This window comes from Anopheles stephensi, chromosome 2, assembly GCF_013141755.1.
Source record: "Anopheles stephensi strain Indian chromosome 2, UCI_ANSTEP_V1.0, whole genome shotgun sequence".
NCBI lineage: Eukaryota > Metazoa > Arthropoda > Insecta > Diptera > Culicidae > Anopheles > Anopheles stephensi.
In genome coordinates, this window is record NC_050202.1 from 24,231,218 (window position 1) to 24,353,113 (window position 121,896).

A 121,896-nucleotide genomic window follows, 5' to 3' on the forward strand; every position below is an offset into this window, starting at 1 on the left:
ATAGATCTCTTATTTCGTGCGGTCTCGAAGCCTTCTGGATCTCAGCAGACGGTGAAGGCCGTAGTAGACACGATTTCCCAGCATAATTTGTCTCCGGATTTTGCTGCTGAGTTCGCTATCCGAAGTAACGACTGTCTCAAGATAGCAGAACTCCTCTATCAACCACATGTGTACATGCCATTGTTAATTATAGTTAATTGAGTAACATCCTCATCTTCGTCCCCAGTATTGTTACCTCCTAGTAACATTTTGAGTTCTAGCTATTTGATGTAAAATAATCTGATAAATCTATTCAATGCTTTACGTAAACTGTATTTTTAAGGTTATTTGCTCATAAAACGTGGAACAAATAGACCTTACAGTCATGGTGGATAACTATTGACTATTAAACTGGTTGACAGTTGACTGGGTGATAAGATACAGAGCTCTTACTACGAGAGGGAGCCATACCCACTGACGAGTTATTTCTTGAAGAAGGGCACGATCGTCAGTAACAATTTGTGCTAAAACTGCAATACGGCTTGTTATTAAATCCTCAAAAACAAGTTTATTTTGTCCTGAAACCATACTCACAACCTATTAAAAATCCCTAACAATTATCCCAACAGAATTATGTTCCTTTGGGTGCCTTATTTAAACTCCATTCGCCGGTTTACTGCACTGCTCACTTTCCCATCGCAAAAACCGATATTAGACTTTGCCACGCATCGCCGCAGGGTGAAGCGGTGGGCAAATTTCTACGTGAAATTTATCCGCAATTAATGTAGTTCATGACCATTACCACGTCCCGGTGTAATACCTTTCATTATCCTTGCTGCCCGAGCTCGCTGCTCGGGTTTTGCGAAAATAAAAACTGGCTCAAATTATCCTCCGCCTGGCACGACGGCGCTTGCAAATCTACCGCAATCAACCGAACGCTGGCATGTCGTCAGATCATGGACCTTACCAATGGCAAACACCAAACCCCACACTCCCTACTCCCTAACGCTCGAACAAATCGGGCAGCACCACGCCTCCACGACGCCCGGCGAACTGGCGTTCGGTAACTGTGACGAGTTCGGCCTGGACGACTGGGGTTAGACGTTTGGAGGCCATTTTTTCTTGCGCTCGCGGATGGCAGCGGTGGCTAGCTTCTGCACAGCCCGAGACCCGGAGTGACTCTGCGGAGGCACAAGGTTGGAGGCCATTTTTCTGGCATTTTTCTCGCACTCCCCCAAGCGCAACACGCAAACTCGTGCTGGTTTGGGGCGAATCGCGCCGTCCAAATTGTAGTGCACGGTGCTGTAAACTGCTGTGGACGACGATGACGACGACGACGACGACGATTGGCGTCGTGGTTCTGCACAACTCCAACGCGGTCATCATACGCACCCTCTGCTGCCGATTCTGCTCCTGCAGTGTATATACTTCACGCCACACATCATTACGCACCGAGCTTGCGATCTACAGGACGGGAATGTGTTTTTTTTCCAGGAATTCTACAGGTTTTCTACTCCCTGTGCGTTCTGATCCGATGGGAAGCAATTCTCGAGTAGAAAGGATCAAAACTATAACACGAGAGGGAGAGAGTATTGCGCACCTTTTTAGTGACTACCCGAGGCTATCGCTTAATCGATATGCGTGGGGTTCCCGTGAGCGTTCGAGACGAGGATCGTCCGATCATACTGATCCGTCGTGCCCGGAAGGGAAGCACAGAGCTACAAATCGATTGTACACCAAACGGACAACAATGTGCAGGAAGCTAATCATGGCTGCCAATAAAAATGCTGCTGCGTGAGCTGGTGGAAATTGCGAGACATGTAGCACGCGGGACGCATCAAGTATATTGCACCGAGACGCTCATTATCGTATCGAAGAGCATGCGAGCCAGTCATTCGGTTCGATTGCAGCAATTAGTCTCGAAGACAAAGTTTCACACTGAGTGTGAAGTGTATGGCTGGTCTTGGTGTAGGATTATCAGGCGAAGAGCTCAACTTGTTGTGATATACTAGCGAAACAACGAGAAACAGTTTACAATTTCTTAGGCTTTATGAAAATTATTATCCTTTGAGAGGACACGTCACAATCAGAATATGTTTCTACCGACTATGGTCCTGCTCTGATTCAGATTTGTGTGATAAAGGCTCGCAAAGGTGCTAAGGAGGAGTTAAATGCTATCCGGATCGTCCTTCACGAAACAAGACTAATAGGACTGACTAGCTAGGGTTAGGGTGTTAGTGGCGACAACAACGCTGGTCTTCACGCGACAGGACCGGGGTTAAAATCCCATCCGGACCGTTCCCCCGGTATCTTTAAGTCTTGTAAGCCACAAATGCCAGGCATAACCTAAGAGGTCTTAAGGCCAAAGAAGAAGAAGAGAAGCTAGGGTTAAATTAAGACATCAAACTAACTCCAAACCTTCCAGGCCAAGATCTTCTGATATTGCATCAAAGATAATAAGATAAGTTTATTAAAGTTTTGTATGAAAATTTTTAAATACAAGATAAGGTGCTACAATCCCTACGGTATTATTGAGTGTTAATAAAATTTAAATCAAATAATACAATGCTGATGCATTAACATGGTACACAACATCCAAAAGAGCACATGTCCAACCAATTGCCAGCCTTCAAAACATTGTTTCCCAACGAAACAACAAACCCATGGCAAAAAATAGTGGAATAATTTTTAAATCAGCATATGCAACCGCTCTCGCTCGAGGCAATCGTTTCAACATTTGTATGGTGCACAATTTTTTCTGTTAATCCGTTTTTATAGCATTTGTATGAAACAATAAATTATGCTTGCAAGCACCAAACTTGTGATTAATCCCATAAACTCCCAGCAGCCTCCAGCGAGACAGAATTAAAAATATGCAACCACTGTTCCGAAAACCTAAACCTTCCTCCTGGTGCACACGGTACAGCGGATTGTTGGTCACATCTGGCATCCCGCTCTGACCGCTGCTAGGTCAGAATGTTGCGGGAGCCCCGAATCGGTTGGCCTTTCCAATGGCCAACGGCTGTTTTTGGAGCATAACAAATCCATCGCCCCGCAGGACCTGATCTGTGACGAGTCGTTGCTTTTGGCGTTGCACCAGCATCGACATGATAGCTCCAAAGCACACCTACTCCTGTACCGTCGTCATGCTCACCAACCGGAGTTTGGGATGGCGTTTTTTGTCTCTCCGGTCCTTCCCCGGTTTATAAATATTCCCTCGGGGATCGGTCGAACGCAAAACGCGCCACGTTCCCACGCAGTGATCGCCTACGAAACTGAAACAAGACAGCAAAAACAAAAAAACAAAAACGCCATATTGCTATCATACACAAATTTTCGGGGATCCGAATTCCGCACCACACCGAGACGGATTTGCCAACAGCGACACGAACTGGGACCGAATCGGCATGCTATGCCGGCCGTGTAAAAAGCGACGGCAAACTCCGGTAGCCTTATTACCGATTATTATACATATCCTCGTCCTGGCGTTTTCTTCCTCGGAAGATCCAGGTCGCTAGTGCCCGTGCGTCGGTGCCGGATTCGTGCCGGGCGATTATCATCCGATGATGACGGACGGCCCGGGCATGTTTATCTGCAAATCGCTGCAAATTTATTCCACCGTTCCGCAGCCTGGACAACCGTTGGCAGCAAATTATCTAAAAGTGTAGGAAGAGATTAGAAACTGCAGGTTAAGAACGAAATTGGTTAGAATTGAGCCAACTCGAAAGGAAGGACCCGATTCCCGTACGTCACCCGTCTTTGTCCGGAGGTGTCCCAGAATGGGACCGTGAAGTTGAAACACCAGACTGCCAAGGTGCCTTGCCCAACACTAACCCATAATTTTACTCGAGGACATTCGTCCAGAATCGCCACACATCTCGGCACGACCGCACCAACTTCAACTCGCCTTTGTTGACAAACACTGACTGACAGGTACAAAACCGCAGCGAACTGTCTTCTGCAAGCTCTGCCAAACAAAAAAAAAGAAATCCATATTCGTACAGCACACTTGGCCGGTTTCGTGGGAGAAAAGGCTGATAATGCGTGTCTGCATGCGATACCGGGAAGCGTACACCTACAATTTGCCCGTTATACATCCAGTCCGAACCGAAACATCAGCGTTACGCCCCGTTTCCCTTGAGAGAATGCTCGAGAATTGCTGGCCGGAACGTCTGGTTCGGGGTTCGCTTTTTGCTCGCCGAACCCGGCTAGGTTCTAAGCGACTAATGTCTGTCGTGTTGCTTTGTCCCCCCCCCCCACCCGTAGAGCTCCCCGAGATACTCGCTACGGACATCCTCCGACTGTCTGCATTCCCATCGTTTTGCCACCTAAATTGTGGGATCGCTACGATCGTCGGAGGATCGGTTTCGTGACTTGGAAGCATTTTTGAGTCGCGCCACCGCAGAAAGGAGAATAGTCAACAACAACAAAAAAAAAAGGCGATACTGGTACAATCGTACAAACCGCCGGTCGGGTTGAAACTCCGTTCTGGTTCTGGTGGTCGATTCGAATGGGGCAAGCTCAGTGCAGAGCTCGAAACAAGGAAGAAAAACCACCCCAAAACCATACGGCAACGGGCGATCCCACGTCACCCACTGCCCCCATGGATGTTATAGACATCGGCGAAGACGAAGGAGTCCGTGCCCGAGTCTCTTTTGATATCAAATTATACGTCTCCGAATGTAAAGCGGGTCCGGCCAGACACTCCCTCGCTTGAAGGATTGCGACCGAGTACATCAGAAGTCAGAATCCTTGCCTCTGCACACCCCGAACGAATAGTTGCCATTATTTATTGGTTTCGGTTTTACGGGATAGAAGTTTTCGAGGACGACGAGCGCCTACTCAGCCTCCGCGCAGGTACTTAACCGCAGCACTCCAACACTTCATTATACGAAAGGTTCGTTATTGTGCAAAATGTTACCTCCAGAATACTATCAAGAATACCCACCCAATAAAAAACCCTGTCCAAGGCGAGCTTCTCGTCGATTCTTCTGCCGACCGCTTTGATTGGTATCAATAAAATCATTAATTTAATTTAGTTTTCTCAAGAAGTCTATCATTTTATTGACGTCTCTCGATTGCACCCGAACGAACTTGGCAAAGTTCAGGACGATGACGATGATGATGGTAGTGTTGCAGAATGATGATTTGTGCCAATATACACCTTCCAAGTTTGGCAAACGAAAACGGAATCAGCAACCAAAGCTACCCTGAAAAACTGATGTTCCGTCTCTTGCATCGCTCGTTAGTCATTTTAGGTGCCGGTTCTCTTCTTCGGCATCAATTCTCGTGTTTTTTTTTCGTTGTGTGCGCTCCGATTAATACTTTGAATTTGAGAATGGAAATTTGTGAGTTATTTGATTTAATTCGCCGATTCTTCAAACCGAGATACCTGATCGGATTTCTTGATGATGGTGGATCCGAACGAAGCGGATTACATACTTGTGATTTCAGTGGAATTTTCCGATAATGTCTACTCGGTGGACGGTGAAATGCTTTCTTCAAGCATTCCGAAGCGGCAGTAGCGTTCCCGAAATTTCCTCTCCAATATTATTATTATCCTCAAGGTTAGGCAACATTATGCAAATTATGAAGCTAGACTGTAAGCTTCCAATTTTCTTTTCAACTCAAAGTTTGGTATTAAATAGTTTATAGTTATAACATTCAATAGGAGACAAAAAATTATAATTAATCTTTTAAAAGGTTTCAAAAATTGCAGGTCCAGAGTTTCTTCTTCTTCTCCTTGGCACTACAACCTCGAGAAGACTCGAACTGCCATTTCAGGCCTTCTGTGACTTAATTTCTTCTATAGTAAAGTAATCAGCTCTGCTTACGGAGAGACGGTTTTGGATGGGATTTGAACCCTGGTCCTGCCGTGTGAAGACCGACGTCGTTAACGCCTCAGCCACCGGACCCCATGGTCCAGAGTTTACAACTGTCTATTAAGATTATCAATTGGCTTCTAATCGTACTCAAGAGAGCGATCTCGAATCAATAACGTTTAACTAGGTAGGTTTCAATAGTAAGGTAAAGAGTTATAATTTATTAGTCGATTCCTGAACGATACAAACTATTACTCAGCTTTCTTTTCTTCCTTGGCTCTACAACCTCGAGAGGTCTCGGCCTGCCATTTCTGGCTTTCTGTGACTTGATTTCACCCGTAGCAAGGTAGTCAGCCCTGCGTATGGGGAGACGGTCTGGATGGGATTTGAGCCCCGGGTCTGCCGTGTAAAGACCGACGCCGTTGTCGCCTCGGCCACCGGACCGCCTCTCAGCTTTACTATCTCAAAATTCAGATAATATCTTCTATGAGATTCTTTTAAAAAATACAGCAATAACTCTGAATAGAATGGACGGCTAGCGATTGGCGTGTCAGTGGGAGTCCCCGCGATTTAAACTCCTTCTCACAATTAAACCGAATATTCTACCCTCCACAAAGCAAACGATTTGCGCGTCGCTACAATGTTGCTCGTCGTATTATTCCACCGGATTTGGCAACGCCGAACCCCGGCCCTGATAGCGGCATCCGACAAGCCTCATTATCTCATCCGCTTGCGTCGATAAACACAGGCCCGCCAAATGTTACCTTTTTTTCTCAATCTTGTCCCGGGCTATCAAACTATAAAACGCAATCGAATCCTTCCTTCCAAACTTTTGCTGACCGCACCGTGATGCTCTTTGATGTTGTGCCTTGTCAGCCCGCCCGTAAACCCGATCTAATCATCCCGGCAGGAGGCAGCTAGAGCGAAAGGGGGTTTTTTGTTCGCGTAAACAACAAAAAAGGGGTCATTTCTTTGTTTTTCCTCCGAATGGGGGAAAGACATTTGAATTTTTAAGTTTTATGAGGTCTGGTGAACAGATGTGGCCACGCGAACAGAGACAACGGAGTTCTCGAACGGTGACGATAGCAATCAATCACCGAACGATCACAAACGGCGCCTGTAAAAGGCGGCCCAGAGGTGGCGTGGACGCCGCAGCCGGCGCGATGCAGATGGGCAGAGAAATGTTTCAATCCTGGCCGCACCAGTTGGAAATGGGCTCCCGCAGAAGTCATCAGCGATCCTTTCACCCTCGGGGGTTTAGGGGAGAGAATTGGTCCACAGACAACAGCAAGCGAGGCAGTAAACCCCCGCGAAACCTCAGAATGCGGCCCGCCCGACAAAGTCATAAAAATCGAACAACGCCACAAAACGCCACAACATAAAGCCTGGCAAATCATTATTCATAATTCGAAACGATCACGTGCTAACATGTATAAATCACTACCAGATCGGTTTGGGCGTCAGGGACGCAGTCCGTCACTCCTAGAGAAGTCGTCATTCCGTGGGCAAGCAAACATCCCAAACGCCTCCAGCGAACATGATCTCGTTCACGGTTCTTTACAGCGCGCCCAGGATCAACCGTGTGCGGAACGGGGCGGGTGGGTTCGATGTCTAGGTCCCTCGGTGGCTTAATGTGATGAACCAAGAAGCGCCATCGTGCGAGGTCCTTCGGGGCAGGAGCCGAGCATGAAACCCCGTTAGGATCCGTGGCATGGTCCGTGCGCTTAGTGAATTAGGATCTTAAAGACAGGTTTGCTATAAACTATTTCGTTTAGCAGTCCCTACTCTGGTGCCTGGACCGGCGGTCAGAGGAAGAGTCCAAGACAACAACAACAAAAAAAAACAGCCCACCTTTGACGCATCGGAATGGAAACGGTCCCGAATCACCCTAGAGCTAGCGGACAAATTATCGGTCCGACCGGGACTCCCGTGTTTCTTTTGTTACTGTTGTCCCTTTGGTTATGTGACTCGTGCGAATGAACCCGATACAGCACACCGTGCGGCTGGGCTGGATGGAAGCAAAAGGACAACCAAGAAAACCCAGGTTCTCGAGCGCCTTCCACGCGAACGCAGCCCCGACAGCGATTTATCATTTTATTTAGTAAATAAAGCCATGCCGCCATCGCATGGAAGTCGATGACCGAAAAATAAAATTAATTAAATCATGCAGTTCGGCAAACGGAATATGTGGAGAGTGTGGCACGAGTCGGCCATGGGTTTTGGGCCAGGGTTTTTGTGGGACGGGTGAGGCGAATGGGTGAGGGTTGCGCCCCACACCGAGTGCCGCTGGCGACGGGTCGTGTGCACTTTTTTCCACGTGCTGCTGTTGACCGTTTTTTTGTTGGGTGTTCTGTTTTGTATAAAACGATCTGCCTGAAGTCTGGTGATATCTGGTGCTGGTCGGTGCACAGATTGACTTGATGTGGCTTGGGTTTGTGACAGTTTAGCGGATGGATGCAGCTGAAAATGGATCAACTCCGTTGAGGATTTGTTTGTGTGCGTGTTAATTCTACGATTCTTCAACGGATGACGAAAAGAAAGAAGACGTTTGTAATGTTACACATGACGACTATGAAGCTATTAACTGCTGTTGAAACTTGACATTCAAAAATGGACTCTCATTGTTGATCGTCAATAACTTCAGTATATGATAGCGTTCTTTATGGTAAATTCATTGGCGGAATTTGTGGATCAACCAAAGAGAGGAAGGAGCGGCTGCTCGGGTCCTTGTCGGCAAGGGAAATCCTGTTGGTCTCACTCACAAACGAGTCACAATGAGACTCAACTGCCATTCGGCTCTGGGCCTCCAAAGACCTTGACCCGCCGCCTGGGTAAATCATATCTTTAACCTTGTGAGTTGTTTTACAAACTGATACCTAATTTCAAGACGAGGAGAAGCTAATACCAGCAACCTTTGTATAGTCAAATTAACAGTTTCTATGATTGATTTGACGCTTACAACGTTAAAGAGGTAGCTTCATTTGTTCAATGGCCGTACCGCTATAGAATCCCATCCGGATCTCCCTAAATGTAGGACTTATTTTCAGATATCCGAGCAAATTACCTACAGAAAACCAAGAAGCAAAATTCTCAGAAACGGCAGACCTACCAACACATCTTCTTTTTCTTCTTCTTGGCCCAACGATCTCTTACTCTTAGGTCATATGCCTGCCATTTCTGGCTTGTTAGACTTATTGATACCTCATAGTTGGATAGTCAGTCCTCTGCCTCTGCTCTGCCAGTCCTCGGCTGCCCGACAAGACCTTCACTTTCTGAGGTTGAAGTTCAATGCTCGTTATTTTATAAGGTCTTGAAAGTCTTAGGTGTCTTTAGGTCAATAGATAATTTCGACATTAGGTCCCCAATTTATAAATCACCTTTTCGCCAAGAAAACCTATTTCAGTTAGACCTGCTGTAACGTTTGAAATTGCAAGTAGCGCCATCTATTACAAAATCCTATGAATTTGGCTTTCAGACTACGATACTGCCCAGGATAATGATATCTCAATCTGTTTTCATTCTTCTAATACAGCTTTTTAGTTACGCACAATAAGTTTTCCTTCAAACGTTTGCAAATCCATGCAAATGATAGTCTACTCACTGGAACTTTAGCTTCACGCTCCTTTTTCTGGTTCCAGTCGCTCCAAGCCTCACATTTGCATCATTATCAAGCATTCTTTTTCAAAACTCCCCCAACAAACACCAAACCAAAGCACTGCTAATTTCCCTACGCTCTTAATCGTGCCATGCATCATGCAATGCAATATGGTAATGTTCAGAGGAAGAAGTAAAAAAAAAACCCCAAGTCCCAAATTTACGGCTACACGTTCTCCTCCCACGACGCAAGTCATTAGGCTTCGGTGTCTTATCGACCTCTCTCTCTCTCTCCACTGCTCCAAAACCCTTCGATTGCACCAAAATAAAATGGTTAAATGATGGCGAGCGCGAGCTAAGACGAGAACGTGGCTAATGTTGCACCCATCAACCAGCACGCACGCAGACGCATACAGCAAGGGCAGAGAATGGTCAGACCGTGCCGTCCAAACCTCCCTTCGAAAAATGTGTAAATGCAATAAACGCGCCGCCACGAACAGTTGACGCACCGTAGACGGCCGGCAGACGAGCGGCCCGGACGCCCACACCCTGTAACGATCCGGCCTTGGATACGGTGGTGGAGGCTAGCCCTCGTTAAAGCCCTTCTACCGGCGCCAAACCGAACGCGGTAGAAGCATGCAGTCCCGCTCTCGCGGGGAAAGATAATTATAATGCAATGGACCGACCAGCGCATCATCGCTCGCTACGATCGCTGCACTTTGGCGACCCCTCTAATTCCTCTCGGCTGCATCGAGGGTACAGTCAACAGGTTAAGGTACAAACAGCAATAACAACAAAAAGCCCGTGCCCGAAAAGCACATGCCAAAAACATTCCTTCCAACTTTGAAACGGCCTCGGTCGGCCCCTAATTGTGGGGGTGGATGCATCTCGAGGTTTTGAGGTCGTTTTTTTTTTCGGGAAAAATGCATCAAGATCAAGATTTAAGTTGTGGTGCGAATTTATCATATCGTTCCCGGTGCTTGATCGTGTTCTCCACTTGTTGAATGTATTTCTTCGTATCTGTAACGTTGGTTCTAAGCCAAAAAGGGGCCCGCTCTTCTCTGATGTTGCAGACTTAAGGCAATAATTATAGCCTTACTAATTTCTATGTTCAAATCGGTTGTTTAGTGCTTTGGACCTAACCTTTATCGCTATCTGCTATTCTGGAGGGCGATTTTTGTTTTGAAAGTCACACACACAATCTTATGGAATATGGAAATATCCGTATGAAATATAGAAGTCATGTTTAGAGCCATGCGAGTTGCGAGTCGACGACATCGATTTCTCACCTTTTAATGTCTTACTTTGCAGCTTCTTAACATGTACAAGCATATCACAACTAAGCCGACGACGCCTTATCCCTCCGATCATTATGCATTATCTCACTCAAGGATTAGCCGAAAGATTGGTGAAAAACGACTCTCATTCGTAGTATTTAGCGTTTGTTCTTCCCGAACCGCTGCCCCAAAAGGTGGGCAAACTATCGGTCGGCAACCAAAGCATAGCGTACGCGATCCGTCCGTGAAGATGCTGTTTGATTAATAGATTCAACGCACAGAACCGACACCGCTGGTTTCGTGGAAATATGCCATAAAATTAGCACGAAGACGCGCCACGGACCACGAACTCGTAATGATCGGGACGCGGCGCACTCACGCCGACGACCTCCAACAAAACCACAACGCGAACTGCCTTGGCGCTTACAGGGCCGTCTGGATTTCATGGATCGACCCCGGCGATTGTCGGGTGGTCTAACCTGATGTGGCTGATTAGCCCGACTCCAACGGCTCTCCACCATGCTTAGACACATTCTCACCGCTCTAAAGTGTTGTTAGTGTGCAAGCGAAAGAAGGGGCACCCAACAGCACCAGCAACTGACTAAAACTAAATCGGATCGGATTCTAATTGTCCATCATTATTAAAGCATCATGCGCTGGGGCACGATTATTATTTTATGTCATTATAATGATGACGTTTTTTTTTTGTTGCTTTCGGGAAGAGTTTGGAACTCGATCCCAGATCACACGCACTGCCTGTTCTTCCACCTCTGATGCGTGGATAGGGTATCTTCACCGGATTGAATTGAGGCGAAGGAGGTTCAAACCAAGCCTCACCGTTGGCCTATAATCATGCTGTCTCGATGTGTACGGTGTCTAGAAGTTGGAATGGTTTTTCTGACGACGGTTTGCGGTGTGTTGCGATTGCGTGAGGCGCCCTATAGTGTACCCCGTTGGTGTCCGGTACCTGTTGTACCTGCGTACCAGCATTTTACTCGAAAGGGTCAAGTGGTCTGGATTTGAATATACAATTTAATGAATGGGAAGATATGTTTTTTTCTGAATGAATCAAGCTGGCTAGATGAATGTGAGCAACGGTTTGAGAACGATGCGGATCGCTTCAAACGGATTTGATGGAGCTGTGCGTGCTGAAAGTCGTTTTGTGGCGTGATGTATTAGAATGAGTCGAAACATGGAAGACCAATTAAAGGTAGGCAAAAATAGGGCAAGTTGAAGAACATAATATTTTAGCAATCATAGATAAATCAGACGCCTGTGAGAAACGAGAAGATTCATGCTAGTGGAAAAATTCCACGTTATTCTACTGAACACATCTTATGGAATATTTTGCGGAATGCGCAATCTAGCCTTAACATTTCCTTCGATTAAGATTAAATCAAATATTTCTAGTAACGTCAATATTCGTACTTTTTAAATACGATTGAGTTATTAAACAATACAAATAATTATTCTGAACCAAAACCGAAAGCCGTTTTTGCTTTCCGTCACACCGAAGTGGTGTGTATCGAATCCTATTCGAACCGTGTGCGCTTAGCGGGATTAATATACAGCTTCGTTAAATGTAATCAGGGAAGCAATAACGAGCAGGTCTAGCCTCTGAGGAACAATGAGAAAAGAAACAAAATTTATAAAATTTAAAAATACTTACTTACTTACTTATCAGGAGCTGCAACCGCTTTGCGGTCTTGGCCTGCTGCAACAATCCTCGATACCGCTCACGGTTCCGCGCTGTCGTCTGCCAATCCGTTATCCCAGCCGTTCTGGCGGACGCATCAACGCCATCACTCCATCTCAATTTGAGCCTACCACGCCTCCTCTGTCCTTGTGGACGGTCTAAAAGGACTTTATGGGCTGAGTCGTCCGAAATCATTCTCATGACATGACCAGCCCACCGGAGCCTGTCGAGTCTTATTCGCTGTGACATCATCGTACAGCTCGTAGAGCTCGTCATTGTAGCGGCTCCTCCATTGTCCTTCCACACATACGGGGCCAACAATCCTTCTAGGCAACTTCCTCTCGAACGCGGCTAAGAGGGCTTAGTCAGTTTTGGACAGAGTCCATGTTTCAGAGGCGTATGTGAGTACTGGGACTATAAATGTTCTGTACAGTCCCAGCTTCGTCCGTCACGACATGTATTTGGAGTGGAGAAGTTTCCTAAGGCTGTAGTATGACCGGTTGGCAGCCAGCACCCTTGCACGTAACTCAACAACAATGTTGTTGTCGGTGCTGACTTTTGACCCCAGATTTCTGACCCCCGAGGTTCTGTACCGCATGCTCGATCCTTTGATAAGCTTCTGCTACATAGGAGAGCCTCAAACCAATGATGTCTATGTTATCAGCGTATGCCAGGATCTGGATTGACTTATAGAAGATGGTCCCCGAAGTTTCCACCTCCAAGTCGCGGATGGCTCTCTCTAGCACCAAATTGAAAAGGAGACAGGCAAGCCCATATCCCTGGCGCAGGCGCTTGGTGGTAGCAAAGGGCCCTGAGAGTGTTCATCCACCTTCACCTGGCATGTGATGTTGGCCATTGTCATTCTTACAAGCCCGGTAAGCTAGGCCAGGATTCAAAAAGAGCTCATTGCGTCGTACAGTTTTACCCTGCCTCCGCTGTCATATGTGGCTTTAAAATCAATCATGAGATGGTAAGAGTGGAGCTGCTGCTCCGCAATCTTCTCTAAGATTTGCCGCATCGTAAAGATCGTGGAGAAGGAAAAGTAACTCTATTTTGTGAGCTATCAATAAGCAAAACAGCCAGGCCGTCCTTAATGATTAAAAAAAATCTGGCCTCGTACTACATCACAACGTTTATGTAGTAAAGCCAGGCTACATGATGCGAGATGTCAAAAAGATTTCGCTAAAAATGGGGGGTTATGCGAAATCTATCTGTCAAAAAGATTTCGCCTCCTCGTGCTGAAAACTCGGAAAGATTTCGCTTCTCTCTAGCCCTCTCTGTCACTTTCCATGCGTTGCCATGGTAGACACAGCATGAAGTGCTCTAAACAACGCGGCTAGATGAACCGAGATGATTTTGACGGAAAAAATTCGCAAATCCCCCCCTTTTTAGCGAAATCTTTTGGCATCTCGCATCATGTAGCCTGGCTTGTAGATTCTACATAGATCGTAAACTTGTTTGTTTTACGCAAGTATAGGACATTTTGGGAAAAGTAATTCAACTTAGGCCCAATTAATTGATCCTGTCCTTTGCATTCGATTGCAGCAGAAGTCTGGAAAATCTTCTTGCATGGCATTTTACTAACACCGTTTGACATAACTACTCTAGCTGTCATAGATGACATTTGCATGGTTTCGCCAAATGTATTTATTAACGTTAGTAGATTATTCCTACGAAACTAACAAATAGTCCAAAAATAAAGCTTTTTAAACAGATTGTTTTCATTACTTTTTATAAAAGAATTTAAAAATACTTCTACTAGCATTAGAACAACCGATCGCCGGAAGAAGTGACCATTAAAAGTAACAGCTTAAGAGGGAAAAAACCTCTTTTGCTCATACAATAATCATAAAGTCGCCACAGTATGGTTCCCTTTCGCACTGTACCAGCGACAGCAAAACTTCATTACGCTCATTAACCGCATCTCGAGCCGTGGGTAGCCAGCACCCAGAATGGGTAATAAAAATTGAAGATGAACAACAACAGCGCGACGCATAAACCAATCGACTCGCATTGGGAGCAGCATCAGCAGCAAAACTTACAACCGAATCCAACCGAGCCGTGGCCGCCTTGGGCTAGAATCCCGGACTTTTTCCTTTGTCCGTGTTGTTGGTAGCAAACGCACTGGCGACCGTAGGCGTACGTGTGTGTGACGGGATGGCATTGCAGGGTTTTAAAAACGACCTCCGCTCATTCTCCCTTCCACCCCCCCAACCAACTAGTAATAATTCCTCATCATGCGCCTCATCTCATCGCCAAAAATCAAATGAGAATCCCCGTACACACACACACTCATCGGTGGTGCATAAATTTTTATTTCCTTTTCCCGAAACAAAAAACAAAATCAATTCTCGATTCGTTGGGTTTTATGCGAATGCAAAAATTTGGGAAGCCGTAATAAAAGAAAAGAGTGGAGACAGAGAGAAGGGAGGAAAAAATGGGAAAATGCCTCCAAAGCAAGGGGAGGGGGGGGGGGCGGTTTGTTAGTCGCCCACCATACGCCGAAGGGATGCTGCTGCCGATGCTGCCACGTTTATTTACTGTGGTGCAACCGAACCCGTGCGCCCTCAAACAAAAGGGCTGCACTTTATTACTGCACGCTTCCCTTTTTATTTTCTTCTTTTTGTTTTGCCCTCCCGGTTACAGCTTCTGCCTGTGTGCTTCGTTTTGTTTTATCGATCCTTCTTCGTTTACTTATTGGTTGTCCCTTGTCCGGAACGCCAATCAGGGCAGAAAACTGCAGCACATTACTTGCACATGCATCCGAAACGAAAAAAAAGAAGCAGGAAATCGAATACCTCCCTCCGAATGGAAAGAAGGACAAAGGGGATTGTTGGGTGGAAGGTAAAGGGCCACCAACAACATGTTCAATATCTTCTCGTCCGGTGCATTTAAATGTTGGGAGGGCGAGGAAGGGAAGGAGGTCAGGGAGTGGGGGGGGGGCACTCGAATTGCCTTCCGCCAAATGCATCCGATATGCAACACGGTGCGCATATTGCCGCGAAATGCAATCGCTCGCGGTCCTGCGCTTCGGTTCGCGGCTATTTGTATGTGTGTGTTTGTATGTGTACGCGTGCATTGCGGGCAATGTTTTCCAACCACCCTTCCAACGCCCCACCCAACGGTTTTGGGGAGCCAGGCTCTCTTTCTATCAGCACACACACACACACAGTCGACATTCCGACGATCGCGCCGGCGACTTATGCGTTCGTCTCGCTCAGCGTACTTTGGCTTCCTTTTGCTGCTTTTCATTACTTCGCAGTACGTGTGTACGTGTGTGTACATGAAGCAGTTTTATGCTTATTACACCTTCTTATGTACACTGGCTGGCCGGAAGATGCGTTGCTACTGCCCTTTTTTTTTGTATGCTGTTGTTGTTCGATGACGGTTCAATGTAGTTGTTTGCGGAGGTTCTTCTCCGGTTTACCAAGATGATGATGACGATTGAACACTGGATTGAACGCCAGATATGTGCAGGGTGCCGGATTGAATTGATTGCAAAATGGAGACGCACACACCAACGCGGTAGTTTTTGGGCGGTCGTGTCTTATAACTGTCACGCGGCAGTTGCGTTCCTTTGTTCTAGCTATGACGAATGTTGACAAGAAGTGATACAAATTATGGCGTTATTGGTTTTTTATTATAATCTGCAAAAAAAATAAATATTTTCAGACATCAAAGTAAAATCTTTTATATGTTTCAACCTTCTTTTGTCTACTCTCGAAATACTTGAATGTTTTAGAAAGCATGATAAAAGTTGGAATAGCATATGAGGGAATGTCGCCGCCTATGAGTAGGTAAATTCTCTCCGAATGCTCCGAAACGAACTTTCGAGTAGTTAATAGAGGATGTTTTTTTATGGAAAAGTGTGTCAAATCATTCATTTCTATCTTATTTAACAAACAAAGCAAAAAAAATCAGGTCAAGCTACTGACTTATTCCCACTCATTATAATTATAATATAAAAACCTTAAAATTTTTAGAAAAATTATAACAGCAAGATATAAATATAATAGCTTTTTATAAGATACAAAACTTTTATCAAACAAAAAACAAGAAAAAATAACTGGCTTTTCTAATGTAGTACTATATTTATGGATTTATTTACCTTGTTGGCGTTCGAGAGTACCGCTCTTTACACTAATCATCAAGCGTAGCTCTTTACACCGGAATGCTACAGTTAACAGCAAGCAAACCAGATAACTGTATAAAAAGTGATAAAAATTGTACATTTTATGAATTTATACATTATTCAAGGTAGGTTAACTGCAAGAGTCAAAATTTGTCTGTTGTCTCAATTCAGAATAAAAGTTTTAGGATCGTAGATTGATTATTCACCCTTCCATTATTGTTTCTAAAATATTTTCTGGTTTTGATCCACTAATTTCTTCTTCTTCTTTGACACTAGAACTCGAGAGGCCTACCATTTTTCTTGATTGCTGTGACTTGATTTTACCCATAGCCAAGTAGTCAGCCCTGCGTACAAGGAAGCGCTCTCTGGATGGGATTTGAACCCCGGTCTCGCCGTGTGAACCGGCGCCGTTATCGCTTCGGTCACCGGACCCACTTACTAGGCCTGCAAAATTTTTAAATAAAAAATGTCCCTTTGTCAAACAATCATTTGTCGGTCCAATATCATGCGAAACAAAACAGTCCAATAGCTCAGGAGACAAATCTCCCTTTAAATTTGATACGCCCAGCTAAAATTTACACAGATTCCTTGAAAAACAGTATATCGTAAAGCCATATAGAATATTAACAAAACGACTTTTGGACAGATGATCATAGCTAGAACACTAATAAGGTATAGGTTACTTAATGCTACTGATAACCAACAAATAGGAAAAATACAAGAAAATTGGCATAGAAAAGCCCACCAACGAATTCAAATAAAAATATAGTTTGCAACAGAATCAGACACGGCAAATCCCTGATAAATTATAGGAATTTCCTATATCTTATTTAAAGACATCAGTATCGCTCCGGCTTCTTTTGGAGGTAAAGTTTATCTTTCATGGTGATTTTTTCGTTCTTGAATACTCTTTCCGGCGTAATAGAGGCTTCATTAATCCCTAAATTGCTATGGATTCCAAAATTTTACTTTTTTATTAGAATAATTTGAACTTTTGCAATGAAATTCTTCCCCAAAATCTACAACAAACTAATGAGAAACTTTCTAAATGCCTGTATCAAACTTCAACTGCACCCAAACTGCAATTTAATCCTCCCAATCAATCACCAGCTTTCGGCAATCCCGTTTCCTTATTCGCCATTTTGTTATCGCCACAAGGTTTGTCCACAGCAAGACACCTTACCACCGTCTTCGGAAAACTACCGCCCGTTGTAACCGACGAAACGGCACCCCCACCCGACAATGTACGGCGCCGCAGCACTGCTGCAGTGTAATGCTGGTCAATCCTGCTGTTGCTACATCTTTGCACCCATTCGCCCCGGAGTCATTTTGCTGCAAGGCGCACGCGCTATCAATCCCTTCATTTGCACCAATTCTTCGCACCAAAAGCACAAAAAAAAAAATGCGAGAAGGACCAATGTAACAGTAAGAATGTGTGGATGTGGAATGATTGTCCACTTGAGTAGCGTACGGTGGAATGCTTCAAGTGCTTTCAGAGCGATTGCTGCAAGGAATGTTTAGTTGTGAAGGACGATATTGCTCCTTTTTCATTGAATTGGTGGAATTATTTTGTTAGTTGTTCATGATTTTAAATCATTTTAAGGTATCAAACCGATAACGATTTCAAATGCACAATTATTTCAAAATACTTTGGTTTAAATCTTGCATTGCAATACTTTAAAACAACAATATATTCATATTTTGACCTGATTCCCACCGATTTGATCAATGCCGTGGTGTGAAATGCCTCACCAGAGTTAATTATTGCATAAAATTAAAAATTACCTCCATTCATGCATAGCAGCACCCACCTCACGACTAACAATTTGTGCCCACCCATTACTTCAAGTTCAACCGCATAAGACACTCAGTGCAGTAGTTCAAGGTAGTAGGATGCAATATTAGACGTTGTAAAATTGAATCACCCTCAATTACTCACCAGTAGACGATAGTGATGATGCATCGTGCTGTAGAATGGCTTCCTTAAGCTTACTTCGTGCATTAAATTTACCAATAAAGCTTGAACTTCGCACAGGAAACTTCAGCCGGTGAGATCGCCGCATCTGCCAGCCTGATGCTGTCAACTGACAGCATCCCGCGAGCAAGCGTTCCCGGTCTCTACCAGTTACTCACTGGCGCGTACCGCTGGATGGAATTTCAGCCGGTTGATGGTAATGGAGTATCAATCGCTTCCAATACCGCTTGTTTAGTGGTTTGCTCCCCCCTCTCCTATCTGTTCCCCCAACCTCCTCCCTCTTGCTCCTGCAAAAGAAAATTGCAAGCAATCGATTCGTCACGTCAAATAGCTCAGATGTCCGGATGCACTGTAATCACTCACGCTAGTTTCCAGTGGTGTAGGTGAACTTTGAGCGAGAAAACTGCATCTTCGGAAGGGGGTTCGAGGCAGTCCCGTTCTTGGAAAAGCCTTATCGTCTACCCTTCCTACCACCCTCATCTTCTCCTCCGTTCCATACCTTTAGGGCGATGGGCTTATCACGACTTTTAGCGCTCGAATACTACGTTTCCCGTATCTGAGCGATCCAGCCGATCGTAATTGACTACAATCGGAGGCTTTGTTTGTCGTGCTATTTATTTTAATTTCTACTGAATTTTCTATAATGCGTTAAATTATTTCATTAAGAAGGAAGTGTATCGATCTAATTAAATAGGAAACGATTTAAGACAAAAATGTTAATATATCTTACCCTCGAGAAAGATATCCTAATATTCGTGCTGGGCACACTTCTCCTCGCCTAACGCACACGCCACCCAGCCTCACACCCAGACACACACCCACATTTAAACAGGATGACCGATCGGGCTATCGGGAAGGATCATTAAAATTGATTCGTAATGTGTAATTTAGCAGCGATTGAGCTGTGCGCATGGTTGAGCTGCGGTTATGGACCGCCAGTAATTGCCAGTGTACGATTTTTCCCTCCAACAATTTGCAAGTCACGACTCCCGCACCAAAATGGCCCCGCTCGCTCCCGTACCGCCTTCCTGCTGGCTGCTGCTGCTGCTGCTTTTCAGGAAAAATCATACTCAATTCCATTTGTTCTTGCATGCCGTGGCGGAAGAAACCGCGTGTGGCAAATTATTAGTCAACGTGGTTCTCCCGCCATCCACCCCCATCCTCCCCGTCTCCCCCTCTAACGCCGTAACGCTAATCGCGCCAGTAATTATGGCTCGGTATCGTGCCGCCGCCACCGCTGCCCTGGTGGACGGAGGGACGAAAGCGGGGGTTTTTCTTTCTTTCTAAATTATTGTTTCACTGTTCACTGCAGGATAACAGCGCATCCATTTTGCACGATACTTCGAAACCGTTTCGGGGTGGGTTACGGCACACGGGACTCACTACCAACGGTGCACTCTGATCTGGGCCGCCACCTTGATTGGAGCAGCTGAAAGGGAGGGCGGGAGGGAAGGAAGAAGCACACGGGGAAGAAAAGGAAGAGAGGAGGAGGAGGATAACTGATGGGGCAGGACGCTTATCTCTCGGGGCGGTGCTCGGACAGCAAAAAAGGATCGGGCAAATAAATCGGCTCCAACGGGGGCTGCTCCCAAGCAGGCCGGTGCCAGCTGGTGTTCTCGTGACCGTGCTGCGATCTTATTGGTTTGTTCTTCGAAGTATCGATGTACATCGGGAAAGGACAAGGCAGGAGCAGGATGTGTGAGGGGAAAAAATGGCGTCGAGTTGCGTGGTGGAATGTAGCAGGTTGTTTGTTACATGAGGTGGAAAATTCTCAAACAGGGCTTCATACTGAAGCAAATAATGTACAAATGATACTATTGAGTGAAATAATGTGTAAATTTGTAGCACAAAGCAATTATCACTTGAAACTCTTTTTTAAATACAACACTGAGTATAAAGTGGAATCGTTGCCAGTGTATCGTTGGCAAGCCTTATAAAGTTAAGTTGAGCCAATTTAATGAACAGTCTTATGTTTGTAGTCAAAAATTTAATTGTTATCATGTAAGATCATTTACAATAACAGAGAAGGTTAAACGAATATAAAAAAGAAGATTTGAAAAACAATAAATCTAAAAGATGGAAAAGCTAATCAAATACATGATAGAAAACAAACAAAAGTTAATAAAATATTTATAAAACAATGAAAACTCACACATAAGAAGTTTGGCAATCAAGTGAATGGAAGAATCGTAAACTTGAAGAAAACACAACAAATAACTTAACTAAATGACGGAGAAGCAGAAAACAAAAAAAGGCAATTAATAAGTATCAAATTATTAAGAAGTATTACACTTTTAAACATGGTAGCTACTGTAAACAGAATCTACTTACTTACACGAATTGTTAAACAGAACTTGCAACAGAAGCAAAATCATGAATTTCCCGAACATAGAATTTCATAATCCTCCGAACCTTATAAACAGTAGAATAGCAAAACATGTTATTTTAAACATGAATCTAAAAGCGACTTGGAAGAACGAAAGAAGTATGGTTAAATAGAATAAAACAAAGCAATTCTAAAAAAATAGTGCAAAAGAAAATGAATGCAAAAGAAAATATCATTTGGAAGAGTAGAGACAAACAAAGCAACTAAGAGTGAAATAAAAACAGAACAAAAATTAAAAAGAATACAAAATAAATTAAAAAAAGGATATGGAAGTACAAAAAGCATTGGTAATTTAAAAATCAAATAAACAGTCACCACTAACGAAAATGATAATGACCGCTAAAGCTAGAGGTTTCGGCTAGAGGTTAGGCTGAGTTATTTTCTACAAATCTACATACAAATCTAATTTTAAGTTGGATTTTCTTATCATTAAATATTTCGATTTAGTATTAATTTTTCCTACATTTTTAACCAGTCTCAATTGGCTTTAAGCGGTTTTAAATCAATTTTCGTTTCCCTTCTTTTCGGCGTATATGTCTTTGTTTAATCAGGTCCTTTATTAGCAAGCTAACAAAAAGTTAAATCACGCATAACGAATACAAGTAATGATTTAGATCGATCGACTTATCCCCATTTTGTCCGATCGTAATGGCGTCTGCAGTAGAGAACTTTATTAACGATCACATACTGTTCCCGATTAACGATCCACACCACACGATCTCTACTCATCGACCAGAAGGACCCGACATATCAAACGAGTTATTGGCAGAAGGGTCACAGCAACCCCAACCAGATAAATATACAAGGAAGCAGTGCACCGATCTTTCGAAGGCTGAAGAACGAGACGGCTACAGCATATCGTGCTTTATTCTCCCCACTCGGAACTCCACTTTTAATTTGTGTAATTTTACTTCGCTTTACCGAAGTTTCCGCCGGATCGTTCCCGGATTGCATTTCGCAACCAGGAAACCTTATCCTTAGGAGGATCAGGTTTGGGTGCCATTTTTGTCGTGCCCGCTTGTCGAGGATCTCCGTACGCTAACAACGCGGCCGAAAATGTTTAATGCCCACCCCTGTTTCTTCAGCACCAACACGATCGATCCGGTCGATCCGGTCGAGATCTCCTCCTACAGAAGCATACCGTCCTGGTCCGGGTTGCTTCTGCCTAACGCTTTATTTGCGCTGTGCACACCGTAGGACGCCCGCGGTCTCACCGACGCAATTGATGACTTTGGCCTGGCTGCTCTTTTCCCGAAAACGAGCCGACGATCGGACGCCGTACCAGCTAAACGCACACGATTCTTTGCTTTTCTGTGCGTTTTTTTTTGCTCTGCACAAGGGGCGGAATAAATCGGTAAAGACAAGTTCGCCATTTGTCGGCGGACCGACGATTTGTGCCGACAGACGACGGAAACGGGATTGTCTTTATGTTGTTTTCCTCCACCGGGATGGGTTAGGGAAACTGGGTTGCAAGGAAAACAGCAACAACATTCACCCAAAGGGCAGATCAGCTAACAAGGAGCCTTCTGTGCTTTTTTCTTGTGTTTTTTGTTGTTGTTTCGTACTAATAAGCAGGGTTATAGCTTTTTTTCTAAAATTGTAAGGATGTTTTACTATGTTGTTAAGTTTTAATTTGGTTTTCATTATGTTAATTAATTTTCTGTTTTATTTTTAATTTTTTATTTCATTCTTTGCTACTTTTAAATTTTTTCATAAGCAGTGTTGAATTTATTTAAAAATTTCTATTAATAGTTTAATTTTTTGAATTTATACATTTTCCCACATTTTTTAATTGTTTTAGAACGATTTTTATTTATTTTCTGTTGTTTAAATATTCCTTTTAAAAACTTTATAGCTTTTTAATAATCCTTTCCATAATCTTGTAAAACAAAATTATATAAAATCGTTGAAAAATGCTCATTATATTCAAGCCCCCAAAAAGCACCTCAAATTAGAGCACTTCAGGGCCATTAACGAGCCCTGTAACGTAGAGCTAACCTCACTAAACAGCCGACGCGGGAGAAAAGGCAGACAGCTGTAAGGGACAATAATGCAACGCAACATAAAACCGCCCCAAAACCCAGCACCACCGGGAGCACTCCCAACCTCCCTATCCCTTTTTTTCTCTCTCTCTCTCTCTCTCTCTCTCTCTATCTGTGTCCCAATTGCCACCACAAAACCTCATTGCCAGCCAGAGACCTAATAACAGGAAAACTAAAGCGAAAACGGAAAAATCATATTCACGAACAGCCCCTGGGGTAGTTTCTTATCCGTGGCGAAATATTTCCCTCCCTTCAAGCCTAGCCGACGCTAAAAAAAAAAATTGGTTGCCCGTGTGTGCTGCTGCCCATTTTCGGTGCAGCATTCCGCCGTGCTGCCCGTCATCATCAATGCGCGGGTCGCGAGTCGTCGTTTGTGATGCATATTGTGCAGATGCACATTTGTGTTGCCATCAAAGAACGAAAAAGGGACCCAATCTGCACCACACAGTACGGCATGGTAGGTACCCGGATGGCTACCATAGTGGCAAGGGCTACCGCGAAACTGGCTATAAAAGTAACCTCAAGAACAAGGCAAACCTGCATCATATACACTTCCTGCTTCTTCGTGTCTGTCGCATGCGAGGCCCCTTTCGAACGCATCCTCTTATTCGATCGCTGGCTGGCATCCTGCACACAGGAAGGTAAGCTGCTCGGTGTGTGTCGTTATCGTCACGTTCACTTTATCACCGGGTAGCAATGAAATCGGACAATTATTTTGAGAAAACAGTAAGATTATGGAACAGTGCACCGAAAGAGAAGAGTGATCCTTAACTGCGAGAGTACGTTAGGAAAACAGCAATAAAATGCTTGTCGATCTAATTATTAAAGGATTTATTTTAATTGTGCTTCACCGTCATCATGATCATACAAAACTACCCTCCCAAAAGGAAACAGAGAAATGCTTAGCTCTACTGTTAAAAAGATAAAACTAGGCATTGAGAACAACAGCAACAGCAGAGCGTAGTTTCGATCTACGGACCTCATGGATCTTCGGTCCAAGCGCGCTTCCACTGCGCCACCCTGCTTGGTGACGAAAGCAACGCAAATTAGCATTGAAAAGGGTTGTCAAGGACGAATATTCTTGCTAGTTTTATTTCAAAGGAAGATCACCTATGATACAACTTAACGGGGTGCATAACTTACAATAAACTGAGCAGTTCCAAAGTGGACGTGGAGGTCCCTTACTTCCAAGCCGCCTTTGAACCTCCAAGGTGCTAAATCCGCCAGTGCTCTTCAGTAACGAATTATGTTCACGGTATAAAAACCATAACCTGTCTCTCTCTCATCTCATCTAGGCTGCTTGGTTCCAAGATTTTGAGCAGCAAATTTCTCGGATGTGTTCAAGATTTTGAGCATTCAATCTATTGGCTATACTGGAGACAGCCACTGACTTGCAAACTACCCACAAAATCACACTGTATCTACATGGAACTAGCGATACCATTGAAAATAGTTATAGGAGGAGGAGGTCCATCAATGAAGGGCTTGTTCATTGTAGAGAATTCTTGAGAGGATTAATATTCATAGTCTGTACAAGAAAAGCGGAAGGGACCGATGAAGAAGGACCAGCCTACTAGCTGCCGAGCGAGAATAAGCCTTGTCTAATAACTCATTTTTTTCCAAAACCGCACCTGTGCTTGCTCTGAAGATCGTAATAGAAGATTATTCACTATACATGTATATACGACATACTAATCTCATCGGTCATAGTTGGCTATGGTTAAGCTGTGCTAGATACTTGACACCAAATAAATAACAATAGGGTACACTTTGAACGATTCGAACGTGGAGCATCGTGTGTCGATGACAGCAGCTATCAGAGCTGGATGATAGACTAGCACGTTCGACATTTTGTTGTAAACTCACTACATGTAACAAATAAGCAGCCGCCAGCTGTTACAAAAAAAGACGACATCGTATCACAAAAACAGCAGAGCGTAGTTTCGATCTACGGACCTCAGGGTTTATGGAGCCCATGCGCGCTTCCACTGCGCCACTCTGCTCTGGTGATAATTGTGAATTGGAAGCGTCCTAGCTAGAAGAAGATGAGATGTTAAACCCTTTCTTTCGATTTAAAGGGGCCTTTCTTATCCTTTCAGTTTAACTTTTGCAAAAACTGTTTATGACGTCATACAGACAAAGTTCATTTCTGGATAACATAAGATAAGTTAAGAAGAAGACAAGGCCACACGAGGTCCACGGATCTCACTATTTAATGTACGTGTTTTGGAACGAAAGCTTAATCGGTTCTTGAATATTTTCCAAAACTATCCTTGACCACCTTACCCAAAAAAAAACAAGGTTGGATATAACCACGCTATTATTTTTTTCTATCTACCTAACATTTCCGGATCAATGCCATGCGGTAATAAAATCACCGGCCAATAGTTTAGTTTTGATAACGGGATGGAAAAAAAGTGGTATATGTTTAAACCACAACACACATAAAATCAAAACAAATTTCAAACAAACACACATAACAACCACAGCAGAGCGTAGTTTCGATCTACGGACCTCTAGGGTTTCAAGCCCATGCGCGCTTCCACTGCGCCACTCTGCTCAAGGACGACAGGATTACGATTAGCAAACAAAAGGGTGAGCAAGGACATCGTTTTGCTAGCAATTTTGATAAATTCAAAGGAAGGATCTGTGAAATCGTATATTTTACAGTGCGTAACAGAACAGTAAGACCACTAGTTTTTAAAGAAGAACTATAAAAATTGCAGGCATAAGTAAAAATGATGTCCTGCAAAGATATAGAGAATAAAAAACTTACCTACTTAAAAAACTACGCACACTAGTTCATATTTTTTCATTGGATTGAAAGATGGTTCATGTATTAAAACTATAAGTCCAATTACGAAAATCCATCGTTTTGTGATGCAAATCTTCATTCTAATACCCTGGGTGACACCTGGGATGGTGACACCTGGGATGTCTGGATTCAGAAGACAGTAGAGCTGACTACTATACTAGGGGTAAAACCAAGTCACAGAAAGCCAGGAATGGCAGGCTGAGACCTCTCGAATCATTCATTGTTTTTCGAAGCAAATATTCTGAGCATTTTAATCCAAGATCTGCCAGTACATCACTGCTGCTGTAGTCAATGGTTGCTCGCAGGGAAGTCTGGTGCTGTCACCACGATTTTGGTTGTCGACTTATCTTTAATCCAAAGTCTTGGGCTGCTTGTCCGATCGTTTAGTAAGTTTCTGCTACATAAAGCAGCCATTGATGTCTGTATCAACGGAATTTGCCAGGATCCTAGATTGACTCATAAACGTTGATTTTCGAGATCTTACCCTCTGAGTTTAATATCTTTAGATCTCAAACACTGGATTGAAGTGGATGCGAGCCCATCTCCTTGGCGCAGGTCCTAAGGGCTTTTCATATATCTTCACCTGTCGTGTCCGATATGATGGTTGGCCGGGATAGAATAGTTTAACCACTAGTTAAACTATTAGAATAGTTTGCCGGACACAATATGAAATAAAATACATACATCTCTCAGTAAAAGACAAATGTAAATACAAACTGCACTAAAACATTCCCTTTCTGCAAATCATATAATCATAGGTTGTAGTGCCATGGAAGAAGAAGAAGAAAAACGCTGGGATGCAATTATTGGAGTTTTAATAAATAAATTTAATACATGTTCATCGTTAGTTTTTTATGCACTTAATTATCCCAATTTGAATAAATATTAAATTACAAAACTTATCTTTCAAAATAAGTTCATACATCAATGGTACAGTACCCATGGCTCTTTATGGGTTGTAATTTGCTTAAAGTGCGTGGTGAGTATCGAAAACCAAAGATAAAATGAAACCAAAATGTTGATATAATAAAGGAAATACCAAGATTTTTTTTTTATTTTTCCTGCGGTCTATATCTGGGGCGCTCACCCCTCAGAACATGATTTTTATCTATATCTCCAACTGTTCTAGTTTTTCTCAAACAACTCGTGGCCTTATTGTTCTGTTACGCACTGCATTCGCATATGAGTTATCCATCTATTGACTACTTGTTATTTCATAAAGGGAGTTACAATAAATCTTTAATGAACGGTTAATTTGTTAGCTCGATGTTTAAGTAAGAAAATATATTCTTTTAACACAAAACGAATGTTTTATTGGTATACAACTGTATAACATGCTTCCTCTTCACAAAAAAGGATCGCATCCTGCCTAACTCTTCAACAAAAATTATTCGTTTTTTCTCCGTAAACCGTATCGTATCGTACAATTGTTGACCATTCATTCATACAAACTTTTTCTTCCCTTTGATGACTCCTACCGGTGTGGTGCTTTACCAGACTTTTTCTCTCTCGGTACCGTAAAGCCACCCAGCTACACAACACAGCCCAACTACCTTCCGGGCAAAATGACCCAAAACGACAAGAGCAGCAGAAGCAATTTTATTTTGTTTTGGTTTTGTTTTTCCTCCATTCCATAAAAAAGATAGTGTATGCAAAGAGATGCATTTTGCTTCTTGCAGTCTGTTTTTGCTGCATTTTGCTCTCTCGAATGAGAAGAACGCTGGTAGAGGTAAAGGATTTGAAAAATTGCCCACCTCATACGTGACGCGTATGCAAAATTATGCCTCAACCCGGTTCAGAAAGGGAAAAAGAGGAAAGGATGGGGGGGGGGAGCGAAACGGAGGAGTTGATTAAGAATGTCCGAGGAATCCTTGCGCATCAAGGTGTACACGCCCTTCCGCAGCGATGATGCATCACCGTCTGGCAGGGGCGATAAGAAGAGTATGTTACAATAATTTGGGAGTTTATTATTAATCTGCTGAATCTCTTGCCCGGTTCGTACATGTATGTGAATGTGAATTATTATACCAAATTTTTATTACACTCGAAAAACACTTGCTCAATAAAGAGGCTCGCATCTTTATTCTGCACTTGCCTAAACCCTTTACATAAATAAAAGATTCCATCACCCAACACCGTCACAGCGCAGCAAGCAACATGAAAGTAAAATCCCTCACGTGATGCAAAAAAAACGTTTGAAATATGTCCATAAGCCCTGCTCGTCTGGCCTGCGCGGTGAAACGATTGGCACACGAGATTATGGCAAAATCTCCCTTTTGCAAAGGAATTTCCATCGAAAGCGCGCGCGCACACACTAAAATACGCTTTGATGCATATAATTTTGATTGATCATGCGTGTGCGAAGATGGACAGGCCTATGGAGCTACGGAAAGTACCACAAAAAAACTCTCAAAAAAGGGGTCGCAGTAATTATCGTGATTTAGTATCGCTGATGTAAAGAAGGGGGAAGGGGGCTTGGTCTGTGTGCCATGATTACAAGGCAAGCGTAAGACAAGCGTGCAAGATAAATCGAACAGCGAGCGAGAGACAGACCGTTTGGTGAACCATCAAACCGTCCAAAGTCCAGCATCCATCCATCCATCCATCCATCCAGGATTAGAGCAGATTGATCGCAAGCGCAGGACAGGTTCCAATTTTGTGGCATGCCCGGAAGCGTCACCCGGGTTTCCGCGGCACAATATGCATCCGATATGCACTTACGAGAAATAATGACGCTCGGCAGATGAAGCTGAGTTGAGTCGGTAAGAAGAAGAGAAAAAAAACCCACAAGCCTGAAAAGTGTCCACTTAATACGAAAACTCTGGACTGCGTTTCACAAGCCCGTGGTGACCGTGGTGCCGAACGTATCAAACTATACCCGTCGTTAGGAAAAGGGAAATTGGGCATGAAATTGGAAATTTTCCACCTGATTTTCTGAAGAGCACCGAACACACTGATTGATTTCGCGACCCTTCCTGCATGGCTGTGAAGGCGACCCGTTTTTTCACCTTTCACCGCTTCACGCTGGAACAGCGGGCTCGAAAAAGGTCTAACATTGCATGATCCCTTATCCACTTTCGCTTTCCTTTTGAGCACCATTCATCCGTTGCGATCCGTTGCAGTATGAATGAAGCTAAAAGGACAGCGGAGAGCAAAAGCGCTTTCTTTGGGAAGCCATTTAGCGGGTAGGCCATTCTTTGTGTGCATGTGACCAGTTGACACGACACAATGGCTAATGCATCTGTTAGAGCGGATGCGAAAACGGGTGAGTTGCATGTGACAATCATCGGGGGTTGATCGTGTTAAAGATTTTGCAACAAACAGATGCACGAAACAGATAGCAATTACGTTGGTTTTTTTTGGGAACTGGAATCATGAAGGACACTTGTCAGGCACAACAACTTAACAGTCTTGAACGACTGCAGAAGTGCTATGTATCAATTAGGTCTTAGCTTGTGTCTTCTGTCTTCTGAGGACGATCGAACAGGACGTTAAGGGGTGGATCGTCGTTTATTTATAGTAGCTTTGGGTCTTTGAGACCTTATTCGCCTCTTTCCTGTCTATTGTTACGTGTGTGGTACAACTATTGTGTGTATAGCTTAACTATTATGGTCCGTGTAATGTAAATAGTATTGCGCTATGAATTTATAGCTCTCGGTACAGGTTGCTGATGTGTAGAAATCGAATGAGGCGGTTCCGCTGTTGTTTGTCAGGTTGGCTAAGTTGGTATCAAGTAGGCAGGTGGCTCGGTGTGTAGTGTATCCATGACAATCGGGAGGATGTATTTCGAGAAGGTAGGAGTGTGTCAGGCGGGTGTAATCAATGCGAAGGCGGGAAAGGACTCGTTGGATGTGACTGGAATCGAGATAGTGTGCGGTGTTGTACTTGATAGAGCGATGTTTTGTGGAGAGGTCTTGGTTGTGCCAGGTAGGGTTCCAGTGTTGAGCGACTATTGCGTTAGTGATGCGGATGGCGTCTCGGCGCGAAAGAGTGCTGTGTGGTTCGGTTGGACGGAGCCGACCATCGTTGGCCAGCTGGTCGGCTTTTTCGTTTCCGTCGATACCGGTATGATCCTACAGAAAACTATTGCAAGTGATGAGGGGATGTCGTCAAGGAGCTGGATGTGAGGGTCTTTAGAGAAGCCGTGTTCGAGAGCGGTCAGAACACTGGCACTGTCGGTGAAGATGACATTCGGAATATCGGTCCGAAGTACTTCGTCGGCAGCCAGTCGGATGGCTAGCTTGATTAGGAAGCTTGATGGCGCAGTTGTCGAGGCTGGAATGGATCCCACAGCTGGCTGACTCCCAATTAACGGAGTCGTCTGTGAAGATGTGGTGATGGTGCTGGGTAGATCGTCCAGTGTCATTCTCAAGACACTAACTAACCCACTCTTTCTTTATTCTTCCAAGCTAATTTTCTGAGCATTTTTATCCAAGTTCTGCCAGTACATCACTGCTGCCGTAGTCAATGGCTGCTCGCAGGGAAGTCTGGTGCTGTCACCACGACTTTGGTTATCGACTCATCTTTAATCCGAAGTCTTGGGCTGCTTGTCCGATCGTTTAGTAAGTTTCTGCTACATAAAGCAGCCAAAGATGTCTATATCAATGGAATTTGTGATGGTTGGCCGAGATAGAAATGTTTTACCACAGTTTTGCCCTTGCCGGACACAATGCGAGATAAAATACATACTTTCTGTACAAAACAAATGTAAATACAAAAATACTGCACTAAAACATTCCCTTTCTACAAATCCATAAATAAATATCACCCAATCAAAATCCAATTCACAGCTTCGGCAACGGACCGCATCGCGACAGGAAATCCCGAAAATCGATTTTGTTCAATCTTCACTCTTTCGCCTTTCCTTTTCACACATTCCATTCCATTCCAAATCTGACCCTTCGGTAAGAAATCGCATTCGCCACACACTGGAAAAAAGGGATTAACCAAATAAAAACCAACTCCAACCACCGGATCAACGGTCCGTGCAGAGTGAAGTGATTTTCTGCAAACTATCTACGGCATCGTTTTCACGCACGCACACACCGGTTATGAATATTTATAACGCATGTTTACACAATCGCCTGTTTCTTGCAGCTTCTAAAAGCTGAATGGTATGTGCCTGAATGGACCGAGTGCGAGTCGAAGGTAAAAGGAAACGGATTCGGTTGGTTGGAAAATGGAATTACAATCCCACGACGATTAGCAAAAAAATAAAAATAAAAAGGATGATGCGCTTGTTTTCCCGCCCGTCACAGTCCAATTTCTTTAGTTTCGTTTGCAAATGGACTTATCCTCGCTCCCTGTCGATTTCGCCTCCCCCTCTTGGCAAACACTTGACTTATTACGGGGAACCGTCCAATGACGCAAACGAAAGCGAAACCGCTCCCAGGTACCCAGCAGCTTCAGCTCGGAAAAAACGCCATGCGCAACCAAGGGGGCCGGAAGACAACCGGGTGGTGGTGGTGGTGGTGGATTTGGCGTAAGGAAATTGGATCATCCTCCCGCAATTATAATTAAAACCATTGTTCCAAAAGTAATTTTCCTTACAAACTTAATCAAAACAACAGACGAATAGAAGAAAAACTCTACTCACCCCGAAATGACTCCCGGGACCGCCTCCCTGTCCCCCCCCCCTGTACGGGAGCTGCGCCGTGGGAAGAAAGAAGCTTTCCGCCATAGCCCTACCGAGGCAAGGCGATAGGGGGGGAATGGGATGGAGGGATTTACACCCCACTTTCCAGGACGCTGCGGACAAAACAACAAAAACAGAGCTGTGGAGGAGAAAAAAAATGGTGAAATAAAAGAAAGCAGTTACTAGCGAGCGAGCAGACAGCGAAACCGCTTCCTTCCGAAACCGAAGTGCTACCAGCTACGAAGGAAAAGATGATCCCGGACGATTTTCTCGCTTTGCCCCGAATACGGGAAACAGAAACAAAAACCACAAAGCCCCAACGCTACACAACTGGAGGGGTTGGCTATCTGGGGTGGCGTGAGGGGAGGGGAGGGAGGGTAATGAAGGGCAGAGGTGGAAAATCTTGCGCACAAACAAACGGCTTCCCGGGATAGATAGAGGGAACTAATTAAATTTTCTCAAATGAAATGAATCGTTTTTCTCTTTCTGCGTTTGTGCTGCGAACTCCCTAAGAACTCGGGACAGTTCCCTTTCATTCGCCGCGTGTCTTAAGTAATTTTCTTTTCCTACCCTACTGGGGTTGCTGAGGGAAATGTTACGAGAGAAGGCAAAACAAAGAGGGCATTACGAAAACGTCCATCGCTCCCTTCGATGCTGTAACGAAAAACAAAACGATGGTCGGGAAAAGATTTTTCCGACCAGCAAGCATTCGCTACAGCGCCGAGGACGATGAGGACCGACCAGCAGGCGTGATACGTTTGCTTCTTGTATCGTCCCGGAGGCCATGATGATCTGATCCCCATCCCCGTCCCGCGTGTCCGAAGAGCGATGAAAGAACGAATGTCGGAGCAAAACTTCTTAGCTACCGTACCTAAACTTCATTTCATGTTCGTCGTATTTGCGATTTTCCATTCCCATTTTCCACAGCCTGACAGCCACCGATGTCCGGTCGACTGTTGCACCTCCCCCCGTTGGTTGCGGTGGGTGGGACCGGTTGGAGCAAAACAGCAGCAGCGCTTTGTTGTAATTTTGTTTTTCTGCGGCGTGGAAAACTTTCCGCGGTGAAGCTTTGTGCCTTTTTTCCGTCGTTTTTTCCCTGGTGCGTTGTTTTTCAAAACTTTTTCTCCTTCCCATTTCTTGGGGCAGCAAGATAATGCCAGGCCCAAAAAAAAAACCGGGGCAGGAGAAGGGAGTTTTTCCACACCAGCACAGCACCCGGTAGCCAGGTGCCGTCGTGTCTGAAGAAGCTTCAGAAGATCCTTCACCACACGCCATCCGCCCGATCCGGACGGTTCGCTACAAATAGAAGGAAAACAACAACAACAACAGCACCGCACCAGCTTAACTTTTGTGTTTTTCCTTACCCAACGACGCGCTTTTCAATCCTGCCGATCTTTATCTGGCGACGCACAAACGCGGATGACGCGCGCCCGACCGGGAAGGCTCGGTGAAAAGTGTGTGCAATTTAATTACACTTGCAAACTACGCCTGTGGGCAGTGCTTTGAAGATATTTTTGCGTGTGCGGGCGAACTTTTCATCTGCACCGTTTGGTGGGAAAAACAATCTCTGTAAGCCGAACGAATGGAGGGGGGAAACAGGAAAAGCATCACCCATACACAAAAAAATCAGTAATAAATTAATTCACGGTTAATGTGTGTGGTGTAATGAGAGGATCAATCGTCAGGTGAACACGCTGGTGACGCATTACTGTGATAAAATTAAAAACAACGCGAGGACACTTTTGGGATGAAAACAATTTGATAATTACAGTGCTACTGATAGAGCGAGCAGATTAATAAAACGGCAACTAGTGGATACATCTGATTGCGTTGGGTGAGTTTGTTTACATCACCGTCTTGGTGATGTTTACTTTTGTATTTACTTTGTAGTGTTCCGTGTTGAAATGTCAACTCTTCGTGAGACGGGTTAGTTTACAGCTGCTAGTACGAAACTTTAACGTGTTGTGCGATCTAGAGGTTCTTTTAAGTATTTTATTATTTTTGAATATATTTTGGAAGAATTTGATTCTGATCTGCTCTTGTCTAATCAATAATGAGTAGCAAAATGTCAAATATATTTCTAGCACTTGGCAGTACAAATTCCTTCAGCTAAAACAAGAGTGTAAAAAAAAGCATAACATTCGTTGCTCTTTTTGAAACAGTCTAAATGGATTTTATGTACCTGGAATAATGCTGAAAGTATTGAATAATTACCTTGCTTATCAGCGAATCAAGACTCCATCAAGCGACAGGCGTAAGCAAGGATATCGTACAATCATGAGATCATCTGCAATTGCCTAGCTGATTTTGAAGAGCAATATTGCTTAGACAATAAGGTCCAATAGGTTACAATGACTTCCAATTTTCTTGGTACACGATGCTTCTTGGATGGATATATCGTATGAAGGCAAAGCCTCACAGACTGAAAGATCTCTTAGACGACGAAGTCTCTTGATAGACGACCCCAGAAATTCGGCGAAGATTCTTAGAAGATGAGTTCGTTTGGAGCAAGTAGTCCTTTGTAGTAAATGAGGTCTTATGGATAGTGCCGCTTCTATTGCGACAGGTTTTCTGGGCAGACAACGGCTCATGAACAAACGAAGATCCTTAGAAAACGAGATTTCTTGGTTGAGGTCTTGTGAAGGCTGCCTTCATTGCTTATAATTTGCACCATTTTTTCTGGCATTTCTCAATTATTTTCCCTAGTCTGCAAAGTTCCTTCCTTGGTTTATCAATACTTAAAATTCGACTAGAGGTGCAAATGCTTTGCTCCAACAATGCACCATCCAAAGCAAAGAAAAAAGGGCGCCAAAAAATCGTTTCAATTTCAATCGTTAAACTTAAAACTTCGCGCTACAGAACATATTCTTCCACCTCAAACACATGTGTACGCACACACACACAGACACACCCACATACACATCACCACAAAAACACCCGAAAGGCCCCCACCAAATCAAGAAGTTATGTTTTAGCGAAAAGCGAATGTGGCCGGATCGCCCCAAGCCAAACGGGGAATGCTCACCTGTTGCAAAAACAAGAACGCAAAACGCACTCCACTCAGCCAAAAGTGAAACGATCGTCGAGCAGAATCGTACGAGGCCACCCCTCTAAAGGGAAGGATGGTGGCTTTTTGGAATAACTTACAGCGTGCATCAGTAACAAAAAAAGGCACCCTCTACCGCACCATACGCATTCGATTCGACTTTTTTTTACTGCTGTTGTTGTTCTGCTGAGCGTCGCAAAAGAAAATGTACGCGCCTAGGAACGACGCTGAGGGTTGAGGTTCCTTTTTGGTTCGCAAGTTAAGTTCCTCGCTTATCGCTTGCGGGCGGGCAAAGACGTGTTAAGGAACCGGGCATACCCAATCCCGTCGGCAGGCAGGATATGATGGGGTCGTACTTCCTTGCCCGGCCGTCGTTTTGTTTTCATTTTTCCACCCCATTCCAGCACGGCAAGCTAAAGGCTAAGGCTAAGGAAGCAAAATCTGAAACAGGAAAAAAGAGGGACAGCGCGTTGGGTTTAAAAAATGCGGAATATTATTATTATGCACCTTGATTTTTATGCTGCTGGCCTATGTTTTTGTTTCCACCCTTGACGTCCTACCGCTTGGCTCGTTCTTGAGGAGGGCCAGCAACTTTTCACCCTGTCTCGCAACTTCAACTGTTGCGTTCGAAGCGCCCTCGCAAAACGCCTACCTGGCCACAGCAGCAGCAGGGTCGCTGCTTCTTCACCCGCTTCCTAAGCGACGTCGTTCCTCCCCGAAGCCGAAGGACGCATTCATTAAAATGCGCGCGATTATCTATCAAAACAATGTGCAATGTGTGCGCTTCCAGAGATTCCGGCAAAGGATAAGCCGGCTGACGGTTCACAGGGAGGGAGGGATTTCTTTTGGTATGTGTGTGTGTGTGTGTGTGCGCGCCGTGGTCAGGTGGGCCCGGAACGGGTACGGGTACGCTGGGTCGAACGATCACACCCACCCCGAGGGCTTCAGGTTGGTCAGATCGTTCGAAGCCAGAGGTCCATTTTTCTTGCCCAGACCCTTACCCAGTCCGGCGTTTCCCCGTCCAGGACCAAACATGTCCACAGAAAATCCAGTGTCCAGTTGGCGGATCTCCGCCTAAGTCGTCCTGTGCAACAACAACAAAAAAAACCAGCAAAACCCTCACCAACCACCAAGGGGAGGAGACGACAACCGGGAACGAAACTTGCCTCGCGACTGGCTTTTATTACTGTTATCGTTCATATTGCTATTATTATTATTATTAAAAATGTGCAATTTTTTATGCAATTTCCGCCCTTGTCGTCGTCGTCGTGTGCAGCTGTATATCTCGGAAGGGAGGATTCGCAAGACTCGATTCATTGGTAAAGCGCAAGTGAAGGCAGTTTTCCTTCATTCGCCTGGCGGACGTCGTCATCATCGTCGTTTACATATTCGCTTCATGCAGTCGGTGGCGTATGCTTGCGTTCCAGCTTCGAGGAAAAAAAGGGGGAGTAAAGCAGTTATGGGCTAATCTTCGTTGAGGCCAAATTTTGCATATTGGTCAGTATGCTTTCTTCTTCATTTTTCCAATTGGTTTTGGAAGATCCTGGAAGGGAGCGCAAGAATAAAGAAGATATTTCTATGTCGGCGGGAAACGGATCCTTACCGGGTGAATTATGTTGTGCAGGTGTAGCCCGGCATGATTGGGGGTATAATCTTCCCGTGCGTTATTAGATCAACAATCGAAAGGAATAATATGCAAAACAGGTTGATTTCGATACTCGCCGAGTAAAAAAAACGGGATGATGATAGAGAAGGGAATGATTGTTTGGAAGAGTGTGTGATATGGAAAATTATAATACCAATAATTAGATTTAGGAAAGCAAATTTCATAAGATAAAAAATCATAAAAGATGAAGAAAGAGAGATAAGAAAATACAGTTTAATAAAAACAGAGTAGAAGGGACGGAATTTGTCTTATGACTCAAAGTCTTTATAAAAGAGCTGATCAATCATCCATGGTAAAATAGAAAATAAAAGTCAAGATTAAAACTTCACCAAATGAAAAATATTTTAGACAGAAGATTTTTCAGAAAATTGGAATTATTTCATGGATTGTTCTTATGGTGTTTTGTTTTTTATTGTTAAATATTTTTTTGAAGATTAAAATTTCACTTAAATTTTATCACCAAAGCATATTCCACTCAATCATTTTTTATAAAAGTGCATTACAAAACTGAAAGAGTTAAACAAAGACGGTAAAATATATTCTTTTAAACAAATGGTAAACATACAAAAATGAAGTGAAATTGAAATAAAAAAATGTATCGTAAAAAGATAAAAAAAAATTAAAAATTCGGTAAAAAAGACATAAAAGTTCAGCAATAAAAATAAACTTATAGAAGCTCTTCGATCCATTAAACCTCTTAAGAAAATTAAAAGTCCATTAATCAATCTATAAAAAATAGCTTAAGCCAATCAAACCCAAAAACCATTAAGAAATTTCATGAAATAATTCAAATTATATAAAAAATCCCCTCTCGAAAATATAAAAATTATAAAATAAAATAAAAACTAAAATAAAAAATGCAGCGAACAATTTAAATAATATAAAAATACTAAGCAAAAATGTAAGAATATAAGATAAAAGTTGAAAAGTGAGCCAGATTTGCTATTTTTAAATCTTAAATGTTTCGAGAATAGGACTTATTTTGCTAGCTAATTTAAATAAAAATGATTGTATTTCACTCAAAGCTATTAAAGACAGCCAATGAATCTATCTTGACAGAAAAGCTTTCTATTTAACCGATTTGAAATTCAATTTTATCTTGGTTAAATTTACTACCGGTAGTCACTAACCAAAATCTCATTATTGTCATCATTATCTACTAATAAAATTACAACTTAAATTTGATATTCCATCCTTCCCTTGAAATAAACTCCAAGAACTATTCTTCAGTCACTTGAAACCATAATTTATTGCATATTTCCTCATCTTGGGAGGACACATTAGCCTTTCATACCTTTCGTTCGATCAGCTTCAGCGGATAGATAAAAGATCTCCAGCACAACCAACATACAACACACCCCGTTTTTTCATCCCTGGAAGTCTTTGGAAATTAATTTTCCACCCAGCACACTAACGTGGAATGTAATTATCTTCCAACAAAATGTATTACAAACATCATTGTTTACCGTTTACGTTTCGGTTATAATGTATTCCACCTTAAGATTCTTTCCTTCGTTTCGCCTAACAATCCCTTAAGGTATTGAGCGAAAAACGCGCGCCATCTTAAGAGAAAAACCAACGGAATGTGCAGCATTGTTTAGTGTGTGTGTGTTTGTAGCATCCGTGCCGTGCGAGACAGCTCCGCAACAATGTTGTCGTTACTCATTGGGTTATGCTCATCGGAAGATGAGCCTGGCCGCCTTGGGTGGGTGTGGGTCGTAATAAGTCGTTATCATTGCACGGGTTAGAACTGGTGAGGGGAAAGCAAGCCATCGAAAGATGCTGCTGGCAAGCGAATTCCATAATATTGTATTTATTATTTGACGGTGTGCATAATTTAGCTTTCGCCAGCAGAGCGTTACCGCGTAGATGGTGGTCTAGGAAAACATCGGTCTGTCGCGGGTGTATGCGTGCTTATGTTTGTGTGGTTGTATGAGATGAATAATCCTTCTTCCGAGTCAGGTTTGTCAGCAAAACCATGACGACAGCATCACAAATTAGAAACCTCCCAACCCTCCATTCCGTTGGCCGTTCCGGCGAGGGTGTGTTGTCGCCCACCGGCATCATTTGTCCACCGCCACGCCATAATCCATAATGCATGCCGGCATGTATGCTTAATGCTCCAATGACTTCACTTTGCCCCTTGCTTTCCTTCTCCACTCCCTTGCCCCTTGTCAAGAATTACTATTCCTAGAAGATCCTTTTTAGGATATCCTGCCCGCTGTGCACGAGCGCTCGCTACTCACACTAGTTGTCACTGGCAGGGTCGGTTTCGCGATAGTAGCCGCTAGGCATGCTCGGTTGGCGTTTCGCGCTGGAATATGTTTATTAATTAAACCGATTATTATTACTATTCCAGCACGGTTGCTGCCAGCTCTGCTGTTAGTAATTCTGGCGAGGTGTTGCCACGAGCGAAGGAATATTATGCTGCGGCATGTTCGGTAGTGCAACAGGAGCGATCGTTGGGAAGGAATTTAGTAGAAATAGCAGTAAAATAGGTTCAATTTGCTATAATAAATATTTATTTACGTTTATTGAGAAATTTCTTCTTATTAGATTACTTTTATCAACATATTCCATATTGCATAATTAACTTAAGCCAAATATCTTGACTGAGAAATTACTCACATACTTCTTAGTTAGCTTTGACTTCTTCTTCTTCTTCCTTGGCACTACTACCTCGAGAGGTGTAGACCTGCCATTTCTGGCTTTCTGTGACTTAATTTTACCCGTAGTAAAGTAGCCAGCCCTATGTACGGAGAGACGATCTCTGGATAGGATTTGAACACCGGTCCTGCCGTGTGAAGACCGGCGCCGCTGTCGCCTCGCCTACCGGGTCGCCCTTATGCTAAGACTTGGATTGGACTGTATATTCTTGTTGAGTGAAGATTAGTTCTGTTCTATTAGATTGTTATCCAAGTTTGTTGCGGAGCTCATAAAAGGATCTAGATTTATGTACGTTTCCATCTAATTTCGTTACTGTTCTTTAACTTGATCTTAATCCATGGAGTGTTATGGGGCGAAGCATCGAGCCAAGCATCCAAAGACTGAGTTTATTGGATTAATGTTGTTGCCCGAATAGTGTCTGGATAATCACCCATGCCATGAATGGCCAAAGCACGATTTTTCATGTATGTTTGCTATTTTTATACGCACTTTTACATTTTCATTTTTTAGATTATTTTTTTAATGTGGTTTTTAGTTCTTTTAATCCTTTATTAGTAGATTATTGTATTTGAATCAATTTTTTGAGTAGTTTATCGTTTTTTGGTTTATGTTTCTGAATCATATATTATCAATTACACGAACTTTTAGGGTTGATTTAAGCCATCTATAAAATGAATTACAATGACAGTACAGCTTTTATATTATTTACACTTTTTCTTGGAGTTTTCAGTTAAGTCTTCCCTAAAAATTTTTTTTTAATTTCTTCTCTTGAAATATTGTTCTGGAATAAGGGACCCTTTCACGATTTCGAGAAAGAAATGTCTTCAACCCGATATGAATTGTATTCTTTTTTGTAATCTAGTTTCGGCCAGGCCATGCTTGAACAATATAAAATATGGATATACTGTCATATCAACAGTCTTTTATTTAGACAGGCCAAGAGACAGTTATTCGAATCTGCTGACATGATATTTTTACCTAGAATTACTATGGAAATATAACTCTGCTATTCCCTTCGTAATAACATTATCATTCTTTGTTTTTGACTCACCAATGTTATGATACGATATTCAATAGATACTTAATAAGATACTACCAACTGTTTTTTACTATTTGCTCTACCTTTTAAGATAAAGAACTCCCTACAAGATACGATACTTACGCCTATTGACAACGTTTAATGATTCGAATGATGTATAGATTCATAACTAGAAACATTCCTACTCCCTCGCTCTCTCTCTCTCTCTCTAGATGGCTTCCTATAAACGCTTTATAGCACTCATCCCCGAGCTACGACGCACTACGCACAGCATCGGCTCAACTCAATTTGCACTAAAATTGCGACAAAATGGTTCCTGGAAGAATCGGTAAAACACATAAAACCAACCCATCCACCCACAGTGCTGAGCTCCTTCCCATTTCCCGTTTCCTCCGCCCATTAACGACCATTCATTAAAGTGCAAAAACCACCCTTACATTTCGGGCGGTACACAAGGGCGAAAAATTGTGCCAAACGTCAAGCGTGCACGAGGGAGCATCCAAGAAAAAGGGCTGTTTGTCTTTAATCAGCAGTAAAACCCGAGCCGAACACGGAACCAACCTCATCCCCGGAATGGAACGCAAGCCACCGGTTAAGGGTGTCGTAAAGCGTACCCCGGCGTACCGGTTACCGGGCATCACACTTGCACGGTACGGAGAAAACTTTTCCTGCCTCCTTGGGCGCACGTTAGGACGTTGGAAGGAAAAGAAATTGTTATTGCTCCGCATTCGCTTTCGCCGCACAAAATGGAACCCATAACAGTATTTCATCCTCCGAAATGATCTACTCGTTCGCGCCGGTGCTGGCCCGAATTTTCCACCCTTTGTAATGACACTCCCGGTTGGGACCAAGAGGGAAAAAGTGCAGCAGTAAATTCTGGCATTTTATAGCCTTGCAGGTTCGGCCCTCTTGCGGTCCGCATCGATTCGATTCGTGGCAAGGATCCAGGGCAATCTAGGAGCTACTGCTACTCCATCCATTCACCCTGCAAGGAGAAGATACTGCCCGCCAGCCACCCGAAACAGTAGAAAGGATGGCGGAAAAGTTTTATGTAACTTTAATAAATCCCTTGTCCTCCCGGAGCCTGCCAATGCCCACCCGAGTCCTGACAGATTCCACCGGCAAGCATCGATAGTCGAGAAAAACGGAAGGGAACCGTACCGGAAAATTCTTTCCCGGTAGCATCTCACACACATATATATCCTTACCCACCACCAGGTCCGCTAAATCTCGGCCACCCATACAAGGATACAAGGGCGCGAACCATGCCCGAAAGCCGGAGCCATTGCCTCGGGAATCGCTTTTCGCGCACCTCGGGCATAAGGAAAGGGATAGCATATGACACCCAGGGAAAGGGACCACTAGTGAGGACTCGCCTGTCGACCGCCTTTCCACGGAGGTAACATAAGGAAAGAGATATCCTGGTACGGTCCCTGGAGGCTGCAGAAGAGTGTTGTGTTATCGCTCGAAGCAGTTGTACATAAGGCTCGGGGATTCTTGCCATGTACTCTCCGCTTCCGTGATGCATCCGACGCTGGCAGGGGTGGGTAAGGAAAAAAGAGGAGTTTTGGAAGAAGGAGGCAGAGCGAAGATTGCGCTTTTGCAGGCGTTGTAAAAACTCCATCCTCGATTGTGATTCTTCCACGTATGGTTAGTAGTAGTAACACGTGCACAAATTTAACCATGAAGATATTTTCACCAAAAGAGAGATGAGAGTCAACACAGTTTACAAGAAGATAAGCGTTCGAAATTCTACGAATTTTAATATCGATATCATCCGTTCCGACAACAATCCCCGAACTTTGTGCATAGTAGTAGTAAAACCTTCGCGTCTTCACTTCTTCCTGCTGCGCGCCGTACGGGGTCAAGAATTGAACTCTAGTAGACGAGAGATGGAGGTTGTGCAGCAGCTGCGCTCTTTCCAAGTACGCCACGGGCCCGCTCCACAGCGCCCAACGTTACACTGTACCAAAATGGTGCACAGAGAGCCTTGTGAGAGTGAGAGCCAAACAAACAGCGCTTATGGGCTTTTTGCTGCCGTTTGCTGCCACCGTGTGCAGTAGGGATTCAAGGGATGTTGTTGTTGTTTTTTCCACTTTTGTTTCCATCCACCTTGCCCTTTTGGGTTGCTGTTGCTCCCCTGCTTCCCGGGGACGCCACGGCACAGACAGATACCCGAACGGCTGCTGCTGATGATGCCCTTCCGCACGCAGCATCCGACGTGAGCGCAAAAGATGGGCAAAAGGGCGTCTGAGTGAGATGGTGAGCGCGCGCGCTCCGAAGCGACAAATAGCCAATAGCCGCGTTTTGCTCGGAGCAATACGGGAAAGAGACGGCTGCCTGTTTCATCGTCGAGTAGGCGTTTCCAGCACGCATGCCTCTCTCGTACGGTGGCAAGCACACGTACACGCTCTCTCTCTCTCTCTCTCGCTCTCCCGCACACTCTTCAGTGCCCGAGGATTTACGGCCCTTTCGGCGGACGCGAAGCAACCCTGCAGCAAGTCGGTCCCGGTGCAAGGACACCGGCAAGGGCCGGGAAGTGGATGAACAGCACCAGCCGCAGCAGCAGCAGCAGAGTAAAAAAAAGAAACACATACAGAAGGCGCCCGAGCATACACCCTGCAGCTTCACCTGAGCACACACTTTCGATCGATCGATTGCGCAGAGCATTCGTGCTGCGCTTGCCGTTTCCGCGGGTTCGTTCCCTGAAGGAGTAGTGTTGGTCCGCTGAAGCCTCTCGCTGCATCATCATCACAACACACAACGGTGTCTGTCGTGCGTGTGCCGTTTCGTTTCGTATCCGCGGACCCGCGTGCTGTGCGTTTGTCAGTTGACACGGGCCGGACACGGCGGACAGTTCGAATTGCGCCCTCCGTTCGGACAAACGCCACGCGACCTAGTAGAACCCGAAACCGTGCTTACTACCGTGGACGTGTGGACGTGTGTGTGTAGTACAGCAGTAGTACCCGGATGTAATACTGCACCCTCCGAGTGTCGATCAAACAGAATATTGTGGTGAATCTATCGTTTAAATGTGTGCTTGTGTCGGTGTGTGAGTGCCAAATAAAGATGCTCAGAAATTCTGAGAATCAAGTGTCAAAATCACGGCACCCCGCTGAGTCATCCTGTTTTGCTGTTATCAGTGCATCCAAGTAGACTACACCAAATTTCATTTTACGACGTACTAGATTGAATCACTGCAGAGTTATCTACCATACTATCTTGCGAAAGAAGGATACCGAGAACGCTTGGAAGTTAAATCTCAAGAACCAAAGGTGTGTTTTCTCGTAATGTTAATCTCCTCGGCAGATCTCCTCCAGCAATACTTATACCAAACAAGGTGAACAACAGCACGAGCATATGGTGGAAACAATAGGGAGTTAAACAGCAAATAGCGTGCCAAAGCTATCTTACCAACAGTTTCCATCAAAACGTCTCAACTGACGGCTAGTGAACGGGACACGCGCAAATCTAGCGACCACGTCTGTACGCGGCACTCTTGCCACTCTGTAACCTGTCCCTCGTACTGCTAGACGGGCAGTCAGCCTACCTTACACAACACCTTAATCTCCCACACTTCAAGCTGCATTACTTAAGCGTGATACTTTAATGTGCCTTTTCCAGCTCCGAAAGCCAAGAGCGCGAAAACTACAACAAAACACACCACCACCACGACCAGACATATCCCGACCGAGAGCACTGGGGAGATCAAATCGGCGCTAAATTGGATGCATAAATTTGTCGTGATAAAGTGTATGTAAGTGTGTGTGTGTGTGTGTGTCAGTGAGTTAGAGGTGTGTGTTCTTTCACAATACAAATTTTCCCACTAGCCATCAAGTACAAGAACTACTGCTGTCGAGTTGTGGCCATTCGGAAAGCAGCGTGATTCTCAGTGAACGTGATTAACAAGTGAGACTATTCGGAAAACCTTTTACGTAAAAAAACAAAGCTCAGTAGCTCAGTTCCTCGCCACACCGCAGTTCCCACGTGTTGTAGTGAGTTGTTTTGTTGCCTGTGCAAGAAGTGTTGTGTCAGTCAAGGTGTGTGTTTAAGGACTATCGAAAGGTGTGCGAACCTGTGCGCGTGTGTGTAATTGTGTGAAAGAAACTGCTACATTCGGCGTAAGATTCACCAGCAAAACCGGACCTTCGGACAACCAGGACCAGCTAGCTAGAATATCCTCTGCGACATGATTATGGTATGAATAGTTTAAAGCTTCCATAAACGCAAATCTACTTTTAGCGCCTAAAGTTATGCACTTCGTCGTTCAATACACACTTAAAATATCGCCAGAAAAGACTTTAAACCCCAAACATACTCCAAATGGAATTCCGTTCCCACGATACGCATAGTCCTACCGCAGTCTATCACGAAAACATAGCTTCCCACGGCTCATTATCATTCCGAAACCCCAATGCACGAACAAAACAAGCCTTCAAAAAAAATCAATCAGAAAACTTAATATCGCATCGCATGCAATCGTCAGGCGTCCAATAACCGATAGATTGGATGAGCTTTTGATCCTGGGATCGGTTGATGCCCCATTGCTAACTCTGTTTTTTTTTGTGCTGTTGGGTTCTTTCTTGCGAAAATGCAACACACCAGCACCAGAAACTACTGCTGCCCGGCCAGTGGAAAAGGGAAACGTAGAAAACAGTTAAACGTCTAGAAATTATTCAAATTGCTATCGCCCACGGTTATTCGGGTGGTTTGGCAAGGTGAGCAACTGTTCTCGTGTTCTCGGCGTTGGCTGGGGTGTTGAAAAGCTCGGAAGATATAAGGTTAAAGAAATTATGGTGAAACATGTTCATCAAAGGTTATCTGCTAATGTAGCATTAGAAAAAAAACCTTTCGAAATGCCTTGCAAAATACATTATGTCCATTTAAGACATAGGAGTAAGTCGTGTTTGTTTTATTTATATGTTGAACAGAGGTTGGCCTAAAATATTAAAGTATATTAGCTAGTGCGTTTGAGTAATGAACGAAACCTTATAAATGTCTATCTGTCAAATTTGTAAGTATCCTAGCACACAACGAAGACGTTAGTTTCTGCAATTGCAGATACATAAAAGTCTATAGTCTATAGCCCTTTTTAGCGAAATCTTTTTGAAATCTCGCATCATGTAGCCTGGCTTTATCATATTGAAACGGCCAAATTAATGATGATTAAAATTGCTCTGCAATTATTTATTTAATTTTTTTTATCCATTACTAATACAAAACCGATGAGATCCTTCAGCTGTTTAAAGCTGTCAGTTGAAGAATAGGTTATCAGAACAAAAATGTACAAAAGAAGTCTGTGACCATTTACCATTGAAATCATTAAGAGCGATACACAGCATCTTTAATGAAAATGTTGATAGACTCAGAAGTTTCCTACCATCTCTAGGATGCATGTCAACGGCACAAACATCCTCTTTTAAAATGTCTTTCATTTCACATCGGCAAACATCGGCGGGATAAAAGTGATCATTAAAAATCTTGTCCGCGATGATTACTGGGCCCAGTGCACGCCATTACCTTTACTCGTAGCTCCGGCATGACTCACCCTGAATCGCGACATTTCCTGCGATTCCACGCATCGTAACATTGTAAGTCACCACCCTGAAAGCGTCCATGTTGTCTGTTCATTTGTCTTCCCTTCATTCGTCGGCTCGATTGTGCATGATACGTGTGTTTGTAGACTGTGTACTTGTTTGTTCCTCCTCGCACTACCCCCTCGGAGCTGTTCAATTTATCACGCTCATCATCATCACCACCGTCGTCAGCCGGGCATCCTACCAACCTATCGAAGCGAAGTCATCCGCGTGCGTCGATCGATCGATCGAAACGAATTCCGGTTGGTTGCGCTCCGGCGGGTTGGTGCGTACAGACAGGAGAATCAACAATGTACCGAAGAGGCTAGCTCCATTTTCGGTTATTGATTTGTTGCCTGGCACGATTTTTCGGTGATCGTTCTCGTACGCCACCAGCAACCAATCCGGAAACGTCACCAATGTATACATACACCCTTCAGGAGGGGGTTTCGCTTATATAATCACTTTACAGGCAGAGTTTATGTTGCTGGAGTCCGGGTGGAATTTCGCTCGGTGACCAGACCCGGCTCCCATAAAGCAAACAACAACAACACGGGGCCAAAATACATTTCGACACTTAGAACTGGTATCTTGAAGCGGAGCGGATGTCCAAAGTTTGTGGTTTCGTTCCCGCCACGCCGCCGAAAGCCCTTGGCCCCTTTCCGGCCTCCGATTTTGTGCTCGGACGATGTAGCAGGGCACCGCAAAAAGGGAACGGGGTAAGGCTGGTGGTTTCCCTTCCGGTGTGCTAACCTTGCCAGTGGCGGGAAAAACTTCACGTACCATCGACCCGAAAAACGGGTGAACGCGAAGGGCCGGGGGGGGGGGGGCGTGTGCCGGGGCTGCCATCAATTAGTAGCTGCTGCCGGCTCTGGCGGTAAACTTTAACGAGAAAAACCAGTATCCGGCAACGCTCTGGCCGTGCAAAAGCTTTTACGTACGCATCACCCCGAACGACGGCGGTGCGGTACGGCGGTGTGGAGGGGAATGGGTGGGCTTTCGCAACTCCGTGATATCCGAGGCAGAGGGTTGGTCTTGTGGTTTTGTAAACCTTGTACCCGTGTGCTAGGGGTTTTTGAAGATGAAACATAAACGAAAGCGTACACATTCAAGTAGACGGTTCTTTAATGAGCACGACCGAGCAGCGAGGTTCGGAGCGGCACAACATTCTATTTAAATTCCTTTTAAAGGGGCTATTCTTGTCGTACACATTTCAAAGAAATAGGTATATAAATAATGTTTCCTTTATTTCAAAGACATCTTGAGCAGGACACAAGAATCTCATCACAAAAAAGGACCCATTCCGTAGAAGTGAATCTGAAAGCTGTGATAGTATCACTACGGTTTTTTTTAGAACTCACTCCCGGCATCATAAACGCAAGCAGTGCGAGTGGTTTGTTTCGCTGTCGCTGACTCGATCGATACACATTTCCCGGTGCCGCCGGGGTTGTAGGGAATACCATTTTTTCCAGGAACGCTCTTGCGCAGCTTTCCATCCATACAGCAGTTCCGTTGGCGTTGGGGTCGTGCTGACATTTGCATTGACACTGATACAATGCGTGCGTGTGCGAGGGCCTGCTAGTGCACTACTAACATGTGCACATTGGGTGTTTGGCGGGATAAAATTACAAATAAATGAGAATTGATACCGACAATTACTTAAAGACTATGGAGTATTTAGCTCAACTACTTATTCTATAATAGATGTTGTTTGAAAGTCGAAGAATAACCAGTGCATTATTTATTTTTTTAACGGCTTGGCCGAGTTGCATGTATAATTGACTTGCTCATAAAACACAAGTATAATATACTTCCTCTAACTTCTACAAATATTATATTTGATAGAAGTTCTGGTAGTAAATATTTACAAAGTCTATTTTAATTTGAACACTTATCGAAAGTTTATTATTTAAATTGACTACGCATCGTTTGTCTATAAAAATTGATAAAACTAGCTGTACTTCAACTTAGAACAAACCCATAATTCCAATGGTTTTTACTACAGCAAATAAGCGTAAAACTTAAATGCAAACGATAGGATTAATTTCGAAATTCTGTATAAGCTTCATTCTGTGACAGATTTTTATTTGTTTTTTTTTTCGTTTATTTATAGAGGCTTTGGGTCTTTGAGACTTCATTCGCCTCTAAATTCTGTGACAGAGATATCATATAAACCTATTTTTACAAATGCCACACACTGACTGCTTGCTTTATGATCGTTTTTTTTTTTTTTTGTTTGTTATGAGTTGCTTCGTTAGATAGCCAGCCCAATAAATCGTGAATAAACTCCTTCTATTAACTACTAAGTGCCATTAAGTAATTGACGCATGATTATTTTTTTACAAATCACCAAAAACATCATAGGATGTAATTTTTTTCTCATGGAAGCTCTGCGATTCTGCTTCACATTTATTCACAAAGATTTTTCCTCAGCAATCTACAGTAGCAAGGCAGTCCGGTGGGAGAGGTGACAACGATGCCGGTCTTCAAACGGCAGCACCGTGGTTCAAATCCCATCCAGACCCTGCTGCCCGTACATACGGCTGACTACTTTACTCCGGGTAAAATTACGTCACTGAAAGCTAGAAACGGCAGGTCGATGCCTCTCGAGGTTGTATTCCATCGAAAAATCCACCGAAAAATAGAAATCCATCATAATTGATTCTCGTACACTGAAATTTGACAACACAACCGCCCACTGTGCAGTGCCATAATGGAACAATCAGCTAAAGGCTTAGAAATTAGTATTTTTATTGCTGCTCTCACTCTCTCCTGTATGTGTGTGTGTGTGTGTGTCTCTCTCGCTCACTCGACATCATTTGCATATGTATCAGTAACACCATCCCCGAGGCAATGATATGCGTGCGTGCATTATGCAGCACGGCCGATATCGATCTCGGGGGGGAGCGGGATGCTAGTAGAGCAGCCGACGGTTAGCTAGCAATTGTCGCACCGATTAGTGGCGGTACGATGGAACTAACCGTGGCACCACACGTTCAGCTGGACATGACAAATGAGTTTTACTGTGGCGCTTGCAAAATGCAAAAGGTCACCGCCGGGAGTGCCGGGAGACGCGGAATGATTGTTTAGATAAATCGCTTCTGATCTCACATTTCCATCAGTGCATCAAGCATCAACACGCTGTAATGCAATCGGTGTAAAAATAATCACCCACCAACGATCGGCCTACTCATCGGTGGGACAATGTAAAGTCACACCGTTACGCCCGTTCTCAGTGGAGCTTAATTTTACCACTTCATTATTTAATGGTCCGATTCCAGCTTTTTTCCTGTTCCACATGAGTGCGTACAAATTTAATCTAATCCAAACATGGTTTCACACACCGTACCACATACACTGAGGCACACACATCAGCTTCAGGGAGTTTTTTCAGTGTGTGGGTGTGTGTGTGTGTGTGTTGGGTGGGTAATATGTTACACGCACCAGGGTAATGAACACATCATCCATAAACCACACAAGGTAAAACGGTGCATGATTAATGTCGTTCGATTTGTTGCGCCCCCGTTGCAAATGGCTGGCGCAACATTGGTTTCCAGCCGCAGAGAAATTGGTTTCAATGTGCGGATGTAGATTTTGTGGCGAGTGGAGCGTATGAGTCCTTTTAGGATTTTCGTTCCACACAAAAAAACAACCAACAGGCTCAGGAGCGAAATCGATTCTGGTTTAGCAATAGCGGTGCAGACTGGAACATTCCTCATCGATTGATGGGGAAGATGTGGCCATATTTTTGACGCTCGTTAGCAGGACCATCACAGCTCGAGATCATCTGTTTTGCTGTGATTCATCGTACAAGCGTCGTTTGGGGTGAAGGCGGGTTAATAACTCTTTTACCCCTTTTCTTTCCGGTGATGAGTCCACAGTAATCTTCCGTAAATGTCCATTAGCAGCGTACGGTTCACCAACGCAAAACAAAGACGAAACAAAAACACACGTGCGCTCAACCTTCCAACCTTGATTGAGAAATAGGTGACCCACCTCTACTAGAATCTTACGCGGAGTGCACTCGATTCTAATGATGGTGTACACGGCGCGGCAAGATAAAGCTCATTTCCTGTTGTCAATCATGCGGCTGCGCACAACTAATAATCAATCTAAAAATCGTTTCACCCTTTACGAACACGGGGAAGACGATCACAATTCGGATCGCAAGCGTTACTGAAACGAAGTGATTAGTGGGGCAGGTCTCTCCATCATTGGGGTGAGACTTTTGCCTTTCTCTCCTTTTCACTGCTTCCTCGATTGAAGTAAACGATTAAAAGGCATCAAAGACGTCCCAGTGACACCCAAACCGACGGATGAGCTGGCCATAGTTCAAACGACATTAGGCTCGGAACGATCGGAAATGATCGCTCAGTCAGAGGGGAAGAGCTTCTTTCACTATTAAGTACCGTTTAGCCGTGAGTGAAGGCAGGCCGGGAGATGGATGGGAGAAGGATCCTTTGTGGGAAGGTTATGATTTCGGGAATTCAGTTATTGGGGGAGTAATTATGAAGTGCATTTTAACGTTATTAAAATGAAAGGGAGGATGTAATTAAGGATGTAACAAAGGATTAGGTAAAACATTTTAAAAGGACTCTCGGGATTCGTGTGCAAGTCACAAGACTTTAGAAGTTGATCAACTTTTTTTACACTAATTCTACTAGAACGAACACAAGATCGAAATTACTTACTCCATTTTCTTAGAAATTCTAGAAGCTACGAAAATAAAACCTCCCCTGTATTACCCCTATATTTGTTTTATATTTTTATCTCATTTTTCATCTCTTTTCATCTCGTCAAACTCCTATTCTCAACAGTATTTTTTTTGTTTTTTCTTATTTATTTTTAATTATGAAATCATTTTACGGGGTTTTTCAGTTGATAAGGCAACAGCATCCATTTTTATGCCATGCTTCTTAGAGGGAATGGCAAACAAAGCTAGTTGAAATTGAAACGGCTTCAGGTAATGGGGCAATCAAACACCTTTGTGATGTCCACAGCATCCGCAGATTTGTGATTGTGATGTCCACGGCTTATATTCTCATGGTAGCTGTTGATATTGCTCGCAATTACCCGAGCGCTGAAAGGACGTGTACAATATCAACGGTTACTATGACAATATATTCTGAGGACATCGCAATAAAAGGTATTTGATTTCCTTGTCGTCTGAAGCCGTTTCCATATCAACTAGCTTTGTTTGCCAATTCATCGAAGGAGCCTGCCATAAAAATGGATGCTGTTGTCAAAATTCCTGTATATTTTCCATTTTTGTTGTTGTTATTTTTGTTATTTTTTGTGTGTGTAACTAAATCATATTTAAATAATCTACTTTGCTGTTGGAGTTTCTCATATCTATTTATTGGTTTATAGTTTGATAAAATGATATTCTTGGGATTTTCACCACTTCCTGTGTTAAGTTATATCACTTAGTTTTATATTTTATTGTTTTTATTATCTCCAGAATCTTTTCTTTATTTTGTAAACACTTAGTCTTGTAACTTTGATTGTCGAATATATTCCAAAAACTGATGTTAAAGCTGTTTGTGTTCAATATTTTTAATTCAATTCAAAATGCTATTTGAAGCGGCCCGGTACGAAAGCGGCGCCGGTCTTCACACGACAGGACTGGAGTTTAAATCCCATCTGGACCGTTCCTCCATAGTGAGGACTGACTACCCAACTATGCGGCAACAAATAAGTCTAGTAAGCCACAAATGGCAAGCATGACCTAAGAGATCGTTAGGCCAAAAAAAAGAATGAAATACTATTTTGATTGTTACTAATGAAGTACAAAATAGCACTTTAAATTGGCTCTTACAATGAAGCATGTTTCTGTTAAAATGTATATAAGAACTTCCACCTTCCCCTGTAACAGCACCAAACCCTTAAGAAAGCACCAAATTAAACTGATCATTAAAAGAACCCGAAGCATTCTGCCCGTCCCCGGGTTTATGTTATCAATTATCAACGTTCTCCCCTGCCGGTTTGCTTTTTATTGCACTCGGCGAAATGTTTGGTCTCCATGCAGCCAAAATCAAAGCGCGCCCAACCAGTGAGCGATAATTTGCCTCGGAGTGGGCGATCGCACACTTTTTTTTCGTTCGCCGGTTTTATGGTGCTTTTGTTTTATGCTGGTGTCGGTTGGGTTCGGATCCTTTAGCCGGTCGCCTTCGATCATCCTTCAAATCTCGAAAGCTCAATCGGTTGAAGTTTGCGGAAAAAAACTCACGCTACACAGTCAAACGTGGAGTGTGCCGAGGATGATGTGTTGGCATCGCTGGCGTCGTGTTCCTTTTCAGTTTGGAATCGCTAAGGCACACCACCAGCAACGTTGAAAAAGGACTCAAGAACAGAAGAAAAAAAATCCTCAACCAAAAAAAAACAAGAAGATTGTTGCGTTTGTTGCGGCCTTTTCTCGCCACTTATGCCATCATCTCGCGCTGTCCATACCTTTTAGTCACGAAAGGCTGTCGAAGTACGAGTCTCGACTCACAGCCAGTCGCAAATTCCTAAACGCAGTCTCTGGCCTGAAGTCGAACTTATTGCCATAAAAGCGAACGTTCGTACAAAAAAAAACGGAACACACGAAGCGTAAAGAAATGGAAAGGAAGCTTTGAAGAAAAAAACAAACAGACTGAGCATAGAAGAGAGAGCGAGAGCGCGCCTGGCTAAAGGGATAGCAGCGCCAAGGAAAAACGTGCAGCAAGCAATTGACCCAAATTGTGTAATTATAAAATTCTTCAAATTTGTTGATGCGCTTCGACAGAATCTTCGTCGCCGTGGTATGTGGAGATTGTACCTTTCCGGGCAAGTCCGTCGAGTCCGTCGAACCGATCGCCGATAGCTCGTGCGAAAGGAGTTGCTGCAACGATAATGTGCGCTTGTCATCAGTTAGCTTCGAGTGCAGGCTGAAAGTGAATCATAATGCTCTGCTGTATCCAGCAAACGATTAGTTTACTTAACACATTACGTAGTGCTCGCGTCTCAGTCTACAACACTTTGTACGGTACGGGTGAAAAAAAAGGGAACGCTTGCCCACGATCACATACGAGAAGAAGATTTCTAATGTCAGACGGATAATACAAGATAACAGTTGTGACGGTGTGAGGCCAGTCCTATTCCTTCAGCCCGGACGTATATGATCGATAGCTAATTAGTGTGTATGACTTAATAGCGGTCATTAGGATAATTAATGAGAGAAGCCGTTGCCCGATCTGCAAATGTCGAGGGTAGGGTCAGCATTTATCATATGCATAAGCCGTCATACAGAAAGGGGGCTGTAAGGTGAGTCTACTGAAGAAGTGAAAGGAGGCTTGGAAGACACCAGGTGATAAAGAGTTTTGCTGATTGCTTTGATGATACGTTAATAACAAATAGTGTTGCACAAAGATTATTTGTCAAATTACATTCGTCTTAGTTTACATTTTGGGTTGGAGCTCGTATTTACCATATGTGGATCGCATTCTTCTTCTTCATAGCTTAACGACCTATTTTAGGTCATGCCTGCCATTTTTGGTTTATTAGAACTTTTTATACCGCGTGGTTGGACCGTCAGTCCTCACTACGTGGGACGGTACGGACGGGATTTGAACCTCGATCCAGTCGCCGACTAAAGTATTTATGTACGTTTATCAGGTTGACGAATACAATTTCAATTACATATTGAAATTCTTATCTTTTGCACGTCAGAATTGCTTCGGCCCTCCGCCAGGGGTTTCCCCTGACTTTGGATAATAATCTTTTGCCTGAAATGTTTTGTAAATTGGCTAATGGCTAATGATTTAATTTCTCGTCATTAACGTAATTAAAATTCACAAAGTCGACATAGGTCGACATAACTGACCAATGGCCAACACTACGCACTTAACGTTTGGTTTACAATACTGTGTTCAGTTCTTAAGTATATATGATTTGCAATTATCCCAGATAAATCGTTCGATCAATTTATTCGACGACAACAAAGTTTACTACAAGAATGCGTGCTATAATTTTCCATGAATTATCTTAAAAATTGTTGATGCGACAGCGGCCCTGGTCTTCACACGGCAGGACCGGGGTTCAAATCCCATCTGGACAGTTCTCCCGTAGTAAGGACTGAGTATCCAACTACGTGGTATCATTAAGTCTAGTAAGCCAGAAATGGCAGGCATAACCTGAGAGGTCGTTAGGCAAAGAAGAGAGAGAAGTATATGTCCTAAAAATATTCTCAAATAAAGCAATACGGCCAGGCCGTTCTTTACGAATAAAAAAAATATTCTGTTCAACTCTCACGATTTTTTTCAATAACAGACTTGCATTATAATCCTCTTCTTCTTCTTCTTCCCTGGCACTACAACCCCGTGAGGTCTTGGCCCGCCATTTCTGGCTTTCTGTGACTTGATTGTACCCGTAGCAAAGTAGTTAGCCCTACGTACGGGATCAAATCATTATAATCTAAGATCTGGAAATTTCAACCTACAAGATCCTTCTAAATAAAAATTTTAAACAACCCACCTGCTTCTTTCATCTACAAACTGTCTTAAACCATCCACAAACACCACCAACATCACCTGCGAACGATTCGAAACGCCTGTTAGTAACTCAATGCCACTACCGTTCATTATCATCAATGAGCAAACCGATACCGGCACAGACCGAACGCCACCTTCCGGCAACACACGCATCGCAACGGATGGCTCCGCACGAATCAATCATTCCTGGCGTGGAACCGAGCTTCGAAACCGATACACTGACAGCCGGCAACGATCTTGATCCTTGCCGGGTTGACCCCCTCAGCTCGGGTCGTCGAATTCTGTGTGCGCCACACACTACTCGGCTCGGCAACGTTATTTGTTAAACCATAATTATATCGTTGAAGGATGTGTGGAACGGTGAAGAGTCGGTGCAGGTTCGAGAGACAATCATCACTAGACGCTAGAGTCTTCATAAACAGACATTCAAAAACCAAGAAAGACTTGCTGGATGGAAAATATACCGGCTTAGAATCGGTATCATTAAAATGTTATTAGTTTTTTCCCCTAGCTTTCGATAGATGTAGAGCGATGATCGAAGTGATACCGTCGATCTAGTGCTAAGCAGAACGTGCAACCGTCCTGTGGCTTTGGTTTGGGCGTCGGTTGGACGGCACGTGATTGTGCTGGCACCACCCCGTAAAACCACAAACTAATAGCACCCGTGTGTCTGACCAGCATTGGCACAAGAAAAAAAAAAGCCGGCTTAATTCGTCTAGAACGAAGCTGTAAAAACTTTAAGATGTTGGGAAGAGGACAGCATTAAACAACAAAAAAAAACCGCCCGTTTTCTGGCGTCCATCGAACTCCACCCGTGCGCGAACGTAAAACACCCAGCATGAACTTCACCGCACCGGTTTGTGGTCATATTCTACCAAAGGGAATATTCTTCCACAACCCGGGACGATACCTCAAGATGCCGCCTCCGAAACGAAGAGGAAAAAAAAGCTACAACTGTCTCAACGCAGCACGGTCCGGGCGAAAGATAAATAAATTAAGTTACATCACGCTCTTTGGCGTGATCCGAACCAAACCGCAAATGCCTGGCTTTCCATTCAAATCTGACCCTGGGCCTGGGTCTGCCTGTTACAATTAACCAGAAAGCGGAGCAGCTTTCATTCAGCGAGCTTAATTCGATTCTTTCATTGCATCCATTAGCACTTTCCTGCTCTCCATCCCTCGCTCTCTCTCTCAGGGATTCATTCCCTGGTTTGTTCATGTTCCCGGTTGGATTGGGCGTGTAATAATCATCCGTTCTAGGATCTCCGGCAGGGGATTCAAACACACCTAATGGCGGAGGTAGTACATCACCTTCATTCCTTTTTTGCATAGAAATGCACAAGACTAGCGGTGCAGCGAATGCAGCTCATTATGGTGCACCGTGCATTCACCGACCGGCGAAGTGACCACAAGTCAGCGAAAAAAGAAAACCCGGGGCGTCAACTACGGCCGGTTGCATTGTCGACGAGCGCACGCCACAAGAGACGCCCCGAGCGTGACAAATTGAATATTGCTAGGCGGTTGCATAGTACGATCCCGACCCTGTCAGACGAGATAGATCGCTTGGCAAACACTATTTAAAAAAGAAACTTTGATAAGAATAGACCGCAGCACGTTTTTTTGCCGTTGCGAATTCATCGCCTCCAGGTACGTTAAGAATCAAACACAGCGCCACCCATAATGCTAAACGATTTGACCTCAACTGGGCGCTCTGCTGCTTGGAGGAGCTGTTGGTGAAGCACCTACTCGTGCTCCTGGCAGGGGAAGGTGTCCGTACCAGCGGAATGATTTATGTGCACCCGAGCAATAAACTTTGGCAATCAATCCCCAACCACGGGATAAGTAACATATTTGTTTTACCGTTTCGAGAACTGTGTGTGTGTGTGTGTGTGTGTGTGTGTGTGTGCTGTGTTTTTGTTTTCACCCTCGTCAAGAATCGTGTACCAATCATGTACTGGTATTCTTAACCCGTCCGCAGCATAAATCATTGCATTTCTTGTGCTCACATGTGCTTGTGTGCTGCTCATCTCCGCTCAACAAATCCATTACTTCGCCACTCGGTGGCCCCGTGTGTCTCATCGATGGGAAGGATGGATTTTGTTGGCAGAAGAAGAATTGCTGAGGGATAAGCCTTGCGCTAGTGAGTGAGTGACTTGGTGGAGGGAAGTTATGGATCATACCCTTGTTTTTTTTAATCATCCTCTACACGGTGTGAGTCGAAAAAGTGGAAGCATTTATTTGCACCATTAACATCTTTTGCTGCTGGTGCCACCCGGCTTCAGTAACAGAAGGATCAGTATGCGCCGCTCGCACCGGAGAGAGAGAGATGATATCCCTGCCCCTAGTTGGCTTCTGGTACTTTGTGCAACAAGAAGGATACAAAAATGGGGAAGAAGAAGCGTGAGTTGAAAATTGATTTTTATGAATTTAGTTTGGAGTAGAGAATAGACTAGTGTAAACAAGTGCAGGGCAGAGGAGTTAACAGCTAGTGTTTAGGCCCTCTAGCGCGGGGCAAAGCGTATGGCGTATGATCTTATTATTTTTGAATCGTTTTTATATGAACGCTTCTCATATTTAGGGTATCGAAATTCCACCCTTAACGTAGGGACTTCTAGCTCAACGATACCTAAATCGGGTGCAAGCCAAACCACCTCTCTCCATCCTATTCTTTAGAGTCCCAAAGTATTCTTAGAGCTAGTGGTCCTTCAATATCTCATAATAAAAGTTGAATCATAATTGGATTTGAACCTGAGATCTAATAATAGATATAAATCAAATATCTTAAGCATTGTACTCTCGAGCACCAACAGAAGTGATGCGCTACATTTTTAAGTAAAGCTTCTAACCTCATTATTCAATGTCCTGACCAACAACGAATTTCTTTACTTCGTGTACAACAATTTGCAAAAAAACCATTTTAAAAGCAAATCATTATTCAATTAGCTCGTTCTATGCTAATTTGACCTTTTACTTATTAACTTCGTAAGTAACGCGTTTGCAAACACGGCAATTCCAAAGCGATATTCATTTGCAGCAAACCTTGAGACTTAAACGAACCCAAATACCTGCCAGACGGGGTGAAAACAGCAAAACAGGATCAAGCAAATCAGCGTTTGCTACCACCTTCATCTGTAGAAAGGTTTCTTTTATGTAAGTGCCCTTCAAAACAAAACAACAAACGTGGCCAGTAAGAAGAATGACACCGCTCTAAAACTATTCCACACAACAACAACAAAAAAATACAATTTCCTGTGTTTTTTTGTGTGACGGTGTCCCACCGCTGTCCCCACCAATGTTTCGGACCCGGGAGCCCCCTGGAATGTCCGGGCCCGCTTGCCATGTATGACCATCTGGTTTTGACTGGTGGCTCACCACCAGAACCAGAGGGCACGGGCCAAACACAACACCCCACCCTTTGGGGGGGGGAGTGCAGTGAAGACCCTTGGCCGGTGAGTCCGCGAGCGGTGCAAAAGTTATTAAATTGTGAAGTACGAAATTAATGACTTTTTTATTTTCTCTCCCTACATTCGAACTGCGTTGTAGCGCAGCGCTGCGCCGGTTGCAACAACAGCTGAGTCGAACCGAGTGTCTGAAGACGTTTGTTGCGAAGGGGCACAGAAGTTATGTCTGAAAAAGGCTGAATGAAATGGACAACGCGAATTGTTCGTTCCCAGTTTCCTGCCTTCCAAAAGACAATTCAGTTTTAATGGAGAACCGAAACACAGACACTGGGGGAAACTCATTAAAATATAGATTAGAGAAATACCACAACTTCGCACAAATGCCCAAATTGGTGCTGTTTCTTCGGTTTATGAGCATGAAACCGTTGCAGTACTGAGTGGCATCCAGCGTTTCCAGTTTTTCGGTTTGATATTAGAATCCGCATGATCGTTCCTGTGAGCCGATGAGGCACATTCTAGAGCCTCAAAACACAGATCAATGAGTTTGGATCGCGAGGATCTTCTCCATCGTAACGAACATTTTTACAGATGTATGATTTATGTGTTCCAGCCGGGTTGTGTTTTCCTCCCCTCAACAGCATCCTTCCCTAACCCATCTCCCCCCGTCGTTTACGTAGACTGAAACTCAAAACAATCCGATTTAAATTTACGACCTCATTTAAGCACGAAAAATCATTAGTTGACCCACAAACCAAATTTCCCGCCAGGATTCTAGTTATTCGTCGCGCCACAAGCTTTATTACCTATCCGGCAGTTGCAGGCTGGAATGTTTGTAGTCCATTAAAAATCTCGGTCCCCCTTAAGTCCGAGCCGGGATGGTTTTGTCCAGCCCGGGGATGACATGCGCAAGCACCTAACTTTAGCGTAATAGGAGTACCACTTAAACCTACGCTACGAGGGCTACAATTGTGGCCATGGCTTTTGTCTTTCGCGCGCGGGGTTACCGGATTTTCGCATTTTGTTTTTAATTTTTGCCCTCGTGCTTTTTACCACTGCGTTTAACTGCTGCTGCTGGTGCATTTTTAATCTCCATAAATTATACCTCGCAAACGTCATTGCAGTCATTGCAAGACGGGTTTGGGCTGCTCAGTGCGAGTGCGGGCGCTCGCGCGCGCGCATTGTAAAACTCCTGCTGCTTTTGGTCTTTCGCGTTTTGCAATGCGCGGCCAATCATAATTCCTCGGTCATATAGCCGGAGCAGTTGCAAACAAAAACGTTGAAACAAAAGGGAAAACGCGAAAACAAAAACCACTCGCAATCCTTGCGCACTCCTCCAGATCGTGGTGGAATGCAGCAAAAACATGAAACCGTGAATGAAACGACGGGGTGCAATTATGATTTCCGCACACACCAGAAACCGGCCGAAGAACGGCTTCGGCTCCGGCTTCTTGGGCAGCGCAGACTTCAAAACCTGCCAGCCTCCGGTACGCGGCGCTGTCTGCCGAATCCTCCAGATCCGGCGATCCTCAAACCGCGACACGATCAGCACCGAGAGTGGTTTAACGACGCGCACCGGACAGCGTTTTGCCCCAAAACGATGCTAGTGTAACCTCGGTAGCATGCTACCACTAATATGTTAGTTGAAAATTACACCCTGCCCAGGTGGTTTGCAACTCCGTGGGGTTAAGCAACGTTCAAATTCCGGTCCGGCCGCCACACCGCACAACCAGATCGAGACAGGCGAATTACAGACCTGGGCTGCGTACGGCACGTACCAAACAGCAACAAATCGGAAGCTGCATCCACCTCAGCAGGGGAACTAACGGGCTGCTCGCTGGCCAAAGAAACAATTTATATCGCAAAAAAAAGGGGGGGCGCTTTGGGGTTGCAATTTAACGGAAGCACTGTGGGTATGCGTTTAAAGGATGGACTTGCCACCCTCCCTAATTCGATCGAACGATGAGTTTTGCGGGGATAGCAGCAGCAGGCTCGTTAATTGAGCTGTACGATCGATTTACCGATCTCATCAACATTCCTACTTGCTGGGAGAGTTTTTCGCGCGCGGACAAGGGTGCGTAATTACGATAATCGCATGGATCGCGTTGTATTCCGGGGGCATTAGTCATACTTAAGCGGTGGGTCTTGAAATGGAGGCACCGAAGGCTAATAAAGCGTGTGCGTAAAGTAAGTGTTTGATTTGTTGAGGGTTCAAATTAATGTAGGGCATATAGGGAGTTTAATTCAATTAAAACTATCGATGGGAATCGGTCCTGAGTATAGGGAGATTGAAAATGGCTTATGTTTTTGTTGCGGTATTTCTTCGAGAATGTCTTCTTTTTTTAGAGATTATTATCTCTGGTTCTTCTTCTATGATTGCCTATTTCACATTGCGTCAGATGGATATTTTAGCAAATTTTATACTGCTAATTTTTTTCTGTGGGGCAATCCGGTTGCCGAGGCAGTAGCAAATGCCAGTCTACACAGGGCTGGACCGTGGGTCGAATCCCATCCAGACCGCCTCCCCGAATGCTGGACAGCAAGTTACGAATCACTAGAAATCGTAGACTCCACGCATGGCTCAATGGCTCTACACATTACTACTACTTCTTTATGGTCCTTTACTCATCTTCTTCAAACATATCATTAATGGTTCAAGAATATGTTACAGATTTATGATGATGGTTACCTATTTTAAAACTTTTACATACTTTTCTCTAGCATTTTGTCAAAGGTATGCCTGTGGTTGTCACTTACAGAGCGTTAATATTTACACTATATGGTCAGCATGCTTGAGTACTCATTGAAAAGTCAATACAGAAGTCTTTAAATTGTTGTCCTTACAACAATCGTGGCCTTGGAAAAACAATATGAATATTATTTAATTATACCACATGCTTTTTCTTCTTCCTTGGCACTGCAACCTCGAGAGGTCTCGGCCTGCCATTTTTCTTGCTTGCTGTGACTTAATTTTACCCGTAGCAAAGTAGTCAGCCCTGCGTACCGAGAGGCGGTCTGGATACCACATTAAGCTTGCAAAAAAAAAGCTATAAGTTGGAACAAATTGCTGTGCGTTGTAGAAACACTTCTCAAATTATCTTGAGAATAAGCTAAAAAAAATGGCCCAGTGATAGATGCGACAGCGGCGCTAGTCTTCGCACGGAAGGACCGGGGTTCAAATCCCATCCGGACCATTCCCCATAGGACTAACTATCCAACTATAGGATATCAATAAGTCTTTTAATCCAGAAATGGCAGACATGACCAAGAGAAGACGTCATAAGGCCAAAGAGAAGAAGAAGCTAAAATTATCTAGAAATCAGTTAACAACTCTCGCGATGCTGCCAAAAATATCCAGATTACCAACAAAATACTTTAAAATAAAATTTTAATAAAGGCTAAAAGTATTTGAAAAATGAATAATATTTTTAAATTGAACATCTCTTTGTCCAATAAATAAAATTGAAACATTGAGAGGATTTTTCTGCAAAGAGTGGGAAAAGAATTTAATCTGAAGTATAAAATAATAGTCAATATCCTTGTTCTACTCTTCTTAAAGTCTAATCTGGCGATGTGATTCATTTCTTATTTCCTTACTTCACCAATTTGCGCCAACGATTTTCCTATTTCCAATACCTTTATCCTCATTACGCTAATAATTTTTATTCTTTCATTTTAACCACCCATAAGCGCAAACTCAGAACTTGTTACATGCTAACTAAGTGTTTTGTTTGTTCTAGGTAAGCCGGCAATGAAAGCATAATTCACGAACCAGACCACCTAACACCACTCGGAACATACGAAAAAAAAGAACATCCAAAGCGATTGAATGCCTCGTGCCGACCATCGAATACAAATTCTTACCTTGCGTACTTCGTGCGCGTGATTTGGCACGATAGAAATAAAGCAAAATAATCGGTAAACAGTCGGTGCGTGCGCCGTCAGATAAAAAAGGGAGGGTCGGAAAGGACGAAAGGTTACGGAGGAAAAATCGTGAGCTGAAGAGGAAGAGGATAAGGAACACCCAGTTTCAGGTGGAAACCGAGTAAAGGAAACCGTGGTGTGCAAAGCGCTGTGCGGGTAATCACTGTAATCGACGCGTGGATTAATGTGTCCAAAAAAGGGGGGACCCAGAAACACGTGCTTTAGAAGCAGATTTCACACAAGCAACCGATTTCTTTAAAGAATCGCTTAGCAGACGGTAATGGAAGTGTGCAGTGTGGGAAGAGTACCCTTACCTCACGCCACAATCGGTTGAAAGATAAAAGAAAACTGCTCGTCTCGTTTACCAAAACCACAAACAAGCTAAAAAACCGCCGAAAAAAAAAGACAAACAACCCCGCAAGCTAGCCCCTAGCTCTGCCCAGCGCAACGTACAACATTGGCAGCATAACTGCCGCCCCCAGCATAAACCTTAGCGGCCGTAACAGCCGCCGTCGGTTTGGCCGCCCCACAGGAGCATGACATTTCGCTGCGTTCCTCCGTACGACGCTAGCGCACAATGGGTAAGTGTTGAGCTTGCGAATGACAAACAATGACGGAGACGACAAAATGGGTCATCTCGCTTTCGCCTACGGGCGCGCGCGCTTAATCTTTTTAGCTTTATCCCCTACGGTTTTATCCCCGGGTAGCTTGCGCTACTGGCAGATAGATGTCTCTGCGTGCAGCATCGGGATGTAATCTCCCTGGAGGCTGTATTTTAATGGGAATGGGGGAATATTCTCTTCGGCTACGAAACTGAGCCTAAACATTAGCTTGAATATTAACTCAAAATTATATAAGGTTAACCTGATACAATCATATTTGGTCTCGAAGGGAAAGAGAGAGAGAGCGAGATGCTATATTTTTGTCATTGAATTTAAAGCCTTGGAGTTTTTATTTGTCTGACCGTGTTCATATGAAGTTCGATCTTCTAGCTTCATTTATTATTTTACAACCTGATCTAATTGTTATATTGGCTATACAAAAAAGTTATGTAAGATAGATTTTAGTATGTTACAGAGGATACTATAAATCTCCATGCTATAATATCTTCAGTGCTCAATCTAAGTTACATTGAGCAGTTAATAAACTTGACTTCAAGTGTCTCACAATTGATATTTACGTATCAAATGCGTTGCTAAACTACTTATTGCATCGTGTTAAGAATCGCATAAGTATTGCAATATCATCCTTTGTTTTATTCTTTTTTGTAAATATTCAATATTCAATTTAAAGCTTTTACATTACCAGTTATACCGATTTGACTAAAAATAATTAGTAAATACTTAAATTGTTTCATCATATCCTTTGAAGAAACTCGAGGCACATTTTCCCGATGTTTTTGCTTAGTGTTATCCTGAACCTCTGTAAAGACAATCAACAAAAAATTATTTAAGTTTAAAAATAATTAACAGAAAGAGCCATGATCAAAACTCATCGGGATTTCATTACCATAAAGAACCATAAAGAATGTTTATTCAACCGTATTTAACAGTCTTCTTGAAACTACACTCAAAAATATTATCGATTTACTTAATGGAAAAACATAACTACAATACAATTTTAAACATTTTTCGCTTAATTTAGCAAACACAAAGGTAAAATTTCAATAAAGATATCCACTACAAGCTTATATTGACATTAAGACATCGATACAACGTTCATAAACGGTCTGCCCTATTACCAGCAGCCTACAAAACTGTCATCACAGTAAGCGCCGATAAAAATTTCTTCCCAACAAAAAAAAAACCCCACTTGAAAAAGCTTGCGAATACAAGGAACAGGAAAAGAAATGTGTTCCCACCGTGACAGAGAATTCTCTTCCGGTTCCCGTGTAGTTTCTTTCACCAAAGCCACGGGAGGAAACCATTCCGCCGCCCCCCTCCACCCCAAAACCTAAAGAAAAGATGCTACCCGTCGATCTTCGAGAACTTCGGTTAGGTATGAAGAGCCAAGCATGTTTGAGTTTTGGGACGATTCGTGTCATTGCCGATTGTTGGTGAAATTTTTACGAGAATGACCAGCTCGTTAAGGTTTCGGGAAGGGGGAAGGAACCCAGACTTGAATTGAAACATTCGTTTTAAAACGCACCAGGGTTCCGGGAATGTTTATCCCTGGTCTTCCCTGGACCCACAAACATACTGAAGATCTTCATCAGAACCCCACATGAAAAGAAAGTGCCCCTCCGAGAGCATGGGGCACCTACACGTTACCGGGACGACCTGCTGCTGTTAGCGCATTACTACGGGATAACATGAATTTTCGCATCACCACCCTTAATTCCACGAGCGAACGGCCCAATAAAAGCTAATTTACTGGCACATTCGAAATTATTTACAGACTTCCAGTCTGCCAGTGTCGGTGGCAGTTTCCCTCCGCTATCACTCTCTCTCTCGCTCTCCCACTCTCGGCACTCCAAGTTCACGACCAGCAGGTTTTTGGGATGTCGCGCGAAAACTGTCCAAACGAACCTTGCGCCCAGTGGATTGTTTTGACATTTCTGATTGTTTCGATCGCTCGTTTTTGGGCGAAGGAAATAAAGTGAGATAAATGGGCAAACGGTGACTTCTTCCACGCATCAGTAAGCCAGTACGCAAGCTCAATTATCAATCCCATTCACCAGGACCGAGATCACCCTTTTAACCAAAAAAAAAAAAACTGGGACCTGAACTAACTGTTGTTAGCAATAATAGGTTCCACACACACCAAAACGGGCTCGTATATTCGCGAAAAGGAAAAAAAGGGGGCACCCAAACCCCCAGTCGGAAGGAACCGGCCAGCCCAGATTATATCGCGCACACTTGATCTCGTGGGGTAATCAAACGTCCGCCCCGAAACAAAAAACTCCAAATATCTCCAATACAGCAAGCAAAAACTCACCCCAAATCAAACACCCATCGAGCTCCGGGCGTGTTGGGCTTCCCCGCTGGTTTTGATGGACCGCTGGTTTCGCGTTTAAGTGTCGCTCGGTTCTGTTTCAGATTGATTGCCATTTCGAAGCTCCGGGTTCCAAATCTTTTGGCAGTCAATAAATCACGCTTCGATCCCGGTCTCGGCGAACGAGGTGCTGCTGCCCGGTTCCTACGGAAGTAGGTGGATGCGGTTTTTATTTGACAGCTCGGTTCGGCCAAAACAACAAGCGGCCGTCGTACGTTCTCATGTCGCAGCGTCGGCTTGTAATTACCTACATGTTTATGCTATATTTCTCTTTTTCTCTCACTTTCGGTGCTTATTCGTGCCCAATGATCCCCATGTTTGACATTTAGCGAGTGTAAGGTGAGGACCTGAGGGATTGTGTTGCAGCCTCGTTTTTTACATTGTTGCGGCATTGGAAGAAAACTGTTTCACAGTGACAGTGCGTTTGCGCTTGCGTACACGCGGGCATGGCTTGCTAAACGAGTGCACGATTAGGTTCGGAGGGGTTCGGGTGTGGCTAGGGGGATCAAAAGCACGTACACGGCACCAAAACGCCCATTGTATGTAGAATATGACATAAACAGGTACTCCTAGATTCGGCATCTAGGTTGATTCGGCTAGGATGGGAAGGTGTGAAAACGATGTTCAAAAAACACTTCCCAATGTACTGTGTTTCTGTTTTTGTTTGCCAATGTGAGGTAGAACAGTTTTTTGCAGTATTTTTACCTCTGTAGGTCATGGCTGGTAAGAAATAATATAAGTCATTGCAAGCTTTATTTAAGAACATACCCGGATGTTGATCGTCAACTCTTGATATGTTTAATCAACTCTCAAATTTCAGATATGATTCGTTTGTTCTTTTTTAGTTTATTTTTGTCGTGGTCCGGGTTTTGGTTTATCAGTTTATTATGTTGAATTTTTTTTAAATTTCCCTGATTTTTTTTGCTTGTCTTGATTATTCGTATGTACAAATATTTTAACAATGGTTGTGGATATATCTCTCCGTTCTTCATCTTTCTTCACTAAACGACCTCTTTAGGCCATGCCTGCCATTTCTGCACTTCTGGAACGGTCCAGATGGGATATGAGCCCCGGGATCCTTGCGATATCCATTAAAAAGAAGAGAATTGCTTACCCATAAAAATAGTACTTATAAAAATTATTTTAGGATGCCATAAAATACTATTTATAAAAATGCTATAAAATTATACCATTAACTCTATTTTATTCTAGACGGAATTCTTTATTTAATATACGTAACTTGAAACGTTTCATACTAACAGTGCATTTAAGATCATTAAAATTGTTCATATGTTTTAAACAATACGCAGCTTAGGATACGTAACATTGATTTGGTTAATTCCATCACAACCGTAAGAACTTTAACCAAGAAATCATAGTCGAGTTTCAAACTATTTTTGGGTTCTTTCTTCTTCTTCTTCCTTGCCACTACTTCCTTGAAAGGTCTCGACTTACCATTTCTAGTTTTCTGTGACTTGATATTACTCTTAGCTGGATCCGGCGTACGAGGAGGCGTTCTGGATGGGATTTGAACCCAGATACAGTTGTTTAAAGACCGGCGCCGATATCGCCTCTGCCACCGGACAGCTCCAACTCCACCATAAGTTTTTATGTTTCTTGTTGTTGTAAACTCTAACATCAAACTTGAATTTAAATTTTAATTATCATTCGAACAAATCTAATTCAATTCTTCCATAGCATTTTCAAAGATTCAAGCGAAAATCTAAGATCATTAAACAATCGACACGCTCGTCATAGTACACTTGACCAACAAAGTCTATTATTCACTTCGCAAATTAATAGCAAATCACAGTTCACCAACATAAAAGCGCAAGATTCGTTCCACCGACGCAAACACCCCGTTCGCAGTATCGATAGACTCAGGTGGCGATTGCACCTTTGAAATTGCAAAAAGGGATGAAAAATGAATGACCACAAAATGAACGAATTGTTAACGGTATAAACGGTCGCTTCGTCCGATTCGTCGAGGGAGCAATGATCCATGCGAGCATAAGTGTACCTCAAGCGCGCACACACACACACATTGATTGGGTCACACTGGCTTCACACCCTTGTGGGGTTGTGCTGTGTCGCGCACCCAACACCCATCCATGAAAGCAACTAATAATTTAACGCGTTGCTAGTGTTAGAAGCAATGGAAAAACTCCCGCACGAGAAAATGGGTGGTTTTCCGACCAATTAACCATTTATGAGGGTGGAGCATTTCGTGTTTGGTGCTATTCGTGTATGTGCCTGGGTCGAACTAGAGGAAGTAAAAGCTCATCTCGATAGCTGAAAATTAAACACCCATCCCTAATGAATTACGAAGTTTGTCAAACAATCAGCACCTTGGAAGTGAAGCATGAAGCACACGCACACGACCTGCCTGTATGTGCTTATACGTGTATATCTATGCCCTCGTTGCCTGCTAGTTGTAATGGGCTTTTAATTCATGTGTTGACTCCTTTTAAGGGCTCATAAATTATTTGCTAGCAAAAGCAGCAAGTTTGTCGCAGAATGGACAGTGAGGGAGAGGGACAGAGCGAGAGGGAGAGATCGAAAGAACGACGAACAAAAAAGTCCACACGAGGTGCCAAAGATAGTGTGAAGGCCTAAGGTCCCTCTCCTTCATCGAAAGGAGCACCGCTACGGTATCGATGGTGAAGTTGGCTTTTTCGCACACCTCCACCGAAGCAGTACGTCAACGGCTTACTTTTTTTTCGTTTGTGTGCTTCGCTCCAACTACAACCCATACCATCCACACCGGGATCCAGTTTAAATGTAATTTAGTTCTTTTTTTTTGTCCTTCCACCCATCCGTTGCTCGATGCGCGGTATCGTAGCTTGGAGACAGTTGGCGTAAAAGCGATGGGGCTGGGGAGTTCATTAAGCATAAAAGCAGCTCTTGGCAGATGGCACCGTAACGCAGACGTACCACGTTCGAAATGGTCATGCAGTTAAAGTTGCTCATGGCAGGAGGGCCGGTGACCACTTCTAATAAACTTCAAAAGCAATCTAGCCAACACGCGGGGTCCGGCTGATGGTGGGAATTGGTGAGATTTTCGATCTAGAAGCAATCATGCCTGGGACCCCTCCGTGTGGCTGCAGCAATTCGCATTCGCGTATTCACAAATTAAATTCACCCGAACGGGTTCGCAGAAATGGGTGTTGCCACGCGTTGGGAGGACAGCTTAGCAAAGCTGTAGAGCACATTAAAGGAGGTCCTGCTGTTGATTGAAACTAGAGCTAGGTGTATGAGGCTAGCTGTTTTCAATTAGTCTCAACACCATTCTTAACTCCAGACGACTTTCAAGCGTTTTGTGATGAGTTTCCACAAGATTGTTTCCTCTTCTCAAGAAATAATTAACTAATAAAAATTTCCCGCACTAACACGTCGCTTGTGTCGATTCTCCCTTCGTTTACCCACGTTTGGCCATTTAGAAGCAATCATCTCGACCCGCGTACAAGCAAGCCTAATACACATTACTAGACAAATAATGATCTCAAAGTAATGATCGTACGTGCGAACGCTTCCCCTTACTTCCCAGGGTGGGGGACATTAATACAGCAAACGGCACGGCTACCTGCAGCACGCCAAAACATTACGGTGAAATTTTGGCCACTTACCAAGTGTAAACACCCGAACGAAAACAAAAAAACAACCCTCGAAGAACATACACCGGGAATGCGATTAAACCCGACGAATGCGATCAGCGCACAAAGCTTCAGCAGTTCCATTCGCCAGGAAACTGTTCGGAATCGCTTGGCTTCTGCCGCGCAGTCCAAGTTCTTCCTTTCTCTTTCTGGCTTCTCCTCACAACCTCACCTTCGAAACAGCGCCACAACACACCGATGACCATATTTCGTTGTGTCATATTTATGTTTCATCGAGGTGCGTTTATTTGCCATGTTTTTTGTGCGCTTCATTTGCGCTCTCTCTGTTTTCTGTATTCATCCCTTTTTTCAACTGCTCAGGTTCTGTTACCCATCATTTTGTGTGTGTCTCTCTCTTTTGCTCAAACCTCGGCTGATGGCAGACGGCAGGGGTGATCGAGCCGATTGGAAGTGGAAGGTTTCCATTTACCTGTTGTTATTAATTTGAATGTTCGAACGAATGGGAGAGGGATCGCGCGCGCAAAAAAAATACAACCCCCTCCCTCTGGAACGGAAAGACCACCGAGTTGATGATTACAAAATGAATTTTCTGGCGGCAAAAAGAGTAGTTCCTTTCGCTTCGATCGAGGGCTTCCCGTTCGATGAATGAAACGCGAGGGATAACAATAATTGGCACCCGACCGGAATGGGAACGGTGTGCGGTGGGGAATTATGCCGATTCCGATACCGACATTATTCTCACCTTTAAGGCTAAATATCACATATCGTGAGCGAATTTTATGAATGAAAAATCCCCCGACCCCGAGCTGTAACAGCGATGACATCGGGTAGGTCACATGCACGAGCACGGCAGGTTCGTCGCCTGCATTGCAGTCTTTTGTTTTAACGACCGATGGTGCTGGACACGCTCGAGCTAGTTTTTTCGGCACGGCGATGCGTTTTTTGGTCGTGTGGTTTCTGCTCCCAGAGCCACAAATCTGCACAGAAAAGGCAGAATGGCAGTACGACCCTGCGTGATCCCGCCGGGCCTCCGTTTGGTCGCCGTCACCTTAAATGGGTTGCGCCTTGCGAAGGAGTACGGTGTCGAACGGTTTCTATTTACGCGGTCACCCATTGCTGCTAGTGCTGTTTTGTGCTTGTGCCTGTGCCGCTGTTATTGCCGCTGGCATTACGCTCCTAGACCGTACAGGGAACACTTTGTTTCGCCTGCCATTAGATGGGCTGCTAGCGTTCTGCGACACTACAGATACAGAAAAACGAAACAAACCGGATCGGCTAAAATGACCAACTAACTCGCGTGTGCGCGTGCTCGTGCGCTTTAGGTGTTTTTGTTTTGGTGCGCTCGAACTCGCATTCAAGACATTCTTTTGTTGCACATCTTGCGGCCTCGATCGATCGATTTGGAACCTTGGGTGGTACCGACGCTATAGGACGCTTTTATTTATTTTACCGATTTTATTCACTGCCTCGCTTGCGCTACGCTTTACGTGGAGAATGCATGCGACAATAAAACGGTGAACCCACCATTGCTTGCTGCTGCTATCATACCGTGGAAAGCAAAATAGTGTCACAGGACTGCTTTACTTCGGGGTGGATATTAAAGTGGCGTAGTGTTCCATTTATGCTATCTAATCCCCCGCGCGTACGGCAACCGGTGCACTATGAAGCGTTAATTAAATTGAAATGTCATCTTCATCTTGGGCGCGTGCCTTCGTGGTGTTGGAAAAAAATGTTTCACTTCCCTGGGGTAATCGTACTTTTGTCCCAACTTTATGGGGTTGATTTCAATCGTCACATTCCAAGCACCAAAACCCACCTCCATATTCCAGCAGTTCCCAGTTCACGTAATAAGACTGTGATCGTCGCTCGGTCGCCCGAGCACCAACCAACCTGGCAGGAGCACGATCGTCCGCTTATCGTGGCAGCGATTTCGCACGACGGTCAAAACGATTTTTAACCGTCCGCAAAGCACACGGGAGACCTACCGTCTTTTGGGCACTTAAATTTGACACTTTCCCCTGCCACGATTGCGGGATGCGCGTGCCCGTAACCAACGCAACCTAACGGGGACGCGCTCCGAACTTCAATCGTACGTTTATAACGATGCCGGATAGTGCCGCGGTACGATAATTAAGTTAAAGGAACCGCGCTACAAATAAACTGCTTATCGCACTCACTCCCTCTCCCTCTCTCTCCCTCTCTCTCTCTCGCTTGCTCGCTACGTTTGCCCCAGTGATGGGGGGGGGGTTTGTGTGTTTAAGGGTGGAAAAAAAAAAGCTTCAACGTCTTCTCAAACGAGTCCAAATATTCCTTTAATTGCGATCTCAGTCTTTTCGTTTCGTTTTTTTCTTAATGAATATAGTTTTATTTCGCCACCGTTTTTCACCTGGGCTCAACCCGGGGAAGTTGAATTTGCGTACGAGCATTCGCAACTCGGTGCATTTGATAGCGTTAACGTGGACGCTTGCAAACTTCTAGAGATACGTACGTTGGTGGTGCGCTGTTTCGGTGTGAATACACAGCAGCAGCATGATGTTGCAGGGAATACAGTGCCCGTGTACCAACGACACCATATGTAGCCTTGCATACATTAGCATTAATCGTTTCGAGACTAAAACACATTGCGCTTCCTCGCTTAATTTGGGTAGGTCCCGGTTGACCCACAGAAACGGGAGCGACCCGCCGAGTGATCTGGAGTAAGTAACGCTTTAATAGAAGCTCATGACACTGTATTTGGGGTTTCGCGTACGACAGGTGTATTGGATGTTGGGAGGGTTAATATCAATGCTCCTTTGAGGTGTTTTACTTATTTTATTTCGATGTTATATGATCTAGGCTTTTTTACCCGTGATTGTGTTCATGAGTTGACGTTGGAAAGCTCTAAACATTGAAGGTTTGTAGGCACACTGAACAGCTCAAACTAATCTGCTACTTCAATGAACACTTCACAAGACCCGATGTTAGATGGGACAGAGGCGCCGGTCTTCACACGGCAGGACTGGGATTCAAAACTCATCTGGGCCGGTACATTGTCAATAAGTCTTGTAGGCCGTAAATGGCAGGCATAACCTAAGAGACCGTTAGGCCAAGAAAGGAGAAGAACTAATATGGAATAATTTTAATCCAGTTTTATCCAGGGGTGGTCCGGTGGCCGAGGCGACAGCGGCGCCGGTCTTCACACGGCAGGGCCGGGGTTCAAATCCCATCCTACACCTACGGGTTGACTACTTTACTGCGCTTAAAATTAAGTCACAGAAAACCAGAATTGGCAGGTCGAGACCTCTCGAGGTTGTAGTGCCAAGGAAGAAGAGTTTTATCCTAACTTGTATCCTAATCTTCATAAAATCATCCAGATATTGTTTAAATATTTGTTTCATTATAGGAAACTTCTTAATTATCTCGGCAAACCCCCAACAACTGTCCTTCTCAACCTTTAAAATGTTACCCTCTATACAATTTTCGCCTGTGTGGGTTACCAAAAATCCGATACTCTAGCGTATCACACCTAATCCTACCGTCAAAACTCCACTTCAACCTTTTTCGTAGCTTTTTCTTCAAACACCATCTCCAACCATCGCACCTAACAACGCCTCGCCTGTTATTTTAACACACATTTTTCTGTCACCGGTCGGGATCGGTACCCGAAGAAGAGTGGTACAGAAATCCGCCTCAAGTACGCGGCAACGTACCACTCGAAAGCATCACTCTCGAGGATAGAAAAAAAAGTTTCGTTCGCAAGCACAACGCGCGTCTAAGCGCAATTGTATCGCTTGTACGCCCCACGCGCTATCAAATGTTGCTCGGTGCGGTTAGTAATGTTTTGGAGGCAGGTTTGTCTTCCGCCCAACCGTGTTGCTTCTCACCTTGACCAACCACCCCCTCCCCCCTCCCGCCGGGCTATGTCTAGTGTACACTTTCGTAATGTGAACCCGGGCAAAAGGAATTACAACAAAAATGTATCTCTCTTCACTGGCACCCTACAATCGCACACCCCGATAAGTCTTCGATTGGATGTGTATATGTGGGTCACACTGGCGCACACTGGTATGACCTCTCGCGCGCGCGCCCAGGAAGACTGATCATACCGCGTCATACCGAGAAGTAAGACTAAAAAAAAACTCATGCGACGCCCGCCAAAAGCCGGGCATGGTTTAGCGCGTATGAAGATTCCCACGGTTGCCGCTCCCCTTTCCCCCAAGCCGCCCAACCCGTGCAGGTTGAACACAATTGAGTCAATTTGTCACAGGTGAACGATCGATCAAGTGTGTTTTATCGTACCGCAGCATAAGCCCGCTCGTGCGCCACATGCGCATGCGAGTGAATCGAATCTCGCCTGTCTCGGCCGATCGTGTTAAGCCTTCCAAACACACAAAAGCAGCACACACGAAACCACGAAACGACCGCACGAGAGAATCACTCTCAGTGGATGAAAGCAGCAAGAGCAAGAGAGAGAGCAGAGCAAAAGGCACAGCATCTGCCCATGCCGCGAGAGCCAGATTCCTTTCAGCAGCAGCATTATGTAGCACCGAAAGCACCTATTTGCTGAAGCCAGCATAAGAGCAACGCACGCAAGAGAATCTTTGGCACGTTTGCCAAGAGCGCTAGCGACGAGCCCGACCCGACCCACGGGGGTCTCGGACGGCCGGATAAAAAACGCTCCGGGGCTTTGCGGTTGACCCGACGGCCACTAGTTTACATGCGATCTTTCGATCGTACGCACACGGCGTGATCGGTTGTTCGCGTTTCGCGTGCGTTTTTTTGCAGCAACGCCCCGGTTTTTGCTTCATCCTTTACCCATGCGCTATTTGGCACCTGCCCAGCAAGACATCACTTTCCTTCCGTGCGTTGTGAGAATCCGTGGCGCAGATTGTTTTTCGTTTCACAATTAGATTTATCATTCTGACGATGTTTCGGCTTTTTTTTTGGCTGTTGTGAGTGAATGTGTTTGTGTGTGTGTTTTTGAATCGAATTCACACCGGTTGCTCCTTTCTCCGGGCGTGCTAATAAGTGTTATCTTAACTGCTTCCTCCTAAAACCGATCACCGGGACGCGATAGTGTGCCACGCTGATTTGAACGGGTTCGTCGCTCGATTTTCGATCTCGCGTTGATGTCTTTCGTTGCTGCTATCGCATGAAATCTAAGTGCCATTTCCGTGTCCGTTTGTGCTTTTTTTGTTAGTTTGTAGTTAGTTTATGGTGGTGCATAGTTTTCTGCACAAATGCACACATACAAATTCGGCCATATTTATGATAGAAAGAACGCGTTGGAGCCATCCTGCTGCCATGTGTAATGTTTGTGGTTCGAAGTGAATTAAATGTGCCTTATTTTATTACCGGAAGCTACGAGCCGTCGGTGCATTAAGCTAGTTAGAGCAAGTACCACGCTGTATCGAATAAATTTGCCATTCAAACTATTTAAGTCGCTCTTCCATTGCTCGATGGAGTCGCATGGTGATCTGTTGAGCGCTGCGTAAAACTAACGTGAAAAAGCCCTTCGACCTGTGAACTTTGCGTACGATCAGCGCACACGATGAAGAACAATAATGTACCGCAGCATTCCGAGATCGCCAATCTTGGACAGCAACCGCACCAGCACCAGCAACATGACCCGGGTCAGATACAAATCACCGACCTGCGGCATCAGTCTTTGAACGAGATCCTGAAGAGTAACATGGAGATCATGAAACCGTCCGGCCATCACGATCATGATCACCATCACCACCACCAGCATGCACTCCACACCCTCCACCACGGGTACGACGATCACCATCCGGGGATGGATTGCACCGAGCTGATCGGTACGGCCGGTGACAACAACAATAATCGAAGAAGTGACAGCAACAACAACCATGCCGCGGAAACTACCGTCACCTCCAGCCAGCACCAGCAGCAGCAGCTCAGTCAACGGGGCATCGCTCACGGTGGCAGTCACGCAACGCCAGGCACTACGACCTCCTCCGGGACCGCTGGTGCCACCGGTGCCGCGAACTCCGTTGGCGACTGTGACGATGACCTGAGCAAAAGCCAATTGATTTTGATTGATGATGAGCGCAGTTCCCTGCACGACGATGACGACGTAAGTTCGATCCTGATCTCGGACGCGTACACACACACACACACACACACACACACACACACACACACACACACACACACACACACACACACACACACACACACACACACACACACACACACAGAAATACTTGCTTTCATTCGTAGTAGGCGCGTTTGGCACTTTCTGATTTATTCGCCGCTTGCACACGCGCGCAACAGCAAGCCGAGACGACCTTTCAACCTTTTTTTCTTTGGTTTGTTCCTAAGCTGATCGGGGGTTCGTTTCGAGCGCATTTCGACGTCTTCATCTAGGGATGAGGTGTGATTTGCATTTGTGATGCAGACACTATTCACCGGGGACACGATAGGAGAAAAAGGAATCGCTTGATCACGTGCAGAAGCAACTTAATCTGGGGCGGGAAATGGTTAATCTCGCCAGGAGTGTCAAAATTATTGCAGTGAAACTAACTAGTGGAAATTATGGGTTAAAGGAGTTTTAAAATTTCTTTCATCATTTGAAAAATCCTGGAGAAAACGTTCCTTAAGAGTTCATTTATTTGTGTTCATTCCTTGGTAATTTATCTACATTTTTATCAAGAGGGTGCTAAGCAATTTTTTAAGTCTTATTTTTAATTCTGACTTAAATTTAAGCCACTAGCTCTTCTTCACTTTTCTTCTCCATATTTTTATTATTTATTATTTTATTTATTTATTATTTTATTATTTTATTTTATTATATTATTATTTTTAAAATTCTGCTTCTCTGAGTATTTTTTTTAAAATGGTCTATTCCATCATTTAAATAATAGTATTTATTATTATGAATTCACAATTTGAATAGTTTAATGGTTAATTTTTCTAAATAATTGTTTTCATACAACGTTATCACATTGATCAACCAGTGAAAAGGGTTAAGTTAATGCTTCAGTGATTACTTTTTTTGCGATTCGTTTGACATCTCTGGCGCTTTGATCTACTAAATCATGTTCACTCGAGCAGTTTTTTTGTTTCTTCTAAATATCATTTTTGCTATCCTTTTGCCTCTCGCTTCGCTGAATCAGTCCACGGTCGCCATTCCTCCCGAATTGCTCCATTCTTTTCTGCCTGCCTACCTCACTTTCAATCTCGTATGTTTCCAAATTTTCTAATCACTTTTCATCCAAACGAAACTCCTTCCCTACCACACGCGACATGCGATCGTCCTTTGTGCTTTAATGTTATTTTCTGTCTTTCTTTCATGTTACGCTTTTTTCTATTTCTGCACAACCATCTCTCGTTTTTTAGGAGGCTTGCTCCCGTTTCTGCTTCCCACCGTCCGTCGTCACCCCGTTTATCAGATTCTCGACATTTGTGTAGATCGATCGATTGTCGATGATTTTTAATTTCCTCCTCTCACCGCGCTACTCCTCCTGCCTGCCTTATTTTGCTTTTCTATCAAGCTCTCTATCCCTCTCGGGCATCCAGTTCAACCCTGGTAGCATGGCAGCACGGAAGAAAGGAGTAGCGAAAAGTATCCACCGAAAATAAAAACTGCTCCCCTAAAATAAAAGAATCTTGCAAGTAATCCGAGCTACGTCAATCATTCAAGATTACTGAATTAATTATTGCTCCCTCTCGTTCTCGCACCATCTCTCGCTCTTGTTCACTCTCGCACGTGCGTTAGGAACACTCGGGCTCGACGGTGAGCCCTTCGACCACTATGTCGATTTCACGCAGCATTGAACCGTCGGGCGCTTCTTTTTGGGGGAGGCTAGGGTACTGAAACTATCCCTTTTCGGGAAGGAAATCGATCGCCACTCGAAGACGCTCGACTACGCATTGACCCAATTTCTCGATGGAGCATTACAGATTACATTTCGACCCCGGGCGCGAAGGCTCAAGTGCTGCCTCGAAAGGGTAACGAAATGGGGCTCGTCACGCCCGATTCGGTGGTGGCGTTTGTTTTAATTTGTTCGACAACCGAACCGAACTGCGAACCACCGATTTAATCAAAACATAGCCTGCGATGTGACGGGCTGGGCTGTAGTGCGCAGCGTTAGTTGAGAACATTGTTTGGAGACATTGTTATTTAATATCTAGGTCTCAAAAATGCTATAAAATATAAGTAGATGCTATAATTAATGCTTTAAGAGAAGAATTCTTTCAAGACGGTAACATTAACAAGACAAAACCGTATAAAATTGCACTATCAACTTCTTCTTGAAACCGTAAGACAACCAGCACAGGTATGGAGCCTTCACACGATTTGTACCGAACCGTTAAATAATTTGCTAAAAAAAGTCTCCCCAGAATCCATTGCACGATTCATACGAATCATGCAATCGAAGCGTGGCGTGTTTCGACGCCTCACGAGACAATCACGGAAATTGTCGCCGCTCGCTGTTCTGCAAGCGCTGCGCCAAACGATCTTCAAATTCTTCCGCAACCACCGTGCATAAATTAATATCAACACTCGCGTGATTTCACAGAGCAAGCTGCAAAGAACGACCGCAAAGCGATGGAAGCGAGATGGGAGGGAACTCACCAACATGCCAAAACACTTGTTCTCATGTAGTGCTGTTTTGCTTTGCATCGTTTGCTTTCATCATTCCATTCGACCTGTTCCGTTTTGGCAACACTTTTCTTTCCTCATGCTATTTCAAAAGTTTTTTTTTCTCTTTTTCGAGTGTGTGTGTGTGCTGTACCTTTTTGACAGTATACCTTTTGGCTCGATCGACTCGATTCGTGAGGACAGGAAACGTTTTGTTTTCTTTTTTTTTTTCTTCGAGGGCCACGAGTAGGTCTAAAACTCTTCCGTTTTGGAACGGTCCGAACGGAATACGAACGGAAAAAAAACCGCGCCAAGAAAGGTTAGCAAAATTATGGATCCCACAAAGCGACACCAAAAAAAAAAAGCATCCTACAAAGAACGAAACGGCGGACCCAGCGGTCACGACGATGAGGTGCTTTGAAAATCGGAATCCGGAATCCTCCAATTTATGTGGCACCCAACATCATGTCAACTCACCACCGCAGTTTACCGGCGACCTATGGCGTTTTGGGATAATGCTGGCCCCTGAAGGGGGGACAACCACTCACACACACACATGCATTTTTGGGGGATCTCTTTTGCGCTCCGTTACCATTCCGTCCGATGTGCAAACTCCACCCGCAGCGCATTAATCGCATCCTACGTAGCGGGAGGCGACATAACATAAACAGTTTTCGGTAATCTCATTACAACCGATTTGGCCGATTTTTTTTTCCTTTTTTTTCGCCTTTACACCACTTGCGCTGATTTTGTGAAGGAACGGGAAACGCTTAGAAAGTGTGTGGCCTACACATTTGCCCCTTGCTTGTATTAAACTTTTGCCAATCCCCCAACAAAAAAAAAGCCGCCAACAGGGGCGTACGCCAAACATAACCAGACAAAAACAGTGTCAAGTGTTGAACGGCGGACATAATGTCAGTATTTGAATTCACTTTAACTTTAACCTGTTACCTTGAGCGAACTTTTTTTTATTAAATACAATGTGGCAAAAGCGACAAATAAGGAGCAGATAATACTGACGTGTATTTAAATACAGTTCAAACGATCGACAAATACTTTGTCGCTGCTGCTTTATTTAATCGCTTTAGAGTTGTTAATCCCGAGAGAGGATATCTTAAGACACATGTATAATTAAACACTTCGATAGCCATATTTTAGACTTTGTTTGTGTTGAACTGTTCTGCATGCGTTTGTGGCTGTTTATTCACTGTGGTCATTCGTGTTCATATTCTACCTTAAGTAAACTTTATTCTTAACATTACGTTAGCTATTTATTAAATGTAACAGTAAATTTCGAAAAAATATTTAGCTATAATTCTTTTCACTCTGATAATAATTTTAGTGTTTTTTGGGTTTAGTGTTAAAAATAAATGTTTGCAAAAAGAATTCCAATCCAACCGATATAGAACACCACTTTAACTACCGCTAACTTTAAAGATAGGTAATTCGGGACAAAAGGCTCTTTGTCTCTTTTAACAACTCTTTTTTTAAAACAACCTGAATTTTTTAAATCCTATCCCACTCAATTTAGTATCTAGACCTGGCACCAATAGAATTCTATCTATGTCGTTTGTTGCGCTAAGCCTTAGTGTCGTTTGTTACACTAAGCCTTGTACAACAATGATCCTTACACGATAATAACAAGGTTACAAGATGAAGGTCTATGATGAGGCCTTATAATACCAAGTCTCTATAATTACACCTAGATATCGGTAGACAAGGTCTCTTCAACTCCAAGAGCTCCTAGAAGATAATGGTTGGACGACAATGCTCTATAGTAGATGAGCCCCGATACGAGGTCTTGTGATAGTCGAAAACCCTTGGGCGACTATCATAATAGACGACAGTATATTGTTAAAAGATGGCTTTAGACGGGTGAGATCCCTTGGACGAGTTCTCTTGTTAGTTAAGGATTACTCAACAAAGTCTCTTCTCCTATAACATCTTTTAATACACCTTCGATTAGGTGGTCTCTTGATAAGGTGAGATTCCTTGAAAGTATAAAAATCATTAAACGACGAGCTCCATATGTCTAAGAAAGAAAAAATTAAGAGTTGAAATGAACCTAGAAGCTCTACTCTGAAATCTGGATCTACGAACTCCAAAGAGAAACTTATATTACTTTCTTGCCTGATATTCGTTGATAAAGATCATTCGTTAATTGGTTAATTTATTTGTTATTTAAATTTATAAATTTTTATTAGGGTTATGATTAATCTTCTACTCTCAGAGCTAACTTAATACAGACAGAATAATGTACCCTCGTCTGTTTATCGAATCATTCCGTCGTACGCAAAACTAATTATCCAACTGCAAGTAAGGCCAAACCACGCTGTATCTTAACTAAAAAAGAAAATCACCTTCCCAAAAATTCCGGTTTTATAAAACACAATCAAAGTCGATCTCCTTTACGGCTTGTAATCATCACATCGTTTGCTTACATCGTTAAGAGATCAAAAGTTGAAGACAAGCGTGCCTGGCACAACCGTCCCGCCCCGTTATAACGGCCTGCTACCCAGCCCATACAATGTACGCGCGATCAATCTAGCGCGAAATTAGGACAGGCTAAGCGACGAACCTGTGACCAATGCATACACGCACCGCTTACGATCGGCGCAATCCTCACGTTAAGCCCTTTATCGCAAGGCGCCGAAAAACATCAAACAACAAACATACAGACGGGGGACACACAGAGGCAATACCAGCTTGTGCTGAAAATTGGACGTAATTTTTATTTCCTTCTTTCCCTGCCGAACGCTGAAAAGGGAAATGTGAAAATCACTGAACCATTCCTTCCTCTTAAATCCCCCCAACCCGTGCCCATCCCCCACCGCCACCCTCTCCACGCATTCCAACATCGGCCGAAGTTCTGGTGACCCAAATTTCAAGTGTCGATTCCAGCGGCTCAATTCTTGCCGATCCGGGATTGCCACCGGGAAGGGTTTTTGTTTCGCGATCGCGATACCCTTTTTTTGGGGGGGGGGGGGGAGTTTGCTTCTTCCCCGATCTCGGTATCGCTCCCACCATCCTTACTGAGTGGGATTTTAATGATGAGAGGTTGCTTCTTTTTCTCGCTCGCTTCGCACAATCCTTAACACGCACCGAGCGCGGGGACAAAAGATTCCGCAACATTAACGCCGTCATTCCTGCCCCCTTCGCCCAGGGAATGCGGGACGGGGCGCGCAACAGGTTGCAACCGATTCTTGCCAACAAAAATCAGCTGTAAGTGCTAATAAAAATAAAAATGAACACTTGAACCCATTCAAAACACATAACACCGAACCAGCAATCCTTGTGGCCGGTTTCTGCGGTAGCCGCAGTTTGTATGATCGGTTTTGTGGTGTGCCGATGAGCGCAGAAAGGAAAGGCTGAACCGAACAAGAACCAAAAAAACAACCTGCGAGTGAAAAATAAAACTGTCAAATCATTTCTTCTTTTGCGACTGCTTTCGCTTTGCAAAGTATGAAAAAAAAAACACTCACACACAGCGCACATGCTGAACAAAAGTTATGACAAGCAAACGGAGCAGAACTCCCGTCCTGGTTTCGGCCGAGAGCTGATCCGGCCTGTGCAATGTTGTGTGAAAAATGCACAAAAATTCCTTGCCTTTCGTGGCGAGGCCCAAGCTCGAGCTCGTGCCAACGGAGGGTTTTGATTGTTCGGGCGCGATACCGCCACCGTGGGCCATTAATTTGTGGTCCCAAAGCCTGTGCAAATAAAGCGAAATAAACAATAAAAATAATTACAAGTTAATAATAATTTATTAACCGGTCGGTCGGTCTGTGTCGCCCTGTGTTCTTTTGCCGCACAGTTTGCGGAATGTGCCGGTAACGGAACCCCGCTCCGTGTCGGAGGTCGCCAAAGCGAAGGAAGCGACCGCACTTGCCGGTGGGTCAACTCTTAGGAAGGTTACAAAAAAAGGGTATTCATCTCTTCGGCACACATCTTTTAATTGCACAACCGTGACAAAAAACGGAAAAATAGAGGACACGCAGCAAAAGAATTCATCTTTTTGTTTTTGGTTACTTCCATTCACTGTTGGCTTTCCCAAACAGATCTGTCACGTGGTTTCGTGCAGCCCGAAAGCTTCCTCCCGGTGCAAGATTTATGACAGTCCGCTGCAGTTTAAACGATGCGGAAGAAATTGAACTGAGTGCAAAAACATTCATCCGATAAATGCTAATTTGTCTTCCGATATGGTACCGCCGCTACGGGGTGAAGCTCGTGTGACAAAACACCGTCACCATCTGGTTGGTCGGTTGGTTAAGTGAAGATCACTTGCACATAGGAGGGAGTGATTGATTTTCTCACGTGCTTTTTTCCCCCGGCTTTGTTCTTCGAATATTGAAGATATTTTCGTAGAAAGCATTCAATAAAAGAGAACCATTTGCTGTCTTTTATCGGATAAAGAAAATAAAACTTTCATATAAGGGGTTTTTTGGGGGGGAAATGTGCACTTACTTGGCCAGCGACTGCTGGCTGGAAGAGATGAAAGGAAACAGGTCAACCTGCTGATCAAAACTTCAGTTTGGGCGACTTGGGCCAAGCAATAAAGGCAAGTAATTGGATGATCATTTATTTTTCTCTTCACCGCTGCGAGTGAAGACAACGCAAACCCTCTCTTTCGTGCAATCCTCAGTGATCAGTTGCGTTTTGATTTTTGGGAATGGGAATGGGATAGGCCCTTATTGCTGCTTTTTTCCATTTCGTGCCATTAATTATACTACTGCGTCTACTGATAGTCTCCGGTGCTAGTCCAGGCAACGAATATGCCCCCTCGGACGATAATGCCTACCGTTTTCAATGGATTCATTTAAGCATCCACCAATTTTTCTGTGCGTTGAAAACAAAGGGCTCACACGCAGCCCTTCTACAAGTGACACACGAACAATCGCTGCGACGACGACGACGGCGACGACGATCGCTTACCGAAGCATCAATCGTCTGAATCGTTCTGCCAACGAGATGCCAACGAGAAGGTATGAAATGCATTCGCCCGTTTTTGTTTGATTGATCTCTCTTCAATAACGACAGTCGATGAATATGGGGCAGCGTAAGAGCGAAACGGAGTGCATTCTTGAAATGTCCTAAGAAAAAAGTACTGGAAAAAACCCAACTCCACGCAACAAAGCCGAAGGGTGGAAGTCTTTTGTTGGTGTGTGGAAAAAATTGCCTGAAAAGGGGGGGTGTGGGAAGGGAAGAGGAGGAGTGAGGGTCAGTGGGAGCTATTGGTAGTTGTTGATTGATTAACGTGTAAGCCTCTGCTTTATCACACGCGCGTATTAACCTTCGCTGCAAGCAAGCGGCCCTTTTAATCGATAGACTTCGAACGGCAACAAGTGACGAACCTCCCGAACAAACGGCGCGGTTTTATCGCGTGAGCTTTTCGCTCTCTCTCTCTCTCTCTCTCTCTCTCTCTCTCTCTCTCGCTCTCTCCATACTTAAAAAAAGCTTTATAAACGGATTCTTTCACCAGTTCATCGAGCTAGACTAGCCTTTCAAATGAAGTGACCATTTTTCATCATGCTGCTTGCTGCACGCGGCTGCCGTTCGTTGGTTGCGCGTGCCGATCTCCTGCTAGACGACACTAGGCACACCGCACCGCATCTCGTCTGAATCGGTTTTTCGGAGCCCCAATGTTCATCTTCTCAACTTAATTGCTCACAGGCGATCGGGTATGGTGCTTTGGATTGGGTTAGTACACAAAGCTGAAAGCCGGGCTTGGAACACATTGCGTTTTGTTGTACCAGTTTGTTTCGAGCGCCCTTTTTTTGCTTTACTTTCGCTCGCTTAAAAATGTTTTGTTTTCCTTTAATTGGTGTACAACAAACTCTTCGGAACTTGGCGCACGAGCGGCAACACCCAAAACTGTAGAAGAAATAAAAAAAAATACAATCGATAATTTAAATCGATCTAAAACTGTTTCCTTTACACGACCGCTGCCCGGCGGTCGGGTGAATGGTTCATCATCCACCCGATTCCTTCGTTTGCAGTTCAAACTTTAACCACTCTTCGTGGTGCGGTGTGCGGACGACAGCACGAAGGGCAAGCGAAACAAAATGTAGCGTTAGGTAAGGCGCTTTTTTAATTGCTGACCACCTCGCGAGACCTGAGTCGGTCCGCGGCTCGAGATTTGGAGCCGAGTTTCGGACTCGTGCGCGACGCCGGACAACGCACCGGCCCCCCAAACCTCCCTGGTTTATGGAGCAAAGTTTCCGATTCGCTTTAATCATCGCCAATCATGAAACGTTAAACTATCATTCGGAACATTTTGCAGCGCGCACCGGCGGCGGCGTCAGCGCATAATTATAGCCATTAACCCGAAACCAAAACCGTTTGTGTTGCTTCGGTCGCTTACACGCTTTTATTAGGGTTTTTTTTTTGTTCTGCCTTGACTATCTACTACTAGGGGATTTGTTGAATGCGGGTGTGCGTTTTTCTGTTGAAACTATTAATTTCGTCACAATGAGGCGCCCACCGGTGAAAACAAGGCACCGAAAACAACGGCCGGTGTCGGGGTAGAGTGTATTAGTTTTAATCGATTGGAATTGTTTAATGTCGAGTCTCGTTGTAGCGATTTGATTAAGGTTGTACGCTGTTTGGTGTGTTGTTTGTCTGCTTTTACGTCGCATGCTTCCCTCCTTCTTCTTTTCTACATACTCGCGTGCGTGTGATAAACCACTCTCCAATCAACGCGTGAGGTTTGGCTCGACTTTTAACTGTCTTTCATGTTTTTGTTTGAAACGATTTCTTATGCTTTGACGTACATAATTTTGACCTAAAAATTAAGCTGTCGTGTTAGGAAAAACTCGTGACATTTTGTGTTTTAGCTAGGCGAAAACTGTTTTCCAAATGGAGAGTTCGTTACTGACATGCAATTTTGCTATATTTATCACTGCGACATCTACTCCGTTACCTGCTTTCGTTGGCCGTTTTATTATATTTCTTATTTATTTAAGTGATTTTTTATATTTTTCTTTTGTAAATGGTTACTTTACAAAACTACAACTTTTTTATTTTATTTTATTTTATAAACCCAACACATTTCTTTTAATTCCACTTATATATCTGATTGTTAAGGTTTCTACTGCTACCTCTTCTTAATGTAATCGAGAGACCGGATATTGTTACCAAATTTCGTAGCTAAATGAGAAAACTGCCAAACATTCGGATGAATGCAATTTCCTAATTCAATTCAAACCTTTACCATCATCGCGTTGCGTTGCTAGAGCACGCCCCTTGCCAACGCGCTGATGCTTCCCTGCAAAGAACAGCTCTCATTCGCTCTCATCACACACCTTTACCGCTGTATGTACCTTATGCGATTTTAAAACCTCCCGTCTGGGTGCTCCTAAAAAACCTCGGAAAACAATTCTGAGGGGTTCAATGTTGCTGCCTTCCCATATCCAATCCGATGGCGTCAGGCCGTCTGCTTGCCTTTGATATGTTTGTGTTTGTGAGAGACCGACCGAATGTTTCTGTTTGCATTCTCAACTACGCACTATGTTTAGTTTTGTGTCGCTTTTTGCTGCCCTAAATTACGCCCAGCTTTGGTCCTTCTATGGTGGGTAAAAAAAAACTACATCCCCGGCACAAACACCGAAAAACCGGCTTGGCAAACGGTAGGGTTCTTTGCACGGGTAGAACCCCTTCAGCTGTCGGTCGGCTGATGCCTTGGGGGCAAATAGCTGCGTCGATTTTTTTTTTTTTGCCCGTTTGCTCCTGTCTCAGGAGAACCCCCATTCAGAAACAGCGCTCTGGTAGGTTCTTTCCGACCGAAAAAAAAGAGATGCTTCTGTTTGCTTAGTGCGCACCGAACGATTGCTGAAGCATAACTGAAACATATTGCTAATTGTCTTCAAAAAAAAACAGGGGGAAACCTTGCTAGCTCCGTTTCGCCCGGTAAGGGATTTTTGCATTTGATTCGCCTGCTTTAAATGGAATCTCTTTGCATCTCTCGCTCCTTCCTTTTTTTTAATAAGGCTCCTTTCATCGAATCATCAAATAAAGCCAAAATCTGTGCGTGTGCGTCACGAAAATAAAAAAAGCCCGAATCGTTTCACTTTAACGGGATGATTCGCATGCTTACCTTCTTTATAGACAATCGCAATTTCATGACGCAGACACACACAGGTCTGAGATCAAACAAATTGCATCTAATGAAGCGCACCTAACCTCAAAACCCTTTGTCCCATGCGCAGCTTATCCGGCCCGGCGCAAGGATCCTAACCGGCGCGATTAGCAATTATTTCGCACAGCCAAATCCCGCAACCACATTCCACATTATGCGCGCACAGGTCTCGCGGGAGATTACCGTTTAGAAGAACATTAATCATCCGGACCAACCCGGGCCGGGGCTGCGCACAAACCTCCTTGCACGAAAAAAGAAAACGAAAAACGAAACTCCCGTCGGCTACTCCCTGCAAACGGAGATCGTTAGTGGATGAAGATGGAATTCCGTCCCCGGCCATCGGTTCGCTGACGAGCAGCCCCGATTTCGTACGATCGTACGAAATGACACAAAACGTTTTATCAGACCCGCGTCGCTAAGATTGGTTTAACCGAGGAAGCAGGTCACACATACCTCATCGCACATCGGTCACGATCGATTCGGTCGCGTAAATCGCGTTTCGCCGGCCGGCCTCGTTACCCGAATAAATGAGTTCGCATTCCAGAGCTTTATTTTTAATACGCTGATGGCATTCCCGGTCGATTCAATGATGACGGCGATGATGATGTCCCGAGAGCAGTTTTACACGTACGAAACATTCCAATCATTAGTTGCTGCTTGGGGTTTTTTGGCAGATCATCCTGCAGAAGTGTGCTTCTATAAATGCGCTTTGTTTCACTGGTGGGATAAAGGTCACGTCTACAACCGTAATAAGTGGAGTTCAGTTATTTCAGTGCATCATGTTCTGGTTTCTATTTTTGGAACACAAGATAGCAATAATTTCATGTTTTGATTGGTATATTGGTTTTCAAAGTAGGCCATTTCAGGATTTTGCTCTAATCAAATAGGAATTGCTTGCACCGAAAAGTAGGCCATTCAAAAACTTTTGTACAAGATTATAGTGATGTTAGAAGTAATACGGATCAGAAATGGCATTATAAAGTACTGCTATGAACTACAGGTAGAACGCCTCAGTCTTCAAGATAACTATGTCTTGTTATTGATTACTAGTTACCTATAAATTATGAAGCATAAAAAGGCTGTAAACCCCTTTAAACTTCCATGGATGTCACATTTTTTTTATAATTATAACATCAATCAAAATCGAGTATCAACTGACTGCAGCTACGAAGGTTACTTGTGATATTTGAGGCAAATTTTTGGTTGATATGCTGGTCAGGAAAGACTTCTTTTACTTTGGCAATAATAACCTCGAAATAAATCTAAAAACGTACATGCAAACCTTCAATTACGGTCTCTTGACTGTATTGACCATAGCAACTTCAAGTCAACTGTGTCAACCAACTGTCTTGCCTGCACGGCAAGACCGTCCAAAATGAATTTAAAAAAATCAATCACGCTTTACTATTTCAACTACAAATACAAGAAATTAAAAAATAGTCAAATATCAGTCTATTCCTTTTAAACCGAGCGTTAATACAACAAAAATACCAATTTGAGGTTCGTCGCTTTTCCGCCCTACAAAAGACTCACAACCAACACGAGATTATAGCACATCGCACTTTATCTCATCTCCTTCACCAGCTGATACTGGCTTCGGGAGGATGGTGAATCGCACATACCAAACCGATCCCAGAACCAGAAAGGTTGAGCAGAACGTGAAACGGAAGCAAAATTTAGATATGTACCAGCAGCAGCAGCAGCAACGTGCACTTCTACCGACGCCCCGAACGCAAAACTTCAAATAAACTTCGCATGATTACGGTTGGACCATTGCTTAACGTGCCCCGTGTCCCGATAGCGAGCTCGCCCGGGTTGGATATATCGGGCTCACTATCGGCTTAACCTCGTTCCATCCGACTTACATTCGCATCGTTCCCTCCACGGGACCGCGGGTACTATAAAAGTGCAGTCCACATCGCAGCGAATCTGGACCGGAAACCGCGACAACCTGTGAGCTTTCGACAAGGGCGGTAGGGCGGGGTGTTGCCGGGGGTTTATGGTGCGGGTCGAGAAATAAAACTAACCGGCCCGCCGTGCTCGGCCGTAGAGGTGGCGCGTGTGCGCTCAACATTTATGGTACCATCCACCACGGTCAATCGATCGCCTCACACTGGGCATTGGGAGGGAAGGAAGATGCGATGGCCGAACGGAAGGTGCGGCAACATCGGTGCGAACTGTTTTCTCGCAATCGGCATCATTCGTGCTGGTGGACGGTGGAAATTAATAAATTATTTTTGCTTTTTTAACGAATAGGGCGCCCGCTTCCTTTCTGTGCAGATTATTCGTAAGCTCATTCACAACCAGGTGCTACTATGCACTCACACATCCGCAATCCGATCGGAGTATGAATGGGAAACGGTGCGACGAGTGCTTCGAAGCACAGAAAACGAACGATCGGAAACTGCTTCCCAGAACGTTGTCCGAGAGACTATCCGCCCGATAGACAACGAACCTGAGCCGGAGCGTTTGCTTACTTTCATTCACCAACATCTTCGGTTGGACCTTCGCCGTTGCTTCAGTGTGGTTTCCTTTTTTTCCGAAAGCCATCCCAAACTCAAACCATCGCATGCAAATGAACCTCCGTTTGGGGAGGAACCCACTGCTGCCACCGGATATCCGATAGCTATTTTTCATGACATTTTTCAGTCGGCGATCCCGTTTCTCGTGTCCCATCGTCTTCGCCTACCTTGGAACTTATCAAACTGCTCGATACACACCATCGCCAGCACACCACGGTTCCATCTAAATTGCCCCACAAAACAAAACGCTAATCGATCGGTGGAAAGAAGGTTAGTTTTGACAGAAAGAGTGTTCAAAAACGGGATTTTTGTATTTCTTTTTCATATTTATTTCAACTCCCCATTCCCGATCCCGTTCGGGGATCGAAATCGAACGTTATCGATACGATGCTAGACACCCTCTTCCGCTCAAGCCCGTCACTTCTCCTCCCTCTCTCTCAATCTCTCTTCTCCTTGAGCGAACGCTGGGAAAGGGAGGCAGATGGAAACATGGAGAAACAAAAATCGCTGTCAATTAATAAATTAATTGGTCACACATTAACATTCGCTGGGAACGCACCGACCTGTGTCGTGGATCATTTCGAGCGATCCCGCCCGATCCGGAAGCCGCCCGATCGTCATCGTGCGTAAGAATGTGGTGGGAAACGTGCGACCCCCGGAGGATATTTTGTCATCTGTCGGACCGTCACGTTCGCTTCGAGCTTTGGGTATGGATTGGGGTGCTTTGGCAAGCGTAATCTGAGACTAGCTGGGAAGGGTGGCGTTGCATTGGCTGCCGCGAGTGTCCTTGCACAACAGGGATCGGATTGGAAGATAGGGTGTCAAATGGAAGACGACCAGACGAGAGCTTCTGCTTCTGGAGTTTAAACTATTTTGATTAATAGTTGTGATTAAATTTCGGTCACCGTTGTTGGGGTGTTGGTCAACCAGGAATGAAGGAACGCAAGTTAGCTACTGTTCTAGGGTGCTTAGTGTAGTAAGTTTATGATACTCAGAAACGAATTCTTTCAGAGTCAGGTTGAAACAAGGTTGAGACTAAGTAATTTGCTTAGTATTTATAATACTTTGGAGAAAATACAGCATTGAGCTGGCATAATGGATCGTAAACAAATAAATACTCGTCCGGGGACAGAGACTGTAGCTGCCAGGTCTTCATACCGGGTAACGGGTATCGCATCCCGTGCAGACCACCTCCTCGAACGCAGGACTAGCTATCCAGCTACGGGTAAAAATAACTTCCAGGGAAGTCAGTGAAAGCCAAGCTTTTCCGAGGCCTCTTGCCACAGCCTTCAAGACGTCAATAAGAGAGAACTCTTACATATCTGACGTTACGAGGACTTGGAATCCTGCAGAAGCTCTTAGAGCTCATCATCGGAGAGGCTCCTCCATTCACCATCCGTGACACACAGGGTTAAAACTCTTTCCGTGTATTTTTCGCTCAAGTGCGACTAGGAGGAATTGGTCGATTATAGACCGAGTCCAGCCTTTCTGGATATTGCCCTTGCGTAAATCAATATCTGATAGGGTTCAACTTATGCATCCCAATCAGGCCGCTTCGCCCAAGGACGCTGCTTGACGTAGAGGATCGCCGAACCCGTTTTGGTACCTTTGATCCCTTTCTCCGTATGTGCCGTGAATATAATTGTATCAGTAATCGTCACCAACTGGACATGTCACGCGCTGCGCTTTTAAATTGTATAACGTATTCCGTTGTCCGGCCTTAAAACTGTTAAGTGTGTGTCCTAAGAATTAGGCTTCAAGGGGGCCCAGCGTGGCCCGTTGAATTATAATGACAAGAAACAATAATCAATGTCTGTTAGCAGGAAGCAGGTGGTACCTCTATAATAAAAAATTGTCAAATCCTGCAGAACATGTGTCCTAACAGCTAATATGACCTATACTGTACTGATCATTTATGATCGTCGTTATGGCAGACGGTAGTAGCAATGTTCACGCCTTCAAACTTTCTCTTCATGAGTATAACACTTATTTTAACCCTATTAAACGACTACCTCTTTTAAGAATTAAAGACCATAACTATTTTATGGATTACAATGTCCAATGTCGTGACGTGCTGGACCTGTCTATCACAGCCTGGTCAGTGTTAGAGCAAGCTTAAAGAATTATAAAAGAGTTTTCTTGCTCTGTAATAAGATCATTGTTTAGCTTATAATCACTTTCTCCAGAGTTCTTTAAAGACTTACTTACTTCCTGTAAGGACTTATTATCTAGAAAGAATCCTAACAAATGCTTTTATATCACTGCAGTTTTATCTGATGTGTAAGCCTTTGATACCAGCAGGTCAACTTGTCAACTCAACCCTCCCATGAATGCTCTTTGCCCTAAAGCTCAACAGCCCAATCTGATGCTCCATATTTGAAATATTTTAATTAAACCATCTTCTTCAACGACGAACTACCACCCGATCCTTCAACCCTATCGTCTTCAAACACCCCCAATACCCAGGAGTACCTTTCAATACCTTCTCCCGGGTACGGCTCACACAAACCCAGCCACCTAAAAGCGTTGAAATTAATTACGCTTCCTAATGCTTCTACTGGCCGATTTTTCAATCAGCACCGGGTGCTACAAAAATCCGTCAAATCCGGCGCTCCAATGCGCCAACGCGTCCCGCAATTCTACCAAACACGACGCGGCTCCTACGAGCTTCGAGCGTCTCATCTGAATCAGGCGATAAAAAAAAAACAGCTCTCGAGAAAAGCCACGCGTGGTGACCGCCAGCCAGGTTCGGTGTACGGTCACCCGAATAGTTTGACCTGAGCATTTCATCTCCCTGTGGCTCGTAGTGCAGGCAGACAACGCGTAGAAGTGATTAATGATGGAATTGTATTAAACATGATTTATATTCAAATCCGAAAATGAAGTTCGGCTGTGATTTGCTTTCGGGCAGGGGCTGTCCGTTGGCCGTGCTGCTGCTGCTCGATCGCATTATCTTTGCTCATGTCACCAACCCCCGGGGCCCAACCAAGACGACGGTGATGTTGGTGCGGCCGACGATGATGATGATGATGATGATGATGCGAGCATATTTCTACCCTTCGGAGGCGCGACTGCACGCGTGTCTAGCCACCGCGGCGAACTATGTTTCAATTTATTTCACTTTGTACTTGTGCTCGCTTTGGCTAGGCCTCCGCCAGATCGACCAGCTCGTGGACAAACAAATTGGACGATCAAACGCCACCAAAACGACGCGAAAGAAGTCATCATTCGGTGACGGCGAACGGGGTCTTGTTTTAGTCGCAGCGCCGATGCGAGAACTTCTATACCGCGTCGGGTGGGATAAATTTTTCATTTTATGTTTCGCTTTTCCCCGCTCTGTTGCTCTCGATTCGATTCGATCAATCTGAGCTGCTGATGCGGCGGCAATGTTCCCACTTCGATGTGGGGGAAAGACACCACCCCACAAAACAAAAGAGGTAGAGAAAGAGCGCTTCACCAGCGAATGATCAAATTAAGTTATTATCCTCTACAAACGAGATTGTTAATGCGTTTTTTGATCGCATGTTGGGCTGGGAGCAACAGGTCGAACAACTGTTTTCTTTTTCGATTCGGTCGATTGATGCTTTGGACGACCACTTTTCACATTCAAACACATTTTATTGACACGCCCCGACCAGCCCAACGCTCTGCAGAAGGACATTACGGCGTGTGCCAGGATACCTGCACACCGTTGATGCTCCGTTTTGTAGTTCATTTATCAAGCTCGGTAATAAACCTAATCCCCTCGAGCGGACTCACAGTACTCGGCGCGATCGGTGAACTTTTCCTAACGGCTTCTTCGCCCAAATTTCGCTCGAAGGAAGGCTTGTCCGACGTGCCATAGCTGTGACATTTAAGCTTCGAGGAGGCCACAGTTTTATTGTGTTATCTTTATAAGCTAACCCCCTTAGCTCCGTGTTACTCGCAGGAAATTAATTGTTTCACACGCTTATGTTCGTCCCGGGTTTGCGGTTCGGCTTCGGCACTTGCTGCTCTAGCGAGGAAAGCAGCAGAGTGCCTTCAACGCTATTAACATAAACATGTTCAGCTATGTTACGCGGATGCGGATCCTTTTGCGTTTCACCCCGTTCTCGTCTACCCCGGTCGGCCGGACCGTTTCGTGTTGGTAGCGATTGACCGAATTGACTGAAGAAGCCACCCCAGCGCTTAATTATCAACCTGCGTTTCGTAGTCGCAGTCTGTTTCCAATCACGCGAAGGAAGCATAAACAATCGGCCGACCCAGCGTGGCCACTGGGTGGCCACGATGTTACTGTTTTCGCTTCTTCCTTTTTCTCCCTCCATCTCTCTCTCTTTGTCTTTATTTAGAGTGAAATTTACGAGTGGGAAAAATCGATTGCACCACCACAAAAGTTTAACCGAGGGAAAATTTATGTACGAGGTCGCTCATCTAAAAATGAAGATTTATTTGGCACCAACTCATCTAGCCTTTTGCCTGTATAGAGCGGCCTAGTCAGCTATTCGATGCAAAGAAAGTAGATTTCGTTGCTCCGTTTTTCGTTGAGAATAAAAAAATCGCATTTTCGCTATTGACCTACGGTATTTCGGGATGCGAACGAGCGAAGCCCTTTAACCAGGTTTCGCAATTCCACAGCTTCCCATCGCGCACACACACACCGTATTCAATTTCATCGGTCGCCCCAAATTTATAAATCGGTCTCCAAATTATGACTAATGCGTGTGGGGATGATTCCTACACCCTCAGCTTCACGAAACGGCGCAGGAAGTGTGTGTGCGGGGAAGGCTTTTTTTCTGCGGGGCGAATCGCGCCTCTTTAAAAACCCATCCGGGTGAATTGATTTTACAATTAATTTTAATCATAACATGCCATTTCCCGTTCCTGATATGCAAAAGGCTTTGCTTTTTGGAAAAAAAAATTGCGCCATCGTGCGAAATGGAGGGCTTGATGGAGAACATCTAGGACATCTATGTGTTGGGACGGTTTAAATTTTCTCACGATTAAAAGCGGAACTATATTAATAGCGATATCTGTTTCTTTTTGACAAGTATTTATTTGATAGTTTTTGTTGAATTTTCCAATTTTTTATTCAACTTTTTCTAGTTTGTTTATGGTTCAAAGAATATATTATGGTAAAAAGTAATGAAGTGTCTATACTAGCTACGAACTGTCAAATTTGACAGCTGGAAACGCAGTATTGAACATTGATTTTAAGATTGCTAGTACACGCAGAGGATACTCAGAAATTCTGAGGTCCTAAAGTCCGAATATGAACCGTGACTCAATCAGACGCGTTAGAGCATTTAGTAAAAATTGAAGCTGAAGTTGAACAAAGTTGAATACACTTGTGTATTGAACGAACCTTGATTTGTTTCTTTCTGTTCATCCTATATTCTCTATATTAAAGCAAGTAACTCATTGGGAGTGTTACGGATACCTAGAGCGCTCATTAACCTTCATTTTAATGCTAGCTGTGAGCTGTCAAAGTAACCGGACCCCACAGCGGTAGTGGCGCTTATCCTTACACAGCAGGTCGGGATATCGAATCCCGTCCAGACCGTCTTCCTGTACGCTGGATCAACTATTCAGCTACAGGTAAAATTAAGTCTAGGAGAGCCAAAAAAGACGGGCTGAGACCTCTCGGAGAACAAAGAACAAGAAGTCAACTGTCAAATATGACAGTATAACGAATCTAGGTTACCTATGATAATATTCTGAGACAGTTTACTTCAATCTTTTTCGTACTAAAAAAAACAACTGTCAAACTTCAACAAAAAAATTACCAGAAACCGTTTTTCGTCTTCAAGGTCTCAATCACTATCTGACGGATTGTGGATACACCAAATAACAGTTTGACACACATTCAGTACAATTTGGAATTGGCAGTTAAAGATGGTATTTTGCATATCTTCGTACTGATCGCTTAAGTAGTCATACCAACCTATCTCAGCATCAAAGGGATGAATTTCAATATGATCGTTAAGCTATCGGGTTGTTTCGTCAAAATTGCAAATAAATACTAACAAGCCTTTCAAACGCGATTCTCCCCCGTTTTCTTGCCAACGCAAAATAACACCTGCAGCGTTTTGCTACAAATTTGTTTATCGTTTTACATCCCGTGAACGGTTGCTTCACGCGAACATCTGATCGCACTTCAAACAAACCATCAATTCCAACACACGCACGGCACGCACTCTTGGACGTTAACCCACACCAATTACCTCCCCTTTCCATCATCTCACCGTCTTTTCGTCCACAGCCCAATGGCTTTATCTATGACAATTTATCGATCGTTTTGTCTGCATAGTGCTGCTTAGTGGTTTTTTTGGTTTTATCCCGTGCTGAAGTACGTCCAAACCGCCACACAAAACAATGATGAAAATTAATGTTTACGTTCGCTTTCGTCCAGTGTGTGTGACCTCACCACGGTGGGAGTCATCAGTTCCCATCTCGCCGTGAAAGCTTTTTTTAAGACCGGGAAACCCATATAACCATCCAAACTGTGACTGCCTTCAAAGATCCATATGATGGACGGGTTTTTGCGTGTATCCAGTTCAAAACCAAACAGATCAGATCTGGCTGCTTGTTTTCTGCTTTGGGTGAGCCAACTGGACGGGAACCTAATCCTAAAGTAACATTCCCCCAAAAACAAGGCAGATCCTCCTCGCGTGATAGCGAACCACTCCGAACGTGGTAAAGCTTCCCATTTCAACCTACCCAATTCCGTTCGATACGATCGCCCCGCGTGCGTACGATCGGGTCACATTTTTCACCCACCACGTAAATCGAAATGGGTGAGGGAAATTTATTGGTCATCATCCACCCGCGAAACCGTTCGAAGCCGCTGGAAGTCGTGTGTCTTCGAAACAGCTTCCGAAATACATGACAGGCAACGCGGACCGAGCACCGCCTCACACACATTCCGAGCGGGGGGGGGTGAAGCATCTCCGTCGCTCTTATCTTGCGAAAACCCGCTTTCCGGGAGTGAGTGTATAAAATTGTCTTTAAATTACAGTCCAATCGCGCTCGCTCCAGCCTAGAGAGGGTTGTAAAAACTACTACAAAAGCCTTTTTATTGAACAGTAATCCATCATTTTAATGGCTTCCTTCGGTGGGCCATCGATCGTCCGCTCCGTGGCGATAGATCCTGCCGAGGGCTGGCGAAGAGTCAGTCGGTGCGGTGAGAATGAGGTGGGCGATGAAACTTACACCATCGCACCCATCATCTCCAAGATTTTGTTAACCCTAAACGAGCTGTTCGAACGGTTAGAGCGGTTTATCGCCGATCTAAATAGTCCTGTGAGACGTATTATTCCCTTTTTCTTGATGCTAGTTGTACAACACATTACACCCACCGGTTTGCCATTTTTCACCTCACCAAAGGCATAAAGCATGTTGGAAGTTGTGGACATCACCTTTCAGAAGAATTGAGAAAAAGAGTTACAAATAGCAAGAAGAGGACATCATTGTCGTTGGCTCTTATCGTCACCTGTATGTCGTCCGGCTGGGAAGAGCGAAAAAAAAAACCCCCGAAGGACATTATTCATCGCCCAAAAGGATTCAGCCGCTTGCAAACATTCTTCACCCAGTGTGTCAGCAGCATTTGTTCGACTGTCCGGAAATCGCTTTCGGGTGCTTCGGTGCCGAGAGCTTGCTTGCTCGTCCAACACATCCAACAGGCAGGATGCGATACCGTGCTACAATGTCATCGAGGATACACAGAGTTCTTCCTCTTGCTTCAACTGTTATTTTTACTTCCGGAGCGAGTCCTTTAATATACGGAACGGCTTCCGCACGTCTTCAAGCACCAGAATAAAAACCCCTTTTATAATAAAACGTAGCTAAATGCATCTATTTAAACCAACCAAATCAAATAAATGCATTCCACTGTTAAACCATCATATGCTGAATATGCTTCTCTTCTCTTTTTTCTCTTTCTAATTCCAGACACTCACACCGTCCCTACAATCACAGCTGGTAATTGAATTAATTAGTTCCATTTAATCACTCTTCTTCACCACTCTTACTCGCCCTTTCTTTACAATTGTTTTCTTCTTTCTTCTTCTTTCATAACCTTTTTTTAGTAGTGCAGGCAACCATTACTTGCTTGTTTTCATAAGTTTTTTTCTTCTCTTTTCAACTCTTCATTTTCCAAGTGTCATTTTCATCTTTGCCTCGCCACTGAGACTCATATTCGCTCACTTTAATTCGATGTGTAGCTTGCTTCTCATACTCTTACCGTTCCGTTTTGCTATCTTTTTCCTTTACTTCTTTAACCCTTACTCTCCTGCTTTACGCTTACGCTTAAAAGGAACAAAATGAAAAGCTGTGCAGTGTCCTTACCACCCCTTTGTACGGTACATGACACCGGTAACCCCCTTCGGTTGCAGTTGCAAAGATGCATCTTTTCGCCAACCATCAGGACCACCCTTCCGGAGACCGTTTCGTTGGCTCCTCCTCCTAACTCCTGACCGAAACTGCGGGGTCCGGTCCTTGGCAGGGACCTCTCGCCCATTGCGAGTGTATGTGTGTGTGTGTGAACTGTTTCGGTTCTCCGCAGGCGGTGCTCACAAACACGAGGCCCGTGGTTTGTGCCTTCAGGGGCAGTAAGCCAACGGTTTGGGTAAAGTTTTTCCTGCGAGGATTTCCCCATTGTGTAACCTACGCCTCGGTGTTTTGTTCTGCAAACTTCGGAAACAGATGTTCGGCATTGATTGTGCTTAAGTGGTGATATAACAACGATTATTCAATCAGGCGCCAAAGAAAAAAAAGGGGGAAGCCATTTTCCAGCGCGTTGATAGGTTTGAGTGAGCTGCTTTAGAGGGAAATTGAGGGCCTTCTAACATGGCTTCTAGTGCTGTTCATTGAGACTCTGAGCCATGAAGTCGTTATGAAACGAATTTCCAATAACGCTTCCAGTTCTGCATCAGTTATCTAACGCTTTCCGATGCACTCTCTCACCCTTCCCAGGGTCAACGTGGAGCCTCATAACAGTTCCACACACACACACACTTCTTGTCAAACCACTCCTAGCCGGACCTCATTATCAGCCCCGGGAAGACGAAAATAAAGGGAGGAAACTACCGAGCACACAAAACAACCGAAAACCTCTAAGCGTCTGGGTGAAAAATGAGCCACAACCCGCGTGAGGGTCAGGTCTGGTGCCGCTGATCCACCCTTCGGAATGGATCCTCCATTAACCCACAATTATATTCGCATTCATCAGCCGCAGCCGGCCCAACGCTGGCCGGGGTTTTTGTGCCAAAGCGCAATTAAACCGCGCAGTAGTGGTGTCTTCTTCGGACCGGATTTTTCGGGCCAGCGTGTCCGGTCCGTTTGCCGATTCTTGTCTGCGCACGGCAGACACGTTTTGGGACGAGCCGACCAAACTCACCTGTTACCCTCGGGACTCGGTTACGATCCGTGCGAGCTTTCTCCTGCGTGGTGCGCAGACTATTGGACGCAGAGTTATTTTCCTGGCAAAATCACTGTCACGCTTCAAGGTGGTTCGGGTTAAATTATACAAGCACGAAGCGATGTGATTCTGGTGCTAAATGGGTCCTCTTGTCTATATTGACTCAATTCTACAGAGTCGGGTTCATATCTCAGTATTGATTTGGTTGACAGCTCTGATTGAGAATAGGTTGGAAACGACCTTAACTTATAGGATAATTGAGCTTTAATTAAATCATATAACATTCATTTTCTTCTGCTGCATATTGCCTAATTTTAGGCGCTCACAACATTAAAAGTTGTTAAACATTTCTTCTAAGCAATTTTCTTCTTAACGGATTTTTAAAAGCTTATTAACCTGTTAAGCTCACAGTTTTCCTGTAATAAAACTACACTTTAAATGAAGTCATCATCATCGATTAAATTAATAAAAATATCCTCCTACCTCGTACAAACAAATCGAACCCATAAACTACATCCATACCGATCTGTTTGGATCGTAAATCTGCTAGAAAGTGATCATTATTAATTTGGTAAATTATGTCCAACATTCCTGACATACCAGCTTCAAGCAAAACAAAAAAACGACCAAAGCTTCATCCACAAACATGCAATCCTTACGCAAAAAGCAGAACCATAGTAACCAAGAAAAGGATGGACAGAAACACAGCCAAAAACAAGGCTCTGCATCGTTCATCCAGGAATGTGGCCGAGGCGCACATATTATATGTCCTTTTTTTTTTGCTTACCCCTTGATTTGACTGGTGCGTTCGCCTCATCAGCATAATTTCGGTAGCGCAGGTCTCCACCCTGTGGAGCTGCATGCATCGCAGCACAGCCAGAAAAGTGCATACTACCGAGAGGCATGAATTAAAATGCCTTCCTTCTTTCGGGGTTTTTTTGTTTCTTATTGTATCCTTCATACGCACACACACGCACGCTCGAGACAGACACATAATTCGTGTCCTTTTCCTCGTGCGTTGACGTTGGCGGCTGCTGGCAGAGGAGGAAAATCGCTCGCCGAAGAAGAGCGATTTCCCTTCGGCAAAAATCAGCCACACGACAAACGAAACGGGAGGGAATTTGAAAATTTCATCACCAATCTTCGTGTTGGTGCGAAAGAGATCCCTTCGTCTGTAAGTGCGAAAGAGAACGAAGCTAGGGAGCATAGCGTCAGGCTAGCGGAGAAAAAGAAATGTCAACGGCACCTTTCCGTCACGCGCGCGGAAACGCGATTCCGTTGCGAGAGAGAGAAAGTGAGAGAGCGAACGAACGAGCGAGCGAGATGAAGCATAGGTTTTGAGCATAATTTTGTGAGAGCATGGACGAGCATAATGGGTGCGGGATGGAGGTTGCCCGCGGGAACCCGACCCGAAGCCAAACAAATCCGTCGCTACCGATTTTATGCTCAGTTTGCGTTAGATCCCCCGGCCGTTATGATTGATTGTGGGGAGATGTGTGCTGGTGAGATGTCCTAGCCAGACAAAAGGGAGGCACCACGGAATCACGGTACAGGCGCGATCGTACTGGTGTGCTAAAGTTGCTTTACTGATGCTGTGGGGGTTTTGTTTTTCTTCAAGTGATAGTGTTCGGAGTTTGAGAATGTTTTGAAGTGATTCCATGCGAAGTCAGAGAAAAGATCTTCCTGGAAATCGAACGCAGGATCCTTTCTGGTGTGCTTTTTTTGCTTGGTGATTGCGTGTCAGTGTTGTGCTTCCGTCTCAGTTTCGTGACCGACGTAACCTACAACCCGGAATCCTGATCACGTACACGATCATTTGCATCAGCACGTGTTTGAAGTTGTTTTAGTTTTTTTGTGTGTGTTGTGACTCGCCATGTTGGTGATGGTTTGAAGTGTGTTCCGATGGTGTGTGCCGATTTGCGTTACCCGTCTGCGGTTTGACGTTGCCGTCGGTGAAGTGTATGGTGCAATTCGTACATTATCCACTTAGTGAAAATACAACCGGCAGCAGCAAATGCACGAGTGTGCCGGTCAATGATTGAGCATAATTGAAAAATAATTAGACCTTCATGTACGGGCACTTCGAGCAGGTGAAGTGCGTAGGAAAGGGAAGAGGTGGACAATTATCGCATTTAGCATACGGCGGAAGAATTTCGGCAACTCGTACCGTGCCACGGTGTGTGATACAAGAAGTTCGGTCGTGTTAGGCACTGCTGAAGGATTTGCAGCTACTTGAGCTTTCTTCCCGCAAAAGGATTCTCGATCACGATCGATCACGATAGCGGTTCGATGAATTCTTTTCCGTAGCTAGCAAAGCTATCACTTAATTGCTTCATTGCGGAACGCGTGCTTGACACGTTAAACGCCATTTTACGGTTGGTGTTTCCTGCCCAATAGAGATCCTACTTAGCCCGGCCAGCCTTATGCCGGCGGGTGTTGTTTGGACGTCGGGTGGTCGGGTGGCTAAATGCAATTATTGCATTCAAATGCACTTTAGCCTCCGGGCGAAAGTTGTGTCCTTACCGGGCTTACACGCTGACTAAACACTTAATAGACCGGTGCAGATTAATTCTATTAAATTCCAATTTGTCCAATTTCACTTACACGCCTATGTTATGTGACAACAAAGGTTACGCAAACGGGAGGGATCTTTCCTCATCTTGCTGATGTAATGGTTGAGGAGAAATTTTCTTTAAAATAGCGCAATTTAAATATAGCCAGAGTGTTGACAGTACCCGACAGGAGATCAAAGGAATTAATATAAATTGTTTTAAATATTGAACCAGGAACATTCTGGTAACGGCACCAAATCACTTTTTTTCGAGAAACCAATTTTATGCCTTTCAATTTGCTGCTATTCGGCACTAACACACTGATGTCGAAACTTATAGAATTTACATCAAAAACTAGTTGAAAAAAGGTTTATTTATTTATACAAACAAGTTAATCCTGGTCACGGCACCACACCGAAATGGTAGAAGAACCTGACTTTATGTAGTAGTTTTTTTTATCTTTCAGTGCACGATCGCAATAGATTTTCATTACTATTTGTAAAGTGAAGTTATTCAAAAAAAAATCTGTCTAGTGTACATCATGGCACCATTTGTGAGCAGTAAACTAATCCATCAACATTACAATCGTTCTCCGCCTATAAACTTCCACAAACGCTTCTAAAAAGATCAATCGGATTAAACCGACTCAGTGTCCATAAGTGTTTGCAAACAATCGTTCTGCGTGAGTGATCGTACAGCCTAAATCGAATTTCTGTGGCGGTTCCCTTGTCGAAAAACCAAACCCAATCGAACGAGAAAAAAAGCACCAAAACGACCTGTGCAAGCGACGAACCTGATCCAAGATGGCACTGGCGTACGTGGACATGTCATCCGTTATAGAAGTGCAGGTAATGGTCAGCAAGTGGAGTCCGTTGCGTGCTTCCAAGTGAATGCATTCTTATCAACGATAATTGTATTAATTAAACACATCAGCATACCCTCACACACACACAGTAACGTTGTGGGGCGAGAAAGTAAGAGAGAGTGTGATTTTTCCGATCAGAAAATGGAGCTGTCACTAGGTTTGAGTTTATGCTGTTCGAAATTGCTGCTCGAACAGTCTTTATTTGAATGCTCTCTCTTGCCATCACCGAAACAGCGGGAAGAGTCTGGTGCACAGCCCAAGCCCCAAAACTCACGGAAATGGGTGTCAATCCGTGCATCAGGTTCGCTTTTCGTTTTCGATCGCCAGCCCACCGACAGTCACATGTTCACTAGCACATCAACAAAAAAATAGCAATACCCCCTCCCGGGTTGGCCAATTTTGGGGAGTTTGATTGCAATGTTTATGACCTCACCTTACGGGCCCGGTTTCCCCGCACGGGTAAAGATAAGCGGCGGGTGGGTTTCTACGGGAACAAGGGTTTTAAAAGCGAAAAAAAAAAACAAAAACCAACCTACAACCTGGCGATCGCTTCACCTTAACTACGAGATGGAAGCACGTCAATAAAACTACCACTACGCCGGGGCGGGGTGAAAACAGCGAGCGTGAAGGGACCTGCGGAGGCTTTCACGATAGATTTAGATCAAACGGGTGTAAAAATGCCAAACGCGTCCGAAAACGAATCCGGCGAAGACAGATTTTCGTCGGAAATGTGATAAAAGTGAGGTTATCCGGCTCGTTCACGCCAGCCCCCGGTCAACGGGCGCGGCGGTTAATCAAACGGAGCGAATCGATTCGATCGGTGGTGGTGAGCCTCCTTCTAAACTCCCCACTGGCGCACCCCCTGGCACTTTTCCCCCAAACGGCCACCAAATAAAGCATGTTAAAATAAACAAAATAGCGATTTGGGTTAACAGTGGCTATAAGCTGAAGCGCTTTTGGCCACAGCGCGATCTGGTAAATTGTTTGATGGTGGGTCCTGTAGAAATCAAGCGGAGGAACTCAATTTTATGCATCCTTGGGTTTTTTTTTGTTTTCTTTGGAGTTATGGCGCTTCTCTGCTCTGTGCCTACTGTTGTGATTTACACACATGAATTTGAATAATTTTTACAACATTCTTTCATACTCAATAAAACATTAATTTGAATAATTTCTGCAGCTTGACTTTCTGCATTTACAACTGGATACGTGAAGCATTTGTTTGATTTTTCGTCAGTTTTTATCAGTTTTTGTACTCACATAAGAAGTTTAATGTTTTTTTGTGTTTGTGTTTGTGTTTACGCCGAGGCGACAGCGGCACCGGTCTTCACACGATAGGACTGGGGTTCAAATCCCAGCCTCCCCGTACGTAGGGCTGACTTCTTTACTACGGGTAAATGCAAGCCACAGAAAGCCATAAATGTCAGGCCGAGACCTCTCAAGGTTGTAGTGCCAAGGAAGAAGAAGAAGAAGAAGAAGAATGATTGTTATGTTATAAGCACATCATTGTTTTATTTATATTATAAAAGTCATCTAGCTCATTGCGTCCTACGTCACATCAATTAGCTAAGAGATAACCAACACAATGTTACACAATGATATAAAGCTTAAAACATAATCAGACCTTCCCAGAAGGAAAGTATGTAAACAAAACGAGACGACTTTAGGATCGTTTGTCTTAATACAGAAAAATATCTGATAATTATTAACAATAACTCTTAAAACGACAATGTTGCTAAAGGAATGGTATGAATGAATCATTTTTCATAGAGGTTCATTTAAAACCGAATAACCGATCGATCTAAATTCAACAATGCATGAGCATATTATTTTGGAACTTAAAAATGTACTAAGCCAATTATATATTGGAGATGTTTACACTTAAATTGTTATGGTTTGGCTCTACAGATTCAGCTAAATGCGTAAATTTGCTTTACTTTTTGGTCCTTATACGTTACATGAAGAAAATCCATATATAACAATTTAATCGCCTAAATGTATGCAAAGCGGACTACAAAAGTTTCTTTGACAGCTCAGTGGGGTTTTTCATACCGTATTGTACAACAAATGTATAAAATTTATTCAAAATATTATCTTTCTTATATCACTCATACTCATTATTGCTGTACTAGATTCCGTTCGTACTACATTCAATTAATACATTGAGCTTATTGTTGCCTCACTATCATTCAATTTTGTCAATTTATGTTCTTAAACATCCATTAAATGTTAATTGTACATTCTAAAAAAAAAACCCAAAGCTAGTCAACTAATTTTTAACACCATTTCTGATCTTCTCTCTTTGCCCTTTCTTCACACGCAGGAGCGGCTCACTAGTCATGGAGGCATAGGACTGTCGAGCGGAAGTCCTGCATACTCAGCGCACACCGGCGGCCACACGGGGAGAAACGGCCCAGCGAGCGGACACAGCGGTAGCCACGGCGGTTCACACGGTCCCGGTCCGACCATGCATCACCAGACGCTCCAGTCCGACTTCCAGCCGCCCTACTTCCCGCCACCCTTCCACCATACCACCCAAAGCCCACCGCAGCAACAGGTACGTTTCGGAGGCTTATGAAAACAAATCCAGAACTCCTCTCAAAATTTAAATGTTCTAACGTGCCATGCACTGCCATCTTTACCCCAAACAGAACCACGGTCTCGACTATCTCAGTACGGATCCGTACGGGCAGCCACTGTCCTCGCTACATCATGCGCCCCTGCATCACTACAATCAGCTGGCCGGGCTAAGACCGTCACAGGAACAGCTCGGACTACATCGATCTCACCGCGAGTCCGAACTGCAACAGCACGTGGTAAGTGGTCGCTAGATGAAAAACAAAACATCGAAGCCTTCCCTTCCGTTCTCCTTCAGTTTCGCTTCGGCAAAGCGTGTTCGGCACTCACTCAATCAAATCACCGCTCGAACGAGAAAAAAAAGCTTCCCGAAAGCCGTCGCAATCCTATCACAGCGACGGGGCAGCCGGTGGTCATCACGGGCAATAAAACAAATCAACGGTGATTTCCTTCTCTCGCGCTGATTCTCCGTTTGTCAGTGCTCCATTCGCCTGACAGCCCTCCAACACACACACACACCCTCCCACCCCTTTGCGCCTAAATCCACGCAAACAAACCGGATAAATGAGAACTAGAAACGAAATCGACAAAATGAGATCACACATTTTTGTTAATTAATTTTTATAAACTGCTGGTGGTGGCTGGTGCTGATGCTCGAACTTTAACATCCTCTGAAGCAGCTCGATTCTCGGTGTCCCAATTCTCCTGCCCTCTAAATTCCTCCTCCAGCCCCCCATCTCTTTCTCCCCAGCGACAGTAGGGCGAGATGATTAACTTAGCCGCGCGCGTACAGTTTCGATCGACCGATCGGCTGAATTGAGCCATTTCGGTTGATCGGCTGGCGCGCCGAGGGCACGCGTGTCCACGCGCTGGCAAATGGAGGCAAATGTTTTGTCTTTCGTTTTTATTACTAACATCATTATTTTTAACGCCGCCGCTACTACTTTGGAAGCTGGTAGCTTCCGAACATCGGCGAAACGGTCAGTTCTCGATTAAACTGTCGCTTTCTCCCAAATCCAAAACTTCTTCTTCGTCTGCCAGCCAGCCGAACCAGCCCGGGGTTGAACGGGCAGGAATTATGAAAGTCATGTTGGGCTTGTTAGGTCGAATTAATTTCTTTTCTTTCCACAAAAACAAACACAATCACTGGGGACGCTGGACACCGAGTGGCGGCCGAGACCGAAGCCCCATGTGTCCATACATTTATGAACCATGTCATGGGGGAAAAAGGTCCATCGCATCGTAAGACGAGTGCCAAAAAAAAAGTGGAGCGATGAAAACAAAACCCACCACCCACCGGTTTTCCTTCCCGATTGTACAAAACATTCCGAAGCCCACAAGGGCCGTAAACGGCGGGGAGAGCGGGAGCCGAAGTAGGAAAATAAACTTCCAGCTAAACTATTTCCAGCTTCCGAAGAAAACTCTTCTACCCAACATTTCTTCTTCGCTTCGGTTAAGCAGATAAACACACTGATTTCTACAACTGCTTGCCGTATGCCTTAAACATTTGCCTTTCGAGAAAGGAAATGCCCGGCAAAGGAGTTTTCCTCCTAACATACCCAACGCGGAACCCAACGTAAGCGGATCCGTTTCGCGGGTTTCCGAGATTTTAAGGATAAATAGCTTCGTGACCGTGTTTTTCCTGCTTTCCCTTCCTCGTATCCTATCCCACGCACACATACACACAAAGCGCGAGAGAGAGACAGAGGGCGGGAGAAATAACTTCCACTAAACTTTCCCTCACGGAAAATCCATTCCCATACTTCCGCTGCACAGCTTCCCCTTCCAGCGTACAGTGGGGCGCGTGCCGGGCGGTTTTTGACAGGAAGAATGTCAACAATTTCGTATCATAAACGAGCGAAATATTTATCAACTACATGCTCATCCTTTCCCGGACCCGGTGTACGATGGCGATGGTGAAGGCTCGGTTGCAGTAACAAACCGATCGATTACGCAGAAAGCCACCGTGCTCGCGTCGGGTCCTTTCTTGGCTGGTGAACGATTTAATAAAGTCGATTAGCGTCGCGGTGGTTTTTACTTCCCACTGTTGCACATGGCAGTGGTGGCCTGTTTTTTCTTGTTGAACATAATTTCTCTCCGTTGCGACTATCCGCTCGATACACCGGAAGGAATTTTCATAAATTTCCGATTGACGTACGGATCGATATTGGGCTTGCAATTTTTTTTTTCGTTGCTTTTTTGCCTCTTGTGGGTGGAAAAAAAGAGAAGAGGGGGCAAGATAAGAAAAGAAAAGAAGTCGCGAAGAAGATGGTTGAATCCTGAAAACACCCCTTTTAAGTAGGCAATAAATCAGTAATCATCTGTTTATTCATAACAGTGGCTTTATTTATGTCGTGCTGAGTTTCTTTTAAAAACTGAAAATTTTAAGGCTTTAACTGCAAAATTATTGCACACAAAGTAACCTTCTAAAGAAACAGCTAACAGAATCCTGTTGGTTTCAATCGCAAAGTAAATTTGAAGTGCAGATTGCATACTTTTGAAATTTCGTTTCATAGTGTGGCTTCAAAAATATGCTTATTTTAAAACCACATTAATAAAAAAGGGAATTTCTTCTTCATTTTAGTTAATTACAGATTAACTTACTACCAAACAAGTTGTAATTGAGGTAATCACATTCAACATACTAAGTCCACATGTACTAATCACATACCTTTAGGCGCCTGTAATTGTTCTCAATAACGGATTTTAAACACGTGCACGTGTTATTCATTACAGCAGCTGCTGATATCCAATTAACTTCAACCTAATAGTATAGGACACTTGTTAAAGATCGATTTTTCCAGTAGTTCAACTTCTGATTTGGCTACGAGTTTTGTTTTAAAGATAGTCATATTTATTGACACAACCTATCATTGTCCTCCAGTTATGCAGCTATTCCAAAGTTATTGCAACTAACGGACGTTCTTCAGATAGAAAACATTGTCTGGCCAATTACATAGTTTTTCATAAGGATAGAAACTGAGGTAGCAATCTCCGCACCGGTAGCTTGCCATGCAGTTGATCGTTTTATTCGCTGCATATTGTAAGGAAATTCGAAACTCAACTGCAAAGTCAACCGAGTTATGTAGTTTTATGTACCATTTGATATCCTTAAGGTTATGTTAAATTGTTTTTTGACTTACTTACCCAGTGCCACAACCGCTTCGTGGTCTTGGCCGATTGCAACAATCCTCGATACCGCTCACCGTTTAGCGCCATCGTCTGCCAATGCATCATCCCGGCCGTTCTGGCGGACGTATTAACGCCATCACTCCATCTCAATTTGGGCCTACCAAGCCTCCTCTGTCCTTATGGTCGGCCTAAAAAGTCTTTAAGGGCTGGGTCGTCCGATGTCATTCTCATGACGTGACCAGCCCTCCGGAGCCTGGCGAGTTTTGGACACAGTCCATGTCTCAGAGGCGTATGTTGTCTTTATTTTTTTATTTTTTTGTCAATTTCTGAAGAAAGTCCTTACAGTATTGCTTAGTATTTTTGTTTCAATTTCAAAAAGTCCTGTACAATTAGTGCACATTTTAAAAGATATCGCTATTTAATCCGCCAGAGGGGAGAGAGAGGTATCATCATGTTTGCGGTGCTTGTATGAAAATCTTCGGTATATTGTTGGCGATCTAATAATGGATTTATCTGTTGCTGAGTTCGAACCTATCGATCTTCTTGTCAACTAGCTCCAGTTTTAATTGAATCCATTAATTCAATTTATTTTTATATTCAAGTATAATTTGCATTGGTGATAGTCACTTTCTATATTGACTTCTTGGGAATTGCATACTTTTAGGCGCTTCGATTTAAAATTTAAAAAATGAACTAAATCATAGCTCATAACAATATAAGGGCTATTTTTTGAGCTCCTTACACAACAGTCAGATGAATTTTGTCAATATTACCAATCACCAGAAGGATCATCTACATCAAGATTTACCTTTCTTATCTCTCTTCCCGAATTATTCATTTAAATAATCTCACTTAAGCCCAAAACACGCCCAAACGCTTATCTAAATATCTGTTCCCTTCTCTTCCAATTTTAACAGACGCAACTGTCACACGGCTTCCCGTACTCGGACCGGCGCAGCGACTACAGCGGCTCGATCGGATCCGGTGCCGGTGCAACCCGGCTCGGTGCCCACGAACACGATCCGCTCGCACTGCACCAAGCCCTCCAGAGTGCCGTCGACGATGGGCAGAATCCGGTGATAGACGAGAACGCGGGCTTTATGAGCGATCTGCCACTGCTCAAAAGTAAGTACCAGCTAATAATTAGCCGACATCTAACCGTGGCTCTCAGCTTTGGGTGTCGCAATAATAATGCCATAGAACACGATCCCTACCCAACCCTCCAGGAGATGCATTGTACGCCGGTAGGTACAGTGTGTTGCACAGATGGGCTGTCCTGGATGCAAACAACGCAACAACATGCCACTCGAATTTGACACCTTGTCAGGGGCGAGAGGAGCAACCTCGCCTCTGCTCTATCACACCCGCTTCCAAGCCGAAGCTACCGTAAGCTCAGTGGGAAGCATCAGCAAAGCTCAAACTACCTAATTCCACCGCTCAGTGTGGAGCCTCATATTACACAGGCGAGGTACGGAGAGTGAGTGAGAAAGCCAGAAAAAGCCTCGGATAATGGTCCTTTCTTGTACACCTTTTTTTGTTTTGCTACTCCGACCCATTCATCCGACCTGACCCGAGTTCGGGCGCGTTCGAGAGGTTAGGCTTTTATTAGGGTCTCCTGGAGATGGCCTGCCCGAAACCGGAGTCGTCGTTTTCGAGGCGGCTTTGTGCAAGCAACGTGTAATAACACCATTTTGCAATAATAGTCCCATATCGATAAAGACCTCCGCCATGTGGCGTCTCGACCCTCTGTTTGCGCCAACTGATGGTACGCTACCTTTCGTCTGTGCCAATTTTCCGAATCTTTTCTCACTCTCTCTCTCGGTGATGTCTAAATTAAGGTCCACTTTTCCAAACGTACCTCCATTAAAGACGGCACGGCAACCAAGGCGGCGGAGGTTAGACCTGCGCTGGGGTAATTAATGTTCGATTTGATTCATTCGGTACGAGTTCAAAGCCTTGCTGGTGTGTTAATGGTCCTGTGCTACAAGCTGTTAGTTTCCCGGCTGAATGGGAAAAAAACGGTACTGGGGCGCGTGTTGTCCAGTCCCCCCGGATTGCCGTTGGGGAACCGATGCATCATTCGCCTGCCGCTTTATCGTACAGCGATCTGGGTGCTGTATCTCTTCCGAATGCTCTTCCTGTTGACCAACTCCCTTTCCGGGGTGTTGATCTTGGGCGTGTTTGGGAAGGAAGTGTGTCCATTGATCGAGATATCGGTCGTCCAGATTGGACGCGGCGAAGGTCTCGATGACACTCGGCTGACAATATTAGTATGCTAATGAGAACGGTCCGTCCGATCGGTCCGGTCCCGATAGGTTCGGAGTGTCGTTTCCCGACACAACCGGACCCATATATAAGTCACTCGCTGCCAACGGCATGACTCATCCACGCAGCGGTCAGCTGGCCCGGGATGCATTCTTCATCTCTTCACCTGCGCAGTGCGCTTCCCATTCATTCATAGAACCAGCACCAGAAAGGATGAAATATTCGATGCATGCGTTTAGCGAACGATGCCCTAGACTTATTTATTGATCACTGACGCACTCATTAGCATTTTCACTTCTTCCCTTCCCGACCAACAAGGGGAAAGATTTACTGCATGCTTGCATTGACCATTTCACCACCGGAGAAAACGGGGGCGGGGGCCACCGGAATTCGGTTGCCCTTACGTTTTCGGTAGCCGGGAATGTGCTACCGCGCACTTTTACGCCATCCGAAGGAATGCTCACAGGAATGAGTTTTCTGCAGGGGGTCGGCCCGGGACCGTAATCCACTTTTGGGTCGGCAAAAACCACAATCTGGTCAGGTCTTATCGGAACCAGATTTCGCTAGATAGCGGCCAGCTGCCAGTTACCCCGTTAGCGGTAAGACTTGCCGTAATGACACTTTTATGGCCAAATTCCAGGAGGAACAATCCTGTGTTTTTGTTTTCTTTTCTTTCTACGCAAGGGCGTAATAGCAAGATCTCCATTCACGACGCTGTCGATAGTGGTGTTGCTTTCCTGGAATGCATCAAACGCGGGGTCGTAAGGTTGTCGCCTCCTGCTTGAAGTGGTTCCTATCATCCACATGGATGTACCTATCAACACCCATCATCCAGTCTTTTGCTTTGCCAGATGCTAAACGGCCGGGCGGAGTGATACGATCAAGCTTTCCTTGTGTCGTAGTCTCTAGCGAGCTACTACGAGCACCGAAACGTAATGAATAAGAATTTGCGTGTATCATTGTGCAGAAGCTGGAGCCCAGTACGTCGCAAAATCCCGACACTTAACTTCTGCTGTATCTTTGTCTCGCACGCGCTTCTAGCTAAGATACGAAGAACTATCCAACCCCATCTAGGTGATATCCACACCCAAAACGACGCACAGCTCGTAACGAACCGTTCCATCCCTTATTCCGGCATCGCCCGGTGAAATAATCTCACCGGAGCGTTTAAATTAAAAGTGCACGATAAGATCTGTGCTTGCGTGTGTGGACCCGCCGTTCCCGCCATTTAGTCTTCCTGCCTAGAATTGGCTAATCGGCGTCGGCCGTCGGTTAGATTTAATGTCCGTGCAGACTCTTCGTTCGCTTCCTTCCCGGTATGCGGTAGCGAGATCTGTAGAGTCACTCCAAATTGGCAAACGATTGTATGAAAACAAAAACCTTAGGGAACAGAGTGAGAGAGACAGAGAGAGAGAGAGATAGGGTAGGGCAACGAAAAGCTGACGAACCTGAAACCTCTAGTAAAACGACAACGATGAACTTCCCAAATGAAGTGTGTGTGTGCTAGAGGGATGGGATGGTTTTTCTTAAAATGGTTGTGGCGAAATCCCGGGGGGGCGCAGAAAAGCGGTAATACTCCATTTCGAATGTTAGCCAAACAGCTAAACGGTTTTCCAGGTCAAGTCCAGCTGCGAATATTCGTCATTACCCCTTTTGTCAGATTGTCGTCGTCTCATCGCACCGGACCGGATTTAGACGTTGATGTCGTTTATTTAACCTCTTCTTTACTAGCCGGCTCAAGGTATGCAAGGCTTAGGCGAGACGTTGCGGGCCGCTCGGTGTTCCCTTATTTGGGTAGGAGGAGATCAGCTGACCCTTTGGTTTGTAGGTCATACTGTACCGGTGTTTGTAAATATTTTACTTTACACCTGTTGATGAGGCTTTTGAAAGGGGGAAAAAATGACTGAAGGTAGTACAATTTTTCGTTGGATACTAAAAATAATATCCTGAACCAATTGGCATAAGGATAAATAATGATATAATTATTTTTAATTAAGCTTGTCTCACCTCAGACTCGCTTCGCTCTAGCTCTTAGTACTGATCACGTAAGGATAATCACAACACACTCTCAAAAACTTATAAGGTCTTTCATAAAAACAAGTTGACTGAGATAATTGATTATAAATGGGTATATTCTAATTTTAGATAAAGAGTCGAGGAATCATTAAGATCAAGTCTCTTGAGTTGATTGACAGGTTGATCATAAATTGATAATTTATGGCAGCATCAACTTTGGCTGTGAAAGTTCCAAACTCATCTAGTTCGATCCCTTGATGTTGTACCGAGGGGAATCAATTTCAAGTTTAAACCACGCTCTAAATTAGGGATGGGCAGAACGAACTATTTGCCGGATTAGATCTAGTCGACAGCGCTCCGATGCCGGAGTCGAGTCCGGATCACGATTCCGCCCTCTGGGATGATTTTTTTCCTAAAATGAACGAAGGGGTGCAATCTGGATGGGATTTGATACCCCGTGCCGGGTGACCACCGAAGCGCCACAAACATACAATTGCCACACCGAACAAAGTTCAAGGTAGATTCGTAACTGGAACGGAGAGATGTAGTCCGTAACCAAAATCCAGTATTAAATCAAATATGAAACCGGATTCATAAACGAGTCCAGAATCAAAACGACTCCGGAACTGAAAACGAGTCCGAAACTGATCGGAATCATTTTTTTGCAGATCGGATCAGACCCAACATTGCGTGGAATCGGATCGGAATCGTGATTCCGACCCGGAGCACCCATCTCTACTCTACTAAATGACTCAGGAATATTGGTTGTGTCGGTGCTCACTATGGGGGAACGGCCCAGATGGGATTTGAACCACGGGTCCTGCCGTGGGAAGACTGGCGCCAATGTCACCAGACTACCAAATTAGCTATTAAACCCAATGATGAATGTCAGACCGCATTAAAGGGCATAAGCTGTTGTTTATGGTTAATTTAACTTAGTAAGTCCGGGAAACTTTGTGCTGTTAGAGCCTTATTAAATTACCTGTTAGCAGGTTAAACTATTAACACAAGCACAATTAATTGCAGATATTTCTCTTTTTCCTTCGATAAACTCAGACCCTTATTTTTTATACACCAAGACTTGTCTATTGTATATGTCATGACCTTGTCTCTTGTCTTATCCATAGTCGAACTCATTAATCTTAATTCGCAATACACTGATCATCTGGACCGCTGATAAGCTTAGTTTAGACAATTTTTTAGAAGAATGTCAGAACCTAGGATGAGATACTCCATTTTAAGTTAGTGTAAATAACCTGAAGCCTCTACAATGTAATAACAAAGTACATAATATAAGGTCACACATTTCAGTCAGTGTAGCAACCTTGCTGGTTTATAACACTCCAGGAATGTTCCATCCGGAATAGCTTCTCTAAAATGTTTCGACCCTTAAAATATTTCCTCAAACAACATTCACCCAACACTGGTTGGAAAATTCTTCCCATTTCCCCACCAAAGTTACCTGCACGCAAGGTTCAATGTCACATACCATCGCTAACGTTATTCTCTTCTTCCCTTCCACCCCACAGACTTCCCCATCACCGATATCAAAAAGGATAGCAGCCAAATCAATCTCGGTTCGCCGAGCGACGTGTTCTGTTCCGTGCCCGGGCGGTTAAGTCTACTATCGAGCACCTCAAAATACAAAGTAACCGTAGCGGAAGTGCAGCGCCGACTATCACCACCCGAGTGTCTGAATGCGTCCCTGCTAGGAGGCGTACTGAGACGGTAAGCCATTAGACTCGCTTTTCATCCCCTTCCCGGGATGTACGCAAATAGACGCGAATAATTAAAACGTTAGCGGGAAGCAAAATGAACGCAACGCGATTGTTCGTAATTAATTCATCGTTAATGATATCACACTCTAGCAAAACCAACTTTACTGTTGTCCGCGTTACCGCATTTCTCACGTACTTCCTCCATTCTATCATTGCAGAGCGAAGAGTAAAAACGGGGGACGGTTGCTGAGGGAAAAGTTGGAAAAGATTGGTCTGAACCTACCGGCCGGTAGGCGTAAGGCGGCGAACGTTACCCTGCTGACGTCGTTGGTCGAGGGTGAAGCAATCCATCTGGCGCGTGACTTTGGGTACGTGTGTGAAACGGAGTTCCCGGCCCGTCAGGTGGCGGAGTATCTGTCCCGCCAGTACTCGGAACCGCAGGAGTCGTACCGGCGGAAGGAGCTGCTGCTCAACACGAAACAGGTTAGTTGCTATTAATTTTAAGAAAATTAACGAGAATAGCTTCTCGATCATGATTTTGTAGCGCCTCGATGTATGCAATATAATGTCGTTTAGTAGCGTATTTACATTTATTTGCATACTTTTAGGCGCATAGTGAAACATTTACGGTTTTGAATGTAAAACTAACGATTTTTCTCACCATTTAAAATACAGGTCACGAAGGAGCTAATGGACCTGCTGAATCAGGACCGGTCGCCGCTCTGCAATACCAGACCCCAGCACATCCTGGACCCCTCGATACAGCGACACCTGACGCACTTCTCGCTGATCTCACACGGTTTCGGTTCGCCGGCCATCGTAGCCGCACTGACAGCAATACAGGTGTGTAAAGCAAACCCAGCAGACAAAAATAGCCTTCTCACTAACCTTACCCCTCTCTACTTCTCTTTCTCCTGCTACAGAACTATCTAAACGAATCGATCAAGCATCTGGACAAGATGTACCCGGGCAATGGTGGCAGTATGGTCACGTCCTCGCTAGACAAGAACAAAATGGAAAACGACAAGAAATGACAGTTATAAAATTATCTGTTCACTAAAATTGATCGATTTTAGTGCGTGGGAACAAAACACAAAACCCGAAAACCTGAGCCGGTGGCTCGCTTGCTGGTGGCAGAAAAACGTACACGGGGAACGTTGCTTAACGATCTACGAGGCGCTAAAAGATCCGATGATTAACGGGAAGACAAAATAGCAAAAAACAAAAAATCGGTGTGCCAAGTGTTTAAGAGAAGTGATGATCCCTTCATTCCCTCACGCAATAACTGAGTTCTTCGAAGTTGTATATTGTTCATGGTACGAGCAGGGCAGGGTTAGTACATTGTGATTGCAAAGTATATAAAACAAGCACAAACCAGGACGAAATGGATGGACAAGAACACATGTTTTTTAAGAACGAGATTTCACTCAACACGATCCACGCATCACTCGGTGAAATCACTCGGCAACAAGAAGCAAATGAGAGGAAAAGAGCTACACACAAAAAAATGTAAAAAAGGTTTAATAATTGCGTTAGTTAACTTTAAAGCGTGTACCGGGGGGAAGGGCGAAACTCTTCGTACAGTGTCGATCGTCGGTATTATTTTTTAGTTGTTTTGTTTTGATTTTAAATTCCACCTGGACCCGGTTTGTTTTGGTTCTTGGTTCCATCCTTTTTTCTATTTGTACGAGTACGGTATAAGCAATAGCATAAGTCACGAACGAGTATTATACTTAGGTTTTTTTTTTATTTCCATTCCCATCATACGTTCCCCGATTACCCACCTCCCCACCTTATTGTCGTTGATAGGGCTTGATCTTCCTTGTGATAAAGGTATTATTTAAATGTGTATCTAACCCCTAGCTCAAAGATAGTATTCGGTTAATCGAGAACATACGCATACAGCAGTGAGGCTTGCACAAGCGCAAAGCGAACGAAGAGAAAGAATGAAGCGGACAAGTGAATCAGAAGAAGAGAAGTACTTATTAACTCGTCCACCGAAATTGGCACCTGCTCACAAATTTCTTCCCTTTGCCCATACAAAACCACTCGCACGCACTCAAGCACCGGGAGTTATTTTATTGCTGACCACTAACAGTGAACAAATGTGCCAAAATTGACGCTTTCGGTTGATTATGCCTGTCAAATCTGTTTTACATTCCAACGCCATACTAATCCCATCAAAATTCTTGTGCCAAAATCGACTCTCTCTCTCTATCTCTCACACTCTCCCGATGGTGAGAAAGGGAAGAGAAAGACACCCTTTGACACCCCTATTCCGTGTTGCGCTACAGTTTCGCTAGAGGGTCGAGTGAGTTGCTACTAAAAACATCGCCAATATCATCGAATAGTGCCATCGCTACTGAAACGTCCCATTTTCTTTTTGTCCTTTCGTGTACGTGCGTGCGTGTTCGGGTTTGTTCTCTGGTTCTCTTTGTCCGTTAAAGCACCACCAGCGAGGATCGCAATTCTTTGCCATAAGAACTAAACTGGGCACTGTTTAGTCGCCCGCTGCATGCCAAAATCAGATGCTGCACATATCTCTTCCAATGACCTCCCTCCTCCCTATCTTGGAAAGGGTCTTTAGATAATTAATCAACCAAGAAAGTAAGCTAAAATCGCACTCCCGGTCGAACCAAAAACACCTCCCGTGCTGTAGTTGTACATTCTGGACGGTGGAACCATAACACTTTACACACGGGTGGACCGGTATTGGCCAATTCGGTCGGGTTTACGAGCACACGTGTTTGTGTGAGTGTGTGTGTAATCTGTACAAAGGCAAACTAGAATCAAATAATTTACTACTACTAGCTCGCTAGCTACAATTCGCGACCGCTGTACAGCCACGAATTAGGGAAGGAAGCTTCGCAAGCAATTATAACAACAACAAAAAATGTACACGATTGGGTAACAGTTCGAACGGGCTAAATTTGAATCAGCAATCGTTTCAAATTTCACATCATTCCATTTTACGGCATATCCTTAGTAAGATATTTAACGCGATCAGCAACGCACCCACTGCATGTATCAGTAAATATATACACATACACGTACACCGTAAAGAAAGGTGTGCGTGTGTGGGTATGCGCGTGCACAAACCAATCGTTTTGCAATGGTTTATAAATTTATGTAAGCATACAGCATCAAAACATCATACACGCAAAATGAAACGGCGACCGAAATTTCACCTGTCCATATGTGCACAAAAGGGAGCGTCAATAAAAATAAATGAAAATAAAAACCATCCTGGATAAAACACACGAAAAAAAGTTCAGACACTACTCTAATGTCACTGCACCGTACCGTACGTGGCCAAGCATTCCGAACGGAACGAATTTTGTGTCAATACAAATCAAAACAAACAGTTGCTAATGATTTAGTAAAATAAAGAAAGTGTAAAAAATCACCAGATACCATTCGCGAGGCGAGGAGTAAAACAAGAAGCCAACACTCACACACACTCATACCCTCATGCAATTTATCTACACGGAGCTACGAGAAGGAACAAACCAACAAGCAGAAAAACAAAATGTTTATGGAATACATTTCAGAACTATTGAAAATTTAAATTAAATAAAATATATATTTTAAACTCATCACATCAGCGCGTTTGCATTATAAATTACAAAGTGTTTCTCTTTCCCGCATTCAAACTCACTATCTCGCTCTCTCACTCTCCCCTGAAAACAAAATCGTAACGCTCTATCGCTCTATCTAGGTAATAACTGAACCTACCAGAGCAAGAAAGGATGATGATTTTGTCACCGGGGACATTATCGCATTCCGGCGTTAAAAGGTCCGATATGCTAGGGGACTCATCGAGCCCGTTCGAAACGGTTCGCCTCGAGTCTGTCATCGTTTGCAATCTTTTTTTGTGAGAAGCATTTTGCCTAGCAAATCTTTCCATCATGGTCCTACTTGGCATCTGCTTAACATCCTTTTATGCAGTTTTGCCGATTGGGTAGAGAAAGTGAAAGCAATTTTAAATTTTTACTTTGACAGTCAAACGATCAAAACGGTAAAACTTTGCAACGAAATCGATGAATCGTGTTGAAAACATCGAACCGTTGCGTTAATTTAAAATGTTTATGAAATGATTAAGCTTTTCCTTTTTAATCGTAAAATATGTTTTCTTCTAAAAGTCTTATGTAAATCACAATTGCTAAAAAAAACTATTTAAAATGTCTCTAAACACAACAGCAAAATATCCCAAAAACGACCAAATCGATGAAGTGCTCAACCGCCCTCCATAAACCGCTTGACAGTCGAAGAAAAACATAAGCCAAAAATTGAGGAAAAAAAACGAAACACACACACTCAGCAACGAAGAAGAAAAGGCAGAAGAAGTAGTACGTTCTACTGGCCGTGGTGTTGGTCGTACCCGTGTCTCTCTCTCGGTGCCTGATAAATCAGTCGTTTTGGCAGCGAAATTACGTACGGTACCAGTCGCAAATCCGGTGCCCGTTCGTTCTCCGCCCACCGTCCGGGGACACTGGCGGTGTTGTGTGGGTCCGTCGTACACGGATTGCCACGCTACCCGTACGCGTTCGGTTTGAGGCCACTGCTAGTTGGCCAGTGGAGGGCCTTGGAACGGACGAGACGACAACGACACAAGAAGAAGTAGGCCTACCTGCCTTGTGCACGTCCCCGTTTGCGTTCGCAGCTACCGTGTTCCGTGTACGTTCGCCACGGAAAAAAAGTGCCTCCAAACGTCCGTGCCACTTGCGCATCAACCGTGTGAATGTCGTCTGGCATCGGTGTTGGCAGTCTGTTCGGTTGCTGTAGACTGGTGGGCCGTTGTCTACGGGCTGCTGTGTGATTCGCGTTTTGCAAACCGACCTGTACGGACGGAGCCGATAGGAGAGGAGCCGACCCGTGCCTCGTTCTCCACACACACAAACACACCCACACGCAACATGTTTAACAATTACGGTAACACGATGGCGACGGATCCGTTCCGGAAGGTGGAACAGTACTCACCGAAATCGTCGCCCCGTGCTGGAGGGGCCGGGGGCCGATCGCCCGTTGTCGCCCGTCAGGATTCCTCCGGCACGCTAAAGACCACGATCCAGCTAGGGAAAAACCCGTCGATACTCCACAGTGGACCGTTTTACTTAATGAAGGAACCACCGGGTAAGGGTGTGGAATGTTGGGTGAATTTTGACCCGCTTGCGGGAACCCGCTACCCGATTTTACTGACATTCCGTTGCATTTCTTCTCTATTGCAGGGGAAGGCGAACTGACCGGAGCCACGAATCTGATGGCACACTATGGTTTAGAGCATTCGTATAGTAAATTTAGTGGTAAAAAGGTTAAGGAACAGCTATCATCATTTCTCCCGAATTTACCTGGTGTCATCGATGGACCGGGACACCTCGTAAGTAGCACGATAAATAGGGGAAAGATTCTCTTAGTGAGCACCTGTTGAAGATCGCTATAACGCTATTACACGGTTGGTCCTCCAGTGATATGGAATTATGAAGAAGCGTTAGCCAGAACCGACGAGTGAAAATTTTTGATCAATCAACCAAAATCGTGTGAGCATGTGTTGCACCGATCGTCTCCGATCGCTACAGTTAGTGTGGGACGCATTCGACATTCCAAAGAAAAGTCTTACCGTGAGCCAAATTGAGTTCGACAACAAGCGGCTGTTTAGAAATAGGGTCAGGACATGAGGCATTTGCATTGTGTTGTCAGGAATCGTCATATAACTTCTAAAAAAATCGCATTCCATCGATCAATCATTAACCGATCGCTGAACATGCAAACCCCTAACCCTTAGGCAAGGGTACGGACTCTTCCATACGTTTGTCGGAATGAGTCATGTGAAACGCGACCCCGTTATCCGGGGCACCCCTATATCACCATTGCATCGGGTTTGCGGATGCCAGCTTTATCATCCTAGTGACATATGAAACCATTAGAATGGGAATTTAGATCAATACGACGAAGGCATAGCAACCGCTAGACGGTGACTCTGTTCTTGATAAAGAGTGAATAGGAATCGGAGTATCAGCTGACGGTGTTGATCTCGTGTCGGTAAAGGAATTCTGCTTCGTTGACACGATCGTAACTTCAGATAGCAATCTCAAGAAGGCAACATCCGGTGACAGGATTGTTCAGGAGAATCGGTCCGACGATACGTTCGGTAATCCGCCACTAAAACGGAACACGCAAATGTGCTCTCATTATCTTTTTAGGGTAGGGCTCTAAAGACAAATGCTCTCGACCAATCAATCAGTCGATACTGGTGAAGCCGGTCTTCACATGACAGGACCGGGGCTCAAATCCCATACGAACCGTGCCCCCGTAGTGAGGACTGACTATCCAACTATGCGGTATCATTAAGTCTAGTAAGCCAGAAATGACAGGCATGATCTAAGAGTTCGTTATACTAGGACGTGGCACAAACACATTAGCTACCACAGGGAGCTGGGGTTATACCACAAAGTGATTGGATAAAAAGTGTTTAACTCAGTGCAATCCATTTCTCTCTTTGCAGGATAATAGTTCCCTGCGAAGTGTGATCGAAAAACCACCGATCGTGGGCAAAGAACTGCTTCCACTCACCAGCGTACAGCTCGCCGGATTCCGTCTCCATCCCGGACCGGTAAGCCCGGTCGTTTGCATCGCCATTGCTCGGTTTCCACTCACACTAAACTTTTCCCCCTTCTTCTTCTTCTTCTTCCCTCGACCAGCTTCCGGAGCAGTACAAACACTTAAAAACGGCACCAACTAGAAAGCATAAGAATAAGCATAAGAAACACAAACACAAGGATGGCGTGGCGCCACCGGAAAGCCAGTCCGCCCTGGAAGCGGCCGGGCTGCTCGATACGCACGAGAAGAAGCACAAAAAGCAGAAAAGACACGAGGACGACAAGGAGCGCAAAAAGCGGAAAAAGGAGAAAAAGCGCAAAAAACAGCGCCACAGTCCGGAGCATACGGGGGCGAGCGGTGGTGGTGGGGGTGGTGGTGGTGGTGGCGGTGGCGGAGGCGGTGGATCAGCATCGATACCACCGCAAACGCAGGTCTATTAGCCAACCAACGAGCGCCCCCCCTAAACACACTCACACACACAGGGAAACATAAGACACAAAGATGTAGGTGTGTGTGTGGGAAGGATAGGTTAGATATTGAAACGGAAGCCGCGAATCCGATAACCGGACCGTTAAAGGATCGAGCTGCGGGAATCGATCGTCTCAAAAAAAAACAAAAAATCTGTATAAAAATCGTCGACAGCTAGAGAGCCGGCATACCAAGGTGGGATTTGCTCCGTTGTTTTTGTTTTCCTTACAAATTTGCCTTCCTTTACCGTATCCGGTGCACGCACCAGCAGCCCGACCAGCTCCCGATCCGACCACCGCCATTGCCTACGATAAAATTAGTGCCAGAAAGCGAAATTCTCGCTTTCGATATCTGTATTGCTAGGTTGCTAATGGGGGTTCGAGTGTCGGACGAGCTGGCGGATCCATCCATACGGGAGTGCTCGGGCGGAGCAAAAGGCTCCCAAAATTAGAAGCGTCCCCAACAAACACAAGCCTCTCCCCAGCGATTCTGATAAAAATGTTTTTGTTTTGTTAAATATGTAAAAAAAATGTGTCCGCTCTGTGCGCTCCCTCATTGCCCCGAGGGGGGGGGGGGGGGGGGGAGCGGTGTTTCTTCCTTACCCCGTTCGATACGTAAACTACGCCTTTGTGTTTTTTTTCCCCTATTCCCCTAGCAACACCCTGTATATTAGTTGTATTTTGTAAGACAGCAAACAATACAAACAAACAAACAAATCCAATAATACGTTAAGGAAAGTGCGGTGAAAAGAAGGGGGGTGTGAGCGGAAGGGGGGAGATGCAGGTAAACAAGCAAACAAAAACGTTGGTGGAAAAAGGGATCTGAGAAAACCCCGCGCACGCACACCAGATAGGAAAGGGGGACGAGAGGGGGGGGGGGGGGGGTGTTAGAGTAAACGGGATGTTTGTATGGGGGGAGTTAGGAGATGATAAAAATGGTTTAAAGTGGTAATTGAACCATTTTTGCGGTTTGCAATATCAGGTGCCTGGACGACGGGTTGAACGGGGTGTACAGAGATGCAGAGTGGGGAAGGAGAATGTGAGAAGCCGCCGGACATTAGTAGAAATAGATGGAAAACCACCCCTAAACACATTACACATACTAATCAAACAGACAAAGAAGCATGATGGTGGTGTGAACAGACGCATGAGAAAGGATCAAGAAGAAATGTAAACCGAAAATCAAACCACCAGATCAGAGAGAGAGAGAGAGAGAGAGAGAGACAAAAGAAGCAAAAGGTAACAAAAAGTAGGGAAAATTTTGGTTTTCCAAGCTCCAAGAGTGGTTCTTTCGCCGTTTTTTGGTTTCTCGCAATGGTTTGATGTATTGTGTGCCTGGTGGAAGAATGTGTGTGTGTGTCTGTGTGATTCTAAGCGGAAAAGAAATGCCGGTTTTTGTTGGGTAAAATGTTTTTAAGATCATTTTATGTATCCTTTGCCTTCGACCCTTACCGGTCCCCGGTACGCCCCGTTTGATAGAGGCGATAACGGCGCCCTGTCTTCATGCGGCCGAACAGGGGTTCCAATCCCATCCGGACCGCTTCCGCTGTAGTGAAAACTAACTATCCATGGACAGAAATGGCAGGCATGACCTAAGAGGTTGTTAGGCCAAGAAGAGAGAGATAGAGAGACGGAGAGATCGTTCCGGGTCGCTTAGCTAAAGGATGTCTCCGACCCGGTAATATTCGCCTTAAGATGCTGTAGGATTGTGGTCAGCTCTTTCCGGTCTGACGAATCTTTCGTTGAAGTAGAGGAACATAAGGACTTTTCTCCTCGGTCTTGGGTCTCGGTAATTGGGATATAACTATCCAAAAGGTCCAGGATCTCCTAGGTCGTTTAACTCCATTGTGGTAACTTGAAATATTGTTTGGCTAAAAAAGATGAGTTGGGGCGGTCCGGTGGCCGAGGCGACAGAGGCACCGGTCTTCACACGGCAGGACCGGGGATCAAATCCCCATCCAGACCGCCTCCCCGTGCGTAAGGCTGACTACTTTTCTACGGGTAAAATTAAGTCACAGAAAGCCCCAGAAATGTCAGGCCGAAACCTCTCGAGGTTGTAGTGCCAAGGAAGAAGATGAGAGAAAAAGGATGAGTAAAATAGGGGGAATCTTTGTAGAATCAAGTCAGGATAGGAGCCTACTTCTTCTTCTTCTTCCTTGGAACTACATCCTCGAGAAAGGTCTCGCGGCCTGCCATTCTGTGACTTTCTATGAGCTGCTTATACCCCTAGCTGTGTAGTCAGTCCTGCGGATAGGAGCCTTCAATGATACAAAAATGGGGGTGAAGTTGCACTGAACGAAATCTAGCGCTTAGTGCATCTCAATACCCCCTCCTCTTAATCAGGATCCTCAAGAAATGTGAGTTATAAAGGATAGCTTTCGTTTAGGATGTTCCTAAACTCTTTCGCTGGGAATCGATTTTGCTTACTGTATGATGTGCTTTCTGCTCGCCATGTCCTCCTGAGCTCAAGCAGTGTCAGGGCATAAAAGCATAGTTTCAAGCAGGGTCCTTCAGATTCAAATCAACCTTTTTTTTACTCTAACGTCCAGTTGGGGTCGACTAAAACCAGGCACACACCATATGACAAGACATTGCGAGAACGAACAGGAGTCGACGAAACAAGTCGATCTTCTGCGTTAAAGAGCGAGCGAGGTGGGAGAAAAGGGGGCGAGATGGTTGGGAGAGTCTTCGAAAGGGCATCCGGAATGATGATGCCTGCCTGTCTCTCCGGTTTTGTATTTATAATCGTACTGTGGAATTATTTAACTTTTATTTCCTATATTTTAGCAATAAACACAATGAAACGGAGAAGGATACGAAGGTTCGAAAACGACGACGGAGAGAAGAAGAAGCAAAAAAAGAGAGAGAGAGAGAGGAAGACAAAAGAAAAGCCAAAATGCCGAAAAACACAACGTCGTTGTTAACTCTGGATAAGGGTACACATCCGAACAGTACGCGGCTGCTAGCTGATCCCACCATGTTGTCGCACGTTGAAGTAAGTGTTGGTGAGTAAGTCTCGTTTTAATGTTTCGCTAGTACGCCTATCCGATACCTTTTTCGTCAGCTTAAGTTCTTGCTCGGGTCGGGTCGGGTCAAACGGAGCCATCCGTAAGCGACCCGGAATCGTTCGAGTCGTATAGGTAGTTCCAACGAGTTCGGCGAGATGGGTCGTCCCGAAATCGAAACCTACAGGACGTACTCGTTGTATGATTTGCTGAGCGTACAGGTGGATCCGAACTTGTTACATCCATGAGTCGACCGGAACCTATGGGTCGAACTCGTGTATACT

At 44.4% G+C, this 121,896-nt stretch overlaps 4 protein-coding genes across 16 annotated transcripts; 2 read left to right on the forward strand and 2 right to left on the reverse strand.

Moving 5' to 3' along the window:
- Positions 1-2,009: 2,009 nt before the first annotated feature.
- Positions 2,010-4,273, reverse strand: LOC118507095. Its single transcript, XM_036045086.1, has 4 exons — positions 4,059-4,273; positions 3,733-3,946; positions 3,439-3,635; positions 2,010-3,254 (listed from the first exon to the last, which is right to left on the reverse strand). The coding sequence occupies exons 1-4, from the start codon at positions 4,271-4,273 to the stop codon at positions 3,107-3,109; spliced, it is 774 nt and encodes a 257-aa protein (XP_035900979.1). The 3' UTR covers positions 2,010-3,106.
- Positions 4,274-16,489: 12,216 nt separating this feature from the next.
- Positions 16,490-33,200, reverse strand: LOC118506257. Of its 3 annotated transcripts, none has more exons than XM_036043152.1 (3): positions 32,225-33,192; positions 31,315-31,492; positions 16,490-16,571 (listed from the first exon to the last, which is right to left on the reverse strand). In XM_036043152.1, exons 1-3 carry the CDS (start codon positions 32,626-32,628, stop codon positions 16,530-16,532), a joined length of 624 nt encoding a protein of 207 aa, XP_035899045.1. In that variant the 5' UTR covers positions 32,629-33,192; the 3' UTR covers positions 16,490-16,529. The 3 variants fall into 3 exon arrangements, 1 of the variants encoding a protein (XP_035899045.1); XR_004905494.1 differs by lacking the exon at positions 16,490-16,571 and having other exon boundaries at positions 29,072-31,492; positions 32,225-32,920; positions 33,123-33,200; XR_004905493.1 differs by lacking the exon at positions 16,490-16,571 and adding an exon at positions 29,072-30,646.
- Positions 33,201-42,419: 9,219 nt separating this feature from the next.
- On the forward strand, positions 42,420-114,812 carry LOC118506256 (transcription factor AP-2-epsilon). 11 transcript variants are annotated; one of them, XM_036043143.1, is made up of 11 exons: positions 42,420-43,046; positions 43,396-43,969; positions 61,001-61,760; positions 94,954-94,983; positions 102,159-102,392; positions 102,487-102,651; positions 106,462-106,669; positions 111,355-111,553; positions 111,762-112,026; positions 112,219-112,386; positions 112,467-114,812. In XM_036043143.1, the coding sequence occupies exons 3-11, from the start codon at positions 61,716-61,718 to the stop codon at positions 112,575-112,577; spliced, it is 1,425 nt and encodes a 474-aa protein (XP_035899036.1). In that variant the 5' UTR covers positions 42,420-43,046; positions 43,396-43,969; positions 61,001-61,715; the 3' UTR covers positions 112,578-114,812. The 11 variants fall into 11 exon arrangements, with proteins under 11 accessions (XP_035899036.1, XP_035899035.1, XP_035899034.1 ...); XM_036043142.1 differs by having other exon boundaries at positions 42,420-43,969; positions 60,996-61,760; XM_036043141.1 differs by having other exon boundaries at positions 42,420-43,969.
- Positions 114,813-115,842: 1,030 nt separating this feature from the next.
- LOC118507573 (mediator of RNA polymerase II transcription subunit 19) lies at positions 115,843-119,783 on the forward strand. The gene is made up of 4 exons (XM_036046217.1): positions 115,843-116,676; positions 116,772-116,920; positions 118,046-118,153; positions 118,242-119,783. The coding sequence occupies exons 1-4, from the start codon at positions 116,460-116,462 to the stop codon at positions 118,578-118,580; spliced, it is 813 nt and encodes a 270-aa protein (XP_035902110.1). The 5' UTR covers positions 115,843-116,459; the 3' UTR covers positions 118,581-119,783.
- Positions 119,784-121,896: the final 2,113 nt, after the last annotated feature.

Coding starts and splice junctions, on each gene's coding strand:
- LOC118507573 (XM_036046217.1), top strand. CDS start 116,460: ATGTTTAACAATTACGGTAACACGATGGCGACGGATCCGTTCCGGAAG. Junction 116,677..116,771: donor CTTAATGAAGGAACCACCGG/GTAAGGGTGTGG, acceptor TCTCTATTGCAG/GGGAAGGCGAACTGACCGGA. Junction 118,154..118,241: donor TCCGTCTCCATCCCGGACCG/GTAAGCCCGGTC, acceptor TCCCTCGACCAG/CTTCCGGAGCAGTACAAACA.
- LOC118507095 (XM_036045086.1), bottom strand. CDS start 4,273: ATGTCCGTAGCGAGTATCTCGGGGAGCTCTACGGGTGGGGGGGGGGGA. Junction 3,947..4,058: donor GGATGTATAACGGGCAAATT/GTAGGTGTACGC, acceptor TTTGTTTGGCAG/AGCTTGCAGAAGACAGTTCG. Junction 3,255..3,438: donor GAGGATATGTATAATAATCG/GTAATAAGGCTA, acceptor GTCTTGTTTCAG/TTTCGTAGGCGATCACTGCG.
- LOC118506256 (XM_036043140.1), top strand. CDS start 73,318: ATGAAGAACAATAATGTACCGCAGCATTCCGAGATCGCCAATCTTGGA. Junction 102,652..106,461: donor CCGAACTGCAACAGCACGTG/GTAAGTGGTCGC, acceptor CAATTTTAACAG/ACGCAACTGTCACACGGCTT. Junction 112,027..112,218: donor TGCTGCTCAACACGAAACAG/GTTAGTTGCTAT, acceptor TTTAAAATACAG/GTCACGAAGGAGCTAATGGA.
- LOC118506257 (XM_036043152.1), bottom strand. CDS start 32,628: ATGGCGTGTGGTGAAGGATCTTCTGAAGCTTCTTCAGACACGACGGCA. Junction 31,493..32,224: donor GAACATGAAATGAAGTTTAG/GTACGGTAGCTA, acceptor TCTCCTCCACAG/CTCTGTTTTTGTTGTTTTGT. Junction 16,572..31,314: donor GTCCCGGGAGTCATTTCGGG/GTGAGTAGAGTT, acceptor CTTTTTATACAG/TTATCTGGTTTGCTTGCTGT.